Raw genomic sequence first — 107,463 nt, 5'->3', positions numbered from 1 at the left:
TGTAGTGTGAATGGTGTCCAGCAGAGGGCGCACCCTTCAAGGTAATTGATTTCAGAAAGACTCAAATGAATTTTGAAGACTTTATTCTGAAAACCACAAACACAGAAAACAGATTAGGATGTACTTCATACAAAAGCTTCTCTATCAAACAGTCAGTCTAGAGGTTTTATATTAACAAATAAATAAAAAAAGGAGAATCTCGTTAGGTAAAAGACAAAGCCTCAAATCACACTCATTATTATTATGTACAACGAAAAGGCGACTGTTTTACACAATTACTGGTAAACTGAAATGCCTTTACGATAAATATCATGAATAATGACGCTGCCAAACAAATTCAGTTTTCCTTCTGAGTCCTCACAGTTTCACAAAGTGCCATATTATTACTGGAGGCTTATAGTTATTTAACAACGGCTCAAAGAACCAAATAAGTAGCCTTCGAAATAATTACATGGTTTTATCCTACAGTCATGTAGGATAAAACCATAGGATACATGTTAGAGCATCATACCATCCACTAAGGAAGTGAACAGAGTCATGGATGAGTGAGGAAGCTGAATTTAGATCATCTAGTTAATGATTTGTACATGGTTTATCATGGCAGGGTAGTTAGCTACAGGATATCAATGCTACATTGCTGTATATGGACTTTATAATGCCTGAACTTTGCACAACGGCCTTTCTTCATACGATGTCATCAGCGCAAAGATCCAATGATGGATCAAAACCGGCCAGTGTTACATGTAAAACAAAATGCTCATCAGCACACCTCATGTATCTACATTAAAGCTGAAATACACACGGCCATTATGTACAGGCACAGACATACAGCAGGCGTCAGTGCGCGTGTGCCGCCGTACAGCCCACGGTTTCCTTCTAGAGAGTTTGGTTTCAACGAGTTTAAAGCATCGTCGTAGTTGCAGTCTATGAAGCTCAGCTCTGACAACATTCACTCGATCACACGCGGTAGTTAGTAGAGCCGTCGTTTGGTTTCAGTCCCGGCTGGAAAACTCTGGTGGGTCCGAGCTCTTCTCAACAGTAACTGTATCGCTCTTCTCCTGCTCCTCATGACTTGATCTCGATGACTTTGATGAAGGGGAGTGGTTTGTTAGATGAGGTGGACGGCTTGATTGGTTTGCTGTGACGGGAAGAAGGAAAGAAAATTAGTGCTTTATATATTTAAACTTGTATTTTATTTCAGTTAATCAGTGTGCAGATGTGCAACTAGATTAGGTGGATATTTGAGTGCGGGTGCCTTTGTGTGTGTGTTTGCATGTGTTGTTTGAAGCCAGGGGGCAATGTGGGGCTAAATGCAACATGAGATGATTTATTCTATTATTTATTTTGACACATTTAAAAATGGAAACCATCCCTGCTACTCATACATAAGAAAAAAAATGGTAATGTCAAAATAAGCTACCTGTAGACAATCTGGGGGTTGCGCTCTGATGAAAGGTAGGAATTTGACCTTTGTCCTCCCAGGAAGTAGTCCATCTGGTCATGCATTTCCCGGTTCTGCATACACAGTAAGTTTTCAGACGTCATTTAACACCAGAGAAGGAATGTGCAAATAAATGACAGAGAGCAATCTGGTCTCTCCCTTTTTCATCTCTACACAAATCAAGTTGAGCAGGTTTGTTCTTTCACCTTTTCCCACATTCCCATCTTAACTCTGACTCTACAGTTTAAATTCCTCTGAAATTCCACAGAAGGGTTTTTTATGGGAGAAAACCCATAAACAGTCCTCACCTCGGCCTCCAAAAATGCCACTTTCTCCTCCAGCTCCGCGATCACGCGGTCCCGCTCTTGGATCACCATGCGAGAGTTCTGGAGCTAAAGACGAGCAAACAAACCCACAGTCAAACAGTGAGCGAGCCATGCACAAATATGAACATGGAGACAATGCGTTTGCTTTATAGAGTCTCACACATGTGCGTCTCACCTGTTCAATCATGTGTCTGACTTTCCTCTGTTGACTTTTCAGCATGTCATCCAGATGGTGGATCTTTTCTTTGAGGATAGCAACCTCCTTCTCCAACTGCTCAGCCCTAAAAACACACAGACAGTTATAGCACACTTCATACTGCCATGCATCCCTAAAGATTATATTCATCTTGTATTATGTTAGCTAACCTTTGATCCCCTTTGTGGCCCTCCTCTCTGATCTTGCGTAGTTCGCCCAGTTCGTCCTCACGGTTGCGGATGGCCTCCCTCAGGGTGGTGCTCTCCTCCTCCATCCCTCCCAGCAGCCTCAGGAGCTCCTCAATGCGCTTGTCTTTCTGCTCATTGTCTTCTTCTGTGATCTTCAGCTTCTCCTCCTGTTGGCTCAGATGCTCCCTAAGCCTGCTGCCCTCAGCCTGCAGTCTCTCTTTTTCCTCCAGGTGTTTCTTCTCTGCTTCTTGCAGCTGAGCATACAAACGCTTGCTGACTTCTCTCAGTTTGATCCTCTCTGCTTCATCCTCTGCATCCTAAAAGAAGAAGAAGAATGGAGTCTTAGGTAAGCAAAACTATAATTAGATGGTGAAGTAATGTAAAATCTTGTTTTCGTTTCGGCAGTTTGACTGTAAGAGAACAGGTGTGTCAGGGTGCGTCACTGAAGGATCAGTTTTTCCCACCCATCTCTGCAACACTTATGTGTGTACGCTGTGGTGTGAGTCACAGAGAAATGTCTCTAATCGGTGCAAAAACTATTAAACTGGACACAATGGTGTCATCTTTTAATGTGAGTGCAAGACACTGCTGTGCGTGCGTGCGTGTGTCATAGGTGGCACAAAGCTATTAAAGGATAAAGCGTCTGTGGAATGAGGAATGAGGGCCTAAAAACAATAACACTTGCAGGCACTGGAACAGAATGTGCTGGAACAACTTTTCATACACCCTGGGGTGATATGAGCATATTTACTCTTTCACTGTCATGCTAATCAATTCTTTTTCCCTGTGCGCGTATCGTCCGTTTAACATTGCACCTCCTTCTATCTGTGCGCCTCTGGGAGGGGATCGCTTTACACTTGTTTTCCAGAAGAAAAGACACGACAGCGGACTGAGGCTATGATGTACAGGTTTTTCTCTGTCACACTGACTCACACATATAGTATATACACAGCCATGAATAGAGATTGCTTACCAGAGTGTCAGCTTTAGGTACTGCTTTGGGGGCAGGCGAGCTGCTCTTTCTGAAGGGAATACCGACCTTCCAAACATTTGTGTGCGGCTGAGGGGAGAAAAGAAGGAAGTCAGCAAGGAAAGGGTGAACGATGGAGATGAGCGGTAAAGGAAATGCCTTCAAGCACACAGGATGAGAGGATAACAATAGCAAGGGCACAGCAAAGCAGCTCAAAATAGGCCTACCTTGCTTTTGGCCGCCATCTGCTCTCTCAGATTCTTCAGACAATACCTCACCTGTATTAAACAAAGACATATTAACAGTTAATGACATATTAAGGTGTACCCTTTAAATAGCATTTTAACATGTGTGCGTAACCTACTCCACTAAATGACTAACATAGGAAATGGATCAACAGCTGAGCAAAAACAAGGGAGAAAGAGACAGAAGCCTGAGAGCAAGGAAGAATTTACATGATGCAAATTCTTGCGTAATCCTGGATAGAGGAATGACAGACTGGTGTTTGTGTTAGTGAAGACGTCAGAGCCAGATGCTGCTCAGTAACTGACCTCCTGTATCTGTGAAACTTCATCTGACAGCATCTTCAGGTTGTCTTGGTGTTTCTGCTGCTCTTGTTTGCGCGCCTCTAGATACACCTTAAAACGGGGAGAAACACGAACGTTAAATGAGTAAAAACACGGTCACACACGCCCTTTATTTCTTTAAATAATGACAGCACACCTACCTTGATAACTTCCACCTGCTCCTCGGTAGTTTTGACCGGCTCGGGCGTGAAAACTGTCCTCTCACTGGGTGGCTGCACCACCGCAAAAGCTCGTCCGATTGGCTGGAGATCAGAGAGCAGAGGAGTTGGTAAAAGGGCATGAGATAAATGGCCAAACAGCATAAGCAAATGTGAACAAAGACAAGCTGGATCGTGTTCGTGATCGATATTGCAACAGAGCATCTGGGGGAACAGCAGGAGCACATCCGTTTAACATTTATTATGAAACATCTGTCGGGAACGCCTGCATGAATGATGTAATTACACTGGCAAAAAAAATCCTGACCAAAAAATTATTGTATGGCAGACTGCAAGGAGTCAGAAGCCTTAATCACAGAGGAGACTAACTCTAACATTTGGTGCTTATTTAGAAGTGGCAGACGGACAGAGTCAAAACCATAAGAAGAGTGAAAGGAGAGGGACGTGCAGACGAAGGAGGGGGGAGACGTTATGTAACTGTGCCGCTCTGGTGGTCCCCCTGGTTTCTGTAGAACAGTGGTTGTCTTGAGAGAGTTTGAGTGTGGGAACCACGTTAATGAGAAGCTAATGGCAACTCTGGTGTGTTTATAAGTAGTTTGTACACTTTTGCACTGTGAAGATTAACTCTAATGAACATTCAGATCCTCAAATGGATTGCGTGCATCATCCAAAGAATTTAACATGTTCCTTTAATGTCTGACAACAAACAAGATGCCGTGTATCCAAAAAGATTAACAATTTCTATAAACCTCATACTTTGCCACAAAATGCCACACCACTGATTTGCAAATGATTTCAAACTACTCTCCGCTGCTCATGTCCAGACCATAGCCCCGGTTATCATATGCAGGAAGTTCTTACCTTGTCCCTGTGCTGCTCTGTGCTCCGAGCTGCCTGGTTCTGGTCGTGCAGTGTGAGCCGCAGACGCCTGCACCCCTCCTGAAAGATCCAACGAATGTAATGAGATGGAGTGAATCCACAAAGAGACCGTTATACGATGGAGAGACTGACTGAGGACTATTTTGAGGAGGAGAGGGGAATAAAGAGGAGGAGAGACTGAGTCATAGTCACAGAGCGAAACAGAGAAGGAGGGAGAGAGGGGGGGTCGTAACCAGTGGGAGAGACTGGAACAAGCGTCAGAGCAAAAGCAAAAGTTTTTCACAGCCGCACAGAGACAGATTGTTTCGTTTAAATTGTGTTCTACGGACGTCAGAGGGACTTGGGCGGAACCTCTTCAGCCAATTGGAAGAAGTGTCCGGATTTCTGGGAACGCGGGCAGAAAATGTAATGTCAAGCAACATGGAATACGTCCATGGCAACAGTAGCCATAAACTGTTTGGAAAATTAACAATATAAGACAGAGGAGTGGGTTGGAGACAATACAATGAACGCTTGATAAGCACTTTAAAAAGAAAAACACGCAAACCTTTACAGATATCTATTTTAGTCAGAGGAGAGAAGTCTCTAACAGGAAAACACTTAGGCGGGATGTTGCTGGGTGTGTGTCTTTCATTGCATGGAAGCCTCCTAATAAGTAATACCCTGTGAGTGTCTGTGCAACGGCAAGTATGCGGATGTGAGGGAGGAGGTCAGAGACATTATATAACTCACTCCAGCCCAAACTATTTGTTCTGTTTATTTACCCGTGGGTGTCCTCCTCATGTCAACTCAGAGACACGCAACAGGTCAAGATTAAACGGTTGCAAGTTTAAACAAAAACAAATGCAAACATGCAACCAGCGATATCACTGTGTGCACAGTCATAATCAGATTGGTGATATATTATACTGGCTTGATTAGTTAATAAATTACAAGTCTTGTGTGTATCTGTTTGTGTTCTCTGCCAGATGATGAGAACTGTTTTCTTTTGGTGTATAACTTGCAGCCCAGCAACTGTATGCTGTCTCACTTTAATGTCCGTTTACTTTTCCTCATGCATCATCTTCATCTGCAGATATTATGATAGTTTTTTTATTTTATATTTTTTTTTTTTAAGTTTTAAAGGACCAGTTTTAAGGATACAGAGCCATCTAGTGATGGGGTTACATATTGCAACCAGTTTATTATTCCAGCCTCATTGTTCCCTTTATCAGCATGTAAAATAACACATGTTGACTTCTGGAGATACAAAAGGCCCCTCTTAAGGAGGGCCAACACTAAACCAGTACTACCTGGACTTTTGAGGGCAACATATCACACGCTAAAATGAAATGAGGATCTTTGGTGCATGTCATTTTCTCGTCTAAATGAAAGCAAAATGAAAACTTTGCAGCGACAATTTCACTGATTAGTTGATTCATCGATTACTCAGAGAAATAATCCGCAACTACTTACATAATGACTGTTACGTTTGCCAGTTGTGTGGACTTGTTGCTTTGCTTTTGTCTTAAGTGACAATAAACGGACTATTTGTAGGTTCTTGTATTGTAGATTGGACACAACAAAACCTGGATCTTTATAAAACGAATACTGGATTTTACTTAACTAAAGTGATACATTAATAGATAACAAAAATAATCCCTTTTAAGTAGATTACAATGAGTGGCTGTCAAAATGAATGAAGTCTCTGATGCTGTATAGAGTTGCTATTGTCTAATGCACATAATAACCCTGATATTAACTTGACTGCGTCGTGTAATGCCATGATAAAGAAAGGTTATGATATAAAAGCCCTTTGTATGCTACAGACAGCCCGTATATTAGCATGTTATCTGTCCAGGAAGTACAGCAATGGAAGAAAAGGTAGCGAGAGCCAGATGGGACACAGGGTGTAGGCGTTCAGAAATGGCACATAAACTGCAAGAACAATATAAAAAAGGCACAGGAAATAGTCTCGCGGCTACAGTGGGGGTCCAACTACGACATACAAGGCTACAAAAGAAAATGAAAGGAAAAAAAAATCCCCCTCCTGTTCAACATGCTTGCCTCTCAGATTGCAGCCATCTGAATGCTCTAATAGGGTGCACCGATTGGGAGAGGGGAAAAAAGGAGGGTGTGAGAACAGGGAAACAGTGGGAGGGTTGTTAAGAAGGAATCCATCATTATCCAACTTCTCTGGGCCATTCACAGACAACTAAACAAAGACTCCGCTAATCCTAGCTCTGGCATAATATATTTACAGTCTAGTTTTATCTTTTATATCCGCTGATACGCTAAAATGCCGTCTATACGCCGTCCAAAGACAACCTGTAATACTAGACTTCCTGGGAACACGGACAAAGGGACCAGTTGGATGTGCTCATGGACGGTGACGCATGCATGCGCATGTACACACAAGACACACAAACTAGCCCAAAGTGCACACTACCTTTATAATGGAAGAAACATGAAACTAAGCTCGCACACAGCGTCCACGCAGCTGGGTGCACGACAATGGACACAAAAGGTCGGAAGGTGCAGACAGGCTGGAAGGTATAATGGATATGAAGACGCTTTTGTTTTGGACTTTGGCATCAGGAGGTCTGTAAATCATCGGAGTTAAACTTCCTGAAGGGTGACTAGCAACTTGGGAATGTTGCTGGTAAACAGATCGTGTATTTGTCCCTCGGAGATCAACAACACCGTTTTCCGTGTAAAAGTGTTTTGCTTTTTGAACTGATCTAGCAGCAGGTGTCATCATAAATAATAAAACCTGTTCTTGTGCCTCCAAGTGTAGTGTTTGCTTTCCGCAAAAAAAACAAAACAAAAAAAAACGACATCCTCAATTAAATCACTTTGTCCCTCTGCTCCCATACACGCCGCACAGATGCCACTTTTGTCTTTTGTCCAACTGCATTATAAACCTCGGCCTCTGAGGCTTTCAAACAACAGCTGTGATCCGACGGCTCAGCTGCTCGGGCCGCAGGTATTATGTCAGATTCATCTGTACCAGAGCCCATACTATAACCAAGTCTCTAGACTGTTATTTAGGGAAAAGACGACGTCTGTTTCTATAGATTCCTTTAAATATTTAAATAGGCAAATCCTGCCAAACTTCTCAGCACATGCGTGTTGTCCTAACACAAGCAGCTTAAGAGCATCTTTGCCTAAATAAAATATAGTTTAAACTTCAAAGCTGTGACTAAGATCAGGAAATATTTGATATTGTTTGATTTCAAAGAGAAGCTTCCAAAGTCCACCAACCTAAGAATGTAAGCTTCAGCACCAACTGACACATTTTGCCCTCACGTGACTTTTGCTTGATAATTACTGAGGCAGTAAACCAGCAGGGTTTATTGGTAAAATATGACACTAACTTAAATACCTTCCAGTTTTGACTCACTGCCTGAAACTTGAAGATGTCACTACGGGCCCTGGCAGATTCTGACTTCACAATGTTCTTGACATTTTACAGATTAAGTGATCAATAATTAAATAAAAGAAAAGTTACCTGCAGCTCTATTTTTAAGTAACAAACCGTGACACAAGTTATTGTCTCAAGCGACAGTCTGCACACACTAAAAGATTAAATTAAATATTAAGTACACTTGAAGAAAGGCGCCACCTGAGGCGCCAAGTGTTGCGTTGTTTGCACGTTATCATCATGTGAGAACCTGAACAGGTGAGAGTAAACATCCAGTGCAGGATCTGAGTCGGACAGGGAGAGCTGTCATTAGGACAAACTGAACAGCGCAAGAGAACACTAAAATTTCTACATTATCTTTTTCCACTGTTGCGTGAACCAGGTGTGTTCTGGCATATTCCTATTCACATCAGTGTGTTTCTGTGTCATAACTGGCCCGTTCCCAGCCAATGATGTCAGACACTCCTGACTGAGACGGTGACTGGGGATGAGGAAAGACATTGGAAGTGTGCTCAGAAACTTATATTACAATGTCTGGAGGGCTAATTGTAAGTGTTTGACCAGATAAAACAAATAAATCATCTTAAAGTAAATTCTTGGTTTTCAGGCATATATCTGAGTTTTGGTTATTATTTCAATGTTCATCGCATCATGTCAGTTCCAGGAAACTAAACAAAATAACTATTGAAGTCCTCTGTCTGATACATCGGGCACATTCCCTCTCCGCACGTATCCTTACAGACATATCCCTGATAACCAGACGCAGTGCCATTTACTAATCTTTCAGTTCTGCTCAGTCACTGCGCCATGTTGAGATGAAATTACCTTAGCAGCTTTGTTTAGTCTGGCTATCAGCTACCTGGATGTCAGGATAGAGAGTAACTGCATGACAAGCTGAATTTGACTGTGATAAAGATACATTTGTGTACCGCATGGAGCTGATGTAAATGTGCTGTTGCGATAAAACGTCATGTATGATAGAATAAACAAAGGCTGAACAAACCCAGAGTCTCATATATTTCTTCACAGCACATTCCTCTGGGTTGTTAATCAGTTTATTAACTCTGTACTTTAACCTTCTTGACGGTTATTTACACAACAGAAAGTGAAGTTTAAGTCTAGACAAGTAACACATATATACAATCTAGTGTGCATATTGGTTATATTTAATTCAAATACAGTCTTGATTGGCAGTGCCACTCTAATATCATTTGAACTCAGTGGACAGGAGGCAGTTGGAGCTCGACAGGAGACTGCTGAGGTGGAGGGCGAAAGTGTCGCGTTGCTCCGCAACCTCGTAAACCTCAGTGCAGGTTAACAACTTGCTTGTTCAGGTGAGGTAAATTATTAAACCATTAGCACGGCAAACACAAGATAAAGTGTGTTTGACGTGTGCAGCTGCTCATCACTCATTTAAAGCAAAAGCAGACGCTCCAGGTCAAGGAAGTGTGCCGTTTAATCCTGTTGAAGAAAACTTCACAGGTGGTGAGCCTACTGCAGGGGCAAAGGCCTCCACTGGCTGTCACTGCCGCAACTGTGAGCCCTTAAATGATGCAGGACGAAGGCACTTGTGACAAGACACAGATGTTATTTGGACTAATTCTGGGGAGCTGCCTCGTCTGTGTGTGCGTACTTGGAAGGGTGAAGGCTAATGCTTTAATTACCACAAAGCCAGAGACTTAATAGTAAATACACCACTTAGAGCAGATGGAGCCACTCGGGCTGAAAGTCTGAAATCCAACAGAGCAGAGCCATGCTCAGAAAACAGGAAAGAAAAAAGTGGACCAAAGGATTAAGAGGAAAAAAGTAAGAAAGAGAATATATTAACTTTAGTTTTTTTAACTGAACTTCACTTTGCATCCATACAGGAAATACTCCAGACAAATATATAAATAACCTCGGCCAACTCACCCCATGGTCTTGGTTTTTGATGTCTTCAAATGTACACAGGCTTCTTGACACTCCGTTCATTTTGAACAGAAATAGAATAAATACTCCACAAGCAATAAATAAAAGTCACAATATATAAATCTTAGTCTGTCAGAGGAACTCCCCGGTGTCTCTCTGTAGACGGTAGTTGCTACTGTTATCGCTCTACAGCCCGGTGCCTGCTGTTCATGAGTCTGCTCCCTCCCCTTTCTCTGCTTTTCCCTGCCTCTCAGCTCTGTGCAATAACTTCTCTCATCACGTCACTGTGAGTGAACAAAAACCAAGAAACCCGCCCACAAACCAACAGATACGGCCAAATAGGGAAGTGGGGAGGTAGGGAATAGCAGAGAGGGGAGGGTCAACGCTCTATTACCTGCTGCTGCTACCGGTATGACAGCCTCTGAAACAATGGCCTCCAGAAACTTATTTATTATTACATAAGGTCGACGCGCATTAGCTCAGGTGAATTGAACTGGGAGTTATTTGAAGGTATGAAGAAAATGTTGATGTTTCTCAGTTGTGAAAAGGCCAACTCCCAGTGAGATCAGCTAACCAATGCATAATTGATTAAAAAACTTTAAAACCCCAGACTGTTAAAGGAGTGTCTGATTACAAAGCAGCGGAAACCAAGGGATTCAGTTTATAGATTTAATTCACACGCCATGACTTTTTATTCATTTTTTTTTCAATAGAATTCACACATAATTACAATTTTAGATTTTTTAAATATTATAAAAATAAATCCATAATGCATTACATATATATGTAATAACTTGTATGCACACCTATCAAGCATAACATTATGACCACTGACAGGTGAGGTGAATAACATTGACCATCTTGTCACAATACAATGTTCTGTTCTGCTGGGGAACGTTTGGATCTGGCATTCATGTGGATGTTCCTTAGACATGTAGCACCCACCTAGACCAGACCAGTTCCTATTTGTTTCTATGCAACATTAAAATGACGACCACTGCTTCACGTAAGTCATTTGCCACAATTAGCACCATCCTACCTTAACTTTTCAGTTCAGGCTACTTACTTTTACATATTATCGTGCAAGAACAGTACGGAAATGGGCCAAACACATACACACATGTCAGGGATATGTCTGGAATTACAAGCCTCCCAGACTTGTGATGTATTATTAAAAAGCTGATTTAACAATTAATCATTTTATCCATGCAAAGTTAAATGAAAATACTGAATATGTCCCTGTGGTAGCATCTTTAGTTATAACATAAAGGTATTCTAACTCTCAAGTCTTCACATTTAGGAATCTAGTACCTGCAAAATCATGCTTTAACAAATAACTGAAACGATCACTTGATTATCAAAAGTGCTGAAGTGAATGCAGAATGATTTCTCAGTCAGTCATGAGTTCACGATGCATGCTTGACAATTTACTGACACTAACTGATATGTATTATGTGTTTTAAAGCCTTTAAATCTGTCTCTGGTTATTTCAAGTGCTCTGACATCGTTTCTGTTGAACTACCTGAGCACCACGTTTCAGAGGTAACCGAGTTCAAATTAAAGGATCACGATGACGTTGCAAGAGCGAGCGTTCCTCTGCTGGCATGTAGCGGACTGCAGCAGCAGCAGCAGCTGATCCAGGCCTGCACAGACGACAAATTGGATAAAGACTTTAACGGCATTAATGACCATTGAGGAGCAAACAACAGCTCACTGTGGCACACAAGAGATGAGGCTAAGTGAATTTGAGGCAGCAGCAGAAAGCAGCACATGCAGAAATAAACACAGGAGGATGTAGATCACTATTTGAAAAGGAAGCAAATAGCAATGAAATTATTAATGTTGCTCAGGAATTAATTGGGTTTTTAACACGCGAACATTTCAACCGTATCTGCTAAAGCTCACTAAGCAAGAATGTAGCTGACTTTTATGGAATGAGGCTCCTCCACATTAACCTGGCCACAACAAACACACCTAACCTTTATTGCCTTCATGAACTAATCTCAGCCATAATTATGTGTTTATTTCTCACAGGTAACCACACTCAGACAGACTGATCCAGAGATTAGACTGCAGACTGTTCTTCGAGTCTATGTTTACATACATCCACGTCTCAGACTGAGACTGAGGACTGAGTCAGAACACTGCCATTCACATTCATTCACACTTCATGTCTCACATGACTCCAGTGGTCTCCGCACACACTTGGTAGAGCACATTTTCAACTGTGATGTCTTGCTAAAACATTTTGTCTATTCGTGTGTCAGGCTGGAAAGAATCCCAGAGTGCACTGTGGGTTTTCAGAACCACAAAAATCTATAGTGTGTGCCCATTTTGAAGTTTTTACGGTTGAATAAATGTCAGTGATTGTTTGGAGACCACAAGAAAACGATCGATGGGAACTGAATCCAGTTAGCAGATCTACAAAAGTACGACCTTTTGTCATCTTTGACCTTCAATTTATATTTCAAGTTTTCTATTTAATATTTAAAATCAAGAATTGGGTTAATATTTTACGTGAAACTTTTCATTTTTAAGATTTATTCAGTGTTCTTTTCCATTAAAACAGATGTTCTCAAAATGTTCCATTTAATTTTAACACATGTAGTTCACCTCCCATCATAAAGCATTACACAAGGTACTCCACCATATAAAACTCTGTAAGTAGATTACAAGAGCAGAAATGCAGCAGTTAAAATTTTATCCAGACTGCTGACGGTCCACTTTCTAGGTTTATTGGTGTGCACAGCATCTAATTCTTTTATCTAGTGATTAAAATGGTTTAAAAATTAAACACTTGCACCGATTACACATTTAATCAGATCACAAGAACGACAGAGCGGGAGTCTGACCAATAAACCTGACAAAGTATCTTGTGTGAGGATAAATGGTTCGGGGTCCAAAGTTCACTTGGATGACACAGAGTGAGGATGTTTTCTCAAAAACCACAATGACACATATTTTAGTGAGAAGAGGATTTTCCACACTTTCTGCTCCTTTATTCTTATCATGGTTGTGGCAACAAATGATTTCATGTTTTATATTTAAATATGATTACTTTTAGGACGACGATGTAATTTGGTTGCTCATTTTCATGTAAGGAGTTCTTCATTTACATCAAACTTGCACAAGATTGTTATGTCACCATGTCAGAATGTTTTGTCTTCCTGGATTCAACATTGATCATCAAGGATTGGTATTTATAGTAATGACGTACTACAGCAGTTACACTCTTTCCTCCACTCCTTATCCTCTTTTATTATATATTGATTCTAATGAATAGTTTTGCCATTGTATCAGGAACGCTTGATTTATTGTACCCAAGGCTAAAAGACTAGTATTTCTGCATGTAGAACCCCTGGAGACAAATGGTTATTATTATTAAATCGCTGGCAGGACTGCGTTCCTTCTAAACAGCATTTGTAATAGCAAACACGCCACAATGGCAAAACTCAACACACCCAGCTCTTGGAAAATCAGGTTTACAGTTACGTCAGGAAAACTGGAACTATATGGAAACCCACTCCCACCCATGGAAAGTATGTTGAGGAGCATTTTTTATAGTCTAGCAAAACAGGTACTGTACACAACATGTTGACGCCGTACAGGTGAGGTCACACTGGATGAGAGACGTAGTTTCGCAGACGGTGCATCTGGTCCTACTGCAAACATTAAAGGTGCGTCTCCACGCCAACAACTTTGTTCCAAGTCAAAGTTAAAAGTTCAGCGCACTGTAGGCGGAGGAGAATAATGGCTCTTTCACATCTTTTGTAGATCTTTAACACAATGGCATGGCGGGAGGTAAAAAAAACAATAAACTTTGTGAAAATCAGCTGGAGGCCCTCACACTTCTGAAGCACAGACACAAACATGGCGTCTCGGAGTAGTCAGACACACTCTGATATGCGTGCCAATGTGCCAAATAGGATGTAAACACATAAATAACCAGAGGAGTTGGCGTAGTGTCCCTCCAGGGTGCTAACTTTCTTTCTGCAAAAACAAACTCCTGAAGTCCTAAAAGCGTTTAGTCAAAATGAATTAATTCCTTGAACCTGAAATTTAGAGACTAGATGGATTAACGACTGGAGGTGTTACAAGAATAATAATCATCTTCTTGCACAAGGTTTTATTTCATCAGACACTCGTAATTCTGTAGAAGTTTCCATGAAACTATTTTCGCATGGATCCCATCTGCCCTCGCACATTCCTGACGTGCCTCACCCTGCGGTGCTCCTGGCAGCGGCAAAACATCCATCAAATTACTATACCAACTGTACCACTGGCATTTCTGTGGCAACCTCCACTTCACATCTTGATCCTGTTTACACCGTTCAAAGCCTCGTCAAACACTCACAGTTCATTCGTCTTAAATCTATCAGGTGTGGGGCAAAGGTGGATTGTTTGGTATTTTCCTGCCTCTCCGGGCCAGGGCCAGTGAAGAAAGAGGCTTCTGTGAAAGTGCCGACATTAAAGTGAGTCGGACGCTCAAGAACATTTCTAGAAAATAAACCAAATTTATTTTAGTGAACAATTAGATTAGATTCATTTTCAGAGAAACAGCCCAATTATACTGTGTTGTTTTGCCTCGAGCCACCTGTAGTTACCTTGGTTTTCTGCATGGTTTGGTACAGAAAGAATACAGCAGAATTGATGTGTTGAGGTGCAATTCAAAGGAAGCTATAGTTTACCAGGCAAAGAGGAGGCCAGGACTATTTATCCAGCTCTGCAACAATCACATGGATGTGTGAACGTGTCCACAAACAGGAACCCCTGCCCCTTGTATCAACACACCGGCCAAGATGAGTCTGCCTGATGTAATGAACAAAAACTATTTTGCAACAACAACAACATGGGCCTCTGCAACAAGCCAAATATACAGGCACATGGTTAAATAGCTTGTGGTGTTACTCAAAATTAGTTTGCAGCTTTCAGTGCAGAGAGCGGATTTCTTTTTTTTGGGTCATTTTAATCATTATATGGTCAATAGACGACGAATAGTCCACTCCACACCATATACAGACGAACTATGTATGTTATCCACCGAACACATTTTACCACAGCAGAACAGGACAGGTGAAGCTATCAACATTCAGCAGTTTGTCTGCACAAAAGAAATGTTTAAGCTGCTGAAAAATACAAAGCTGTAAACAGACTGGCAGCATAAATAGACACTAGGAATGCACTGAGCGTCCTTCGGTGTCGTTGATTTTGGCAGCGATAATAACCATTGCATGCTTTGGCTCAGCTGGAAATACGCTGCCATGGAACTCAGCCTCTACTTTCAGTGAAGTAGTGTCTTGCAAAAACAAAAAAACATGACACCGCCCTTTCATCTTCTATCTTTTCAAATAGTAAGCATCCGTAAACATGGGAGAGATAATAGATGAAGTATTTGGGAAATGTGCATGTGCAAAAGGTTTGTTTGTAGGGTTATTGTGCTGGAAATAAATATATTTCATTGTTACATGAACAAACAAACAGTGAGCTCTTTAATCCAGTATTCTGAAGTAGACTTGCTTTGAGCACTACTGCATTTTGATTTAGCTGGCAGTGATCTCTTCCAAAGAAGTCAGCTGACCTTAGGTTAGTTATTTAATCCGTAAACTTCAGTTGGATAAATGTCAAACACCTGACTCTTCTAGCTAAAAGACAACGCCCAGAAAACTTTAGTATGTATTCTGAAATGTGCAAAAGCAAATTAGCAGCAGTCACTTGAAATCCAATCACGACAGGACACAAAGATATCAATAAATTCAATAGATTTATTTTTGCTAAATCATGTAGTAGAAAAAAGATCTATTTGTTCAGGTACAGTGAGTGTGAAATTATTCCAGTCAACGATTACAACATATACCAGCATCTTTAAATTGTTTACAATGAAACAATCCTTTTCAGTACCATTTTCCAGTCGACGAGGACAAATTTTACATTTCGAAAACATTTTAAAACAATTTCAACTTCATCTGATTGTTCATACTGTATACACAATCAGCTCCAAGTAAGCCTACAAATGTTAAATACGGTTCGTTAAACTATTTAATGAATTGTATTTTGACTTAATTAATTAATTAAGTCGATTACAAGTTATTTTTAAAGAAGCTTTAAGGCTTTGTTATTAAATGACAGCGTACGTAAGAGGGAATGCATAGAAAATGTGCAGCTTCAACAAATACACTTAGTGTGAAACATTTTGGCCATTATTTAAAATGAAAAAAAATAAAAAATACTTTTGTGTTTAACAGTCATTTTGTGATTTTTTTTTTTTTTTTTTTTTTTAAACTGGACGGTTGAGTAAACTCTTATCCCAAACTATCTTCAGGAATAGGATACACAATTCCACAGCTAAAAATATACACAAAGAACATTTACTTTGTTTTCAGTGAACCACCTAAAGTACTGGTAAAGTACCATAATATATATTTAGCAAATGAACTGTGTGTAATATTGTTTTGAGGGACTTGTGGTTATCATTATTGGCTCAATGTCACCATTTGGTTTTTCAGTAGTTTTCTTGACGTTCTGTGTGCAACAGAATTCAGTCAGGTGACAACATGTAAACTGTTTACGCGTGAAATGACGAGGAATAGTGACGACTGTGACAAAGCCAATCTTGCTAATGTTAAGTGCTTGACCGAGGGTCTCAACCCTGAAACGGTCGGAATTTGTACCAATGATTCAAGAGGTATATTATGTATGTACATATGTTTGTAATCTAGTACCGAGTATTTATATGATGGACATTATGTAATGCTTTGTGATGGGAGGTGAACTATGAAATAAAAGGAAATTCCCTGAAATACTGAGGATGTTTTGTTTCCTTCCATTCACTCTGGTGTGGAAAACCATTCTCCTAGTAACCTTTACAATATGTCATTAACCCCCCTGTGCTTCGTACCCCACCCTCGACGTCTGTAGTGCATACCATTCTGCCTCTTGGCTTTACTCCCAGTCAACAACTAGTTTATGCTTCCCTTCAGTCTTGGCAGTGTTGTATTTTCCCACCCATCTCCTGCTCCTGACTTGCTGCTTTAGCACGAGCTGGTCCGGAGTTGGCTCTCAGTGAGGATGGAGGTGATGGTGGAGGTGTCGTACAGGCTGTCGTCATCGTCTGAACTGAGGGCTGATGAATCCAAAGCTGGTCGCCTTGCTGCCTGAGTTTTCCTCCTGTGAGACATCACATCAGTATATCCACTATTACCATCAGTGACTATATTCGCAAAGACTCTGACACGTATTTTATTCTCTCTTCAGTCTGTCTTCACAGTCAACTGTCATCATCCTGAAAGTAGTGGTCACAGTGCTCCCTCTGCTGACAACATGAGGGAACAACATGCATTTTCTTGGTACGAGTCGGAGCGTGTTTGTAATTTGATTTCCCCTGAGGTACATGAGTAATGCACTGGTTTACTTTAATGAATTACCCTCGTCACATGTGGGTGATGGCTGGTATGTTTGACACACATCACTGTGAAATACTGCACCTCAGGGAGTTTATGTGAATCTCTAGCAGGTGTCCACATCTGTGTTTCACGGCTAAAGAATCTGGATTCAGTAACACTGGCGTCATTTAAACGGGAAGGAGTGGAACGTGGTGATTCACAAAATACTGCTCTGATTATATGGCTGCCAGGAGGTGTCTTGCATAACTGTTACCAAAACTTTACAGTGATTAACAAATGGGAATAGAACCAGAAAAAAAAGGACACGCTTACTTTAGCTCAGTTTCCAGAGCTGCGACTCTGCTCTGCAATGCATCTTTGAGCTCCATCTGTTCCTCCGCGTCTCTCTGAGCTTTTCTTCTCAGTCCATCTATCCTTTCCAGCTCCGTCTCTCCTTCATCCACCTGTCTTTTCAGAGCCTTCACTCTCAGAGTAAGCTGCAACACAAGAGACGATTGTTGGATGAATCCCCACGTTTCTGTATACATTTCGATGTTTATATTCAACACATTGTTTGTACCTGGTCTCTCTGCTCAGTATGAGTCTCTCTCTCCTCATCCAGCGTCATATTGAGATCTTTTAGTTTCCTCTCCAAGCGACGCTGGGACGACAGCATATTGTTCTTCTCTCTTTAGGTCAGAAAAAATATAACATTTAAGACACAATAGCATTTTAAAGAGTCTTGAACAAGACACTTGTTCACTCATTGCAGCTGTGTAGCTGCTCTGTAGTTAAAAAAAGATGCATGCTTACTAAGTAAACTTTCTTGCTTGATGTTACAACTAAAAACATGGCCCCCAATCACAGTTAAAATGTAGAAAACCTACACTGCACTGGGTTTACCTCATAATTATAATAATAATAATTATAATAATTATAGTAATAGTTTTCATCCCAAAGATATTTACTCAAATATAAGCCCCCGAGAATTAAGATCACTTTGACTCCTGTACGTACCTTTCTTCATTGCGCAGTCGCTCTTCCAACTCCTGGATCTTGCTTTCCAGCTGGGAAACTCCAGCTGAGGAGCGGGACTGGCCCTCCATGTCGGCCACACGACTTCTAAGCTCCTTCAGCTGTGCCGGCAGACAAAGACAAACAGAAGGTCAACACTGCTCGAAACACACATGAGTAAAGTGTCAGCAGCCACTGGTGCATGTTGCACCTAAAAGCTACTTTTCACTTGAAAGAAGATTAGAAAGTGAAATTTTTACTTCAGGCAGAACAAGTGTTCAAATATTGATGATCACAGCGGTGGTGTATGTGGACATACGTGTCTCTCCATGGCGTTCTTATCCAGCTCCAAGTCCTGTTTGGACGATCTCTCCTGCATGAGCTCGGAGCGGAGCTGATCGATCTGGTCTCTGCTCCTGGCGACTCGGTCTGTCAGCATCTCCGCACTGCTCTTCTCCTCCTCCAGCTCCAACTCCAGACGTTTCAGCTTGTCCTGACGGAGCCAAGAAGAGACCAAAAGACAGTGTCACTAAACCATACTAATAAACAGTAACTTTAAACTTTTCCAGACTTAAAAATGTATATCACATAAGGAAGAACATCTTACCTCTAAGATGCGAACCTCCCGGGTTTTCTCATTTTGGCTGTTTTTGCTGGTCTCAATCTCTCCCTCAAGGTGACGCAGTCTGTTGGTGAGGAGCTCTTTATCTAGCTGGTGGTTGTCTCTCTCCTCACACACAAGCAGAAGCTCCTTCTTCTGTCGTGCGATCTAGATAAATGTATTATTACATTAGAAACTGTAAAGACACTCTGAATGTGCATAAATATAATCACCAAGTATATATTATTATTATTAGCAGTATGAGCAATATGAGCATTTATAATCAATATTTTAGACACACCTCTTCCTCCAGCTTCCTTAGATTTGCATTGCTTCTTTCCAGCTCAGACTGAGCGTCATTCCCATGACGTTGCACCTCTTGCATTTCCTTGCGTGCTCTCTCTCTCTGTTCCTCCAGCTGAGCCCTGAGGGCCTGACTTTCCTCTCTTGAGGACACGGTGAGAGACTCATACTGACAGACAGAGGGAGACAGGACAAAACAAAGAGAGAGTCGAATTTTTGTGCTGTATTTTCCAATGTACAGTGTGACGATCCAGGCCGTACAGACGTTCATCATTTGCACGGGTATCAAGAGGATCTATATTTACTTCTTTGTTGAGCTTCTCCAGTGCTTTCTCCTGCTGTTGTTTGGCCTCTTCCAGCTGGCTGATGGTCTGTTTGAGCGACTCCTTGTCCTTTTCTGTATCCTCCAGACGCAGGTTGAGTTCACGATGCTCCTGGCTCAGTCTGGAAGCTTTTCTCTTGGCCTCATCTAGTTCAGATCGCAGACCTCTCACCTCACTGTGGAGGGCGAGCTCTGCCTCTGAGCTCTCTGTAGCATTGGTCTGCAGCTGAGCCTGAGTAAACCACAGAGGATATACAATTATGCTTGAATGTTCACTGCTTCCTGGGTTATCTGACACAGTGAGCTGGATATATTGTTGTTTGTGAATATGCAACCTTACCTCTAGTCTGGAGAGTTTCTCTTTAAGTCGAGTGTTGGCATCCTTCTGCTCCTGCTCGGCTTCTTGAAGTGAGTTAACATCCATCTGAGCTTTGCTCAGACGTGTTTTACAGTTCTCAAGTTCATCCTCAGCTACTGAGAGTTTCTCTTTGAGCTGGCTGGCTTCACTCTGTGCCTCAACAAGCTTCTGCTGCAGCTCTGTCAAAGCGGCTGGGTCTGGGAGCTACAGACAGGAAGTCAAGTGAAGGATAAAACAAGTTCTCTTAGAATAAGAATAAATTAAACTTCAGCAGCTCATCAGTCAAATGCCAATCGCGTTATGCTAACAACATCAAAACTACAACTTACACATTACACAGATTTGTGCTGGATGCGCGATCCGTTAAATCTACTTTATTTAAAAAGATTTTAAATGATAGCTTTACGATGTTTCAACCCGTTACTGTGAGTTTAAACCAACCCGTTTATTTTTCTCCTGTGCCTTGGCAAAATCCTCTCTGGCCTTCTGTAGTTGGTCCTTTAGCCTGTCAATTTCATACTTCATTTCAGCCTCCTGGTTCTGGTGAGTTTTTTTTATGGAGATGACTTCCATGACCTTTTTATCAAACTCCGTCCTCTGCTTCTCCAGCTCAGACTTGGCCTTCTGGAGATCAGCACTGCATCGCTGGAGCTCCTGGAAATGTATGTAATGTAACAATTACCAGGTTAAAGTGTTTTATTTCTGTCAAAAAGGTAATTGACCAGTGCATCTGTGATCATGAGGAGTTCAGTGTATGTTTACTGCACCTGGGTGGCAGCCTGTGCCTGGCTGGGGTCCGGTATCTGTTGTTTCATGGAGGTCACTTTCTCCTGGAGCTCTTTTAGTTCCTCCTCAAACTCCTCTTTCTCCAGACGGGTTTGCAGAAGTCTGAAAAATTTGCACAGAGAACCGGTCTCAATAAATGATATAATATATGATTATTCTAGGTACTGCTTCGACTGTATAACTGAATCATGACAAGTAAGCATAACTGACAGTGGTGTAGAGCAAGTGAGTGATTATTTAATCTTCAAACAACACACACACACACACAAAAAACAACAAAAAACTAAAAAGTCTACAATAAGTTTTTGCTAAACACAGACAAATATAAGACCATCCAGCACTCCGCTGCATCTAAATAGTTTCTGCTTACATACAGTGTTGCATACAGTCACTGAATCCACTGTAAGGACACAATGGAGAATTTAAAAATATAATTTCCTGATGCTCCATAGTGGTACTGGTATTCAGCATTGTTTTTGTTCAACAACAGTATGGCCCACATTCATACTGGCACTCATGTAATCGAATCAATATGATCCAATATCTGACGGATGTGTCATACACACACTGTGTGTAATCCATTAGGGCTAAAAGCCATGATCTATGTGAACGGAGTGTGAATGGCCTTGACACGACACTAACACAGTTGTTAGCACAGTTAGCCACGCCTACAGCTCTGCATATCTAAACACAAATGCTGTTTAATTAGTGACTCTCACTGTGTTTCAGGGTTGCTGGGTGGCTCGCTGATATAGAGAGAGAGAGACAGTGACCAATGAGAGAGAAACGAAAACACAATACTAGTGGTGTAAGTGCAGAGAAACCATGAAAAGATGGTGGACAAAATCCATGTCTACAAATCGCAAAACCATGTTAGGTAAAGACAGTGAATCACGTGACTGTTGAGTTTCCATGTCTGAACACTCACTCTTGTTTTGTTGTTCGAAGCTCGTCCCTGGTGGAATGAAACTGCTCCATCCAGTGGCTGCTCTCATCTCTACAGTCTTCCAACTGCTGCTGCAGGGAGCGAACTGACGCATTCACGCGCAAGCGTTCTGCCTCGATCCCTGCATGAGACTAGGTGGAAGAATTAAGAAACTGTTTTAAGAAAATCCCTTAATTTTCACAGCATGTGTTTTGAGTGTACTTTAAACAACTTGACTGAGAAGTCATTCATATATTCAATAGAAGGGATTACATGTAAAAACGTTTTCTTTTTCAATATGCACGAACAATGTGACGGTATAGCAATCAGACAGGGCACTGACTGAGCGTGCTCACTGCACTTTGCATGCAGCTTCTCCTCTACAAACTGCCTTGTTGTATTTTAGTTTCCATTAGGGTTATTTTGGATTCATTTGAAAATTAAAGACATGAAGTGCACATTTATTCATACCACAGTGCACATGGAAATGTATAATAGCGGTAATTATTAAAAAAAATAAGAAAAATGTTCATAATCAAGATTTAACCATAGTCAGAGTTTTTCCTAAAATCAAACTTGTGTGAAAATCCCCCACTATCTTTTGCTGTGAGCCTGTTTTGACCAATTTGTCAAAATGTAAGCGATGCTCTGTAGGTTACTGTGAGCACTGCACACCTGAGACACCTGGTCCATGCTGCTGCGGAGCTTCTCCATGTCAGTACGGTACTGCTCTCGGAGCACTTCGACCTCTTTGTCATGCGTTGCCACCTCTTCCTTCAGAGCGCCTTTCAAAGCGGTGAGCTCCCTCTCTCTCTGTCGTAGGGCTTCCTCCAGCTTCTGTTTCAGCTGGCACACCTCCATCAGCTGTCCTTGACAAGACACCAGGTCCTGCACACACAGGGGACACACAATAGTGTTATAATTTCACACTTTCAATCGCAGCGCAGCCATCCCTAGAATGTATCTAGTCTAGATTTGAGTCTGAGTTTATTTAAATAATCCAATATAGTGGTGAAACTAACTATTCCTGTACTGTATATGCTGTTGTGTTTGGGTGACTATGTGTCTAGGGTACCGTCTTGCTGCCATTCTCTCTTCTCAGTTCATCTTGTAGCTCAGCCAGCTGGTCCTCCATCGCTCGCACTCGTGTCTCTGCATTCTCCCTGTCCATACGCAGCTGAGTCAGCCTGCAAAGAAAGCATGAATTAAACACCAGTGAATGATGCTTTCATTTCAAATTACTGGCACACTTGTTTGTCGAGTGAGTTACAGTAACTGCTTGTTTCAATAAACTGTCGAGCTCCTGACTCACAGACAATAGTGCCATACTCTGTCTGTGTGTATGAGTGTATGTTTGCTGTTGTGTCCTCACTCTGATTGTGTATCATTTAATTCTTTTTTCTTCCAGTCCAGCATCTCCTGGAGTTGCAGATTTTCATCCAGACAGGACTCCAGCTCGGCTTTCAGGGCAGGATCAGAATTGCTAACAGAGTCCTACACACAAATAGACATGATGAATAAATGAGAGCGGTGAAACGTAAGACATCAGGTGCCTCTGCTGGGATAAACAAGGGGCTCTTAGAAAAAATGTTGACGCAGGTTTGCATTTGCTCAAAGATCAATATGCAGAAGAGATTAAGTTCTTAAGAGCTATTAGAGATTAAGACATGCCCAGCTTTCTTAAACCAACATATAAAGAGTCATTATTGAAGTTAGATTATTGTGTGTCTGCACCTCTGACCAGACTAGAGGGCTTTAAGGATTAATCTGAGGATTAATCAGAAGCACACTAGAAGTAACCCCTAGCCCTTGGTTGAAAAGGTCTAAAGACTCAGAGAGGAGTTTCTCAACCAACCAATTTGGTTAGTGAAGCAGTTTTCTTTACTTGACAGTTACTACTGTCATCTCAAAGACTTGCATAAGCGTGTGTTGCACTGGATGTGATCCATGTAATTAGAGCTGACATAATTTGGCAGGTTACGTTCTGAACATACTTTGGTAGCAGCCAAGACACAGGAACCACAGTAACCACCCAAAATGTCAACACACAGTCTCCACAACTTTATAATATTTTCTTAAGAATTAAAGTCACAAGATCCATCTGCTTCCTCAATCTCTTTCTCTCTGCTCCACTTACCCTCATTTCTTTCTGAAGGGCAGTTTGTAGGTAAGCAATCTTTGTCTCGAGCGCGCTCTTTTCTTTTGTCCAGTCATCCCTTGGGCTTTCTTTGGACTGTTAACAAAAAGGTGTAACAGGACACATCCATGTACATTGTCTCTTTATTAAACATTTGCAGACAACTCTTCACAACATTCAATAATTTAAAAAAATAACAAACCTTTAGGCTCTGAAGGTTCTGAAAGATGACCTTGACTTTGTGCCTGATGATAACATCATTCTCATTACTCCTGGAAGGTGAAAAAGAACAAATATGATACATTTTCACTCTTCATTTTTATTTTATGAAGATAACAATAAAATCACTATTTGCTAAGACAGTGACCATAATGTAGGTTTGTACCCTTGTCTGAGGATGTTGTACACAGTCTTCATGGCCTCCTCCTCTTCACTGCTCATCTCTGCACTCTGACCCTGGTCCAGCAAAAGGTCAGGTGTCACCTTAAGACATAGATCAGAAAACTGCTCTTGCAATGTTGCGTGCTTTGTGCTGTTTGGAGCTCAGTGACAATCAGCCATAATGAACAGAAAAGATCAAATTCTTACTTGTGAGTCAGTCAGATTTGCCCGTGGTGCTTCCATTGAACTCCACTGATTATCCGAGTATCCAGGAACTTTGGTGACAGGTCCCTGGCTGTGTCCGAAGCTGCTCTGGCTTGGTGGAGGCCTCTGGCCTCTAGTATTACTGCCATCAAACCTGTTTATTAGTCTGTTCACAGGGGTCTGTCTCTGATTAGAGTGAAGCTCTTGTTGAGGTGAGTCAGTGTATGACTGGCTATCCCTCAGTGCTTCCTGTGACCTGTTGAGCCCTGCCTGATATGAACCACCCCACATATTCCTGCCAATGCCCCTCTCTCTATCACTGTCTCCCCTTACTCCAAACCCTTCATCTAGATTCCCATAACTACCAGATTTCCGATCATCTGGTGGCGTAGACAGCTGAAAGTCCTCATTGCCATCCCTGTCTAGGAGTGATCCATGGGACTGAGCCCGCCGTAATGCCCCTTCTTGCCCTCCTCCTACATCTGGCCCCTCTGTTCCTGGCTCTTTCTTCCGGGGAAGGCTGCTATTACCGTAGTGGTGCGCTGTCTTGAGCTGCACCCCATACGAATCTCCCTTCTCTCCATCCTTCAGGACCACATATGGCTGGCCAGCAATACCCTGCACCCTGACTGCTACACCATATTTGGAGGTGGTCTTGGTTTTTGGCTGGCCTCTGAGATCATTGGTATAGTGGACTTGGACACCGTGGCCCACAGCGGTCCTGTGTGTGCTCATGCTGGTTCCACAGGAGAAAAAAAGGGCAAAAAGAAGGAGTGTGGTTAGTGCACACATAGGAGGAAGATGTATGGATTGTCTGCTCCATCTGAACATTAGCTTACATCATTTTTAAGTCTAGTACTATCACACCCCTTTGGGTTATTACATTAGACTAAAATCATTTGGTAGACCTTGTTTGTTATGTCCACAACCACATACATTTATACCATAGACACAATTTGGAGTTTAGTGACGAACCTGATCTATCATCACAACATATAATACAAGAAATGGTAGTTTAAAGGGCAGAAATTACTTTAATGATTTTGTAATGATTTTTTTTTTTACTTTGCTATAAAACGACAGTAAAGCAAAAAGGTACTTTCCAGCTTTACCCAAATACAACAAAAACACAAAAAGAGATGTCTGTGTTAACAGTTTTCCAAAGTTAAACTTCATGAGAGGATGACTCACTGCAATGACCAGTACCGAAAACCTTACATCTAGACATCTACGAACAGACCAATACATCAGCTTGCATTAGCGTATAGGGATATGTTGCTATACAATATATGTCAGAAGATTTACCAAACTGTGACAGTTTCATAACAGCCTTAAATCCAAAGTTTGTTCTTCACCGATGAGATACTTTTTTTACTGTAAAATGTACCTTGTGTTTTTTAAAATTCAGGGTATGCCCTACGCCTATTCTAACAGAATAGCCAAAGAACTGAAGAAGAATATTAAGAGCTATCCATAGCTCTATAGAAAAAAGACAGCACAATAATCCAAAAAAATGTGGAGGATGACATTTATTAGAAGACCAGCCCATGGAGCCATAATGTTGCATGAATAACAAGTGTTTTGGTCTTTTTACAGTGGGTCTTTCTGCACTATAAGAGTTTGGTTGGCCCGGTTTCGTTTGCAGGACATGGTGAAGGCTCCTAAAAGGGTTCACTATCACAGAATTAACTAATCAATGATGACCAAGGTAAAAACTGTATGTCACAGTCTGAATATGCTAACCCACCTGTCCACAAACATCGTCTAAGCACTTCAGAAACTTAAGGAAAACCCTGTTAGTTGTACTTTTTCAGCCTTAAACAAATCTGAGATCAAGACTGCTTGTTTATATAGTATAGTATTTAAATATAAAGATCAGTATCAGTGGCAAAACTGAACAAAGAAGGGCAAGACAGCAGACACTCATTAGTAAGCAGTCCAGAAGTGTAAAACCCCCTAGAGAATAAAATGCCACAGATTGATAGGCAGCAACAGTTTCTGTTTCTTGACTGCTTGTCTGAACTTTGTCCTTGGTGCACAACATTAGTCATTAACCTGAGAGCACACACCCATATATCACTTTCCCCTTCAGAGGCCCGACAAACCTTTACTAACTTTGGAGGTTTCTAAGTCAGATACCAAAGCTTATTCCCTCAACAGAACTTATCAGTTTGATAGGTCTCCATTATGTTGTTTTTTTTTGACTCCCTAATCCCCCCTTTTCCAACATGTTGATAACTTAGACTCTATAATGCTACTTCCACTGATCACACCTATGCAAAACTTTATTTGTCACTGGAAATAAATAAAGAACTGACATCAACATTCCAGATAATATATCGGTTGACTGATCATGCCTCGTCCTTGGTCACGTTGTAATGCCCATCCCATGTCATTATAGTGGTATGGTTCATTAAACTCACACTAGGACTATTACAGCACTCCCTCCTGACCTCTATGCTGTGAACCTTTCACTTCCTCTCCACAGCTTTCTGAGGTGAGAGACAGACGTGGACTGGGAGACAAAAAGGGAGGTTTAAGTAGGCGAGTGGAAAAAAATCCACTTTTATTCTCTTATCAGTGTGTTGCGTGATAAAATCCAAAGTCAAGCTGTTATTACGATCAACCCTCCCAGTCACACAAAGGACTCCCTATAAAAGTAACCATAACACATACCATTCTCACATTACTTAAAGCTTACACTGATGTTTTTACTGATTTTAGAAGTTGTATGACGCAGCACAAACCAACCAAGGTATTTTAAGAAGCAGGATTAAGTGAATGTAATGTCTGGCCTTGCAATGGAGCGATGCCAGTCAAGCTAACATGAACGACCTCTGAAGGTAACTTTGGACTTTTGGCGGATAAGGATTGTGCGTAGACAGTCCTACTAGTTTGCCAATATTTTTCTCACCCTTTGGTAACCACAGAGGAGGCACTTTGTCACAACACATTTGTGAAGCTGAGCATAAAGTCTGCAGCCCACCACCTTCATACCTTCATACCTAGGTCAAGCAAACATGTTACACACTGATGATTGTGGCACAGACATGTCCAGCAAAAAACACGTTTAAATAATATCCGTGAAACACGCTCTGGTGGACATGGTTTATCGGAAATGCAACTAACCATTTTTTTTTTCATTTATTTCCTCCAGAGGAAGAACATACTGCCAGATCCGAAAGGGACAGGGGTGAGGGGAACTCATCCCATTGTCCAGCTGATGTGGGGCGGAAAATGAGGGCAGCAATCCCGAGAATGCTATAATACCCCCCGCCTCCCTCTCTCTCACAAACCATTTGATTACAACAAATCGGTTATAATACCAATGTGTCTGTTGCTGTAGATCCCATGCAACACCTCTTTAAAATACAAATCCTTCTATACTGGAAGTAGGATATCAAGCAAGTTCTTAAGCCACGATTATGAAAAAACCTTGACTTATTCCTATGATCTGACACTTTATAGGTCAAATAAGTACTTGAGTGAATAACAGGTAGATTGATCAACAAGGAAATCTGGAGCTCTAGTATTCAGAGCTATAAACTGCTCTTGTATCAGGATGTGACCTAAAGTGACTTTAACAACAGACCAGCTCTTTCAGGCGTGCTTGCCCAGCTGTATCTGGGTCTTTTGGATTCTGTTGCCAGTCATTACACCCAGCAGCGTTATGCTGACGGGCCCTCTGCCTCTGGCCTCAAATTCAATTCTCACACAGTAAATTGAATCAGAGCTGCTTCCCTGTAAAGATCTGAGCTGAAATGGAAAATAAAATTAGGAGATTTGAGTGCCTGACGAGATAAATGAAACAACGGCGACAAATTTTATCATGCAGGGGCCTCTGCTGACTCATGGAGTCCACATCGTGCGGTCACATCGTCTCTGGCCAGCCCTAAAACTGATACATTAGAGATAACAGCCAAGGCTGAAAATTACTTGGGCTGAAAGCTTTTTGCAACAACAGTTGCTTACCCTACATCACAGCTGTCAAACATACGGCCCGCGGGCCAAAAGTGGCCCACCAGAGGCTCTAATCTGGCCCGCAGCATGGAGTTGCAAAGTGAGGAAATTACATAGAAGATGTCTGTCTTTCAATGGACGTAACTGCTATTCCTAATTTGTCCACTGTTTTAGTAAGAGAAGTGGACAGAACACAATACTGAGACCTAGCACTAAACAGCTAGCCTGGGTGCCAGCCGAACTTAGTCCCGCCCACAACATTTGAGGTCTGGAAGTTTGGTCTGGCATTGCTCCGTTGAGGCGCAATTATGCTCGAACAGGAGCTGTTCGTACCAATCAGATTCTCAGGGCAGGCTTTATACGATGATGGACAGATGATCAACAGTAACGTAACCACGTCACCAAAGAGCGCTTGGGTTGAATTTGTTTACAACAAAGATGGCTGCCGCTGGAGAACTGAGATGTGTAGATTCTGCCATCGAGTGTGTTCTAGAAGATATCGACAGCGCATTAATTTTAAAAGAGGAACAGATAAATGCGATCAAGGCATTTGTTAATCGGAAAGATGTTTTTGCCGTCCTTCCTACGGGATTCAGCAAAAGTTTAATTTATCAGCTGGCTCCGATGGTCGCTAAGAAGATGGGACACAATTAACATACGTCACACACTCCGTTGCTCTGATTGGTTATAGGTCTATCCAATTGAGTGCAGAGGCATTTTTTTTCCTGGTTCGGTTGAAACACGCCCCATAATCACAGCCCAATGGAGCGGTATCAGACTCACATTCTGACTAGAATTGAGTATGGCTACGTCAGGCTACTAAACAGCAGGCAGCAATGTGCCCAACTGCAGTTATTTTTTGAAGAAATCCATTTTTTTTAAACATTCTCCTAATTTACTTGTTCTTCTTTGCACTAAAACAAATGGAGTTGTCATTATTTATAAGTTATTATGCGGTTGTGTTACTGGTCCCGCTTGAGATCAAACCAGGTTGTACTCTCTAAGCTGACAACTACTACTTCCAACAGACCAGCAAGTTAAATTATTTTAATAATGCACTCACTTGCCAGTTCATTAGGCACAGCACTGCAAACTACTACTCTAACTACCACTCTAATACCACAATCCTACAATAAATTGCCCTTCATGACTGTTTGAGTCAACCGTATGATCATTTTGGAGGATGCAGTTTGTGGCGCTGGTAAACTGTATTGAATTAAATACTAAAAGGCGTCCGTCAGTCTAGGTCACTGACTAAACTATGGTTGTCAATATAATAGGAACATGTATCGGTACAACATAACACAATTCAATGCCACCACAAAGCAGAACCTCCAAAATGAAAACACACTTGTTTGTTTGGTCAAGACAATATCATGAAACGGCAAAAGCTGCTCATAACAATTTATCAAGTCGGCAATATAAAATGGCCTTAAACCAAAACACCTTAAATCATCCAATGATTAAACTTGCAGTCAATTCATTTCAGCTGACTGACTGTTTGATTATTTATCCAACTCCTTGAGATCTCTTTACAGCATCCTATAAATTCGACCTATACTATTTTGCCCTCTTTCCTCCTAGTGAATCATTAAGTTTTAACCTGGGGAATACAAACGTGCGGGTGTAAGCAACCGCGATAAGAGGTGCTCACTTCGTCTCTGTCTGGCACTCGATCCTCAGAGTAGCTACTCTCAATCTCCATTACATTCTTGACTTTAAACCAGACCCTCGATCTCGCTCGCTCCAAACTCTCCACTGCTCCTCTTTCACACTCAGACAAACAGCCATTTATTCCTCTTTTCAAACCCAAAGGAGTTCATTGGCATAACAAAGACAGACTTCAGTGTTACAAAACAGTACACAAATGACACCATATTAGCAGCACATAAATAAGGCCCTCCCTTTTCCCCACATTCCTGACACTTGTCCTTATCACTTACACCCACTGAGAGTGAGTCAACAGGGGAGAGATTTATCGGATCTTACCTCCAATACCTTTGTTCAAGGTTAAGCATTACCACTATTCCTTATTGTGCTGTTTTGCAGGTTCAGTGCTATAATTTGTGGAATTCGTGACACAACGCACTTTCCTCACTCCCAACACTATAATCAGCTGTTGCTTCACGTCCGTGTCATCAGTTTCATCTGATTGTATTACAGATATGCCAGCAAAGTTTCTGTGAAGGTTTGGTTGTATTTTATTTATTCATTCACCCTGATTCAATAGTGAATATGGCCACAGTTAGCCTTGTAGTCTGAACTCAGGGCACAGTTTCTACATTAATAAATAGATCCCACAGGTATGTTTACAGACAATTACTGCGTCTTGATCTTGGCATAAATATTATAGTCGAGTTTAAATTCCTCAGGCATTAAAAGGATTAACACAGAAAGACGTACAGTCAAGCTTATCACTTAATAATTTCTCATATTTATTTCACATAACACTGTAGGCAAATCCAAAAGTTATCCTAACGTTAGCTTGTAGCACTACTAGTCCCTGTCTTTCGCTCGAGCCATCGTTAGCTACCAAGCTATACCGGCTAGAAGAAAAAAAGCAGCGCAACAACACTTTTATAAATTATTAAAAAACTGACTAAACGAATAAACAGCGACCACAAAGCTGCGGAAAACCTGACACAAAGCTTATAACTAACTGTCAGAGAAGTCGTGTCTGTCTGGTTTCGCCGTTTGTTTATGAGAAGGTCCAAAAACAAGAGTAAAGTTACCTCTTTCTCTGAACTTATTCCTCTGTAACTCTTCGCCTCCCGTGTGCCGACAATAATTCAAATATTTCCACACACATCCATCAATGTCCAACACGGAAAGTGGGTGGAAAAAATAGCTGCTACGCAAATTACCGCAGCAACAAGTTCATTACGCTGTCTGGGACTGCAACCTGTTACCTTTTGTGAGAGATGTAACTGCCCCGCCCAGCCCCGCCAGAGGGAGCTCTGTGATTGGATCAGACCCCAAGTGGGTGGGACTTACATAAAATCACTACATTTGCTATTGGTGGAATTTCTACGTCGGTCATTCATTGTGTTTGGACCGCTTTGTTACTTTTTTAGCTGAAAATAGAAACTTGTATTTTAACTGCAGGCACAAATAAACGAAAACGATCGGTTTAACCCAGAAAATCAACACTTTTCCAGCAGCAGTGACGAACCAAGGTGAATACAGATTGGGTCCTCAATATGTTTGTTACTCCAGCTTCCCAGCAGGTGGAGCAACTATCTTCCAGCTGATAGAGCAGCATCATCCAGGGAGTTAAAACTAACCCTCAGTTTCGAGTGAATGAACTCCAGTAATATGAGATAGGCCTGAGAAAAGTAGTTGAAAAGCAACTTGTAATATCTTACTCTGGTACTGTTGCTTTCTTTGATTCGATTTTACAATCGAATTCAGATATAACTCGTTTGTTATAACTTTAAACTCTTATGGACACGTTAAAGTGGTTTTGCTCAAACAGGTGTTCAAATGAATGAATCAATAATTGTCACAAATATTATTTCAATTGTAGTACTGAAGACAAGAAAAAACACTCAAGCGTCCCATTTAATCAGACTTCTCTTGGTACTGGCCAAACTACTGATAAAATGCAAATGTTTTCATAAGATTTTGGTGCAAATCATCTTTACTAGAATTAAACTCTTGGGCTACTCCTCCCACGTCCAGCAGCTCCTCCCCAGAATCCCAGCGACAGTCTGCTCACACCAGCTTACCTCTCCATCTCAACACTTCGCCTGGTCGACAGACAGGACGCTTCATCTCACGCTCCGGGAATGGGATCTCTACTAGGTGAAAAGAAAAACTACCAGTTCTTTCGAGTCTACGCTCTACAGAAGTTACTTTTCAAACTGCAGGGATAGTTGTTACTGCAGGGTGCAGGGTGACGGCAACAACGAGCCACTGGCCAATGAGCTCCAAGACGCGCAAGACGTTGTCAGATTGTTAGGCTGTTTCAGACGCTAGGAATCCGCACATAATCATAAAGTAGGGTCTACTTAGTTTGGATTTTAAGATACAATTGTATACCAAATTTATTTGAACCGAGGCGTAAGCAAAGGATGTGTGCGTAAAGTTGGAGCTGTTGCGCACGGCTCAAAGATAGTTCTACGGATCAGCCAATGCAAGAAAGTGCGGAAGACTACAGTTTTGTTAACCTTTAAAATCAGCGAGTGTTAATACATTGGCAGCCATGGCAAAGTGGTTCAGAGATTTCCCAATTAACCTGAAGAACGGAAATGAGAGGGTCCGCTCGGCATCTGAATCTGGTCCACAAACCCGAACCAAACCTTCGTTTTCACGAGATAGCTTGAAAGGAAATCAGCGTAAAGATGGAGGTGTAGGGGGACTGTTGGCTGGGAGAAACAGGAAAAATTCGGCTACAGAATTGGGTCGTAACAACGCTGGTTCTGGTGGGACGGTCTGGGATAGCCTCACATCTGGAAAAGGTCGTAAGAACTCCAAGATCGAGACTGGGCCATCAGACGAGACCCGCCAGGTCAGGACCTCTAGTTTGGCTCAAGCGTACATCAGCAGGATGATCAAAGTGGACAAACAAGACAAGACCCCCAAACGCAATGGGACAAGTGAACAGAAGCAGGCGGAGAACGAAAAAGGGAGACCTGACATTAAAACAACGGTGAGTAACATGGCCAACCACATCTAATGCAATCAAGAGCTTTTTAATCTTTTTATTTCATTAAACACTGAAGTGAAAGAAAGTATAGCAGTATCCAGGTAAAATGCCTAAACTGTACATTACGAAAAAAACCTTATTGTGGACTTGAGGTCAGTGCTTTTCTTTGTGCTTCCTCACCCCATCTCAGTGCATAACCCTGTATTCAGTTTCCATCACTCTCAAAAGGACACAATGCAGTTTCACTACATTGTGTCACATCAAACGGGTGAACACAAAGCACTGACCTCTTTGCACAAGTATTTCCGCCTGTCCCTCCATTACTTGTCACTCAGTCATGGACACCAGCACTGTAGTGCATCAGATCCCTCTCCTGTCTGCTCTGTTGTCTCTGGGAAAATGTAACAGCTGAAAAGGTGGCAGGTCAGCATTGCATTGTGCTTTTCTGGTTTTCAGCTGATTATCCTGGAGGACTACGCTGATCCGTTTGATGCAGAGAAAACCAAGGAGCAGAGGGAGGCCGAGAGAGCAGGAGTGAATGATGGGTACATGGAACCTTATGATGCCCAGGTCATCATCACAGGTGAGTGCCCGATCATATCAGGAAAGTCACTTACATTACAGAAGCTGGCATCATGACTGCACAATTTTCAAGCCAGTATTTCTTGGCTTTCCAAATAGTTGTTTTCTCACAGTTTGGAAAGAAAATATGTCCAAAGAAAACCTAAACTGCAAATTTTAATTGAATGTGCTGTAAAAAGTTAAACATATCTTTAAAAAAAGCAGGAGCAGAACCGCATTTGGAGATATTCAGTTCAAAAAGTAACCTTCAAACTGCGTATGATGCTGCCAAGTCAGTGGTCACCTGTTACTCGCCTTTGCTTCTTAGCACTCACTTTATCACATTCTCACTGTAGATTATCATTTTAAAGGGACTGAGATCTAAACTGGATCCTCGGTCCCTCCGCTGACTTCCCTCCCCACTGGCGGTTGCTACAGTAACAGTGTTGTGCAGGGACAATGGGTGCAGCTTCCTCTTCCAGCTTCCTGTCTCCTGCCTCTGTTTCCTTTGCCCCATTCTCTTGATAGGACATTGGCCCTTATGCCTCCCCAACACACACACACACACACACACACACACACACACACACACACACACATACGGATACGGACACGTACACCTAATACTTTATGGTCCCCTGTGTGTGACAAGAATCGACAGACTCCCCCTCTTCCCTAAACCCCAGAGGTCCCCCCCGCTTAGTCTCACCCAATCATTTCCCAGCAGTCAGGAAGTGGCCCGGTCACTCAGCCAATCAGCGTCTGTGTTGACCTTTTCTTCCTGGAACTCCATTGTTTGGTCACACAATAGTGCAGACACACAGGCTACCTGTCGGACAGCAGAGAAACACAAGTGAAATTCCCCAAAAGCAAAGCAAACAAAAGAGGTGTACAAAGAGCAAACATCCAAAAGAAAAAAAAATTACAGTACATTACCATGGAGTTTTGCTGACTGTGTGAAACCAGCTGATAGACAGGTTTCAAAATATTAGGTGAATGAAAATGTTTGATAAGAAAGTATTAAATATTGTATATGGATGGTTTTGACATGATGCTTTTTGTTGTGAAATCTAGCTGATATATAACAAATGAGATGTGTTAGTTTTAAAAGAAGTGTGCAGTGAACAGTTATTTCCAGAGTTTCTTTTACCTGCAACTTTTTATTCCTCTTTTGGTGGTGAAAATTAATTTTTTAAGGCACATCTGTGAGTTGAAGAATTCATTTATAAAACATGTTTTATAAGTATATTTAAATCAGTTAAACCTGATTGATGCATGGTAACGTCTATTATTTGTCTTAAGCTGTTATCTCCGATATTTAGTATGTACATGTAATTATTAGTCTCACAGCTGATAAGTAGCTAATCACATGTTTATTCTGCTGTAGAGGTCCGCAGACGTGGTTCCAAAGACCTCCTGAAAGTGTGTGTTCTGTTGGACCGAGGCCAGAGAGAGGCGAAGGGAGAGGAGGGAATACCCACCCCGCCGAACATCTATGACACGCCCTACGAAGGCGGACTGGAGGGCGACAGCGAGGGGGTGTGGATCCCTGTCACGAGACCAGAGTCTGATGTCCGTCCAGCTGGGGAGTATGAACTGCCCTGGGAGTGGAGAAAGGAGGACATTGTCAGAGCATTGTCAGGTAGAGAAAAGGGACGATGGGCAGGGTGGGGGTTTAGGGCGTGGAGGAAGGATGCCAAGAGCTGTATTTGTACAGCACACACACCACAACAATTTTGTGTTTGCTTTAGAGAGGAAACAAAACAATCCTTCTGAATTAATTTCCAGAGATGTGTTTACTTTGGTGTCTCTGCCATGTTTTGATAGGATTTTATTATGAAAGGTGGATATTGTCTCTCCTGCTTCCTACAGCTCAGTTTGAGGCGGTGGACTGTTCTCCCAGTAAAGACAACGGTTCGACCTCCGGCCGCCAGCAGCACCAGCAGCACCAGCAGCAGCAGCAGCAACACACCCTGAGGCAGAAGAACTGGAATAATAAAACACTAGTCCCTTCTTCTCCATCATCCTCCTCTTCCTCCTCCTCCTTCCCGTCCTCTCCTATTCTTAAACTCTCCCCTCTCACACCACCTTCTCCTTCCTTTCCCACTCTCAAGTCACCCTGCTCCAGCCCAAATAAACTTTCCCCTCCTTCTCCTACCTCCCCCTGTGCCCCGCTGGATGGGGAGACGCCAAAAATGGACCCCAGCCTGCCACTGGATAAGCAGAGGTAAGAAAGGAGGTGACATACTTATCTGTCCTATTGATATTGATAAAGTTAGGGAGTAAGCTTGGTATAAACAGAGCGAGTCCTGGGTTCCTGTCACCCCCACATACTGAGATGGACTACAGCTCCCACTGCCACAGCCTTGATCAGGATTAGTGGATGGAAGGAATCAAACAATTAAGATGAGCGTTGAGACATTTGGCTGCCTCAAGTAAATGCCTGTCTGTCGCGACCCATAAATTATGCAGAGTAAAGTGCAACTTTTGCCGAGAACAGCGCCCTCTTCAGTTTTAGCTGAAATAAAGCAGTCAAGAAAAATTCCCTTAAACATCTGCCCCGATGAGTCTCATCTGTTCTTGGACAGATTCTGACATATTATAAAGAGGCCACAGCAATTACAAACTGGCAATTACATCAGGAGCAGAGGCCCGCAGCCACCCTCCTAGGCGCAGAACGTTCTTCAAATGCTGGGTTGATGGGTACGACCTCGAGGTGAGGCCTGATTGAAAATGCAGAAACCGCATATTAAGCATTCCTTCCTCATCTTATTACTCACGGCCTCTCTTTTCAGATGGGGCTTGATGCTGGGGAACACACCCAGAGTCTATTAGCATTTGTTCCTCTTGTGTTGTGTCAGTGTGGATTGCCTCCTGGCATCAGCGCCTCATGCAGCCTGTTTATATATGGCTTTTGCCAGTAGCTACTGTCAGCACCACCTTGCGTCCTAACAGGCCTCACTTGACACTCCACAAAACCGCATACATTTTGTTTGTTCATTTTACATACAGCGTTGCCCGCTCAAGTTCACCTTTGACATTCTTACTCTGTCTGCAATATATTATACAGTACCTGTCAGTCCAATTTACAGCTACTGCAACTTGTTGTTGTCCTGTTTCCTTCCTCGTGTCATTGTCTTTTTAGCTCTATCTCGATGCATCACATATCATTAACTTGACATCTGACTTAACTCCATATGTCACTACGCTATATGTCAGTGATCTGCTGTCTCTCTTTCTCTCTCTGCACCCCCCCACCCTGCCCCTCTCCCTCCCGCTCGCCCCCCCCCAAGCTGGTACCATGGCAGTGTGAGTCGGCAGCAGGCTGAGGCTCAGCTGCAGCGCTGCAGGGAAGCCAGCTTCTTGGTGAGAGACAGCGAATCAGGAACCAGCAAATACTCCATTGCTCTGAAGTGAGTGCACAGATCCGTATGCAGTGCATGCACACTATATGACACAATGGACTATATGATTTATTGGACTTTTTTTTCTCACACAATCATTTCCCTGTGTTCAACTGTGTTCCAAAGGTGACAATGGCAAATATGATGCTTTAAAATCAAATGCATTTATATGTACCTCATGTTTCCTGTCTGCTGACTCTACGGCCTTGACAATCAACACTGGCATGGCACATTTAGACCATCTCTCCTAGTGTATTTTAAAGCCTAAATACGAGTGCACACATCTTCCAATAAATACAAGCAGGCACGCTGATTTTGAATCTTCACCAGTTTACACTGATCTTAGCTATTTTTGAGGCATCCCCACCACTGGATCAGTAACTTCTAAGCTATTAATGCTTGTCAATGTGTGTCATTCATAGAGCAGACACTTCCAACAAGCGTGCCAGGAACAGGTTCTCTAGGATAAAGGCTGAAATCCTGTGGTGCCATTGTGTGTGAGTGTGTGTGTTCATCCGCCTGAGTGCACATTTGTTGTACGCTGCTCATTCATTTGAGAGTCCACATCATTAACCCCATTTACACATCCACTGAACTCGGAAAAGGCACAGGCTCATTTGTGGAGAGATAATGTTTCCATTGTCCATTATCTGTGGTTCTCTTCTGCGTGATTTCCTCATCTGACAATATGGATATCCAATAGGTATGTATTTTATTTTGTGTCTTTTTCTGTGTCTTCTTCCACTAGGACCAGTCAGAGTTGTGTGCACATCATTGTGGCCCAGACTAAGGGCAGTAAGGGCTTGGGCTACACGCTGGATCAGAGTAGCTGCGTCTTCTCCAATATCCCCGAGCTGGTCTACCACTACTGCACACACAGACTGCCTTTCACTGGAGCAGAGCACATGACCCTGCAGCATCCTGTGCCCAGGCAACACTGAAGATGAGCGAAGGACGGATAAACACGCACAGACTCATGCGTGACACACTTAGACACAAATGCACAGAGACTCGAGTGTACACACATAATACGAAGATATGCTGCTTTGGATTGTCTTGTGTACTATTAGTTCATATGTTTGTGTCGCCTCCATGCACTACCTAGTGGTCAGATTCAGACACTGCAATGGATCTGTCACATTGTTATTGTGCTGACCGTTTTCAATCTAAAGTCAACAAAGACACAGACACACTTGGATTGATTTCTGTAATACCTGAAATGATACACACGGGCCACTGCATTTACTTTAACTAATTTGATATTTGAAGTAGGCTTCGAATGAGGCTCATAATTTTCTTATGAGATGCCCTTACACAAAGGTGCTGACATCATTAATTACGGGATGCCATCGCCGTGCCTTCCAGTTAAGCTCGACCTGTAAGATCAATACACCTGATTGGAGTATATTTACTCATCCATCTGACATGTCATTCAGCGCATTGATCTGTCCTGAAAATCGGACTCATTTGCCAACCACTCTGTCTATCAAGAGAAAGAGGTTTATTGATTAGATGATTAGAGCTAGTGTAGTGGGAGGGGTCTTGTAACATTACAGCGTAGCCAGTCAGCAAATTTTTTTGAGCGCTAATAGATTTGTGAATGTGAGGCTCATTTTCACTGCAGTTTAAATATACGACTGAAAAGTTATCTTACTTTATTGGGAATGAAATGTTTAACCTAAAAATATACCTATGCATAAATGCTACATGTATGAAGTGGTTGTTGGATATTGTCAGATTTTTTTTTTTCTTTAATGTCAATCTCACAGTGTTGTGAGCTGTATAATTGTTGTTGTAAAACATTTATTCAGAAAATAAAGTACAAGTCATTTTCAAAAAACAGTGTTATTCATGGACACGCCGGCAGCGAAATAAAGGCATGGTTCAAGGAAAAAGGCAAAGTAACGGAGATGAGAAGCTAACCAGAGAAACTCTGTTGGCTTTTCTTTTGTAGCTGTAAAACCACTGACCTGAGTGTGAAATCAATTACTGACACACATACACACGCGTTTGTGGTAAACAAACGATGACAAACCCGAGCAGACACACACTCAAAGTGCATATATGAATAGCGCACTCACCAACGGCATTAACTCACACAACCCAAAACGTGGTGCATTCAAACCAACACACACAAAGCTGCTCACAAAATAGCAAGAAGCTTTATCCTCACAATGACGCACCGAAGCATGTGTTTGTGGTAAGATGTGCATCACCAGTAAACACCAGAGTGTTGGTTTGCATGATCATCTCTTCTTCTTAAGAGCGTAAATGTGCGCGCCCATTTGTGCACCCATGTGTGCACGTGTGCATGCTATCCTGCTCTGTGTGTGTGTGTGTATGAAAGAGAGAGAGGGAGTCAGACTCTTTCTGTTCAGGGATTACCAGGTTGCCATGGTGATTAGTTAGAGTGAGGTACGGCCATCTCTGCGGGGAATGATGAGAGGGAGGGGAGACGAGGAGAATGAGGGAGGAGAGACAGGCTGCCGTGTAAAAAGAGCTATGAATAATTGTAGCAATAGTAGCCATGTAGGTCCCCTACAGAACGGCCTGCTCGGTTTGTGAATGGAGAGCCAAGGGATTTAAAATCCAGAAATTACTAAGTGGAAAGGGATCCACGCCTTTCCTTGTCAGCTCTCAAAACACTTCTTGTTGGGTTTTATGGATCGCACAACACTTCCCAAGGGTCAAAGTGCACTGGCTCAAGAACAAACGCATCAAAGACAAGCCCGGTAAGGCAGTGACTCACTTCAGCGTAAGCCTGAACCCAGGGTTTCCGGCTGACGAGCAGTCACCAGTCTTGGCTACCCTGCTATCCAGTGTGTCACAAGTGTTTCACAATAACAGATACCGGTAACTACCCCCCGTCGTTCCAGCAGTGTGAGCTGTTGTGGTTAGTCTAATTAAATCACAAAGCAGGCCAAAACAAACACCCGGGGTGCCGGACACACTTTGCAGAGCTTGTCACTTTGTTTTTGGGGAAGTTGCATTCAGACTTCTTCTACAGTCTTAAATGCGTCTCTTGGTCTTAGATGTGAATGTTGTGGAGTGAAAAAAAAAAAAAAACTTTTCCTTTTTGTATAAACCGATGGAGTATGTGTTCCCCGGCGGAAGAAAAAAACCTTCTTTGGCTACATACACCATATAAAAAAATCATTGAAGTATTTGGAGGTTGCATTGTCACACAGCTGAAAACAGAGTCATTTTCACAGCTCATGAAAAGTTGACGAACATTGGAGACTCGTGGTTTTCCTGGGCGCATAATTTCTATCATCTGCGTCCCTGATATGATCTTATAAAGGATGAGTGGTGGCATTCAAATCTTCACCTAAAATAAAAATACCAAAATTAATTTACAGTAAAAATGTTCTACGGTCATTCTGGAGGTCGAAAATTCACATGTTATATTATATTAATGATACTGATTATATTAACTGGTGCAGAAACATAAAAATTAATTAAGTTATATTTTATTTTACATCATATGTTATAGAATGATGAATAGGTTTTGTGTCAAAGTCTGCAAAGTAAATATCTTTAAGGAAAGAAAGGAAGCAAGTATAACTTCCTGTGCCATGTGGCTAAGAGCATCTCTACCGCTGTAATTCTTAGTGTCTTATAATTTGTTGAGTCCTAATCAGTCTGTGATTCCTAGATCAGATTTGCATGTTGTGTCTCCCAGATATGACACAACCACAGGAAGCAATTGCCACTCGAAGACAGAATGACAGCAGGAACGGAAGGGACAGAGGAAAGAGGAGAGCAAGAGAGAGCGTGAGGGGGTGTTAGGGGAAGACAAGCACTCGTGGGGGTCCCAGCTTTTAAATAATTCAGAGAGAGACTCGCAGCACTCAGTGCAGAGGAGGAGCACTGTCAGGTCAGCTCATTCACTGCAGAGAACAAGTACAGAGGGGAAAAGGAGAGGACTGTACAGAGAGAGGGAGGGAGGAAGAGTGTATAAAGATAGCATGACAGGGGGAGACATTGCCATGGAGGAGTTTGCTTCCACGCGTGTGCATTTATGGATAAGTGTGTGCCTGAGCCTGTGTTGTGAGCCAGCTGCGCATGTGTCTTCTCTTTTGTGTGCGCTTCAGCGATGAAAATAGACAAAATGAAGGAGAAACAGGTCGCTTCCTCCTAGAGCTTTCTGGCAGTCGCCACGGCAACCGCCTCCTCCCTCCATCCTGCACTCCTGTTTACTTTGTTTATTCATACCCCATCCCTCTCTTTCTCCCTCTCTCTTTTTCCTCCCTCCCACCTACGCTCCCCCTCCTCTCCTCCCTTCCGTACCCCTCTTTCTTTGCGGCTTTCCCTTCACCCCTCATCACCCAAATCAGTTTTTTATGTTTCTCTTGTCGCCCGGCACACAAGTCTCCAACTTCTGTCTTATGGCTAACTTATTTCTACACTTCTTTTTTTTTTTAACTTCCTCTCTCTTCCAGACTGTCCTCTCCTCCTCTCAGATGTTTGACTTTGTGAACAGGCATCAGAGGTCACTTCAGTGGCCTGGTAGGGAATAGAAACAAAAAAATGTACATTTGAGAAGTAGAAGAAGAGAGCACACAGGGGAACGCCAGACAGTACACAACCCCTTTTAGAGAGGGATGTAGTTCACGGAACATTGACTGGATCAGGCTCAGACAGTGGGAAAAAAAAGGTGGTGCGAGATTCATACCTTATCACAAAGCCACTGTACATATTTAAAATGATGCATGTCTTTATACATGTCCAAATGTTGAATTAATTAATAATGCATAATATACACAGTATATGCCAAATGAGATCACGTATTGCCTGTATTGTCTTATGTCTGCTTTCCCACAAATATTTTCCCTGAGGTGAATATAAAAGATGAAACAGATAGATTCAAGCTGAAGGACGCCATTAAGTTTGTCAAGGTCACAGTAAAGTCAGTATTGAGCGCCACAAACACTCTGTTCGTGCATGCCTAGGAGTAATTAATATTAGATGGTGATGTGTGACTTGTGCGGGGAAGACACTGGCATCGGTAGCAGGGATGTGCAGCCTTAGAGGTATGCCACATCCTCCCCTCCCTGCTCCTCCGCGCGCCCCCCGCCCCGCCTCTGCCTCTCCGACGCGTCGCATCGCTGAGCGGCGTTCAGCACGGACAGCCAGCGCCGCACGACCCAGCGCAGAGCTCACCTGGCTCCGCCGAGATATTTTTATTTTCCCCTCACCGGGCGAAGAAGCGCCGACCGACGGAAAGCCCCGACGCCACCATGCCAGGTAGAGAGTAAAGGGAGATTTGGGCCGTGTAGAGGAGAGGAGCAACACTGCGGGCGTGCTTGGGGTGGCCTCTCCATCCCCGTGAACACCTTTCCGGGCTCGGAGCGCGCTCGGACGCACGTACCATGATGGACGGCTGGCCGCCGCTGCTGCTGCTGGCTCTCCTCGCCATTGCGGGAGGTGAGTACTTCATCCGCCTAACGGCTCCATCGACGCATCATCACCTTGCAGGGCCAGAAACCACCGGGTGCCTGCGCATTCTGGGGATCTGAACAGGTTTCTGGAGTTGAGTGGAAAAACAAAAGGAGTGGTTAGATACTGAGGAGAGGCAGAGGTGGAGAAAATGACTCTTTCATTGCTGTGTCACCATCTTTCTCACAACAGCAGGGAGCGCGACGGAATGATGTAGTGGAGAAATATGATCCACTACATACAGGCTATGCGCACAGCGTGGAGACATTAGCAAAAGCTAATATGATTTTTACATTTAAAACACAGGAAATGGTTTAATTTAGGATTCTTTTGCACGTAATATATAATGTGTTTATGGACTTTATAAAGTGACACCAGTTATTGTATTACCACATGGTAATACCTGCTGTTATACTAGTTAGCATACTGGTATATTAATTAAAGGTTTTAAGGTACAGAGTATGGTTCAAATGAAATAATTTAAATATGACTGTTTATGCTGTCAACTGGTTGAAAATAAATTAGTTACATTAGATGGAAATAGCAGCACCCTATAGGTTTCTAGGGGTAGCTTCATTTCCTCTCTAAATACTGGAAAGAGAGAGAAATCAATTATTTTATCACTCATGTCTGCCTCTCTTTCCTTCTCCCCCTCGCTCTCTCACTCATTAACACTGAGGTCTTGCAGTGTGGGCAGGTTAATGAGAGGCATGGTGGGCTAAAACAACATCTACATCCTGTCATCAGTGGACAAATGATGTCTCATCCAGCAGTGCAGGGAAGGCCGTCCCTCTTTGTCTAACAGCTTAGACTGATAAATAGTCTTTTTTCAAAGGAGTCTTATTTACGACTAAAGATAGCTGCCGCGAGCAAATGAGGTATGTGTTAAGTGTAAGCTATTAGGGTGTAAGTTGGCTCTAATTTGGTGTTGGTTTCAGCTCAGAGGGTTTGGTCCGATACATCAGCTGATTGGCTGAATAACGACCGTCTTAATATTTTCAGCCAATCTATAATAGTGGCTGTGCAGAGGCCGGCCCTTTACGCTCACACACACACACACGCGCGCGCACACACATACCTGGCCATCTGCCTGTCACTGACTAACTGCTCATCATCACCCGTGGTGACAACATACTCCTGCTCCTCCTGAGAGCGTTACGATGAGATGTTTGTCACAATACATCCAGAAGCAGATTAAACGCTTTGAGCTGCGTTAACTCCTATCACGTCACTCAGCTCCAAACACACATCATATTTTAACATGTTGCATTTTTAGAAACAATAGCAGCCTTTAAAAGGCGGCATATAGATTGTGCGGGGCATATAGATATAAGAAGCAATGTCATTAAAGTACAGCTTTAGATTACACAGGAGACATGCAGTGAAACACACACACACATACACACAAACAGGTAGAAGATTAGTGCATACAATATGTCCAAAATACGTACTGTAAAGGAATTAAACATATATATGTTAAGAGATCAATGCATATGTAAAATAAAAGGTAAAATAAAACAATATTTTAATCATCCATCCATTCATGCATTCATCTGTAACTGCTTATCCTCTGGAGGGCCGTGGGGGGCTGGAGCCTATCTCAGCAGTCAGGGTACACCATGGACAGGTCGCCAGTCTATCACAGGGCTAACACAGAAAGACAGACAACCACTCACCCTCACATGAACACCTATGGCCTATTTAGGATCACCAGCGAACCTGATTTTATCGTGAGCTCAAATAAAATAAACTCAACCAACTAACACAACATCAAATGTTACAAGAATGTGTTTTGTTCTAAAAATCTGAAAGAGGAAACACTACCAACAAGAAATATCACTTTAAGGAGCCTTATAAGCAGTGGAGTACTAATGAGTCATCCTCCCCTTAAGGGAGAAAATCTGATTATCATCATCCTCAGAGACTATAAACTCTATCCACACACAGGCACACTCCAAAACACATGTTTGAAGAAATTCAGAGCACACACATGCTAACACACAAACCCACACACACACAAACGTACCTGGAGCACAAGAAAGCAAGCAGAGAGACTGAGATGTCATTTATTCATGTGGGCCGATGATGGCACCCGGGCTTGTACCGTTTTTATCACCTTCATCTATAAAGAAGGAGAGAATTCATTCAATTCATGCGTCTGATTCAGTGTCAGGACAAAAAAAAATGATGGCGATCAAAGGAGGCGGAGAAAAGTCGGAAATTTTACTCCTCCAGAGCCACGGCTTCACTTTCTTACATAAGGCTCGTACGAACACACGCAGACCTCCATAAAAGGAGTGTCGTATTCGGCGGCTGTGCAAGGACGCTCAAGGACATTTCACCACCTGTCTCAGATACTGCTGTGAGGATGTGGCCACCCGTTGTGTGAGGAGGATGTCTCTTGTCATTTCCCCCTGCAGGCCATGCATAATAAACACGTCTGTGGTGCTAAGTTGACCTGATGCGGGGGTTACTGGATGTGGAACATGGTGTGCGGCAGTCTTATCAGCAAAAAAAAATACACTTAAAGTAGTTTTACTGCAGTAAAACCTGAAAATAAAAACCATCTGCCCCCTGAAACTGATTTTTGTGAACGTATGCACACACTGTAATCTTTGACCTCTGCTCTCTAAATGCTCTTGAATATCAACTAATCATTTCCTTGGCAGTCTTCTCACTCAGTTTTAGGCTGTCGTCACTTTCACGCCGCAGTGTTCCAGCTCTCTGATCTTCACAGCATCTCAACCTGCACATAACAGCAGCGCTCTCCATTGTCTCCCTCTCCCACTTTCTGTCACTTTCGGTCTGCGTCTTGCGTGCTTATTTTCTCCGTCTCTATCTCTTCGCACTGGCTGCCGGCACGCAGCAGCAACAGGATCGGATCAGCGGGTAGGGGCAGCATCTGTGATTAGAAATGCACTGCGGATTCACAACAGAGGCCTCGAATTCGTGTGCGAGAACGTGTGTGATTCCATGTGTAAAGCTGTGCTCTCTCATGTGTGATTTGTGCAAGATTGCGAATGTGTCTGTGTGTGTGTGAGCATAAGGGTGTCGGCATGTTGGTGTGAATGAGTGTGTAGCAGCGGCAGCGCACAGCAGCAAGGCCTGGGAGATTAGCGCGGAGCAAAGGGAGAGGACAGAGGTTTAATAGAAACTTAAGCGGTGGAGAAGAAGAGGCAGATAAAGAGACGTTTGGGCAAGTTAATTTTGAGCTAAGGATATTTTAAAAAAAAAGGTGGACTGTGCTTTTAAGTGCTACGATGCAGCAAGAAATGTATTGAAGATAACCTCCTTTAAAAAAATAATGTATAAAAATATTACATCACTGTGGAAATTACATAATAAATAAAAGTACACTGGCCTGGAAGACTGCAATAGAACTAGACAGAAACAAATTTGTTTGTTAGGAATAGTGTCAGACCTCGTCCTCCTTTCTCTTCACGGAGGCTGCCGGCTCTGACCTGGAGCAAACACAGCCTCAGGATTTATGACTGGATATATGATGGCACAAATAATGGCCGCCATGAGAAGCCTAATACAGTTCAAGTGATGTATTTTATTGCTGTCCCTGAAATAGCTTAGAGAGCCATACTCTGTCATCTCACAGCTGAGCGCCGCGCACTGTACATTAACCACATACATGAAAGGCACTACTGTATAGAGTTACAGTATTATTTTTGGATGTGTGAAATCATAGTTTTGTCACTGCGAAACGTTTTAATGACAGATTACTTGAAGGAAAACACTTAGCATGTTCTGTTTTGTCCGTCAGCATCATTCGTACACTAACATATTCTAAACAATAGAAACACAAGATGTCACTTTTAATGATTATAGGAAATAGAAAATAGAAAAATTGGCTTAGATCAAATTTGGCATCATAAAGATACAGGATGATTTTTATGTATGGGATGGACAACACTTATATTTGTGATAATGAACCTGCCAAAGGATCTGCGGAGTGAAAGTTTATGGCCTCTGCGATTACTATAAAACAAAATATGAGCTGTTATGATATGTAAATGAGACATATCTGTGATTAATTCCTCCATAACAGAAACAGTTGGTGCAGTAATCGATGCCCATGTCTTGATATTTATTAGGGCCGCAACTAACAGGTCACTCTGATCAATTTTCCATAGGTCAATGTGCGCTTCAAAAAAAACAAACAAAGAAAACAAATTTCCAATATGTAAAACAGACGAGAGCAGCGAAGGCTCACATTTAAAGAGCTGCACCCGGGAAATGTTCAAATGTTTTGCTTGGAAACTTGTCATTTCAACTCTAATATTAACATTAAAGCTATAAATGGGTCGCTTCTTTTAAATTCTGTCTGTTTTAAATTCAGTTTGAAAGGCTGTCTCACAATACTCCCTTAGATATTTTATGTAGTTGTCAAAGCTTTGAGTTTGCTCTTTAATTTTACATTGTTCCTTATATGCTGCACGTTTCTGTGTGCATCTATTTTGGTTACATTAGGTTTCCATGTGTTTCTATCTTTGCAGCATATTTTATTTTCCTTCATTCTCTTATGAAAGGGCTTTACAAGTACATTAACATTTGAATTCAATTGACCATGCGTCTCTTGACTGTGGAGTTTTGTAAGACAATAAGGCTTCTGCACCAGTTAGTCCACAGGATGGCTTTGTCTTTGGAGTGCTGTGATATCGCAGCTAGATGGAGGATCGATATTAATATCTCAGCTCTATGGCCACTACAGAGCCAATTGGTTGTTGCCAGTAGATCAATGGATCTCTCCATTATTGATTTAAGAATATTTCCACATAAAGGTTCCAGCTGCGGCCAAAAAGCCTCTTTGGCAGTCCACAGAAAGGAGAGGAGGAAACGACCCCGCTTTGCCTCCAACCTTTTCTCATTTGAGCGAGCTGTATAAATAGAGATCATCACTGTAATAGTCTTAGCGGGATAATTCAATTTAGCTCTCGCTTCGCCCTCATTTTCTCCACATTTGTCTTTACAGCACGCGTGCAGTCCGGCCTCTAGGTAGCGTTTAAAATGACAAACAACAGACGCTGTTGGATTTAACAAATCAAACAAGTTACTGTCAAAAATATGAAGAAGGCCTACACACATGCTGAGGAGAGCACGCTGAGAGCCGTGGCTACCATCTTGTCTGTGTTGGTGCTGTGTTGCGTACGCATGTGCATGGCGGTGCGTAACTTCCCTAGCTTCGGGGTCTAATGGGAAGCCCTGCTGAAATATTCATAGTGTCACATTAAGTTTGCAATATTTGCACTGGAAAACAACCAGAATACAACCTGAGCTACCAGCAACACTGCAACCACTCAGCTCAGCCTTTAGCATAAGTGCTGTGCGTGGAGACAGAGAAAGGGAAGCATTAATAAGTGGCTGAAGATGAGTTAACGTGTGTGTGTGTGTGTGTGTGTGTGGGTGTGTAACGATCAGGTTGGAGGGCGTGGGTATTTTTGCACTCTTGTTCTTGAGATAAGAAAAACTAGAACGGACTAAACCTTTCTGTTTGGGTCTCTAATTTTGTCTCACCGCCGTAAAATATTAGCCTAGACTTTTATCCGTGGCCCCGGCGAATGCTAAGCTATAAATAAGCACAATGTTAAAAGGCTCAGAGAAGTGGATGTGAAAGCTAAGGTGGCGACATTCTCTAATTTTTTAGATCCAGAATTGAATTTTCTTATTCGTGCAATAGTTCATGCAGAAACGTCAAAACAGGTTAAATGTCAACGTGTTCTATAGAATGTATACCGGCGGCAACTGTTGACAGCTCTGCACAGAAATCAATCCTAGTTGGGAGAGAATAATATTCAGGATCCTCTGCAAGTGTTTCTGAAGTGAATCTGCTCTCTCCTGTCATACGGTTTGATTGAGATTCTGGGATCAGTTTGATGCATTAAAGGGATGATGTCTTCCAAGATGCTTCATAAAAATAAATTATTATCAAAATGTCCTTTCCCTTAACTTGTCATCTAGTTAGTTTACGCAGAAAGCTTGACAAATACGAGCCGAGGCGATGGAAATGTGGCTGTTTTCTGCTTCATCATTGTTTAAGAACTGTATTGGCTTCCCGTCTCATCCGACAGGGTTATTGCCTTGTGCTTCAGAGAATAATATGCATTACTCATATGGTTCAGACGCAAACAGTAACGCTTATTTCCCTCATGAATATCTGCACACAAGAAGACACACACACAGGCATAAAACCGCCAGCCTGCGCTTGTACGCAATAAACAACCTGAGTGCTACACACATGCGCTGACAGGATGTGTATTGATGAGGCCAGATTAGTGAAGGAAGGGGCAATAAATGGACAGCGGGCTGTCAGCGGCGGGGAGATGGAGATAACAGGAAGGGGAGAGGGAGGGAGACAATCTCTGGAGTGGGAGGATTATATGGGCAGACTCGCTCGGATGATGGAAAGGTGGAGAAAGTGTAAAAGAAAATGCGATGGCAGGAAAAGAGCGGAAGATTAAAAAAAAAAAGGGTGGGGAGGGAGTCGCGTGTGGAGCTCACGGGGTATGAATAGAGTCCTCATTGATTCGGAGACAGAGGCTATCATTCCTGTTCAGTGAACACAGCAGCGCTACAGGGCAAGAGGGAGGGATCATCGGGATCGTGGGAGAAATGGAACGGGGGGACAGAGAGAAGTAATGAAATGGTGACAAAAGCATCGGTTTTGCTTCTACATTTTTAAGTGGTTTTAACTGAATTTATCTGTCATACAGTTGAATAATTTTGATAGATTTCGATAAAAGAAAGAAGCAGTAAATCTTTCCTTTCTGAGAACCTGGAACCAAGGGTTGTTTGGCATTTTTTTTTGTGGGATAAATGACTTAAAATGTCTATAGATTCAATAAATGAATAATACATATAGACTGAATTCACTTTTGTTTAGTAACTGTTCATTTAATGTTGATGATCATTTTTGTGCAGATGATGAATTTGAAAAGGTTTATGGAGGTTCAAGGTGAAGGATTTAGGGACTTCTTGAAAAGACTTCATCTCGAGAGGGTTTTCCGTGACGTGTTTGTTTTCCCCGCGCCGTTAACAGCCCCCTAAAATAGCACGTGTGAATTTGTCAATGTCAGTTCCAAGTTAACAGTCAGCAGCCTGTGTTTGCCTTCGGGGTGGGGAGGAGGTGAGGGAATTATGAGAGAGAAAAGATGCAGCACAGGGGCGAGCAGATGCCAGCCAGGCAGGGAGTGAATGGCAGGAAGGAGGAGGTGCAGAGCAGTTGTTTTTCTCCATGCATCATGTAAGAAAAAAAAAAAAAAAACCCTTCCCTCCTGTGTGTGGTGTTGTGACAGCTCTGCCTGAACTTTACTCCGATTACAGTCCGCTACAGATGGAGGGATGGCGGGCAGGAGGGAGGGAAACATGGGGGCTAAGACAGGAGAGGGGAAGTGAGGGATGGAGCGAAAATAACCCAAAGCTACAAAAGACTGGCAGTTGGGGAGCAGTGCAACACGGCAGAGGAGAATAGATGGAGACAGAGCACAGGCACTAAGAGAGAGATAAAGACAGAAAGGATAGCGATAGAGACAATCAGACTGGTTGACTCATTCTTGTGATGTCAGATCGTGTATGAAGTGTGTATCGAGCTGTGTTGACATGCTCCAGCCGGCAGTGATGAGTAATGCCATGGTTCAAAGGCTCTGAATTCTCAGTACACATGGATAGCCATGGAGCTCTCAGCGCTGGCAGTGAGGTCAGTGGCCACACAGAGAAACGCCATGATTCCCTGCTCCCATATGTTTGCGCCATACTTTATCCGACTTGACAAATGCCTTTTTAGTGCCAGGAGAGACACAGATGGCTGCAACTGTTCTCGCCTCCTGATAGAAGGAGACGATGATGATGCTAATGTGTTCTCATTACAGGCGGCCTCGGGGCAGACACAGAGGAGCGACTGGTGGAGCATCTCCTAAACCCAGCCCACTACAACAAACTGATCCGTCCTGCGACTAATGGCTCAGAGCTGGTTACTGTGCAGCTGATGGTGTCGTTGGCCCAGCTCATCAGCGTGGTGAGTATGCACATGATGGGTCTGAATCTGTGAGCTCGATTAAATATGACACTGGATTACACACTAAAAATCATCCCACAGATACTTGATCAGTTCGGGATCTAGTGAATGTGGAGGCCAGGTCAACACCTTGTGCTGTTTTTCATGTTTTTTTTTTCAATTGTTCCTAAACCGTTTTTTGTGTGCGTGCCTGTGTCAGGCTGCATCCTGCTTGGGATGGCTGCTGTGACATCAGTGAGTGTCATTGCTATGGGGTGAGGGTGGTACATGTTTAAGTAACATCCACATGAATGCCAGGTCCAAAAGTTTCCCAGCAGAACATTGAATTGTCACAAGATTATGTCTCCTGTCAGTGGTCATAATGTTGTGGCTGATTGGTGTATAGTCATCAGTGTGTTTTAAAGTAATCACATGCAAAGTAAAATACTGAAAGTACTTAAGTACAGTGCTTGAGCAAGCATACTTGTTATTTTCCACCACTGTAAACAAGCTCCAGACGAGGAGTGAACTCATCGCAGTCTTGGGGCTGAAATTATGTATATTTGTTTATTTTTGTTTACATTTAACATCCACACTGCTGAGTTTACACATGAGGATCATTTTAGTCATCATGGTGAGTGCTACGCTCTCCAAGCAAAAGCTGTTGTATAATTTTCTCAGCGGCTCGGGAGGTGCTGCCTCACAAAATGAAACCTAACAACATCATCTGGGTTATCTTGACCTCAGCTCGAAGAACTGAAATATTCTACAGAAAGCTTGTGTTACAAAACTGGGATATGGACGTTTTCTGAAACTTGCCTCACAGCATCTATTCATCGATCACTTAGACACACCTAAGTGCTGTAATGAAATCATAGTTTTCAGCGTAATGAAATTATATGTGTATGTGTTTCTCTGCAGCATGAAAGAGAGCAGGTGATGACCACAAATGTCTGGCTGACGCAGGTGAGACTTCCCACTCTTCATCTCATCTAACTACTGCAGTGCGCCAAACATAGAAATATTATTAAAATGTAGACAAAAGCCCTATTCGCACAGGATTAGTTTTACCTGGGGACGTCCGGGGATTCAGAAGTTCCCCCTCTACGTCTGTCTTTCATGTCACGCATTCGCACAGGATAAACAAACTCTGTGTTTTACACAAATTTACTATCTATAGGTAGGTCTGTGCTTCTTTCTGCTTCATTCCTCTGCGCATCGGAGGATAATAAAAAATATATTTTTGATACTACTGGTCCCGGACAAGAAATTACGAACAACCTGGCAGTATTTAAATCACCTCCACCTTTACTGATGAACACATTGATTTAGGACTTTCCACCCTAAAATCTGTCCAAACTTTGATTTACAGCACATTCTTCATAATTCTTGAGTGACAAGAGGCCTCAAATCAAACAAAAGCCTTAAAAAAGTAAAAACCCATCCCCAAATCACAGATATGTCGATTTACACTGGATTAGTTTTGTCACAGGACATCTGTGTTATGAGAAATAGGGTAGGTATTTGCGGTATATACAAATTACGGACATGGCTGATTCACATGGGATTAAGATCACAGACGACCTCCGCTATTATTACAAATTATAAAGACTAGGTAATAAAAACTAGTCCTGTGCAAATAGGGCTAAACTTTTTAAAATTTAGGTATAAATGGCAGTGAATCACACATTGTGAGGGACTTGGAATTTATTCAGAAATTTGACACACACACAAACTTATGTTTGTATCTTTGGAAGGACATTGACTTATCTCATTCCTCATCACCTAAGTGCCTAACTCCAGCCATACCAGTAACCAAACTGTAGTAATTGTAGCCTCAACAGATTTAAACCTCAAAAATGTGTGGGACCCTGAAAAAATGACCCCGTGATGTGAGTATTCTGCAAAAGTGTGGTCCCCACAACTTACTAAAAACAAGACAAAACACGCACACACATACACACAGAAAAATCTATAACATACTTCACCGTGTGCTGATTTAGATTATGTAATCAATTTCCACAGTGTTACCATACCAGTAGAGCATGATGCATGAGCTGTGCCTCAGTGACTGGAGGGGAAAGATGCATTTCTGTGTTCCATATGTTTCACTGGCTCTGTGACTCACAGTGTAGCCCTACCTCCGCTCGTGTGGAGCAGCATCTCTGAGAACTGACGAGACTGACTGAGTGTCAGACAGTGAGAGAGAAAGACACCAAATGGTATTCGTCCTTGAAAAACCCAAATCTGAAAAAATAGAAATATGAAAAGAGGAGTTTGAATTTATCAGTAACAAGCGCTTCTTTGTTTTTACACAGAAAACTGATGACAGCAAAATAGGTTCTAGCAGACTTTGGATGAGATATAATATAATATAAATTCACCATCTGATTGTGATGTGACTTTGACTGGGCTTTGACCTTCTTTGTATGCTTACAGCTGAGGCCTATATAACATGGGAGATCATGTGGGTACACACATTAAGTAATTATAGCTACAACATATGCTTACTTTTGAAAGCCTGTATTAGAACAAATTACCACAGATGTGTGTTCAGTTTTAGATCCGTTGATGAAACAGCCCAGAAAAACACCCTTCTGCGTATATGTAATGTGACTGGGTATATCTGATTAAATAGTTAATTTGACGCTCTCATATTCTCAAACACACACACACACAAACACTTGCACCTGAGCAGGCTGGGATTTATGACATGTAACGGAGCGTGGAATGACCATCAGTGCTCTATGGATTCCTCCCCGTTGGAAAGTAGCGGAGCCAAGGACAGCTGTCCTGAGCCAAGATGAAGTGTAATGACCATAATGCATCACAGCTACTGCAGACGACCTAGCATGGGCATTACAGCTCCAACATAGAAGAGTCAGACGGAGCCGCTGTTACAGGTCGCACAGGCTTCAGAGCGCCAATGTCAAAGACTGACCCGCAGCATAGAGAGCAAGATAATATTGGTCTTTTATACAAGGTTACACGGAGGACAGAGAGATGTTTGCTGATGCAGGCACACACACAAACATATACGGGAACTGCCATGCTTTGTGTTCCATTGCAATTGTCCTGACTGATTGTGTCTTGGTGTGTTTGAGACCATTCAGGGACAGGACTGACATGAGTGTTACTCTCATTCTGCTTTTGTCTCGTGGTTAAAATCCTAATGAAGGCTCAAAGAGGACAGATAGCACAGGATGTTCCTCGGGCCTTTGTGCATTTTGATGTGTCATATTGACCACCGACTGACCAACGGACAAAAGAGAGGGACAGACTTCCTCCTCCCTGCCCCTCACAAGACGTCTTGTTGCAGCAGTATGATTGGCAGATAAATGACTAAGCATTGTATTTTTATTGGCCCTCAGGAGTGGCAGGACTACCGTCTGACTTGGGTCCCCGAGGAGTTTGATGGAATGATGAAGGTCAGGCTGCCCTCAAAACACATCTGGCTGCCTGACGTGGTGCTCTACAATAAGTGAGTCACTCTCTCACTTCTGTCCTCACTTCAGAAAGCTCCCCGAAGACACAAACAGGCTCATGGATGCATGCATACTGAAAGAGATGCACAACAGACGCACACACAGTCCTCATGATGAACTGAACTAAATCAGCTCTCTGGTGAACTGATCTAGCCGCCACCATTGTAAGTCACGTTAAATAAGAACATCAATTAAATAGCAAGTTCAAGTGTGCAGACCCCGCCGCACATGACTGAGTATGTCCACTGTTATCTACTCAGATTGCTAATGCTACATTACTATACCTCCAAGTCTCACGAGACACTTCAAAGACTGAGTCATCTGCACTGCACACACTCAGATAGACATTCACATTCAGTAAATAGATTGTGATTAACTGCACGTACGGTAGATGTGTGTAGATAATCCACAAGAATGCAAATTGCTCTTCTGCTTGTCAGGCTTGTTAAATATATATGACAGTTATATGCTGAGATTCCAGATAATTAACTGTAATTTAGAGTCTTTATTCTTGCAGTGGTGTTTAAATTTTCATTTGCATTATTTCTAAAATATGCAGCTGTAAATTTGAATTCTGCCACTGAGAGCTGATCAAGGCCTTCTGTGTGCATGATCAGAATAAACTATGAGGGCGCTCCTAGGCAGCAAGCTTTTTTTGCTGGGACCTTACTTACCTCCATCCTCACTCCTAGATCCCCCTCTCTGCATAGTTTATGTCCCATCAAGAACAGGACTCCTCTGTTCTCATATTATTATTATATTATATAATATATATAAATATATATTATTGTCTGACACATTTTTGTCATTTACTTCTTGTAATAATTTGATTAAGTACTAATTTATTTAGGCTGTGGGGCTGTTTTTCTAATTTGGTAATCCTTTAGAGAGCCTGGCACACTCAGCCATGCCTACGTAAATAGTAATAATGCCAAATTGCCGTTCAATACAAATAAATAACCTGCACTGTAATGTAATATGAAACACTTCAATGCCATGTTTTGTTAATTATAATTCGCTTGCGAGTCTAAGGGAGATTAGGATGTTGCAGACCACTTGTCTTCGTGTAATGGAAACCGAACGTCAGCCTACAGTATGGGAATCAGCTCATCGGAGCACAGTGATCTGTCTGGCCTTCTCGTCTTTCCCGGCTTCAGTCCTTACTTTACTGAAGATTAAAAGATCTCCTGACCCCACCTCACTCTGGATAAAATGATCCTTTTAATCCCACGTACCCCTAGGTTGGCATCCTGACGTTATGTTCTCCTGGTCAGGGCCTCTCATTACACTTTTTTGGTTTAAATCATCACATCAGTGTCAGATTAGTCGCACAAATGCCTAAATGTATTTTGTCTGACACCCTTTCCGTTTCTATCTGTGTCCTCTCCCTCTTCATCTCTCTCTCAGTGCTGATGGGGTGTACGAGGTGTCGTTCTACTCTAACGCTGTGGTCTCCTATGATGGCAGTATCTTCTGGTTGCCACCGGCCATCTATAAATCAGCCTGTAAGATCGAGGTCAAGCACTTCCCTTTTGACCAGCAGAACTGCACGCTGCGCTTCCGCTCCTGGACCTACGACCGCACGGAGATTGATCTTGTGCTTCGAGCTGATGTTGCCAGCATGGACGACTTCACGCCCAGTGGGGAGTGGGACATCATCGCCCTGCCAGGCAGGCGGAACGAGAACCCGGCCGACCCCACCTATGTGGACATCACGTACGATTTCGTCATTCGCAGGAAGCCTCTTTTCTACACCATCAACCTCATCATCCCGTGCGTGCTCATCACTTCGCTGGCCATCCTGGTCTTCTACCTGCCCTCTGACTGTGGAGAGAAGATGACGCTGTGCATCTCGGTGCTGCTGGCTCTCACTGTGTTCCTGCTGCTAATCTCCAAGATCGTCCCACCGACCTCACTAGACGTCCCTCTGGTGGGGAAGTACCTGATGTTCACCATGGTCCTGGTCACTTTCTCTATCGTCACCAGTGTGTGTGTGCTCAACGTACACCACCGTTCGCCCACCACACACACCATGCCCCCTTGGGTTAAACTGGTGTTCCTCAACAAGCTTCCCGCCCTGCTCTTCATGCGCCAGCCAAGGAACAGCTGTGAGCGCCAGAGGCTGCGTCAAAGACGGAGGGGACAGGAGCAGAAGGAGGGCGGGCGCGGCGGGGAGGCCGGGGCCTTGATGGTGGGGCTCGGGCTGGCAAGTGCTGGCGGGAACGGAGGGGGAACCTCCACAGCGGTGTTTGGCAAGGAGGACAGTGATCCTTGTACGTGCTATGTGAACAGGGCTTCTGTTAAACAATTCGGAGGCGATCTGGGAGGTGCAGGTGGGGGGTCCATGGACGGTCTGAACAGGGTCAGGGAGAGCCGAGAGGGAGGCTCCGGAAACCTGCCGAGGGGTAAGCAAGGAGCAGGAGGTCCTGCTCTGACTCAAGCGCTGCTGGCTCAAGCCTGTCCGGGCTTTGAGGAGGCTGTGGAAGGAGTGCGCTTCATCGCCAACCACATGAAGAGTGAGGATGATGATCAGAGTGTGAGTATTACATTTTCAGAGTGATAGCAGCCACTGTTTAAATCAGTATCTGTTGCTAGATTTCAGAGCCTGAGGGAAGTTGGATTTTTGAGGCAGTAAAAAGAACATAATATACAATCCTATGCAATGATGAGTCTAAGAAATTTTACAGTTAAATTTACCACTGATAATTGTCATCCCTCCCCGCTGCGGCACACGGGACTACAAATACTTTTTAAAGGAGAACTCAATATTTTCAGTTAACGTGGCTTATGCCGTGCTCACTTTGCATTCTTCGCCTCCGTTGCAGAAATTCAGGGGAAGGAGGAGTTGCACATAACGACACATATATTGGGCGACTCAGCTCATTTTTGACTGAATCATTTTAAAGTGGGCGAAAGTAAACAAAGAAAATAGGCTGCATATTGAAGCCTTTCACCAGCTACAAAGGAGTCTGGTTCCCCCTAAAGTAACTGAAGACCGAAAAACAAGAGAGATAAAAGAAGAGTCGATATTGGACTTAAATTCTCCAGCCGGCCAGAAACAGGACTCCAAATGAATGCTAATGTGCTGCTGCATGTGCTAACATATATTGTTATAATTATGTATGATCTATATATTGTATGCTGCCGTTTACTGCTCTGCCAGGACACATTAAGATTCATCCCTGGGTTAAACTAGACTTGAAAGAAATGACCCTGTGCATATGTGGATAAAATACTGTTATACACGTTACCGTCGTTTAAAAGTATCCTGAGCAGCACAGATCAGATCTGTTATGATACAGCTGTGCCGTTTAACCCTGCCTTTTAAAACGCAGACCAGAAGCTAAGGAGACAGATCTGGTGACGCAATCTGTGAATATTCAACTCAGACGTGTAATTATAGCAGCAGCATGACGTGTGCATAGAGAAGGAGTACAAGTGGAAAGGAGCTGGAATAGAGGAGGCAGGACATAGAGGAGGCTTCTCCTCAAGGCTTCTCTCCTGAAATGAACGAAGCCGAAGAGGGGAATAAACAGTCCTACGTAATTCTGTCCATCATCACCATAGCTACCACTCCGTCGCCATGCCGACCCCTTTAAAATCCTCCCTCTCCTGGCACAGTGCATGGCTCATCAGCCTGTACCCTCCCCCCCCCCCTACTCCCTCATCTCCCCTCCTCCTCCGGTTATCATCGCAGGGGTTACAGTGTCAGAACACCCTCTGTCTCTCGCTGTCCTCCATCTCTCTCCCGCCTCTCCCACGTCCTTCTCCTCCTCCTTGACTTGTGTCAGACCTCATCAGAGCTGTGTGGCAGAGCGAGTCTCCGCTCACATTAACCCTTCACCTCCATTAACCCACCACATAGTTAAAGGCAGAGGGATAGATAGAGAGAGAATGTGTGATTCGGGCTCTCCTTAATCTTTCTCCTCCTCCCACATCCTCTTTGTCCCCTCCCCGTCCACAGGTGAGCGAAGACTGGAAATATGTCGCCATGGTGATTGACCGCCTCTTCCTGTGGATCTTTGTTTTTGTGTGCGTGTTCGGCACACTGGGCATGTTCATGCAGCCCCTTTTCCAGAATTACACAGCCAAGACCATCACCAGCACGCCAGGCTGACCATTTCCCAGCCACGAGCACGCTGACGGACAGCTCCCCGACCAATCAGCACAGCAGGACAAGGCCCGGAGGTGGGGGAGTGGGTCCGGGTTTTATTGTGTCGACGGAACTGGAAATAAAAACAAAAACTGGTACTGAACAGCAATCACGTCCATTACCTTTATAGTAACGTTTTTTGCAACAAACAACTGTTCTTCTTGTGTGAAGACAAAGAAAGACACCATCATCCTCTTACCTGCAGTTTTTTTGTCCAGATGCTTAATGGACTGACCACGCTTTTCTGGTGGGAAGGTCCGTCCCTGCTCTCCTTTTTTTCAGCCAGTCAGGGAGGGAGGATGCTCTGATTTTACTTACCTTGATGAACTTTACTCCAGCCCATCAGCGCTCTCTCCGGTCGACACTGACTGCTCAATTGACACATGACATGCCCACCTTCAACTATGACGGACATAACTCATTCACAGTCTGTATCAGAGCGGGCAGGGAGGCTCATATCGCGGTTATTTTTTATTTCAGAAATCCACTGCTTCAGTGAACAGTATATTTTACAATAGCATAGCAGCTTACCACAGTATAGCATCCAATATATATTATTATATAGATTTCTCTATGTGTTAGCTCATGCAAGGGACTGTTGCTGACAGAAAGGCTATGGTATGGTATTTGATTGTATAGCTATAACAAGAATGTGATTTAAACTGTACTACACAGCCTGTGATGCGCACACTGACACAATATGTGTAAAAGCAGCAGATTGTGGAGGAAAATGCATAGTGCATAGTTATGCTAGAGAAAGAGCTGGGTTGCATTGTTATGCGAAGGTCAAAGGGATAAAGTAATAGATTATGCATGGACAGTTTTTTGCTTAGAGCGCTGTGCACGGTTAGTAGACAACAGCCTGCTGTGCCAGAGTGCACAGCTGCACTGAGATGAGTCTAGCTTCTGAGAAATTGGGAAATCTGAGCCAAGATGGTGGACAGGACCCCCCCATATGTGGGATAGTGGAACGCGATTTCTCCAGCATGGAGGATTCAGAGCAGGGGTCAAAGATCTGTATTGGATAAAGTAACATGTAAATGGTGATCGATGGGGCTTTTATAATGGATATTTAGCAATTATGGATATTAATACGTGATTTCACAAACAGTTTATTTTCTGTAATTGCTCTGATTGCCAGGTCGGAGTAAGGCAGTGTCTCACTTGTTCTTCTTTACTCCTCCCACTCATACCTATTTCTGCAGTGGATTCTGGTCATGTATGTAATTTTCAGAGCATATGTATACATGTATGGGTGTATGTATGTGTGTGTGCCTGTCTCATACCCCAATGCATTACCATGAGCGTGAGATACAATGTTCAGAAGAGCATAATGTATGTGCGTCTCCCCCACTCTTTGGATTAATCTCTGTCGACCTCTCTCCGGTCCTCCTCCCCTTATCTGGTCTTCCATGAACGCACATTTCTGACATTCAGTCCAACTAGAATAACAGTAATCGCCTGCTCATTAGGGCTGTTGTACTTTTCATCATGCCTGGTTTGTCTTAATTCCACAAGCTTCCCACGTTCTCTGACAGCCAGGCAAGATGCAGAAGGCCTTCTCTGGCACACATGCAGGAGGGGATTAATTAAATTTTCAATAGGAGAGGAAATGCCAACAGGGCCAATGATGAAGAAGTCATGTAAGGCAATAAGTTATGCAAAATCATAAGCAGCAAAGACGAACAGAGAGGAGGAATAAAGCAGGATAGGCAGAGACAAAAGACTCTAAGGGATGTTACTGCTTTGGAAGGGCACTATAAACCTCTGATAAAATGCTGTGTAATCCCTGGTCACTGACATCCGCTGTGAGTTTGCCTGGCTTTTTACAGCCGCGCGGTCAAGTCTGCAGCTCTGTTCTGGACTGGGAGCCGCCTCACACTCTCTTGCTCTTTCTGTGCGTCTCTCTGGGGGATGGGATTACCCGTGGGGATCCCCAGCAGATCCCGAACAAGTGTGAAAAGCCCATCAGAGACCTGTGAAAACTGTAGGCCGCATGGTTCCACATGGAGAAAGTGCTGCTGCCCCCTCTTCTCTCTCTCTCTCTCTCTCTCTCTCTCTTTGACCTTTCCACTCTCTTTCCTTTGTTCTCACTTCCTCTTTCATTATGCTCACCCATCTTTCACCTTCCCCTCCCTGACTCTAAAATCTGCTCCTGTGCACACCTTAACCAGTCCAATAAAGGTTGTAGGTTCAGATTAATCAAAGTATGTCTGTGTGGCTTCTTTTTTTTTTTTTTCTGTTGTTTTTTTTTACTCTCATGCAATCTTGCTCACACACACAACTTAAAGCCCGTAAGTGACGATAATACACATTTCCCATTAATCTTGCACCACAGGATAAAATGAAAGAAAGACACATTTCCTGGCTTTCTAATATTAAAGCTTGTTACTTCCTTTACTTCCTTTTTATGTATTCAGATACACACACACGCATACCTCCACATATTTTTTTAGGCAGCGGGGCTTTTAAACAATCATGGGTGTAGTACCCAGCCAAGGTCACTTTAGGTTCTCGGTATTCCGCCGTAAAACTGGAACGTAGGTAGAACAGGAATCTGGCTTTTGGCCTTTTTTTTGTGCAGAGGAACAGTATGATAAACTTCACCCCACGGCAGCTGTTACTGTCACTGAAATCATAACTATCACAACTACAAACTCTACCGTATATATTATAAATATGATATAATTAACAATTTCCCAGTGATGAAACGAAAACTACCTCCTATCTGTATTCATTCACCGCTGACATAAACAGCTGTACCCCGGCAAAGCAAATTAGAAGTAATGCGGTCCACAACTACTGAATTTAAATGAGAGTTACTTGCTGCCACCTGGTGTCGATCATGCGTTCTCACTTATTTTCTGCTGTAATAAAGCACTGCCAACACTGCATTGTTTCAGTAAAGGTCACATTTATTCTTTCCAGGGGGAATTCCTCAGCTTGAGTGTGTAACAAAATGCATGAGAAGAACAAGAAAGAGAGATATTCAGCAATGACAGGTGTTGAAGCTGAGATTCTTACATTGTAGTTACAAAACGGCTTCAAATGATCTGATGGGGCATTGAAGACAAATGCACAAACAGCGAACAAGAACAGGATTTACTATCAGACGTGTGTATGTGTGCGTATTTGTGCACATGAGGTCCGTGGCAGGAAGTCCTAGATGGATCTTCTCTCCTGCCTGAACTGTTTCCTCCCTGGAGAATGTGGGTTTGCAGAGTGAACATCTTTGTGCGGTGGACGTGCTCACTTCTTCTTCTCCTGCTTTTCGTTGAACTCCAGGAAGAAGTCATTACAGGCCACAGTAAGAGCTCCAACCAGTATGATGAACTCTGTGAAATCCACCTCCCCGTCGTTGTTGGAGTCCAGGTCTCCCATGACCTTATCCACGGCCTCCCTGTCCTGGGCATTCTGCATGTGTGAGGAGGAGATAAAACATCTGTTTAACAACACATTACTTAATAATAATAATAATAATAATACATTTTATTTAAAAGCGCTTTTCAAGATACTCAAAGACACTTTACATAAAAAGCACATCAAATTAGCAAAACAATGTGAAATATAACATCAAAAACACAATAAACTGAGCTAAACATTAAAAGCAATTTTAAAAAGGTGTGTTTTTGTCAGAGATTTGAAGGTAGGAAGGTCGGTACAGTCGCGGATGTGTTTGGGGAGAGAGTTCCAGAGGGAGGGGGCAGCTGCAGAGAAGGCTCTGTCGCCCCAGGTTCGTTACTTGTGTGTGCATCTTGCATTGCCAAGTGTGTACATGTGCTGCCTTACCCCCAGGTAGCTGCCGAGCTCTGTGGTCAGCATCTCTTTGAGCTCAGCTCTGCTCAGTGTGTATTTGTCCCCCTCATTTCCAGAGTACTTGTGGAAGGTCTGGATCATGAGCTGCATGGCGTTCTCCAGGGTGGAGGCGTTCTCTGAGTTGGGCAAAGACATTCTGGAAAGGGGCAGACGTAAAACGGTGAGAGGATACAGCAAAAGCAGTCCGGGTCAGTAGCTCTGCATGCAGAATGTGCTCTGTCAAGCATAGAGGATGAGTCTAATGCAGACAAATCAATAAAGCCTTCCTCTGTCGTTCTCTCTCTCGTACAACAATGCACGCACTCTCTTTCTTAGACACACTGCCAGGCCAGCTGGTAGATAAACAGGCAGATAGATGCATGGACAAACAAGTATATAAAAGTAGAGTGCAACACAATCACTGACATAGCTACAAACTAAAGCATTATTTGACCTAAACCCCAGAATTAAGTTTGCTCTTTTTCCTATTCAGGAGTGTTTCCTCTCTGCTAGCAGCCCTGATAAGATTTTGCTGTAGATACTCTGATCCTCCGCCTGTTAGTTGCCCAGCGTGTGGACCTCTGGGAGTCAGGACATAGTCAGCAGCCGGACATGTGAGCCAACTGATAAGAGTGAAACTCTACGCTGGTTAAACCCAAGCCCAAGCGGAGGAGGAGATGTAACCAGGACTCACAGAGGCAACCTGACCTGGCTTTTACTTCAGCTCCACCGGATGGCACAAAACACCGCAAACAGGTGTAAGTTCTTGCCTTTCTTCAACCTGCATCACCTCTGAACTGTGAGGGCTTTCCCCAACCGCCAATCACAGTTTACATCCGCCTTATTCCATGGACCCAATTTTCTAAAATGCCATGAATCAGCAGCAGAAGGAATGCTGAGAAGGGCATTTTTGGCTTACTCTGTCCTGCTGCTGCCCTGTTAACATGATAAATTAAGGTTTCACACCTTATCTGTAGATAAACAGAAGTCTCTTCCTCTCTTTGTTGTGGCTTTCCACAAATACTTTCAACAGGCAGATCACTTGCTAATAACATCATGCACTGGCTGTAAAACTCAGCTCGTAGTAACAACGGTCAGACACAAACCTCAGAGAAACTTACGTGAGCGGAGGACTAGTGCTGGCCTGCTGTTCGGATGCAGTGAGAGAAGGCAAGAGCGACTGATGAGGAGGATGAGCACTACGGCGTCTTAAATACATCCCTCACTCCACCCATCCTACCTCTCTCCCTCCTTCCACCTGTCGCCCCTCTCCTCCGACCCATCCCCCCTTCTCATTTCCACCGTCTCCTTTTACGCATCAGACACCTGCCATCCGCTAAGTGGGCACACACAAGATCCTCCTGCTTGTCAGAGATGACATATGCACAGAAAACACTACTGGTACAGTAACTGCACAAGGACATTAGGTAAATTGATGTTCCCATAATTTGACCACAAGCTGTCTTGTGTATTTAAGTGTTGTTCTTAGATGTCATCCTGCATGAAGGTTAAGTAACTCAACAGACTGAAAACAGTGAGCTAGAGAATAACACAGACTTCGATCATCTCACTAGACCAATAGTATTTCATGAACCCAGTGGAATGTGGTGCAGTGACAATGACATATCACTTAGTATGTTAGAGCTTGCCATTGTGAGAAAGGATAATCCAGCCACTCTGTTGCGCAAACCGTTTTGTAGTTCATGTCAAAACAAAGGACAGGCTTGATGGGAGTGCTAAAATAAATACAGAACTCAGACAAAGATATGCCGTATGAGTCTTGTTATACGCAAACAAATATAAAGTGTTGGGGCGAGTGTTGCCGTAGGGTGTTTACTGCAGGAGATGGGGGCTTATGTCTGATACATTATCCGAAGGATCAGAGTAGCGCCGATGAATGGAACCATCACACCTGGCAGCCATGCAGAGAAATCCCCACACAAAGGAAAACAAGACAATGCAAGGACACACACACACACACACACAGACAGACAGACACACACACACTTTCACAAACATATCCACACCTTAAGCTCAAAAATGTGTTACATATACGCAGTTTGCATGTACAAAATACCTCAAATAACAAGCCTGAACACAGACACATTTGAACTGCACAGAAACATACTTTAAATAATTTAGATCATGTACCCATCAGACTTAAAGTAGTGGAGAGAGCCAAAGAATATGAAAATGAAATATATATATGAATATATATATGAAATGAATATATATAAAATATATACAGTATAATGAATGTTCTGCAAGATAATACTCATAAACAATATTAATGTAAGTAATGCACGTTTATTTCAAGATTTGTATGTTTAAATGTGCCTTTGCTGCAGTACACTTTGCACGATTGCACGCACTGTAAGTGTGTATGTATAGTGTTGCAGTGGGGAGGACGGTGCACAATAGGAAGCCCATACTGTATGTCAGGGTCTGGTTGCAATAGTCGACGCATCCAAGGGCTGCTGAGTTTGACTAGTCAGGGATGTCGAGGCTATATTTAGCAAGTGTTGTTGGTAGCTGAAGGAGCAGATATCATTGCACCTATTCCTGTGGAACAATGTCAAACCTTATCAGGGAAACCGCCGTGCGTCAAAGGAAAGCAGTTTGACACTTAATAGAAACAAGTGGAACAATCACGACAAGAGCATACAGTTTTAATATAAAGCTTTTATTTTTGAAAACACCATCAGCATCCTGTGAACAATTGGTATAAAAAATGACAAGCTCAGAGTCCTTCAGTGTGTCCTCGACAATGGAGATCAATGTGGTGTAAAAACAGATTTATCTGGACATACATTGAGATGCATCTCAGAGAATTATACAGCGGCTTGGTTAACGCAGTAAACATGATTATGGATTGCTGTAAAAAAAAAAAAGAAAAAAGAAAGAAAATATGTAATGGCTGAACTGTTTGAAAACGGGACAAGATATTAAAAGTTTGTATGAAGCTAGTTAATTTGCCCTGAACACTTCACAGGTGACTATGACGCGTCTGCGTTGGATCCACTCTTGCTTTCACTGAGGGACTTGGCCAAGTAGCCAATCAGAGAGAGGTATTCTGTGAAGGACACCTTTCCATCATTGTTCTCATCCAGTCCCTTCTGCATCTCTTCAATGGCGGAGGAGCTGCTTGTATCCTGAACGAGAGGTACACAGTTTTGATACACTAGAAGATTATAGCAGAAGGATGATGAATAACCACAAAGAGCCATTTACACACTTACATCCATGAGGCCACCAAGCTGTGACTTTACCAATTTCTTGAAGGATTTTGAATCTAGGTTCTCCTTCCCCCTGGAAGAACCAATAAACGTGGTCACCATTGTCTTAATGGCGGACTCCATATCGCTGTAAGACAGAGAGGCAAGGACACGAAGCAGAAAGGAGAATTTAGTGGTGGAGGCAGCACGGAGAGATATGGCCATATCTTAGAAAACAGACTCTCAAACACGATGCCGTTAGGTACAGTTCCTGTAAATATGAAAAAAACACATTTACACTGGGCCTGGAGTAGATGAAGGGCTCTTTTCATATTTAGCGGATCGCTTGGAGAATCCACTAAATATGATCTTGGAGTGCTTGATTCTGTTCAGTCATATCATATATTATAATGTAGTTAAACTGAGGAGCATTTAATTTGAAAGAAATGATGAAAAAGGTGAATACACTGATATAAAATGCATTTAATTTGAAATGTCATATCAGACAGACGACCTCTCTCCACCCTCTCTCCTCAACATAAACATGTGAGAAAGGTGAGATGCTCAAATGATGTCAGCATAGAAGAGGAGGAGGGGGAGGGGGGGCAGAGGAAAGGTCCCAGCCCGGAGGCTCTCTGAGGTAAACAGAGAGAGAGAGAGGGTGTGATGGAAGACTGAAGAGAAGGGGAGTCTCTGAAGGTAAACACAATGGGAGCTGTGATCTCTGACGGTGGACATCTGATCCCCAAAAGCAAGCAGGAGGACGCAAGTTCAGATTACTGCCTAATGCCCGGCTGCCGCAGCACACCTCGTCCCACATTGAAAAACATCACCGACCAGTCAGCTGTCACCAGCAGACAGCCTGAGCACAAACTGCTGCTGCTGCTGCTGCTGCTGCTGAGGTAATCAAAAACTAAATGGAAACAAAAGCCATTTACATTTTAATCATTGCATGAAAACAATATATATATCAGCTCCTCCATCCTGCCAACTCTACATTAATGTTAATGATGTTGTACACGCTGGATATGTGACATAAACTCCACTGATGCATCTGATGTTTAAGTGGGCGGCTGATTAATACTAAACTTTTTTTCTCAGGGCATATTCTGACATGTTGCACTAAGCACAGGATACCTGCTGTAAAGAAGACGAATCTTGGGAATCTGGCACTTTTGTAGTTGTATATCTTTACAACGTGACTTCATGTGGAGTTTAAAAATCTAACGCGAAAGCACAAGTTTAAATAATGAAAGATTTGACGATGGTATTGAGCTCTATCACTCGAACGGAGGCATTACTAGTAACACCTGGGCTTTCCCTGCTATGACAAATATCTGCTGTGGAAAAAAAAAAGGGCTCCGTTGTTTGCACAAATGAACTAAAGGAAGGGAGGAAGAAGGAAGGAAGGAAGGAAGATCTCAGGAAACTAAAATTATGAAACCTTGGTGCCATTCCAAAGGCAAACACCACCCATATAAGGCAGGATTTTTGGTGCGTGTTAAACTCTGGAAAAGCAACAAAATAAAACCATAATCGAAGCTGTGTGTGTGTTGTCTTTGACGTGCACCAGTCTTTCTTTCTTTTTCAAAAAAAAAACAAAACAAATAAATAAATAAAGGAGCTGCTCACAGCTGCAAAAGCTTAAAACTAATTGCCTTCGGTAAAACAGATCCGGGGCCAAGTCGGAAAACAAACAACAAAATAAAACGATTAACTCCTACACGCTGATGTCTCCATGTGACGTACAGTTAACAGTGACATTTCTATGTTTAACTGCACACTAGCTGTAAGAGTGTAGAGTTTGTTCGTAGTAGATTCTGTGGCCTGTACGCGGTGCTGATTCTGGGAGGCTTCAGGCAAAGACATACTTGTGCTGTCCCCTGTGTGCAAACTCGTGAAATCTGTCAGGGTAGATAGAAGAGGGGGCTTTGTGGAGTACTGTCGTGCAAAATATACCAAAAGGTAGTCATCTGGAGGCCCCCCCTTCCTCTTTTATATTTTTTCCAGACTGTCTGTTCCCCGGCTAGACGATTGCAGCATGTATTTACAGTTTTATGGCCATGGATCAATGCACAATTTGAATTATACCCCGTTGCTAACAAAAAAAATAAATAAAAAAAAATAAAATAAAAAAAATCAATAAACTACGCAATATTCTTGTAAACAGTGTGAAGGAAAATGACTGTGTGGTGAATAACTGAGACACACCAAATACTTTGGTTGCAGTGTTGAGGACCAGTGCAACCTTAGACACAATTCGGCCCTTTGAAGGGTCTTTCTGGGTTATTCCCGTTAAGTTCTGTTGCCTCAACAAAGTAAAATTCCTAGGCAACTGCTCGCCGAGAACAAAAGGCCTGCATAAATGCTGCAGGATTTCCAGTGTGTATTGGAAACTGCCACGGGGGTGACCGTGGGATGGGTAATGATGATGTACGCCCGGGATGATGTTGCTGGAGTAACTTTAGACGCTGGTAAATGTCCCATCTGACACAGATGTCACACCTCAATACTTACACTATGCACCTACCCTGACCTACACACAGAGACGTGCAGTTAGACAGGCAGAAAGACAGACGCACACACACGTCTACAGGGGAACAACACCAATTAGGACTGCTGCTGCATTAACCTAATTACGGGGTGAGTGAGAGCAGGCACCCAAACCCTGGATTTGGTTTCATGTCTGCCTGCCATGCCAGCACACACTCTTTTCAACATACAAGTGATCCTGTCAACAGCATGCTGTTCATTATTATTTAATTGGTTACTATGATTGTCCCGACACCCTCCTAACATCTTCCACACGTCGAACAACACCGGTGCAACCAGAGCGCCGTGTGTGCATCTGAACGGGCCATACATCAAAACGCCTGGCAGGCCACCATCCATTAGTGTCTCCTCTGAGCGTAATGGGAAGGAAATGAAACCGAGAGGGCTCCAGTCGGAACTGGAGACATCGGGGCCGCTGAGTTACAAACAGGTAGCAGGGTTTATCTGATAAGAGGAAGTGGTGGGCCGGCCAGGAGTGTGTGCTGAGATCACATGAAGCTCTCGTACGGCTTCCCATTCAGATTCAGAGAGAGAGGAGTATGATTCCAGTTACTGGAGAAAGACAGCTCGCTGCTTTATCTGAATTCCTTGTAAGGGATTTTGTGACATTTAACTGGAATTGTGAACTGAATACATAGTCATTCAGTGTTTCAGACTGTTCGCCACTTGTAAATGTGGGCTATGAATAACCCTTTTGAATGTCTTCAGGGGACTGAAGTTGCAAAACTATCTAGGAATTCACAAGTTAAAAGGAATTTAGAGGAACATTTAAAAACATAAAGACAGCAAAGTGAATCTTTACTTGATCTGAGTGAAAAGTTCTGCAGTAAATCTGATTGTTTTATTACATATTTTGTTTCAGTGTGTGGGAGAAAGTTCTGCAATTAGGGAATTTGATATTTCTGGGAACATCTCTCTGCCTCATTTTGTGTAAAACGAGTAATGCGGTATAAGGCAGATACTTGAACTAGTTCATTCTAAAAGGAAATTACTTAAAGTGTAGAAAAGTGTTGGAAAAGTCTGCCTTGCTAAATAAGTTTCCAGCCTGGTTAGGCACAGTTCCAATAAAGCCAAACATTGTGTCACATACTGGCTTGTGTTTTATGTCTTTTTTTGTTTGCTTTAATTGTCCCCTGACAGGCTGCAGTTCATTGAGATGTCTCATACTGTCTCACTGAAATAATAACGAAGATTTTGCGCAAAAGCTGGTGAGTGATGGGGGTGTCGAAACGAGTTCTGGAGTAAGATTTTACTTGTCCCAACCAGTTTGCAGGTAAGTCAGGTGTGGCCACCCAGCCCAACCCAGCCCACCCCTGCCCTCACCACCGCACCAGATGTAAAAGACTCCCTGGTATATCTGGTGTCTGTCTAAAATAGAAACACCAAACGCAGAAAGCGCAGACCAAGCAGATCCTTGTTCTGGACTGGCATCCAGCGGGTCATGAGCATTGATTAATCTCAGAGGCTGATCAGCTCCACCCTAGTCGCCTTGTTTGCGTTAGGTGTGACTGACTCACTTCCTCCGTGGGCATGTTGCCTGTCATCGCCCAGGTCCGTGTTCCTCCTGCGCGTCATATATCTGCACCGGTCCGAAGCCATTCGAGTTTCACTACCGGAATCTTATCATAACGTCAATAATTCAGACTGATAAGAAGCAGATGCCACCGTCGTTACAATCATCAAAGTTTGACTATTTAACGGGGGTGATAATGGCCTCGGCGCACATGCCAAGACAGGGCTGTTTCATCGCCGCGCGTAACGGAGATGTCAGGGGCTTGCCCGTGTGCCACATTTACATTTAGCCCCAACTAATCCTGACAATTTGTACAGCGACCAGAGGCAGGGCTGACACACAGCGGATAAATAAGTAAACTCGGGACTCCAATTTCTCTGGAAGTGTAAAGGGATTGGAGTTAGGTTACCAAGAAGGAGAACCCGATCTCTGTGGCCACCAAGCTGGGTAATGACAACAGAGACGTGCGCAAAGTATGTAAAATTGATGGCACTGTGCAGAAAACAGCTTGAACTGTTTGTAGGTTTCCCAAGAAAACTCTTTCATTGGAGAGAAAAAAAAGTAATGGACTTTAGAGATTCTGCACAAAGTTAAAGAGCAGAAGAAAGAAAACTCACCTTTAGGACGGGAACAAGAGACCAAATGAACTATTTCTTCTATCTCCTTCTGTCTCACTGATCCTCCTCTTCAGTCTTGCGCTAGATTAAGCAGCAACGCATATCTTTTCCGTGATTTAACCTCTCCGTCCAGCCAACTTTTTTTTTTTTTCATTGTCATAGGGCGTGTGCCTAAGCGAGAAGGAATGTGGAAAGAGGCGCAGCTTAAGCAGCACCGCACATTTTCAGCAACATTTTGTCTCTTCCTCCTAGAAAACATTTGTGTATTTTTCAATGACGTTCAGCGCACACACTTGAAGTTTGTCTGCGTGCTTTGCATTAGCACGCGCATTTCTGCATTTTTTTCCCCCCAGACACAGTTTCTCCGAACGTGTAATAACAAGTGCGCGCTCGCGTTTATAGGCGCGTGTTCGCAGCTTTCCTCAATAGACAGATGCTTTGGAGCCACACCCTGAAACTCTTCAAAGAACGGAAAGATGTTGTTCAATGGGGACAAAAAGAAGCATGGAAGAATAAGAGAACACAAACGTATTCTTTACGTTTCATTAAGCTTTTATTTTTCAGTTTGAAACAACATCAACTCATGTTCTGCCGAGACCACACCTCTGTTTGTGTCCTGGAGGGAGAGGATGATTTCCAGGAATGCTTACTCACACTTATTCCCAGTTTTCAGACAATGCATTCCCACACTGCAGCTTCACTGTAGGCCTGTGACCACAAGTAGCTGTGTGTGTATGTGTGTGAGAGAAAGAGTGTGTGTGTTCGCTGGGAAAGGGCTTGGACTGGTTCTAATAGGACTGAAATTGTTCTGTTTGGCATCTGTTAGTAAGAGAGATTGTGAAAATACGCAGGATTCTGCAGCAGATACATACTTTAAGGTGTTTTCCATTTAGCTGATTAACTTTTTTTTTTTTTTTACTGCATGGCACACAGACAGCTACTGCTCATCTGGGGACACTCTATTGGCTGAACCCGCCATGCTTGCTCGCGAGATGACCAATCAGCTGCCAGAACTCCAGGAAGTTGAGCTCTCCATCATTGTTCTCGTCCAATGAGCTCATAAGCTGGTCAATGGCAGCAGGGTCCCCTGCGTTCTGGAGAGAAACGGGAAAACACATTTATTGAAAAACAAAAACAACCCCGACACTGAGTGAAGGATACTCTGGTGTGTTTTTGGTTATGTGTGCGGGGAGAGGAGACAGGGGCGAGCTGACACCGCTGGCGCACACAACAGTTAAAACATTTGTGCAACATCAGCAGAGGAGGTTTGGCACAAGAATCCATGGCTCTGTCACCATCTAGTGGCCACGGGGATACAAATAGAAACGTGGAATTTTCCACAGTTGGAAACGCAGCCCTGTATCCTTTGTTGGGCCTCAGGAACTGCTACTTTCTGTCACTGTGTTCTTGTTAAGCATGCAGAGCGCAGGCAACACAGCCAAAAGGAAGACAAGACTGGTCACTAGAGAGAAGTGTCTTTCTGAATGACAAACTTATCGCTTATGAAAGGCTACAGCAAAGCCTGTACCCCGTCCGAACACGAGAGAGATCATCCCTGGAGTGGAAAGAGGGGAATATTTTAAGCCCGGGATATGATTCAAAGGTACAGTACAAGGCCACAGCCGTTAAAGTCTGCTACACAAATAAGAGATGACTAACACTTAATTACATGCTCACAGGAAAAACATCCAATGTGGTCTCCAGATGATACCCATTTCAGTACGGCTGTGCCCCTGTGAGACTGCTATTTTGCTGGCAAACCTGGTCTCCCTGTTAGTGCTGAAAGTACTGTGGCTGTAGTGGACTCGTGTCTTTTTAACTGGCAGCGGAGTATCTCATCAAAATATGCTGTGTTTTTGTCAGCAAAGTGTTTAATGTGAAGTTACAGTGACAGAGGAAGTAATAAGTTCAGTCTTTCAACGCTTGTTAGTCGGTTAGTTGAATCAGTTCAGTGCTGGGTTACAGACACACACGTTTGTATGGATCTTTGTGAGGAAATTCAGTGACATCCTAAACTAAACCCTCCTATTTAAGTATCTTACCGCAACCCTACCCTAACCTGAATCTAATTCTAACCTTAAGCCTAAATGCAGGCCTTTACTGTCTAACAGCCCTTTGAAAGGGAGGACAAAGTAATTAAAACATCTATGGATGTAGATTGTGGCGTGAAGACCTTTGATCTACTGTACAATAGTAAAATGGTACGAATCTGTTTGTTTAACCCACACCCATTACCTTGACAAAGTTAGGGAGCTCTGACGTGACAAGTCTGCAAAACTCATCTCTGCTCAGCGTCTCAGAAGAACCATCACTGCCGGCGTATGCCTTGAACTGGGACACCAGCACACCGATGGCAGACTCCATTATAACCTTGAAGACAGAGAGGAAGCGTTAAGTCCTGTTGATCATAACATTAATTTCCAGAATCATCTAATTTCTGATGCAAATTAGGTTCTCGCTCGGATAAAAGAGATGCCTGTGTCAATAAGAGACAGCGTCATTAACTAGAATTTGATCTGCAGACAAAGATCTTAGAGACTCACCAGCTCAGGTATGTGTGTAGGTCTGCTGTGAGGGAACAAGTCGTCCTTGTCTTTTTCTAGCCTGCCTCTCTTGGTAAAGAAAATAAATCATTGCAACCAGTAAAATATAAACCACGTTTCCACTAAACCACTAACCTTTTTCCGTGACATAACTGCATTTTCGGATGCAATTGTTACGGAAACCGGAGCAAGGACAGGTTAAATATACTACAACGCTGAGCATAAATAGTTAGTATTTTCAGTGTTTGCTCCGTTCATGCCAGTGCATGGATGATTGCCTAATCTTTTCCCTTCTTGTGTATGAGAATTCAGCTCTGAGTGGAATGCTGTAGAGAGCAAAAAGAAAACAGTAAATCAGATATAACTATACAGTCTGTGTTATAAAAACTTTGGAGAATGAGGCACCTGGGTTTTACCACAGAAAAGTCGTATTACTTTAGCTCTGACAGGATGTGCACAGTAGGCATATTAGGGAGACAGTTAGTGCTGAAAAGAACTTCAGCTTGATCATCCAAGTATTCTCACACTTAGGTTTGGTGTCTCAGCTGTATGACACAAACACACCTAACTACACTAATCAGGCATAACATTATGACCACTGACAGGAGAAGTGAATAACATCGACCATTTTATGACAATTCATTGTTCTGCTGGGAAAACTTTTGGACCTTCATGTGGATGTTACTCAAACATGTACCACCCACCTAGACCAGACCAGGCACCCCCATCCCATAGCAATGACATTCCTTGATGGCAGCAGCCATCCCCAGCAGGATGCAGCCTGACACAGGCACACACACAAAAAGGAACAACTAAAATAAAAACATTAAGGACAACACAAGGTGTTGACCTGGCCTCCAAATTCACTAGATCCCAAACTGATCAAGTATCTGTGGGATGATCCACAGAGGCCCCTACCAGGACCCAAAGGCCCTCACTAACAACATTCACAAGGGAGACTTACACATTATTAGGAAGGTGTTCATAATGTTATGCCTGATCAGTGTATATCTCTATACACCTGTACCAGCAGTCTACAGTTCTCCCCAGTCATCATTGAAAGAGGAGGGTGCAGCACAAAGCAAATAGCTAAGAGTGGACTGAGAAATTGTTCTGCTCTATTCAGTGCTATAAGAGCATCAAGACTTTCCACTGGGAACGGCTACTAAGTGCCTTATAACTAATAGTTTCCGCAGGCGTGTCTGTATCTAAGGACATGTCTTAATGTCATCTCAAAACATAGTTCATATGTTGAAATTCTTGACTGTGTCCACATTTGGACATTGAGACAGGCATTTAGCTTTAAAGGTTTCACACTGAAAATATAACAAGTGAAGAGAAACTTCAGAGTACTGTAGCAGTGCCACAGAGCTTTATTACAGGTGCCTCCTCTTTCAGGTGCAGCTATTCACAGACTTTATCAGGTAGTCTGTAGTCGGTATGTTACAGAGAAGTCAGGGGACATACTGTTTGGGTACTCTATATGTGTTTCTGTTTGTGGGATATAATAAAGCTATACTGCAGCAGTTGTATTATACCATGAGGAGGGATGGATATGGTCACTTATGGAAAAAGCTAAATAATTAACCAGGTCAGTAATCCACTCACAGGCTTAATAATTGACCGAAGCAACACTCTGAGACTGAATAACGTAAAGCCACCGTCATGTCAACCTCACCCTCTTTTCCACTCCCTTTCCTCTGGTGCCATTGGTCAGGTTGTTGCTTCACATACCTAGATGATTCAAAAGGAAAAGGAAGAAGGCAGAAAGGGGCAATCCCACACAAATGTCTGTCAGTTTGAGACAACTAGTTACTACTTCTACTGATGCTTAACAGAAATTGAGGAGCTGGTTGCTATAACAACCATAAACCTTTACACTGTTTGATAAAAATAAAGATCTCATCTTTTTATTCTTGCAGAATCATTAAGATCAAATTCAAATAAAATTCCACTAAGTTGAAACTACAGACACTGTTTCCTATTGTTATTCTTTAAGGATCAAGTTATCATGTCAGTTAAAAGAAGACAAAATCCAGTCATTTCATCACAGGGAGGCTTTAAATTTATTATTTTGCTCTTGTGACGAAGGGAAAACATAAACTCCCAGACATTCAAAGTTCTCTATGCTGCCACAAAGTTAACGTAGCATGTGGTTCTGCCTCAACAGCAGTCTACGTTTCATATATTCATTGGCATGTAAACAGACAAAACAATCTGCTAAGTGCTCTGACCGACCTAATCATCATAAACAAATGCTACATTCATAATAAAACAATTACTTGGACATTTTAGTGCATGACAAGAGTTCTGTACCTGAAAGGAAACACACATCGTCAACATGTCAATATCTTATGTGCCACCAGTTTTTCTTTTTCCCTATACTATGCCAGCATCACTAAAATAAATTATATATATATATTTCTAAATTTCAGCAAGTTATTAAACACATGTTTAATGCAATATGTACAAACATCAAACTATCAATGCTGCAAAAAGTGCTCACTATATCTGTTGAGCAATCCACGCTAAAGCCTGATTAAATAAAATTGTTAAGAATAAAGCTTAATTAAGTAACATATAAATATGGCATAGTGTAGATGCAGGCTTGACCAGTGAGTAGACTTCAACAGTGTTGTCTGCAGACGAAAAAGTGGAGTGTTTGAGTAAGACTGTAAAGTAAATAACAGTGTGAGACATCCAACCCAATCCAACAGGTTTACTCTGTCTTAAGTAGAAGAAGAATGCAGCACTGTGTACAGGAACCCTAAGACCTGTCTTACAAAAACACTAAGGTCTGATGTAGATGTAAGCCCTTCCTATATCACCAGGTTTCTATGTAGGTGCATGTCAAATATAACATTTGCCAAACCCAAAAGTTATGAGTTGGAAATGTTGATTGACAGGTGGAAGTGGTAAAACAAAACAGACCATCCTGCAAAAAGGATGACAAGTGGATAAATGTATACTTTGAAGCGGATGTGGTCCAATACGAAATGTTCCCTTTTGAGTAAACCCTCATCCACCCTGACTCCTCTTAGCTGCTTTTGACAGATCCATCAATCCCATCATTTCATCAGCCACGTCCTTGACTGCTCTCCTTCCTCCACTCCCCTTTGATTTTCTCTTCTTTCTCTCCAGCTCCTGGAATTGAAAACTTCTTCACGATTTCTTTCTCAAACTCCTCCATTTCTTCCTCTATAGCGCTATCTTCCTCTTCCTCTTCCTCATCCCCTTCCACCATGTCTTCCAAAATATCTCCCACATCTTCAACAAAATCGTGAAAGCTCATCTGGTCATGAACGAACACTCCGTTCTTGAAGAATTCGGTGGCTAGCTTTTTGAGCTCTTCTCTTTTGGACTCTTCCACTCCCACCTCCGCTGCCTTGGCCAGGTAGGTTTGGAGGATGGCCTCAAACTCGGGTAAGGGGACGGGGAGCAGCCGCTCAGCCCGAGCGCAGCTCTCCAACGAGTTACACTGCTGTGGTGGTTTGGGATTGTGCTGGAGGCGGTTTCTTTGCTGGAGCCAGTACTCCGGCTGTCCCATGGAGGGTCTGTGGTGTGTGTGAGAGGGCTTTTGGTCTACATACAGATGCTCTTCCTTGTGGCCATGATTACCAGCAAATTTGTGCCCATCTTTCTTTTTCTGGGAGTTCGATCCATCTTTTTTCCCATCTCCATGCTGCTTTTTCTGCTCTTTCTGTCCTCTTTTCCAATCCTCTTCTTTCTTGTTCCACTGTTCCTTTGTTTCATCCTTCCTTTTCCATTCCTTCTCATGTTTTCCATCTTTACTCTTCCACTCGTTTGACTGTTTCCTCTCATCCTTCCCTGTTCTTTCTTTCCCATAACTTTTGCTGTCTTCCCACTGTTTCCTTTCACCCTGTCCTTTTCCTTCTTTACGGTGGTCTTTGTCATTTTTATTCATCCGCTCAGTGTCTTTCTTCCATTCTTTGTTGTCTCCTTTCTTCCGCTCTTTGTTCTCTCCTTTCTCCTTCCAATCTTTCTTTGCCCACTTCTCTTTGCCACTTTCCTTGCTGCCATCTTTCACTTTCTTCCATTCTTTCTCTCCCTTCCATTCCTCCTTGACCTTGTGGCTATTCCCGTGATCCTTTCCTCCTTTCCAATCCTTGTTCTCCTCCTTTCCCTTCCACTGTTTACCCTCATCCACTTTCTCATGCTTCACCTTTCCTTTTTTCTCTTCCTTCCGTTCCTTTTTTTCACTCTTTTCTCCCCACTCTTTCTTAACTTCTCTATCCTTCCAAGGCTTTCCTTCGTCACCTCTGGTAGCCTTCTCTTTCTTCCAGTCTTTCTCCTTCCATTGTTTTGTCTCATCACCATGCCTCTTTTGCTTACTTTCCTTCATTTTCTCGTTGTCAGACATTTCCTGCTCGTATTTTTCCTTCCTTCCTTCTCTTTTACCTCCATCTTTACGTTCTTTTTTCTCTCCTTCCTTCCATGTGGACTTCTCTTCCTTCTCTTTCCACTCTGTCTTCTTTCCCATATCATATTTATCCTTCTTCAGATCCTTCTTCTTCTCCTTCTGGTCATCCAATGGTTTCCTAGCCTGACTCTCAGCAGGTACAGCTGTGGCCTGCTTGCTGTCCTCTGGCTGGCCAGTTGGGGGCGATGTAGTGGGCTTCACAGGCGCTTTAGCAGACTGACCGGGTGCTGGAAGAAACACAAAGAGTCAGTACCAATACAAAGTGTGAAGTGTTCATTCAACTAAAAGTAAGAAGAAGAAAAGAACAACTAAACTTTCCTTAGCTTTCTAATAACTATCATTCTTCCATATCTTCTACTACCCTCCCTACCTCCTCCCTTTGTACCTGAGGAGAGTTTTAATTCAGTCACAGTGGATCTCAGAGTTTCTAGTTCTTTCTGTAGGGCCGGGATAGATTCCAGCTCTTTCTTCATCCTCTCGTTCTCTTTCTGAAGGACAGGGAGAGATGCCATCTCTGTCTTCAACCTACTGTTTTCCTTCTCCACCTCCTCCCACCGCAGGCGCTCCTTTTCTCCCACTGCTGCCTGTCCCTTGGCTACTTTTAGCTCTTCATTCTGTGCCTGTTAAAAAAAAAAAGAACAGAAAAAGAGGGCTCTGTGAAAAAATTACACACTTACAGACGTGTTTACGCACAGACACACAGTTGTGTTACACACACACACACGCAGAGTGGAGATGAAGTGAGAGACAGAATGGAGTCACACCTGAAGTTGGGCTTGTAACACAGAAATTTGCTCGTTCCCCTCAGCAAGCTTATTTAGAAGCTGTAAACTGTCAGCGTCTACTGGGGCTGGAGGAACCTCTGGATTACGCCACTCCTGTCAACGAATTGCACACACAGTGTAACACACAATAGCAGGATTGTAGACGACCGTTATTGCCAGACGGGGTAGTTGTGAAGAAAGAGAGGTGTATGTGTTGATGACACGGGAAAAAACAAAAGTAGCCCATTTAGTACACAATAGCAGGAATGTTGCCAATGTGGTGGGAGGTCTGCTAAGCATATCACACTAAAAATTTCATGTTCTAGTACTCATTGTACTGTAAAATGGGTACACAAAATGACATGTATAATGAATAAAAGTTGGAGGAGAAAGAACACAGATTAGAGGGAGACATCAGACTGACCTGTTTTCCTGGTACCTCTGTATCTTTCAGCTCCCTTGTACCATAGTCACTCTCTGCAAGTCATTATGCAAAGCTTAATGTTGATGTGCATAATACAGTACACTGACAAAAAACATGCAAAAGCTTTATACTGCACAACCCACTAAAAATGTGGCAATTACACAGTCCATTGGAGGTTTTCACATTTAAACATGCACCTACTACTGAGTAGGTAAAAGGCATTTATACCACTGAATTTCATTATAAATGCACACTTTATTAAACGGTAGGCAAGGTATATTAATTGCTGGTTGAAAACCTTGTAACTCTTGTTTCAACTTTTACTTTATCCTCTATTTTTACAACATCTTTATGTTGATAATGCTTTTCTAACTGTGTAAAAATCTGAAAACAGGTGATCAACAGGATAAGCCACGGTGGTCGAGTTCAAATTAACAGTAGGGTATTCTGCCACCTTTCAGAGTTTACACGGAGGTCCTGAGTTACAAAGTTTTCTTTTGACATCAGCAAGTAAAACTCAATGCAAAAGCTCTTATCATCCCTCTCTCAAATTCACACATGTTTAAAGGTAAGGAGAGCTCTTAAAAAGATGCAAAAGTTTGTTTTTTTGGCATGCACACTCAGACATGGACACACATGCTATGGTCAAGAAAGACACACATGTGTGCACTTAACAACACACAGAAAAAACCTACCCTCATCCAGGTCCATGAAGACACCTGCAGGTTTAATACACTTAAGTCTCAGGGAACCCTTCATCCAGTCAATGCATAGTTACTTTCTACTATTTAGTATACTTCAATATGTTTAAAATCCATCTAAAATAACACTAAGCCAGGAAACACTGAATGTTCATTTTCTCAGCATGTCCTGCTGTATGATGATACCTACCTGAGAAAAAGATGGTGCCAAGGCCTACAAGAATGATAGCACCCAGGATGCACTTGTTCAAAGAGAACCCGCTGTCTTCATCTCGTTGTGGCATGTGAAACTCTTCCTCTTCGATTTCTTCCTCTCTCCTTCCGATCTGCTCCAGAGCGGCTAAGAGAGACCTTCTCCTCACCTCTGGATCTCCCTCCTCTCCCGTCTTCTCTGTCCTCTCCTCAACCACATCCGAATCATCCACGGGGGAGTCTGGAGCTGTCAAAGGGAACAGTATGAGAGCTGTTATTCTGACAAATAGGTTTCATTTATTTTATGGGTACCCCCAGAACACAAACTGTGAAAAAAGCAGATAATTTACTTCAGAGGCATTCGTTAGTCAATATTATTTTCTGACATTTGTTTTTATACATCGTTGTTGCACATTATTGGGCACAAATTATTTTCCTCTACTTACACAGTGAATATTAGCCCTTCAGCCATGGCACTGTAACTAGTCTGAGGTAAGACTTCTTGATCAGCTCTGCTGTACACTGGGTAATTTGCTCCGTTGCCATTCTGTATTTTCTTATAAACTGCATAAATAATACTTAGCTGAATAAAATAGAAAGTGATTCAAATTCTTGCTTTTGGAACTTCTGGTAAAGAACATTTCAGGTTTCCAAACAATTTGCAAATTTGCATCTTTATTACTGAAGAGCAATGGTAATATAAATGGCCACTGCGTACAATTTGCTGATGCTGAACTCCACTTGGTAAATACAAAGTGGATGAAAGTAATGCAGAGCAGAGCAAAAGAAGACTTTTTTTTGATGCTGCAGAGGTATAAGGAGCTGCAGACCAAAGTCACCACACTGCAAAAAACTTTAGAGAACCAAGTCCCTCTGAAGCCAATTTACTTCTGCAGGTGTCATGCAATGAAAAGTTTTTTCTGTCACATCATGCTCCCTTCCTCATAACAAACCACAGCCTCTCCAGACAACCTCCTGGCCCAGATACTGAGCTAGTCCATAACCAGCTGGTCCACCAAGTACACTTCAAACACAAACAGTACATTTGGCTTAGTGTCCAAAGACAGAAAGCAAAGGGTACATGAATGTTATGTGATGATCTTTGTTATTATTACAATGAGAAGCACATAATAAAAATATCACGTGACTCAAGTCATACCTTCCTGCTTTCCTAAGTCAGTTGTTTTTGGATAACGGTCCGACTCCTCCCCTTCTTGGTGTAGCTCCTCCCCATTCAGTGGAAACTCTGCACCTCCAAGGGTGTCTGTTCTCAACGGTGAGAACGGCGGCTCTTCAGGCGAGGGAGTTACGTGGGTGTAGGAGTCAGAGGATGAATTCGGGTCAGGGCTGAACTGTGCCAGGCCCTCAGGTAGGCCCTTTGGCTGGCTAACTTCATCACTGCCATGAACCAAGTTGCCAGAGACTTCCGAAGAGGAAGGAATGAGAGTATCAGTGCCAATGGTGGGCACAGAGGTTTGCTGATCTGTGCTGGAGTCTCTGCTTAGCTCCACTGATACCTTGAAATAGAAAAATCAGGACATCACTGTCAGTCAGAGGTTTTGGGGCAACCTATATTTTACACTTGTACACCTCTGAAAACAAACTATAGACTGGTATCAGCTGAAATTAGTCCCTCTCCACTTTCTGTAAGTTTCAAGTTAGAAGGATAATGTCAGAGCTGTGTGGCCATTTGGAATAAAAACACAGCCGGCTCTATCAGAATCAAGTATTCCCCACAGCTATGGGATAAACAGTTGTGTCCACTTCTTCTGCAATTCTGAAATGAATAATCCCTCAAACCATGCAACAGCAGGAGAACAGAATGCCTTCATTTTAAATTCACAGCTACATATTCAGATAAGGTTTTTACTGTTGCATAATAGAACATGATGTGTATTTCTGTCTCACCGGGCAGGCCTCCACAGGGAGCCCCTTTGCAGACTCTGCATCATTTGCAGGCTGGTTGTCGTCCCCAGAACCTGGCCCATCAAACACAGACACAGAAGGGGAGGCATTTAGGGTAGCAGCTAATTTTATTTTCCAATTGTGACTCCTTGAAATAGAGAAATTCTGACTTGTGATACTGACACCTGCCCCAGTGAGCAGAATAAGGAGCTGGTCTATTTTCACTTCTTCAATTTAATTTGATTAGAGAAGCAAAGCCATACATTAAAACAGGTTTGTGTGTTAGAAATATATATCCCCTGTGCCATTAATAATCTCTTAGACAGTGCCTAAATAAAGTGTGAACACACCTGCTGCGGATGTTCTTTCTCCATGGTGCTCTCCACCCTCTGCCAAAGGCCTCAGGGTTTCGGCAGCAGTTTCCTAGCACAAAGAGACAAGTGACAGACAGTCAAATACTGGACGCATATATATTTTTTTTAGATATGATTGTCCGTGCAGTCAATGCCAATGTGAACATAGAGAATATCTTGATTATTTCTCAGAATGACTCTCATTAACAATGTCTAGTGTCAAAGTGACACTGAACATTAAATCAGATAAAACAGCCTGGCTTATTATAGAATCCTACTTCATATTCAGGTGACCCAAAAGAAAACCAATTGGGACAAGGACTTTTCTTTATAAAAAATAAAATAGAATAAAATAAGATATTTCCAATGAGGTCATTCACAGCAACTCCACATATTCCTTTGCTCTTTAAAGAGTGATGATACCTCAGGAGTGACGATGGTCCAGCTGTTGTTTGCACTGCTGCTGCCAGACATGGCCCCCTGGAGGCCCTGCCTGTCTCCTGCAACACATCAAAAGTAACAAATTACATGATTAACAGTGGTTCAGGGAGAAGAAATCTTCAATACATCATTTGTTCACAGGACAATAACTAGTTCACTTGCTGAAAAGACAGTTAGCATGGTGCCATTAGTTGTGTACTGCCGTTTTAAGAAATTTACATCCTCCATGTTTACACATGCACGGGATTTGAATACATCCCTCTGCTATTCAGCCTCACTGTCTCTGCTAATAAAGGACCTACTGTAAGGTGTTGTATATGTCTAATGTGTGTGCATGTGGGCAGGAAGTCCGATTGTCTGGGAGCATTCAGTTCTTCATTAGTAGTTTGTGTGTGTTGTGGGCCCTGTGGTCGCCCTGGCTTTTGACTAGCTGAGAAAAGTTTTGGCAGAGACACGGGTAACTAAGGCTGGCACTATTCCGGAGATACAGACAGCTAAAAGGGCCGTCCATTTCAAGAACAGATGTCTGCAAACTACTGAGTGTATACTGTGTAACTGCACACTGCACAGGAAGTACACATTTTCAAGTAAGATAAATGATTTTTTACCACTGTAGTCTAATAGAAGTGCTAGGTATTACATTTTTATAAAGCTTTTCCTTTCCAACCCCCTAACCCCAGAGCATAACAGACAGATGCATATTTATCATGAACAGTCTGGTTTTCTTCCACGAACGCAGCACGAACGAACTAGGCCTTTAAGTTAATACCACATTGTCTGAGTAATGACACACTTCACTCCCCAAATTCAATTCTCTCCCAGCTCTGCAATTTAGGTCTCCTAATCGAGTGCCTCCCTTGAGAAGTCTACTGAATCTAGCCTCGGGCCCAAGGAGCATTGTGGAGCATATAGTGGAATGGTTTAAATAGATGCTAGCTAAATATAGCTACCATGAGATTGACTAGAGACAGAAGAGGGAGCAGGAAGAAGATGGCCGTAGGGAACACAACAGACGCAGCTGTGTATTCTGAGGACACTTTTAAAAGGATTATTTTACATGCACCACAAAGACCACAGCGTTTAACACAAAAGATTTGTTTTAACTGCCTTGTCTGGTCTTATTCTCCAATCTATATGAGTGATATACAGCTTAACCTCTAAAGCTCGAGCTTTGGGAGTTGGTGCTATATAGTACTTTGTATATTTTACAGATACTTGACAGCCTGTCTCATCTCAGTTCAACCTCCTCAAAACAAACAAGAGCCTGCCTTCAGTTGGTGTACACATGCATTTACTTCCCGAGCAAAACACAGCTACATGAATGGTTAGAGCAGCGGGTCTAATCTGACAACTGCGTCTTGGCCTCTGCAGAGAAAACTTACCAAATAAGGTCAAGAGATTAAACTACAGGATGTCCCATCAGGCCAGAGGTTTAAACTAGCTTTAGACAGAGCATCGTCAACAAAGCGGCCAGGTCGCGGAGTTATTATGCAAATAAGCTAAAGGTGTGTGAGTGCGTGTGTGTGTGTGTGACGGGAGGAGACAGGAAATGTCATATGGCGATGAACTGAAAGAAAAATAAAACTTAGCACCGAGTTAAACTCTAGTTTAAGGTCAGTCTGAGTGAGGTAAATAACTGACGGTTTGAAAGTAACACAGAAAACAAGTTAACATCAACCGTTAAAAAAAAAATAATAATAAACAAAAAAAAAATGTTCGACTTCAACCTATGAGTCAACCATCTAACCAGGAAAACGTGAAACGACGTTGGCGGTGCAGAAGAGAAACAAACAACAGAAAAGACAGCGTTAAGATGAAATAAAACGCAAAGTTAAACTCATATTCGGGTAATTCTTACCTTGGTCGACCACTTAGCTTCAGACCTCACAGTTTGTCACAGATAAAGCAGGCACTTCTGAGTCTTCCCATCCAACTTGGGAACTTGGAACATGCCTCCTGAACTCCATGATACACGCGCCCCTCGTCCAATCACAGGAGGCGTTCCCTCTGATCCCGCCCCTCGGCCTCAAGATTGACCAATAGCAGCCCAGCACCACTCTATTCCTCTGGGACATCTTCCAAGCTGACTGACACATACAGGTGATGGAGACTGGAAACATACATGTTAGAGGCGCTGGGTCATTTGAAATAAAGTGAGACCCTACAGTCAACAGGTTTGCTGCTTCCAGACTGATGCTGACCGGCCTCTACTTCCTTAAGTACACAAATAATAAAAGCATTGTCATATAACAGCCCTCCACTAATCTTAGCTTTATGAAGATTATGGAATTCACCATTTCTTTAAGATAACAGGGAAACCTATTGAATTGTCTTGTGCTGACACATGTTTCAGTTATTATGGCAACCACCTTGTAGTTAATAGGCTGGGCTTGATAATAGTAGCAGTTTTGTGTTTAATTCGACACAGTTTAACAGGACCACAAACTACATTCTCCAAAATGATCACACAATTGAATTACCACATTTCTTGCATTGTTTCAACATAAACTGAAGTGTACCTTATGAACTGGCTGGTGAGTGTATGTTAAATATAACTGTTCCTCCATAAAGAAGTGCACATGTTGTTAGATTTGATTAATGCCGTTCTTAAAGTTCAATCAAAGGCAGATCAAACAACTACAAGTGGCTATTGAACAAAAATTCAGACAAAAATACAATATCTTTCCATCCATCAATTCCTTTATTCATTGCCACATCAGTTTGTGTTGTACACTGAGCATCAGGCGTGTCATATTCCTGGAAAATCTCAGGTCATCAGGGTTGAATTTGGAAAACCGCAACCCAGTCCTACAGCAAACGGCAGTAACATCTAGAAATGTGCAGGTGTGTTTCCTGGAACGCCCCAAATGAGCCTCCTGTAGACACTGAAGAGCAAAAACATAACATCTCAACATATTGAAAGATTTTGTGATATGGTCATCTATAACGGTAAGAACTGCTGGTAATTTAAATTAATAATATCGTATAAGATACAAAGATTTTTGTTTATACTCAAGTGGTAGAAGTCATAACGAGACTCATACTTGCCAATGCCTTGACAGCAAAGCTGATTTCTGAAGAAATTGAAGCTGGTGGAAATGACAGTACAGGAGCCAGTGGAGAAATAGGGAAAAATCAATGTTTTACCACTTGATATACTCTCTCTCAGTCCATCAGTCCAAGATCTCTTTGATGCACCAGCAGCAGAGAAGGAAATAGAGGCACTCCTTAACCGACTGGATTAAACTGTAGGCAAAGTTTCCTCCCAGAAAATTCTTGCCTCGTCCCAGGCCCATGGCCATGTCCCTGAGGTGCTGTCCCAAGGAGGAGGAGGGCATCGCCTGGGGAAGAGGACGCTGGGGGTGCATGGCTCCAGAAAGGAAAGGAAGTGACCACACAGAGGCAACGAGGAGGGCAGTTGATGAGAAGAAGTAGGCGAGGTGTGACAAATGGGATCGCACTGGGCCCTCGCAACAGCTGAGGTCTGCTCCGTATTCCTGGTACAGGGCGCTCCTCTACTTATAACCTCCTATACAAAGTGCGAGCTGCTTCCATTCACATCCAGCGTTTTCTCGACTCTGTTTCAAACATCCGCTGATTGATTAAACACCCCGTGTTTACCTTTGCTGTGCTCTGCTCCCCTGTGTTGTATGGTGCCCCCGCACACAGACTTTGCCTGGGCTCTAATAACACCTGAATAACCCCCTGCTGTCACAGCCTCATCTGTTCACAAACAGGAGAGTTCCAGTAGCTCCAATTCACTCCCCACTACATTCCACTATTTGTTCAGGACAGTATGCGTCGTACCGTCTAGCAGTGTGTGCTTTGTTGTTTAATTATTCCCTTTGATAAGACAAATAAAAGGGATCTAAAAGCATATCAAACAACTTAATGAATCCTAAATGCACATTCATCATAGCAAAAGGCAAACTCACAAAGAGAGATGAATGATATATGTATTTATATATGCAATCTATATTTTCAGATACAGGTGTAAACAGATGTGTTTCCCTAAAAACAACAACAAAAGAAAAAGTATTAAAACTAACATAGAAAGTAAAAATCAATACCTGTGCACACTATTTTAAAGTAACCTTTGGCTTTCAAAAAATTTAAAAGTACAACAGCATCAATCAACACCATCACCATCACCGACAACAAACAACACTTTTTTTTTTCTTTTAAAGGATTTTCATGCAACAAAGGCAACTGTGATGAACAATGATTACACAGGACCAGTTCACTAATGATACCGAGAGAGTCAAGTCTGTTCCAGCGCACACATACAACAACAGGCACACACAGTAACGGCAGAACTTCTTTCTGGTTTTTCCCACCATTTCTGACCTACAAAAACCTGACCCGGCAGAGCGTCGGTATGCTCTCTCTTTGCTCTATTACGTGTGCGTGCATGTGAGCCTTACCGTGAACTAATGGATAGTTAATGTTTGGGTTAAAAGATCCCTTCTCCTATATCAAGATTTTGGCCTGTTCAGTTGGCATGATAATGAGCTACCTCAGTGCTGTGATGTCTGGCTCTGTGTTACTTATCAAATATGTCATTAAATATACAACAAAGGAAACAATAATCCAATACTAAACTGTCAAATAAATTGATGTTATTTACAGATGATCAGGAAATACCCCCTCCCAACGGTGACATCAAGTATCTGTGACTATAAGCTGAATGCAAGAATGTGCATCCGAGGAGATTGCCATCACTGGATCTGTTCGTGTGTGTTTATTGGTGTGTCATTTTTGCAGAGTCTTTGTTAAAACTGAGAGACCTGTGTAGGATTCTCCTGTAGTCGACTACATTTGAATTAAGTACATAAGGTGACTGCATTGGAGTGACGTGACTGCATTGAAGAAACAAGGCACGATTAAAAAAGATATAAAAAAAAAACCCAACATCATGAAACTGAGGGAGGAGGGGAGAGGAGGAACTCAACTTTTCCCTCCAGATCCTCGAAAAGTTTGTGAAAACAGTACACTGAGGAGCAACATTTGGCTGAACATTTCATCATTAGCGATGCTTCAGAAAACATAGATGTCCTTGTGTTCATTACATATTTTCTTTTCTTTTCTTTTTTTTTTAAAAAAAGGACATTATTCCCTCAAGTGATTCAAAGCAACGCCACTATACACAAAAAATACCTAACCAATTACTATGACATACTTTGCATTATTTTTGCAGAGGCAAATTCATTGCTCAGGCTGTTCAACATTTCTCAGTGGCCACCATTTAAACGGGTTTCCTTTACTCTTCTTTGCTTTCAGTAAGAATCCTCTGAAAGCGCATAACCCATGGATTGTCAATGCAAACACACACTAAGGTGTTAATGAAAAGCAACAGGTCAATAATGATCTGGGTAGGCTTCTCAAAATCTGCTAGTTCTTGTGTTTGTGGGTGACATCAGCGTACTTTAAAACACCTCAGCTTTCATGATGCATTCAGGCACAATCACAGATATTCTCCACAGCTCTAAAACAGGCCCATTTCAATTTACATTTCAGTCTTTCTATATTTGCTCCCAATGCCGTAAGCACACAAGACAGATAACTGTAGATAATTGTCATGGCTTCCTATTCTGACGTTAGCAACCGAGTTCATGTTCTTTGGCATGACAGGTGGTGCAGACTGTGTGTGATGTACAGGTCTGTGTTTACAAAGGGATTGGGGAGATACAGCTGCTTGTATCCTTCTGTACTGTCCGATGAGAGATGAGTCTCAAGATAATAAAAAACGATAGACGACAGTCATTGGCATAGCAGTCCCAGTTTTGCATACAGGCTTTTCCTCCAAGGGTCAAAGTTCAAACGTCCTTAAAATGGGAGTGGATGGGGGTGGGGTGGTACTCATGATTGATTGGAAGCAAACTTGTTTATGCATATTCATCAACCAGAATTATTTTAGTCAGGGTTTCTCCTCAAGTGCTCCAGAGAAGGGAGAGTTTATGTTTGAGCCTGGTTCAGTCTCTGAAACAATAACCCTTGCCGTTCAGTTTACGTTTTGCCTAAAATGCTCCAGCGACAGTCTGAGGAAAAAACTGATGCTCAAAAGCATCTCATTCCATGTCCATTCCTGCTCCTTTCTGCGCTTTTCAAGTCCACAATTTTAGTACACGGTCCCACATATTACTTCGTATTTTATATGTATATATATCATAAGATCACAAGATTTTTTCTTATTTAAAAAAAATTGCATTTGTTTTTTTCCCCTGTTTGGTAATTTGCAAAGAATCCTCCCTGTTTCGCAGTAGGCCAAGAAACTGCAGCAGTGTGTCTCTGTTTTGAAAGGATACACGTGATAATTGGTTGGCTTGATGTGGGACTTCAGGTCACAGTTTGGCCTTCAGAAAGATCAGGAATATGTGGCAACAGCAGCAAAGTGAGTGATTTTGCAGAGAAACGGTGATTCGTTTTCTTTTTTTCTTTTTTTTTTGGTTTTCTTTGCTATGTATGTATGCACGTGTATTCTTGCGAAAGTGTATCCTGTGTAGTGTTGCGGCGTGTATCATAGCTTATGAATGCGCGTGTGTTGCGTTGAACAGGTGTAGGAGTGTGTGTATATTTTTGGTGGAGTATTTCCTTGGTGTGTGTCGAGTCAGGCCTTGCGCTCCACTGGCTGTTGCAGACACACTTCGCTCCCAGCCGACACAATGGGCAGCCTGTTGTCCATGTGGTAACTGATCAGGTGACTTACGCTTCCAAAACGGTGGTCTTTTGTGCGGACCTAAAAGAAAAAGAAAAGAGCGTTACTATCTACAGATCAAAAAGCCCCTTGGAAATGAATGCTTCTCTCTCTCCAATTTGTAATCGCCTTCCTTCCATTTTGATTTCCTCATCCCACCGTGACTCACCACTCCTTCTGGGTCGACTAGTAGCAGGTGTTTGGCCTGGCCACCCTGCTGCCCCGTAAGGACGTATTGTCCTGGAGTGGTCCCAGACTCTCGCACCAGGAAGTCCCCGTCTCGGGTCAACAGCCTCTCTGCTTCCTTGCGACTTAAGCTACCGTGGAACCAGGTTTCACTCTGCAGCTGATGCACCAGAGAGGGCGACGCAGTCACTGAGCTGGGGCCACTGTGCCCAGAGACCCCGAGGGCATCATCAAGCGGCTCTTGAAAAATAAATACACATATTAGTAATACTGCATTTCTCTGCTGAAATCCTTATATAGGAAAATAATATATTTCTTCTTCTTTATTATTAATTTCATTTCTGATTTGAACAACAAATAAAGTCTAAGTGAATCACATAGCCTCTGACAGATGCTGCACATTGATTGTGTACTGTGTCTTTAATGTAACAGACTTTATGCAGTCAACCGATAATATAAAGTGGCCCTGTAATGGACAAAGACACTCTCATTTCCTTATCCCCCTCCAAGGCTGCCTTTTGTGGACAGCTCCACTCTTCAGTTAACATTAGTCATATGGCAGGTAAAGTATAAACTACTGGGCTCATCTCCCCAGCCAACAAGCCGACGAGCTCCTTCTTTTCAAATGGCAAAAAAAGCACCTTACAACTGCCAGTGTTTCTAGTCTTTTCCATTAAAACCAGCACATCATGTCATTTCCAAGGAATTGGATCATTAATGGCTTTTCAACTTTAGTTTCCCAGGAAGTCTTAGCAGTACTTTTTTTTTTGGATATTAAGATTGATATATTATCTCATGGGAGATTCCTCACAAGTATAGACAGACTCTTACTCATGTCAAAGGCGTCTCTGTGAGCATTCCCATTTGTGGCAACTGGCGCACGGGGTTTATCCACATTGACATATGAAGGGTCATCAAACATCTCCCGTGCCCCTTCTTTAGCACCTACTAGAAAAAAGAAAAAGGCAGAAATAAGAACACATCAGCAAACCTTGGCACACATTCTCATTTTTTTTTTTTTTTTTTCTAAACGGCATTTTAACAACAAAAACAACATATAAACAAAACAACAGAAGTGTGACTGATTTCTGGGAGAGAGTAATCTGTAGTTTTAAAGGCAGACATTTTTGAACCTATCCTCGAGGACTCAAAATTTCAATCAATAGTGACCTGAGACGAATAACTAGCTATTCCAAAAAAAAGAAAATCACTCCAAATTAATATGTAACTTCCTATTCTGTATTTACTGTATTTATTTGTAGTTTATATTCATATAGTGGCTATTTAAATGGATTTATACAGATGAGAAACTGTAATGTTGTTTTATGCTGACATGCAATGAGAGTAAAGGCATTCATTCGTCCATGCTGCACTGCCAATCAATAAAGGTACATCTCATCTCAGCAAGGAAAGGCAGTTGTTTAGTTTCTCCATTTTGTGGCTTAGTCAAACCCACAGTGTTTCCATTTTAGATTTAAAGTGAATAACAGATATGCGTACGGAGGTAGATGCAGACAGACAGATAGACAGACACGGAGCTCACATGGTAGAGGCGGCAGAGGCTGCTTGTGAATGTCATTCTGACCTGGCTGTCCGTAAGGCTGAAAACACAGAGGCACACAAACAATTGATGAGTCACAGCAGCACATGTTTCTTCTTTAAATAAATTTATCCTCTGGCCTATCAAACAGATGACAACAGTCAATACTGATGTGTGTATGTCAAACAAACTGCTACGGGCAGAGATAGGGGCTGCCTAAAAATGCTCTAAGAGTTGGACTTGGGTCCAGATCAGGAATCCAAAGGTGTGTTGCGCATCAAGTATCAAATTTAGCTGCACTTAAATCAGGGAGAGTTGACGTTACATAAGTATATGTCACTTTGTCAAACATGGCCGCTGCTACAGCATCCTCTAGTTCCGCCAAAAGTGGAAACGTGTAAGCTTGACCAGTATATCATCACTTAACTACAGTCCTGTCTGTGTTTGGATGTGCTGAGGCATGTCTACAATTTGATTAAATCTCTTCCTCCTTCTGTTTTTAGATGTACTTGTCTTACCAGCGTGGCTCCTGGGCGGTTCCTCATGTCGATCAGTCCACCAGGGGGAGGCTGCTTTCCAGGGAAATTATTATAGTAAGGGACCTCAGGAGGTGGAGCTGTCTCATCGTCCTCTTCCTCCCATGCAGAGCCATCAAATGGAGCCATTCTAGGAGAGAAATTGGTGTTAGGGAAAAATACAAACACAAGCTCTTGTTTCTGGCTCACGTTAGGGACAGTTTTAACATTTACCTGTCATGAGGTGTGACCAGCTTCGGGGGGTTCTTTAGGTACTGTTTAAAGCGTAGTTCGAAGGCCTGGCCGATGGTGCTGATGACTTCCTGGGCTAAACCCTCGGAGCACTCCAGGATGTGACAAGCTGCATTGGAGGGGGCACAAATAACAGATAAGAGGCTGCAACAACATGCCCTTGAAGGAAATATGTGCTCAGATATAAAAATGTACTGACATCCAGGCAAAGTAGAAGAGTGCGCATGCGTGTGCCTTTTTAGGCGCTTCGATTAAAGACGCATGGCAGCCTGATAAAGAGTCCACGCCATTCACTTTGTTGGCTATAATTTCACCTCAAATTAAAGACTTACAGTAAGAACATGATGAATACGTGAAAATGTAATAAATATAATGATGTTAATCCAAATTATGTAAGATTGTCAGTGTTTATTTTTTAGCTGAGCTCTGTGGGTATGAAAATGAAGCATTTTTTGGAAACCCAAGCCACATGCTAAGCCAAATAATGGAATTGGTATCAAATGGTAAATGTGGCGTTTTTTTCCATCCTGTAATATTGCCGCTGCAGTGGGTGTTGTGTCTAATTCAAAGACGAATTAAAAAGGAGAGAAAGGGTTTCCATTTGCTTAATAGGATTCATTTATATTTTAATGCAAATGCTAGGTTGCATTTATTTCCAGTATTTGCTGAAAGTGTAATTTCAGGACATGATCATTCGATGCAATCAGAGGACAAAGCACATTTGTGACTCATGTATCAGAAGATTACGTTCAGAGTTCCACAAAAGGTTTGAACAAAAAGTTCCTTCTGATTTTGTCTGTGATGGCAGATGCGAGCTGACTGAAGGTGTCATTTTCCTGTTTCTGCTCACCTCTCTGGTTGACTGGATCTTTGGCCACATATGCTACGTACTCAGCCGTATCCTGAGGGAGTGAGAAAGGGGAGGTCAGTTAGGGGAGGAGGGGGGAAAGGAAAAATCGATAGGAGGAATATTTGAAGGGCAGTTATAAGACAGAAAGGTTGACAAGAAGGAGGAGGAACAGATAAAGCAAAAGCTGTAGTCTGTAAGTCATAGGAGACGTTAAAATGTACACTGAGCTGAAAAAGAGAGGACAGGAAGTAACGAGATCAGGTTTGCAAGAGAGGGACTGCGAACCAGTGAGGCAGCAATGAAGTGAGTCGTATTCATAGGAATAGACAATGACAGGACAGGAAGGAAGGACATGCAGGCTGAAGAAGGATGGAAAAAGGCCAGAGTGAGATTTGAGCCGAGAGAGAGGGCTGGGTGACTCACTGGGTCTCCTCCGGAGGCAAAGGAGATGGACTGCATGTGATGATTGGCGATTATCTGTGGAGAAAAAGAGAGGAGCAGAGAGAGAGAGAGAGAGAGAAAACGAGAGCACATGGGTGACATGAAGTATGTGGGGAGTGAAATGAAAGCATGTGAATGGAGAGACAAATGTGGAATCATTACTGAGAAAAGTGCTTTTTCCTCCACTGAGCACCATCAACTGCAGCGGAGAGAAAAAAACTAAGTAGGGACAATGGATGGAACACCTTTTTAACAGTCTGCAACAACCACCAGCGCTGGATCAATAACAACATCAACACTTGCTAATGCGCCACGTACAGTGTGTGGTCTGTATCTAAGGCTGCGTTTTCTTTGAATGGGTATATCTGCTCCACGACATGTTCCTTTGTGCTGCGTGTGTTAATGCGAACGCACAACACTTCTGCATACCCCCTCCCCATAGATAAACATCGTTCAGCAGCTATTAACTCATTAGAGGTCTAAGAGGAGGATCACATCCTGCCTTGTGGTGAAGCAGGATTGAAGACAATGGTTGAGAGGGATTTGTGCAGCACTTCCAGAGTAAATGAGGCAAACGAGGTGGAGTGACTCTAAATTTATCTGGGCATCCCCTGAATGTTACACAATATCACAACACACTCTTCTCTGACGACTAAGTCACAAAAACAGCTTACTTAATGAGAGGGGGGAAAAATTAAACTTGCATATTTTACAACGTGTTATTAATGATCATAAAACTAACTCTGACATAATTCAGATGATCAGATACTCATTTTTTTTGCACGCAATACTGATACTGAATATACCTCTATGTACAACAGAGAGTCTAACCTGCTTGCAGTCAGATGCCAGCAGATTGAGGCTGCTGGTCGAGATGGTGAGGCTGATTGTCATGCCTGCAAACTGCAAGTTACTCTTTCCCAGGATGGATGTCAGACAGCGAGAGGAAGGCTGTGAAGGAGAAGGATGGAGTTTTTGAGCAATATTAAAAACCAAGGAACTCAAACAGAAAGTAACACAGCAAATTGTTTTATTTATTTTATATTAAGAAGACACGATATTCCACTGAGAGCTCCCTGCTGAAGGATAAGCCTGTGGGCGTATGCGTGGAAATGCCAATGTGTGTGTGTGGGAGTGGGAGAACAGCTGCAATTGTGAAAGTGATCCTGTCTCCAAGGCCAACTGTGACCAATGGGGAATAGACAGGACAGTTCGCATACTGTAGGTTGGGCCAAGAGCATCACGCGAACCATGCCAGCACTATTGTGCCAGCAGATTTGTCTCAGACCTCCTCCTGTTCTCATGGCTTTCATCCATATATCCTCCAAAATGTTAGGAGCATACTGTGAGAAAAGCACCATCAGGACAGGATGCACAGAGTCAGCCGCATTAACCTCAGTCCCGTCAAATCAGAGGGACTAGACTAGTTTAATCTATTCTAGTTTCCATCCTACAACTGTATTTTGTCTGGTGTCCTGTACTGCCAGACATTCCTTGGTCAAACCCTGCTATGGCAGCAAGCAGCTGGATATAGCCACCTGTTTTATGGACTGTTTGGGCGGATGTTTTTAGTTTTACAGGAATACTGTGCACACAGTCTTTAAACAGCAGACTGGCGGCTGTGCCTGCTGATTTGTAATACTTCCTTGGACTGACACTGGCTCCACAAAAGGCTCTACCCCACCTCTCCAGCCTCCCTTGTGACAAGAGGGAGGGAATAGAGAGACCAGAGAGTGATTGGTAATTACCTGCGAGTTGCCCGCTATCCACAGAAGTGTACAATCAGCCTAAATCAAGATCTGTGTATGTGTGTTTGTCTGTGTGAGGGCAAGCATGTGACTGAATAGCCAACTGACCACAGGGCTGGACGATCAAGCTAAATCTAGCTCTTATCCAGAAAACCCTTCCCGCTGCTGTCCACTTAAGCCTTATAAATAAATAATGCGCTGTAAGGGCGTGTGCTGGTGTGTGTTGTATGTACCTTTCTCCTTCGGGCTCCTTTGGCTCCGGGTACTGCCTCACACACCACGGAGATAGCTTCCCTGAAACGGTAAAGAAACAGATATTTGGTAATGTCATGTTATTAGCTCTCACACCTTCCCGGATTCAATTTCATGTGGGTTAAAGGAGATCCGGCAGTGGGAATTTATCGTATCCCTGTTTGGCGACTGTGCTCGTCTTTGCCACAGAGACAAACATTACTACGGAAACCAGAGGGAAACCACCAGGAATCTAGAACATTCTAATTTAGGGGCTGAGAAAGAAGCAGGCGTGTGCATACATACACATGCACACAAGTCAGGCACTAACGCAGAAAGAAGCATGCAGGCGAGCAAAACAGAGCGGAAGCGAGTCAGAAAGCGCGCACAGACAAAGAAATGCACGAGAGGCGAGCGGTATGCGAGCGGTATGCGAGTGTTCGCGGCGGGCTTTTCTCTCTAACCACATGTTTACCATGTTGCCCCCTCATGCACAAAAAATAACTGAGGTGAGACAAATGTCAAGCCAGCAGCAGATGAGTGGTTTGTAATCTCACCTGGTGACCTGAGTTCTGGTGTTGAAGTCCAGCGCTCGCATCGACTGTAGCACCTCCACGCACCCCATGTACTGACCAGGAAACAGGAAGGCCACACATTAACATCAGACATTTCCTACATGCCAGTCCCATCGGACCGATGTAAAACAACAGAGGAAACGAGCAATGGTGTCTTTTCCTCAATTCTGTGTGAGTTTCTAAAAACTGACTGGAAAACAGGGATGTGTAATTATGTATTTAAGTTAGAGGTTAGTGCGTGTGTGCCATTCACTTACCCGTACAGTGTAGGAAACACCGGTTGTGCTGACCACACTGTCGGAGTGCAGCCAGCCGCGGGTGGGCTTGTTGACAAAGGAGCCATGGCGCGTCCACTCATCTCCTCCCAGCTGCCCTCCTTCCACCCGTGCCCTCCTGGACGCCCCTCCCAGCCGGTTCATGTCCTGCAGAGGAGGTCGGGGAGGGGGAGAAGGAGCGGTTAGAAGGGGAACAGGGTGATGAAGAGGAGGGGAGGAGCTAGAGCTGCTCCTGTCATCTCCAGAGGACTCGACAGGCGCCTGGGGCTGCTGCGACCTGCTCGAGGCCTTGAGTCCTGGGAGAAGAGTAGCAGAGACACCCAGGCGAAGGGATCCCATCCTGGGGAAGAAGGAGCAGAGGGTGGTGGGGCTGTTCTCAGCCGGGCGGGGAGAAGAGGGGGGCAAGATGGGAGTGAGAGAGGAGGAGGAGAGAGAAGAGGGTAAACCTGGGGAGGGAGTGAGAGGGGTAGCGGGACTGGAAGGAGGGAACGACGATGGATTGGAGTTTGTTTCATCAGTTGAGCTCAGGGATTCACTCCGAAAGTGGGTGTACTTGGTTTTTGGAACAAGCTCCATAATGAATCTGCAGAGTCAGTTTTTATGCCTGCGCAAGTCCACGCAGACTCGAGTGATTCAATCAAAGTCTCTTTGTCTCACTATTCACAGTTTTTCTCGAAAAGGACACACAGCCATCTGTCTATCTCTCTGAGCGCAAGAGCTGTATCCATCTGTCTGGGTGTTTGTCCTCCACTCTTTACCCGGCAGCCAGCACCAAACTGCGTTAAAAACGGCTTTATCCACGATGAAAGCAGAATGAGAAAAGGCGCGGAGGAAAAGTGGGGTGTCCCAGTTAATGCTAGAATGCAGATGAAAAAAGTTTTTTAATGCACCAGTGCAACTCATGTTGTCATCAGTTCACTTTTGAATTTGCTTCAGTGTTCATTGAGTTCCCAGAGACACTGATGAAGACAGTTAGCTCTCCACGGGGAGTTCATGTAAAACAATATCTGTGAGTATCTTGTCCCAACTCAAAAGCCTCTGAATGAGGGCCAGTTATTCAGCTGTCGCAAGCACCATGGAGAATCAACACAAGTGATTGTCTCTCTGAACGCCCCCTCACATGTGTCTTACTGCACTGAAGGATGCGCACTTGTACGTGGTGCGTCTCCGTGCATGAGGCTGCATAAACCCTCGCTGCCCACTGAGCGTCTTTGATTATCTGAATATGTGTGTGTTGCCGTGCATGTGTGAAGCAGCTACCCTCGGCAGCTCTATCCTGCTTGACACAGGCCCATAAAAATCCTATTAGCAGCCAACGAGGGGATTGCAAGCGAAGCTGTGCACACTAACACGGCAGAAACGCACACATAATACACAGTTTCAACTGGTCGATACTACAGCAAGCACCTGCAGACCTCAACGAGGCCCAGAACTGCTAAAAAAGAGAGAGGAGGCTTACTGATGTATGGCTAGTCTCCAACTCTCGGCAGAAGCACACTTTCTTTAACACCTACTTTTAATGTGCATCTTTCTGGGTCCTTTTTTTTACTCCCTTTCTCTCTTCCTCCAAATGTTTTCATGTCCCCTCTGAATGGCCCTCGCTCTCCCTGCGTCGTCTTCTTCTTCTCCTCTCCTCTTCCAGATCACTTCCGGCGGAGCATCCCTCCCTTTTTCCGCACTCTTTCCTCCCTTCTCTCTGTCTCCTCTCTTATCCTGGAAGTCCTCTCTCTTCCTCCACACAATGTACTCCGCCAACCTCTGTCTCTCCAATGCCTCCGCCCTCTCCCGAGCTACCACTTCCTCTCTCCTCTTCCAGATGATCTCTCGCTCCCCCTCTCCCCCTCCCTCGTCTGCTCGCCCGTTCTCCAGGCTGTCCTGTTTAACAGTCCCTCAGTCTAATATGTTAATGGTGAGACTCGTCTTTCTGCTTCTCCAACTTTAAGATTATGAATGGCTAGAAGATAGGCATGGTCACCTTAGACACCAATAGAAAACTGAAAGAAGAAAGTACTTAAGACTGGGCTGGCAGAGTTGGGCCCGTTCCTGACTGAGGTTCCTGATATGGCTAAAACAAGAGAGCCTGCCTTAGTTCAAGTGTGTTCCCTAAAACTGGCCACCACGGTTAGGATGTTGTTTTTGTCCTGGAGCACCATTAGATTGTGGTAGGTTGAGTCCGAGACACTGTATGTGTCTAGTATACCAACACACACACTGCAGTAGCACGGTGGTGACGTAACACTGGGGAATGTGGGTCATTGGCTGATGATGACTACCGGTGGGCTTGTTGTGATGGTAATGAGCCCTGATGGGTCAGGTCTGAGCTCCGAACCCAGGGTTCCCTGAATGGTGCTGGAGGCTCAGCAGTCAGTGTTAACTCACTCACCCAGCTAGAAATGCTCATTTAAAAACGTACTCCGAAGTTATGCCGATTTCTCCATGCACAACTTGTTCTCAGTTCTAACTCACTAGCTCAGTGATAGTTCAAATAGCAAGCCCAGGTTGTAGTCGGTTACCTGAGAGAAGAGTGTTTTCACAACCGCATACAATATTCTCAAGCCAAGTGTTGTATTCCAGGAAAGATTCCTTCCTTATCTAAGGCAGGGCTTATCAAGCAGCAGGTACGCTCTCAGTGTTACTGTATAGACATCATAACACCTCATATTCTGCATAGTCTGTCTCAGAAGGCAAACAACAGTCTGTTTGCATTAACAGTCTCTCGCAAACCAGAGTCCCCGAAACAAAACAGTCTACTACAGTTTGACCTCAACAGGAGACAAGCTGGCTGGTCTACACCTTAGTGCTGTTGAGGCACTAGTCATATTTACAATCTGTTGACCTTTACACCCTCAGAGGAGAACGAGGTTTACACATACTTTGCCTGGGCCACTTACACAAGGTTGCAAATTTGGCACCAATGTTTCAGTAATGCCAAGAAAAAAAGGTTGATTCCCCCCCCCACACACTAACCTTTCAAAACTGTGCCTGAAGTACAGCACACAAGCTCATAGTGGGCGCTGGATGCATGATAAGGAACAGTCGCCTACACCAGTCTAGCACCACAGAGGGAGTGTCTAGCAACTCTAGCTAGTCATCTTTCTGGTCTTGGCCAAGAAGCACCATGGAGGATCAAGTTGTACTCACACACTGCCAGACGGGCTGGGATGATCTCCAGAAAGCTGTAAATAAGTATGGCTGGAAAAGTCATAAAAGACACCCGGTATTTGGACAATCAAAGAGCATGCAGAACAGTCTGGCACACCCCTATTAAATCCGAAAATGAGTGCAGAGAGAGGATTAGCACTTAAAAAAAGAAAGGCAAAAGATCCAACATAAATGGACTTGATAACACCAGGTGTGTTGTTAAAAGCCTTGCACCTTGAAGGGCTGCTGAAATGCTCTATGAGCAGAGTTAACCCTGGTACTACCCAGGGATGTTTTAGTGCACAGAACACAGTGTAGGTCAGGTGACTGCAGAGGAAATGACCCTCTACATGAAGAGAAATCCTGAGTCACCTACAGACTAACAGCAGAAAGAACAGACTGTCACAAACAAAGCACGGCTAATGACTGGTGATTAGTGGCCTTGGGGCCAAGCAGCTGCACAGAGTGATATGTACTAGTGAAATCTGCACGATAACCTAATTCAGCCAGTCATTCCTGATAATGGCACATCAGCTTGACTGATGTAAATGGTACTTGCCATTGATAAAGGTGAGATCAGGACAAGCGGAGCTGAGCTGGCGCGCACAAGCGAGCACACAGAATGGGGAGGGGGAGACAGGTGACCTGAAACAACCCTGATTCACGGAGACTGCTGAGCTCCGCATAGACAAAGACTGTCTAGTAATAAAATAAATAAAATAAAAAATCCTGTGCAAGAAAGAAACTCTAAAAACTGCACACAACCATGGACTAATCTAAATCTACTGCATATAATCTATTAAATATATACAATTACCTAATGGAACAGCACCAGTTGTGAGGGATGAGACAAAGAAAACGAACTTTACATCTTTTTCTGTCTGCAGCTGCTGCCCGTTGCTACGGCAACAGACATTAAAAACGATGCCTGCGGTGGATATATACTGAGAAGTCCCAACAACAGCAGATTTCTTCAGACAAAGAGAAAACTGCGTTGTGAAATCACATGGCACGCAATTAGTTGCTGCATCAAAGGCTCCACATTAGAGCATTTTTCTCATCCAACCAGAGGAAAAACTACAGACTGCTAGAAAGATCAATACGGTTCAGGAAATGATCAAAGTTTGACCGGCATCGCGCCAGTCATAAAACCCAATCAATGTTGACATCCCACATTGGCTGCATGCACCGACTCCAACTAGGGAATGGAAAACTGATATTATTTCAAAAGAGAGATAATATGTCTCCTAATAACTGTATAAACAACAATTACACCACACATTCACATCTAAAAGACAACTAATGTTTAGAAAACTTGCATAAAAACAACCTGAATAATCTGTGCAGCAGCTAACAAAGATAACGATTGTATAACATCCTGCAGAGTAAACCCTATGCTCACAGAGAATAGAAAATCAGAGGGAGTCTATAGCTACAGGAAAAAAGTCATTAAAATTGTTCTGTATAAAGTGAGTCTAAGCTGTTCTTTCTTTTTTTTTTTTAATGAATGGCAAAACGTAAGTGGTTCCTTTTTTGGTTTAGAAAGCATGCAGTTGATAATCCATGGCGACTCGTCTAAAGCTGGGTCTCACATTCACATGAGAGCCACATTAATGTTTAAACAGCCACAGACTGTCCGATCAGTCGTCCTCTCCTTCCTCTTTCTGGATTTCCTCTCGTCCACTCCCCGAAAAACGTGCTTCTCCTCTGATCCGCTCTTCCGCTCGATTAATTCACAAAGTCACTGCCGGCAGCTCCTCTCCATCTATCCTCTCCTCCGTTTGGCCGCCTCCTCTGTCTCTCTCTCCCTCTCTTTCAGCAGATGGTGAAATGGCAGTGTTTCCAGGATGGACAATGGCACTCCTTCATTGTGCTCCTCTTCTCCCTTCACGTCCGTCTCTCATTCCTACTTTCCTTCCACCTCTGTCTGTTGGAGGGGACGAGCACGCTGTCTGTCCTCCCCTCCTCCCAGTCTGGGTGGGTGATGCTGCCTCCCATTTTCTCTCTCACTCTCTCTCTCTCTCTATCTCACACACACACACACACACACACAATCGCACTGCTGCCTGTGCCCTCCCCACCTTCTTTTCTCCCATGCAACCTCCTTCCTGTTTCCTCCCCTTCCCCCCACCTCCTCTCCGCAGCCAGAGTCATTTAGCAGTGCACATGTGTATGCACAGAAAGATGCTGCACTCCTGCACATTAATGCACACACTCCGAGGGGAGATGGAAAAGCAAGGAGGAAGTGAAGTGGGGTGGATATGTGTGTTTATGTGTACAGAGGGTGGGCTGTTCATGTTGGCTATTCAAGACTCCTCCCTTATTCATGTTTGGTAACCTGAGAAACAGAGTTAAAGAGTGAGAGAGACAGAGAGAGAGAGAGAGAGAGAGAGAGAGGGGATGGAGATGGAGATGGATACCGGAAGAGGATTCACCGTGCCTGTGTGTGTGTGACATGAGGTCACTCTGTGTAACCTTGATGAAAGGGAACAAACTAACAAAAAAAGGGGGGGGAAGGAAGAAGACTGGCATTCACATAATAAATATTTGCTACGTTACTACATGGCTACAGCACTCTAGGGGACAGGAGAGGAAGACAGATCCCAGAGATTGGTCTTGACATTGGAGCGTATCTGATGAGAGGGCAGTGTTGCGGAAAGCGGAGGGAAACCACCCATACAGTGTCACAGGAACCTGGCAGAGTGGATAGAAAGGAGTCCTCAAATGACACCCCAACAAAGAGTCCCTGCAGTACTGCGTTTCACCGCTACATGTGGTTTAGTAGTGCACTCAGGGATGTGAAGGATCAACTGTACAGTACTAGAGTGTCGTTCAGGGTTGACATCAAACACCGCACACAGTGACATGATGGGCTGTGATCGTATAATTGGTGAATACAGCGCCCTCCACCCATAGCTTGCACCATGCCCATAACCAGTGAAACACAGGGCACACAGTGGCTTAGGGTGACACAATTGCGTTCCTAAAGTACACACTTCTATGAATAAATAACTAATGTTCTATCTTGAGCTCTCCTGAGCTGACAGTTCATTAGATGCACCCAAATAAAACAGTCTTACACAATAACCCTGCAGATAATTCTTGCATCTCATTTCCTGAAGTCTAGCACTTTCGCCTGTAGAGCATTATGCAACACAGAACCACAGACTGGCAGACAGGCTACAAAATAATCATAAGTCAACATCTCTCAAAAATCTAACTTTACCATCCACAAAGGTAGGAGTTATTGCAGGGCTGTTGTCAGCTGCATTCATTTGATCTGGGTGTAAAAAACTCGCTGTCAACTGAGTATAGTTATAAAAAAATATATATCCAAATCAAACCGCAATGAATTGACATATGACAGGGCTGCACAATTATTTTTGCATGATTACACACCGGCTTCACTTTCCAGTGAAAGCGGCACACCGGCTATGTTGAACTATTTCATTTAGACCGCTGCAGGGGAAAACTTTTAAATGATATAGCATGACGAATGTGCAGTAAGGATATTTCTGCTCAGTTCCTCGGGAAAGTAGTCATATAATGTGTCATACTGTACTGTTTCTTATAAGACTGTGCTTTGTTCCAAATCTGATGAATAATGCTCCTGTTTTATGCGCTCCTTGGAAACCCATCTAACTGGGCCAAGAAACACTCCACTTTATTTAATCTACAAGTCTGAAACATCACACTTTAAACAGAAATGACACATCTCGAGAAGACATTACATTCATCATCTATTGAAAATGAGTGTAAAAAAATAAACTAATTTGATGCAGTTTTGCTGTAACCATGCAGCCCTGAAATTATACAATTCAACTATAAAACCATTTTTCAACACTCCTGAAAAGAAGTGGGACAAATGATGAGTTCCTTGTGGGCTCACCTACGTTAAAGGGATGGTTTGGTTTTCACGAACTGGCGTAGCACAAGGCACTTATTCAATAGATGGCGGTCGGTTTCGATTTGGAGAAGCAGACAATAGAAATTGCGCAGAGGCCAAGTGATGAGAGGTTTGACACCACAAGGCACTGTAGCCACCTAAAAGAAAATCAGTTTAAGTGTGCACTATATTTAGAGTACTGTAACTGATTTAACTCGTCGTCAGACAGCATTTTGTGTTGAGGAACTGAAGCGGTTTTATTGATCTGTGCTCTCTTCAAAGTCGCCCGTCTCCATTGGCAAATATAGTTACTTTACTTCACGTAACACTGGAGTTTCTGTTTAGTTTGTGTTAATGTGTGACGTAAGCGTGTTGACACATTGGTCTGGAAGAAATTCATGTGTTACAACACTAAAGTCACACAGCAGTGGTACAGTGCACTGAGCATTAAAACGACTTCAGTTCCACACTGGAAAAGCCTGTCTAACAGCATGGTAAAGGCGTGATGATAATCTAAATATAGCATACACTTACATTGATCGATTTTAGGAGGCTAAAAGAGGTTCTGCTGCTGCCGACCCTGACCACAGTCGTTCAGTGCTTGTCCACCGTCACTCCTACTCCTGTCTGCTTCTCCAAACTGAAGCCAACCACCACCTACTGTAGGCAACACACCAGCTCTGAGTAAGTACCTCATACAACCCTCGACCCACCCTCCGATCCTGTCATAAATCTCTCTCATAGCAGCTGATTTACATATCAGACGTGACAAGCCACTCCTTCGCCACTGTGTCCCAATGTGTTCTTGATTAGCTGGTCGTATCATTTGAATGTCTTACCATATAATCCATCGGCCAACACAGGATGTCTGTGAGTCTGTAACCTTAAAAACACCAAAGTGCACATCAACACACACGGTACACACACACACAAACGCAGACACACAAAACGCCAGGAGGCAATTACAGCGTGCTCCAGTGCCGCCCGTGCAGCTCCTCGACTCCCAGCATGCTTTGCTCCCAGGATCAGCTGCAGAGGGGGGTCATGGGACCTCCTTGGTATCAACGGCCCAGTTGGTCAAGCACACAAAGATACAACATTGACATAAGACAGAGATGTGGCGACACTGAAGTGGAGGAAGTAACGGAAAGTCATGATAGAGAGCAAGAGTGATTAAGAAAGGCAATAATCCTGTGTGCATGTTGAAACATAACCTGTGGAATGAAAGGAATTAACTGACTTCTGAAGGACTGCATGTGTAGGATGTTTGTGTCTTAGCTTGCCCAGTGCAAGTGAGCAATTGCGCATTTTTTCTTTCTATGTTTCTAGAGGTCTGTGGAAGCTGCAGCTAGTCTGCATTTATTAGATGAAACAATCAGAGATGGACTAAGACAGAGCTCTGGACGTAATGCACACGCTTCGGGGCCAAATCTGCTGTCTGTTCTTATGCATGTCTCTGTGCGTGTATGTGTGTGCGAGTGTAATCTGATTTGACCCGGATCACTCACCCGCTTACGTACGATAGGCCAAAAAAAATGAGCGTGGATGCGTAAACGGCCTAGACACTGACCTTTTCCTACTGGACTATTGCCAATCTGAGACACTGCTTAACATCAGTTCACATTATGGAGACACAGAAAGACTCTGACGAAGACAAGGAGCACAGACAGAACAGTGAGAGGCAGCGTAAATGACGAGCGAACGTCTCACATGCAAACATAAACACATGTACAGGTAGGCAGAGAATCAACTTTTCAAAAATTAGGCTGAGGTTGAACATTAGATTACCCAGACATTCGGCTGGAGTTCTTTCAGTCGATCTCATAGCTCACCACGCACACACAAAACATGTGAGCCGGCTATTTTGGGTCACTCCAGCCCCCTTCCACCGCCCCCTCCAACCACACTCCCACATCTCTATCTCCTTCTATTATTCCCTGCCTGCAACCACCCTCTACTTCAGTCCAGTTGCAACTTCAACTTGTAACTTCCTCCTCACTGCAACGGTTTTATAGCAGTTATTTTTTCACTGAAGTTCCCAGTGAAAACTTTGTGACTGTAAAATTCAATGCATCGAGAATTGACAGTGTTGAAGCACAAAATGTGCATGCAATGCTTTGCTGGGCTTTGTTTACATATTCTTTCTCTTAAGTATTTAATTTGTGCAAAGTTTGATAAAACTTTGTTACATCAACAAAAGTTTGTGGAGTCATTTTGAAATTCCTCCATATAAGGTTTCTAAAAACAAACCAAGGCATGTTTAAAAGCACCCAATCTTCTAAAGTCAATTGTAATCCAGGCTGAGGACATTCATAACTATTCATCTATTTAGATTGTGTTAACTTATTCAAATACAGCTTGAAAAACAAGTTCGTCAACAACAAAGTCTATTTCAAGCTTCCAAGTAAAATGTGATTGGATTTTAAAAGTATGGCAACAGAGAAGAAGTGCATAAACGCAAAGCCATTATGCAAGATGTGCCAGTTGGAGGTAAAATATTCTGAAATGTCACAAACCTCTGAGACCAATGACGACATTAGTTTTGTGAAAATCTATGTCAAAACGGAGTAAGACCGTTTCTAAATGAACTGTTAATGAATCAGTCTCGAATCAGTTTAGGCAATCACTAGCGACACCCAGTTCTGATGTGTTACCATCTGACGTCAATGTAGGTAATAATCTAGGACACAAACAGAGAAAGGAGTTCTTCCACATACAGAATATGAAATGACCTGCTATTAATCTGAACATAATGTCTGCTTTGTTTTGGTAGAAGAACATCTTCAAACCTACACATATTGCTTATCTGAAGGAGGAGCCCCAATCTGCAAGAAGAAGCAATTTCTGAAGATGCAATCTCAACTTTCTGCATTAAGAGATATTGACGATGATAAAGACAGAGAGACATCTTCTCGACACAACAGGATCACACTAATATACCATGATGCATGTTCCAGTGTAAACAATCCAGAAATACCACCTAACGTCATTAGTGTGACTTGTGAAATGCTGTTTAGGCCCAGTTTCAATTTGCTTCTCATTTTTAGCATAACACAGGATGAGATTTTAATCAAACTGCAGCTCACGCGGTGCAATGAACACTGAGTGTGTGGTGCTGAACACCACAGGAAGAAACACAGCTGAGACTCAGTCCCACTGTATGAAGGTAGAGACGGCCAACCACATGCTACGACCTAAAAAACAAACTCAGTACAATTTTCAGCACGTACACACACACACACCACCACCACCAGACAGACAGAGTGAACAAATGAAACAAACACATTCTCACATGGCCGGACACCCACACAAATGTATGTATGTCCTGTCAACAACTTCAACATGTTTACGACAGCCTTGCTCACCACTTGTTTTTATCAATTAGCTATCAATAACTATGGTGAGTATCACAAGACTAATTCAGGACTAAATTCAACACTGCTTACACTTAAATATCGATCATTCAAAGCTTAATTCTAGATTTGTGTCAGTGCAAGTGGCTATAAGCACGAGTGGCTTCACCTGTCAAAGTGAAGCTGTAACAATCAAGTGTCACACTGTCCCGTCAATCAGGGCTAAAGCTTTTACTGGCAACTGATACGGTTTGAGCAGACAGATCCAATTTTAATCAAGTGGATTTTGGACTGTGCCAGCGCTGCCACAGAGTGGCCGAGACGCCCGGCTCTGACTGACAGATTGCGTCTCAAACTGTCCTTCTGTCTGTGTTGTGTTTGTCCTCGTGTGTGTGTGTGAGTGTGTACGCGTGCACGGATGCACGTGTCTTATTCGTCTGGCTCCTGACATGTGTCAGAATCTGCCATTTTATTTTGGATCAGTTGTTGATTGGACCTTCCCTTCGCCTCCGTTTCATCAGCGGCGATAACTTCCACCATATAATATCATGTCAGGGGGCTGCTGGTCCGGGCTGTGTGGCTGACCCTGATAAGAGCGCAGAGACCACTGGTTTCAGTCGCCTCAATCATCACTCATACCCTTGAGTCTCCTTCCATAATAGTCTGTCTGTCCTTCAGTCGTTCATGGTGAACTTAAACTCCGTCACAGGGACCCTGTTTCAACACATCTGAGGTGTGTCATGGTGACTGGTCTGGTCTCCATGGATACGCTTAACACAGAAGAACATCACTGTATGTTTTTTGTCTGACTGTTTACAGATTTGTGTTTGTGTGTGCACTGATAAGCTCTATAACTTATCTCACTGACCACTGATTACAAGATGGAGCAACTCACCTCGACTCTGACACCACCAGACATCTTTTTTTATTTAGTTTAGTTATCGATTAACCTGACAATTACATTAACAATGGATCATTTCTGCTCACAAAACAAAATAGAGAAGTCAAAAATCAGAGCCTCACAAAGGAAACCTATTAAAATTACTCTGACCAAACATCTAAGACTCACTTTCCAGTCATATAATTCAAATATTAGTGCACACTCCTCACATAGGAGCAGATGGAACCAGCGATTTATCTTAATTTGGGACTGTTGCTTTCTAATATAGAACAACAAAGGCATATGTATATATGCATGAGGCCACTTTTCAAGTAGGTTTCTGAATTATTTCAGTACTTTAACAAATAATAGTATTACTGGCCACTGACCTAAATACTAAAACCTAAAAAAAAACTTCTGACAACACAGCTAACTCAGGTTAAGCATTTAGTTAATGTATGCACAACCCAGAGTGATGAACACATTTTTTCAGTAACCCGACAGGCTACACCTCACCGACTCGTCTTAATATAACACAAACAGTGGATTGTTCACAGGCAGAACAATGCCTCCCTGCAGACACCTTAAAGATAGTACGCTGAGCCATTTCCTCAAACTTTTTTGACATGAACAGCAACTGTGGGACCCTGGCGCACAGCACGCACGAACCAAACCATGCCCCAAAAAAAGTGTGGTCAACTTTAACGAGGAACTTACCAGCTCTCTTCCTCCCTTTCCCGAGACTGACCCCCTTTCACTGGCCACCAAGCTGTTGCTGCACAAACTTCAGCTTAATTTCATCTAACAAAGTCGATGTTTTTCCCCCGTCGGGCTTCTTAAAGTTTTGATTAACTTAATAAGAGATGAGTCTAAACTTCTTCTTTCCTCTGCCTTTCCCCTTCCTCCTCCCCCTGCCTCCCACTCCACGGTCACGACAGAAGCCACTTCCGCGAACAAATGGCAACGTCATCTGGCAGCGGATCCTGTGTGCGCATAACGCGCGCGCGTGTGTACGCGTGTGTGCGCGCGTGTATGCGAGCGTGTTTGTGTGTGTGTGTGTGTGTGTGTGTGTGTGTGTGTGTGTGTGTGCGTGCGGCCCTATTTTGCACCTGGACCCTTCAGTGCTGATTGCGCAAATGTAAAAATCCCTGATCGCATGCCAAACGTTGTGCAGTTTCACGTTTTCTTTACCGTAAAACTTTTACCAGCGAACAGCGAGCAGCTGTCTTCTCTGGAAGTTCTGGTTTTGACCGCAACTCAGTTAAGTTTACTCATCCACAAAACATCTTCTGTATTTTCATCACACCGATTTCATCATCTCCCC

At 43.0% G+C, this 107,463-nt stretch overlaps 10 protein-coding genes across 18 annotated transcripts; 2 read left to right on the top strand and 8 right to left on the bottom strand.

Moving 5' to 3' along the window:
* Nucleotides 1-48: 48 nt before the first annotated feature.
* tuft1a (tuftelin 1a) lies at nucleotides 49-10,303 on the bottom strand. Its single transcript, XM_084556299.1, has 11 exons — nucleotides 10,060-10,303; nucleotides 4,728-4,805; nucleotides 3,849-3,950; nucleotides 3,673-3,759; nucleotides 3,349-3,399; nucleotides 3,125-3,211; nucleotides 2,134-2,468; nucleotides 1,943-2,048; nucleotides 1,750-1,833; nucleotides 1,421-1,515; nucleotides 49-1,138 (listed from the first exon to the last, which is right to left on the bottom strand). The coding sequence occupies exons 1-11, from the start codon at nucleotides 10,117-10,119 to the stop codon at nucleotides 1,066-1,068; spliced, it is 1,158 nt and encodes a 385-aa protein (XP_084412425.1). The 5' UTR covers nucleotides 10,120-10,303; the 3' UTR covers nucleotides 49-1,065.
* A 5,092-nt stretch (nucleotides 10,304-15,395) lies between these two features.
* cgna (cingulin a) lies at nucleotides 15,396-25,327 on the bottom strand. Its single transcript, XM_084557609.1, has 18 exons — nucleotides 24,470-25,327; nucleotides 24,267-24,364; nucleotides 24,084-24,153; nucleotides 23,882-23,977; nucleotides 23,117-23,238; nucleotides 22,820-22,931; nucleotides 22,420-22,632; nucleotides 21,748-21,896; nucleotides 20,801-20,921; nucleotides 20,475-20,687; nucleotides 19,659-20,237; nucleotides 19,352-19,522; nucleotides 19,057-19,218; nucleotides 18,769-18,942; nucleotides 18,453-18,571; nucleotides 18,016-18,124; nucleotides 17,769-17,932; nucleotides 15,396-17,220 (listed from the first exon to the last, which is right to left on the bottom strand). Exons 1-18 carry the CDS (start codon nucleotides 25,295-25,297, stop codon nucleotides 17,085-17,087), a joined length of 3,636 nt encoding a protein of 1,211 aa, XP_084413735.1. The 5' UTR covers nucleotides 25,298-25,327; the 3' UTR covers nucleotides 15,396-17,084.
* A 6,827-nt stretch (nucleotides 25,328-32,154) lies between these two features.
* she (Src homology 2 domain containing E) lies at nucleotides 32,155-38,876 on the top strand. Its single transcript, XM_084557032.1, has 6 exons — nucleotides 32,155-33,077; nucleotides 33,531-33,657; nucleotides 35,023-35,277; nucleotides 35,508-35,862; nucleotides 36,929-37,048; nucleotides 37,788-38,876. The coding sequence occupies exons 1-6, from the start codon at nucleotides 32,631-32,633 to the stop codon at nucleotides 37,978-37,980; spliced, it is 1,497 nt and encodes a 498-aa protein (XP_084413158.1). The 5' UTR covers nucleotides 32,155-32,630; the 3' UTR covers nucleotides 37,981-38,876.
* A 3,535-nt stretch (nucleotides 38,877-42,411) lies between these two features.
* chrnb2 (cholinergic receptor, nicotinic, beta 2) lies at nucleotides 42,412-58,079 on the top strand (the record flags this gene model as incomplete). The annotated part of the gene is made up of 6 exons (XM_084556661.1): nucleotides 42,412-42,466; nucleotides 50,353-50,498; nucleotides 51,399-51,443; nucleotides 53,849-53,958; nucleotides 55,370-56,498; nucleotides 57,927-58,079. 6 exons carry the CDS (start codon nucleotides 42,412-42,414, stop codon nucleotides 58,077-58,079), a joined length of 1,638 nt encoding a protein of 545 aa, XP_084412787.1.
* A 2,719-nt stretch (nucleotides 58,080-60,798) lies between these two features.
* Nucleotides 60,799-63,070, bottom strand: s100t (S100 calcium binding protein T). 2 transcript variants are annotated; one of them, XM_084557405.1, is made up of 3 exons: nucleotides 63,017-63,070; nucleotides 61,905-62,067; nucleotides 60,799-61,529 (listed from the first exon to the last, which is right to left on the bottom strand). In XM_084557405.1, the coding sequence occupies exons 2-3, from the start codon at nucleotides 62,064-62,066 to the stop codon at nucleotides 61,365-61,367; spliced, it is 327 nt and encodes a 108-aa protein (XP_084413531.1). In that variant the 5' UTR covers nucleotide 62,067; nucleotides 63,017-63,070; the 3' UTR covers nucleotides 60,799-61,364. The 2 variants fall into 2 exon arrangements, with proteins under 2 accessions (XP_084413531.1, XP_084413530.1); XM_084557404.1 differs by having other exon boundaries at nucleotides 63,032-63,065.
* A 1,505-nt stretch (nucleotides 63,071-64,575) lies between these two features.
* Nucleotides 64,576-69,956, bottom strand: LOC311497333 (protein S100-A13). Its single transcript, XM_084557607.1, has 3 exons — nucleotides 69,809-69,956; nucleotides 65,150-65,273; nucleotides 64,576-65,062 (listed from the first exon to the last, which is right to left on the bottom strand). Exons 2-3 carry the CDS (start codon nucleotides 65,267-65,269, stop codon nucleotides 64,907-64,909), a joined length of 276 nt encoding a protein of 91 aa, XP_084413733.1. The 5' UTR covers nucleotides 65,270-65,273; nucleotides 69,809-69,956; the 3' UTR covers nucleotides 64,576-64,906.
* A 111-nt stretch (nucleotides 69,957-70,067) lies between these two features.
* LOC311497334 (protein S100-A11-like) lies at nucleotides 70,068-72,172 on the bottom strand (the record flags this gene model as incomplete). The annotated part of the gene is made up of 2 exons (XM_084557608.1): nucleotides 70,068-70,902; nucleotides 72,044-72,172. 2 exons carry the CDS (start codon nucleotides 72,170-72,172, stop codon nucleotides 70,768-70,770), a joined length of 264 nt encoding a protein of 87 aa, XP_084413734.1. The 3' UTR covers nucleotides 70,068-70,767.
* A 2,175-nt stretch (nucleotides 72,173-74,347) lies between these two features.
* Nucleotides 74,348-83,552, bottom strand: pbxip1b (pre-B-cell leukemia homeobox interacting protein 1b; the record flags this gene model as incomplete). 4 transcript variants are annotated; one of them, XM_084557299.1, is made up of 11 exons in its annotated part: nucleotides 74,349-77,019; nucleotides 77,178-77,412; nucleotides 77,557-77,670; nucleotides 77,981-78,033; nucleotides 78,676-78,699; nucleotides 78,872-79,120; nucleotides 80,033-80,390; nucleotides 80,782-80,852; nucleotides 81,129-81,201; nucleotides 81,555-81,631; nucleotides 83,431-83,552. In XM_084557299.1, 10 exons carry the CDS (start codon nucleotides 81,603-81,605, stop codon nucleotides 75,428-75,430), a joined length of 2,820 nt encoding a protein of 939 aa, XP_084413425.1. In that variant the 3' UTR covers nucleotides 74,349-75,427. The 4 variants fall into 4 exon arrangements, with proteins under 4 accessions (XP_084413428.1, XP_084413425.1, XP_084413426.1 ...); XM_084557301.1 differs by having other exon boundaries at nucleotides 74,375-77,019; nucleotides 77,322-77,412; XM_084557302.1 differs by lacking the exon at nucleotides 83,431-83,552 and having other exon boundaries at nucleotides 74,348-77,019; nucleotides 81,555-81,605.
* A 627-nt stretch (nucleotides 83,553-84,179) lies between these two features.
* On the bottom strand, nucleotides 84,180-85,387 carry lenep (lens epithelial protein). Its single transcript, XM_084556967.1, has one exon. The coding sequence runs from the start codon at nucleotides 84,938-84,940 to the stop codon at nucleotides 84,746-84,748; it is 195 nt and encodes a 64-aa protein (XP_084413093.1). The 5' UTR covers nucleotides 84,941-85,387; the 3' UTR covers nucleotides 84,180-84,745.
* Nucleotides 85,388-85,515: 128 nt separating this feature from the next.
* shc1 (SHC (Src homology 2 domain containing) transforming protein 1) lies at nucleotides 85,516-107,036 on the bottom strand. Of its 5 annotated transcripts, XM_084556963.1 has the most exons (14): nucleotides 106,857-107,036; nucleotides 102,746-102,789; nucleotides 94,862-95,026; nucleotides 94,587-94,657; nucleotides 94,032-94,092; nucleotides 92,882-93,001; nucleotides 92,033-92,086; nucleotides 91,610-91,661; nucleotides 90,742-90,868; nucleotides 90,511-90,658; nucleotides 89,996-90,053; nucleotides 89,284-89,400; nucleotides 88,436-88,692; nucleotides 85,516-88,308 (listed from the first exon to the last, which is right to left on the bottom strand). In XM_084556963.1, the coding sequence occupies exons 2-14, from the start codon at nucleotides 102,755-102,757 to the stop codon at nucleotides 88,180-88,182; spliced, it is 1,371 nt and encodes a 456-aa protein (XP_084413089.1). In that variant the 5' UTR covers nucleotides 102,758-102,789; nucleotides 106,857-107,036; the 3' UTR covers nucleotides 85,516-88,179. The 5 variants fall into 5 exon arrangements, with proteins under 5 accessions (XP_084413089.1, XP_084413090.1, XP_084413091.1 ...); XM_084556964.1 differs by lacking the exon at nucleotides 102,746-102,789; XM_084556965.1 differs by lacking the exons at nucleotides 102,746-102,789; nucleotides 106,857-107,036 and adding an exon at nucleotides 102,441-102,458.
* Between the last annotated feature and the right edge of the window lie 427 nt (nucleotides 107,037-107,463).

The sequence above is a fragment of the Chelon labrosus genome, assembly GCF_963514085.1.
Source record: "Chelon labrosus genome assembly, chromosome: 12".
NCBI lineage: Eukaryota > Metazoa > Chordata > Actinopteri > Mugiliformes > Mugilidae > Chelon > Chelon labrosus.
This window is presented reverse-complemented; position numbering and strand designations above follow the sequence as displayed.

What these genes read in the sequence shown, in the direction of transcription:
- tuft1a (XM_084556299.1), bottom strand. Translation starts at nt 10,119, where the DNA reads ATGAACGGAGTGTCAAGAAGCCTGTGTACATTTGAAGACATCAAAAAC. An exon ending in AGATGGCGGCCAAAAGCAAG is followed by an intron (nt 3,212 to 3,348) that starts GTAGGCCTATTT and finishes TTCTCCCCTCAG; the next exon opens with CCGCACACAAATGTTTGGAA. An exon ending in TCAGACACATGATTGAACAG is followed by an intron (nt 1,834 to 1,942) that starts GTGAGACGCACA and finishes GCTCGTCTTTAG; the next exon opens with CTCCAGAACTCTCGCATGGT.
- cgna (XM_084557609.1), bottom strand. Translation starts at nt 25,297, where the DNA reads ATGTTCAGATGGAGCAGACAATCCATACATCTTCCTCCTATGTGTGCA. An exon ending in AGAACGCCATGGAGAGACAC is followed by an intron (nt 18,572 to 18,768) that starts GTATGTCCACAT and finishes CTGCCGGCACAG; the next exon opens with CTGAAGGAGCTTAGAAGTCG. An exon ending in ATACTGAGCAGAGAGACCAG is followed by an intron (nt 17,933 to 18,015) that starts GTACAAACAATG and finishes CTTGTGTTGCAG; the next exon opens with CTTACTCTGAGAGTGAAGGC.
- she (XM_084557032.1), top strand. Translation starts at nt 32,631, where the DNA reads ATGGCAAAGTGGTTCAGAGATTTCCCAATTAACCTGAAGAACGGAAAT. An exon ending in GACCTGACATTAAAACAACG is followed by an intron (nt 33,078 to 33,530) that starts GTGAGTAACATG and finishes TCTGGTTTTCAG; the next exon opens with CTGATTATCCTGGAGGACTA. An exon ending in CTGCCACTGGATAAGCAGAG is followed by an intron (nt 35,863 to 36,928) that starts GTAAGAAAGGAG and finishes CCCCCCCCCAAG; the next exon opens with CTGGTACCATGGCAGTGTGA.
- s100t (XM_084557405.1), bottom strand. Translation starts at nt 62,066, where the DNA reads ATGTCTTTGCCCAACTCAGAGAACGCCTCCACCCTGGAGAACGCCATG. An exon ending in AGCTCGGCAGCTACCTGGGG is followed by an intron (nt 61,530 to 61,904) that starts GTAAGGCAGCAC and finishes TCACACATGCAG; the next exon opens with AATGCCCAGGACAGGGAGGC.
- LOC311497333 (XM_084557607.1), bottom strand. Translation starts at nt 65,269, where the DNA reads ATGGAGTCCGCCATTAAGACAATGGTGACCACGTTTATTGGTTCTTCC. An exon ending in AGCTTGGTGGCCTCATGGAT is followed by an intron (nt 65,063 to 65,149) that starts GTAAGTGTGTAA and finishes CCTCTCGTTCAG; the next exon opens with GATACAAGCAGCTCCTCCGC.
- lenep (XM_084556967.1), bottom strand. Translation starts at nt 84,940, where the DNA reads ATGCACCCCCAGCGTCCTCTTCCCCAGGCGATGCCCTCCTCCTCCTTG.
- shc1 (XM_084556961.1), bottom strand. Translation starts at nt 95,455, where the DNA reads ATGGAGCTTGTTCCAAAAACCAAGTACACCCACTTTCGGAGTGAATCC. An exon ending in CAGAGACGCCTTTGACATGA is followed by an intron (nt 88,693 to 89,283) that starts GTAAGAGTCTGT and finishes TTATTTTTCAAG; the next exon opens with AGCCGCTTGATGATGCCCTC. An exon ending in TAGTCGACCCAGAAGGAGTG is followed by an intron (nt 88,309 to 88,435) that starts GTGAGTCACGGT and finishes TTTTTCTTTTAG; the next exon opens with GTCCGCACAAAAGACCACCG.